Source organism: Delphinapterus leucas, chromosome 12 (assembly GCF_059928025.1).
Source record: "Delphinapterus leucas isolate spDelLeu-1000000601 "Yukka" chromosome 12, BTC_Dleu_Yukka2, whole genome shotgun sequence".
Lineage (NCBI taxonomy): Eukaryota > Metazoa > Chordata > Mammalia > Artiodactyla > Monodontidae > Delphinapterus > Delphinapterus leucas.
The window spans coordinates 54,173,248-54,317,426 of NC_143140.1; positions in this window are offsets into that span (position 1 = coordinate 54,173,248).

The window sequence follows — 144,179 nt, forward strand, 5'->3', positions numbered from 1 at the left end:
GCATTTTATACAGCAAATTTTTTTTTTTTTAGAAGCTAGTAAAAATTATTTATTATGTCATTATCTGGAGATAATGACTGTTAAATCCCAATACATGCCCTTCACTTTTATATATGGGTATGTGAATAGCTATATGCATAGTTTTAAATTATGCTGTTTTCACTTTCTATTATAAGCATTTTCCTTGTCACTAAATACCCTTCAAAATATGATTTTCAGTGGCTGAATTTTTTTTTGTTTTACATCTTCATTGGAGTATAATTGCTTTACAATGGTGTGTTAGTTTCTCCTTTATAACAAAGTGAATCAGTTATACATATACATATGTTCCCATATCTCTTCCCTCTTGCATCTCCCTCCCTCCCACCCTCCCTATCCCACACCTCTAGGTGGTCACAAAGCACCAAGCTGATCTCCCTGTGCTATGCGGCTGCTTCCCACTAGCTCTCTATTTTACGTTTGGTAGTGTATATATGTCCATGCCATTCTCTCACTTTGTCACAACTTACCCTTCCCCCTCCCCATATCCTCAAGTCCATTCTCTAGTAGGTCTGTGTCTTTATTCCTGTCTTACCCCTAGGTTCTTCATGACATTTTTTTTTTCTTGGATTCCATATATATGTGTTAGCATACGGTATTTGTCTTTCTCTTTCTGACTTACTTCACTCTGTATGACAGACTCTAGGTCCATCCACCTCACTACAAATAACTCAATTTCGTTCCTTTTTAAGGCTGAGTAATATTGCATTGTATATACGTGCCACATCTTCTTTATCCATTCATCCGATGATGGGCACTTAGGTTGTTTCCATCTCCTGCCTATTGTAAATAGAGCTGCAATGAACATTTTGGTACATGACTCTTTTTGAATTCTGGTTTTCTCAGGGTATATGCCCAGTAGTGGGATTTCTGGGTCATATGGTAGTTCTATTTGTAGTTTTTTAAGGAACCTCCATACTGTTCTCCATAGTGGCTGTACCAATTCACATTCCCACCAGCAGTGCAAGAGTGTTCCATTTTCGCCACATCCTCTCCAGCATTTATTGTTTCTAGAATTTTTGATGATGGCCATTCTGACCTATGTGAGATGATATCTCATTGTAGTTTTGACTTGCATTTCTCCAATGATTAATGTTGTTGAGCATTCTTTCCTGTGTTTGTTGGCAATCTGTATATCTTCTTTGGAGAAATGTCTATTTAGGTCTTCTGCCTATTTTTGGATTGGGTTGTTTGTTTTTTTGTTATTGAGCTGCATGAGCTGCTTGTAAATTTTGGAGATTAATCCTTTATCAGTTGCTTCATTGGCAAATATTTTCTCCCATTCTGAGGATTGTCTTTTGGTCTTATTTATGGTTTCCTTTGCTGTGCAAAAGCTTTGAAGTTTCATTAGGTCCCATTTGTTTATTTTTGTTTTTATTTCCATTTCTCTAGGTGGTGGGTCAAAAAGGATCTTGCTGTGATTTATGTCATAGAGTGTTCTGCCTATGTTTTCCTCTAAAGAGTTTGATAGTTTCTGGCCTTACATTTAGGTCTTTAATCCATTTTGAGCTTATTTTTGTGTATGGTGTTAGGAAGTGTTCTAATCTCATACTTTTACATGTACCTGTCCAGTTTTCCCAGCACCACTTATTGAAGAGGCTGTCCGTTCTCCACTGTACATTCCTGCCTCCTTTATCAAAGTTAAGGTGACCATATGTGTGTGGGTTTATCTCTGGGCTTTCTGTCCTGTTCCATTCATCTATGTTTCTGTTTCTATGCCAGTACCATACTGTCTTGATTACTGTAGCTTTGTAGTATAGTCTGAAGTCAGGGAGCCTGATTCCTCCAGCTCCGTTTTTTGTTCTCAAGATTGCTTTGGCTATTTGGGGGTATTTTGTGTTTCCATATAAATTGTAGAATTTTTTGTTCTAATTCTGTGAAAAATGCCAGTGGTAGTTTGATAGGGATTGCACTGAATCTGTAGATTGCTTTGGGTAGTAGAGTCATTTTCACAATGTTGATTCTTCCAATCCAAGAACATGGTATATCTCTCCATCTATTTGTATCATCTTTGATATCTTTCATCAGTGTCTTATAATTTTCTACATACAGGTCTTTTGTCTCCTTAGGTAGGTTTATTCCTAGATATTTTATTCTTTTTGTTGCAATGGTAAGTGGGAGTGTTTTCTTGATTTCACTTTCGTATTTTTCATCACTACTGTATAGGAATGCAAGAGGTTTCTGTGCATTAATTTTGTGTCCTGATACTTTACTAAATTCATTGATTAGCTCTAGTAGTTTTCTGGTAGCATCTTTAGGATTCTCTATGTATAGTATCATGTAACCTCAAACAGTGACAGCTTTACTTCTTCTTTTCCAATTTGGATTCCTTTTATTTCCTTTTATTCTATGATTGCTGTGGCTAAAACTTCCAAAACTATATTCAATAAGAGTGGTGAGAGTGGGCAACCTTGTCTTGTTCCTGATCTTAGTGGAAATGCTTTCAGTTTTTCACCATTGAGGACGATGTTGGCTGTGGGTTTGTCATATATGGCCTTTATTATGTTGAGGAAAGTTCCCTCTATGCCTACTTTCTGGAGGGTTTTTTTTTTTTTTTTTTTTTTTTTAATCTGGAGGGTTTTTATCATAAATGGGTGTTGAATTTTGTCGAAAGCTTTCTCTGCAACTTTTTTTTTTTTTTTTTTGCGGTACGCGCATCTCTCACTGTTGTGGCCTATCCCATTGCGGAGCACAGGCTCCGGATGTGCAGGCTCAGCTGCCACGGCTCATGGGCGTAGCCGCTCCACGGCCTGTGGGATCTTCCTGGACCAGGGCACGAACCCGTGTCCCCTGCATCGGCAGGTGGACTCTCAACCACTGCGCCACCAGGGAAGCCCTCTCTGCATCTATTGAGATGACCATATCGTTTTTCTCCTTCAATTTGTTAATATGATTTATCACATTGATTGATTTGCGTATATTGAAGAATCCTTACATTCCTGGGATAAACCCCACTTGATCATGGTGTATGATCCTTTTAATGTGCTGTTGGATTCTGTTTCCTAGTATTTTGTTGAGGATTTTTGCATCTATGTTCATCAGTGATATTGGCCTGTAGTTTTCTGTCCTTGTGACATCCTTGTCTGGCTTTGGTATCAGGGTGATGGTGGCCTTGTAGAATGAGTTTGGGAGTGTTCCTCCCTCTGCTATATTTTGGAAGAGTTTGAGAAGGATAGGTGTTAGCTCTTCTCTAAATGTTTGATAGAATTCGCCTGTGAAGCCATCTGGTCCTGGGCTTTAGTTTGTTGCAAGATTTTTAATCACAGTTTCAATTTCAATGCTTGTGATTGGTCTGTTCATATTTTCTATTTCTTCCTGATTCAGTCTTGGCAGGTTGTGCATTTCTAAAAATTTGTCCATTTCTTCCAGGTTGTCTATTTTATTGGCATAGAGTTGCTTGTAGTAATCTCTCATGATCTTTTGTATTTCTGCAGTGTCTGTTGTTACTTCTTCTTTTTCATTTCTAATTCTATTGAGTCTTTTCCCTGTTTTTCTTGATGAGTCTGGCTAATGGTTTACAATTTTGTTTATCTTCTCAAAGAACCAGCTTTTAGTTTTATTGATTTTTGCTATCATTTCCTTCATTTCTTTTTCATTTATTTCTGGTCTGATCTTTATGATTTCTTTCCTTCTGCTAACTTTGGGGTTTTTTTATTCTTTTTTCTCTAATTGCTTTAGGTGCAAGGTTAGGTAGTTTATTCGAGATGTTTCCTGTTTCTTAAGGTAGGATTGTATTGCTATAAACTTCCCTCTTAGAAGTGCTTTTGCTGCATCCCATAGGTTTTGGGTCGTCGTGTCTCCATTGTCATTTGTTTCTAGGTATTTTTTTATTTCCTCTTTGATTTCGTCAGTGATCACTTCGTTATTAAGTAGTGTATTGTTTAGCTTCCATGTGTTTGTATTTTTTACAGGTCTTTTCCTGTAATTGATACCTAGCCTCATAGCGTTGTGGTCGGAAAAGATACTTGATACAATTTCAATTTTCTTAAATTTACCAAGGCTTGATTTGTGACCCAAGATATGATCTATCCTGGAGAATGTTCCATGATCACTTGATAAAAATGTGTATTCTGTTGTTTTTGGATGGAATGTCCTATAAATATCAATTAAGTCCATCTTGTTTAATGTATCATTTAATGCTTGTGTTTCCTTATTTATTTTCATTTTGGATGATCCGTCCATTGGTGAAAGTGGGGTGTTAAAGTCCCTTACTATGAATGTGTTACTGTTGATTTCCCCTTTTATGACTGTTAGTATTTGCCTTATGTATTGAGGTGCTCCTATGTTGGGTGCATAAATATTTACAATTGTTATATCTTTTTCTTGGATCGAGATACCTTTATTATTATGTAGTGTCCTTCTTTGTCTCTTCTGATAGTCTTATTTTAAAGTCTATTTTGTCTGATATGAGAATTGCTACTCCAGCATTCTTGTTTTTTTCTTCGGTACACGGGCCTCTCACTGTTGTGGCCTCTCCCGTTGCGGAGCACAGGCTCTGGACGCGCAGGCTCAGTGGCCATGGCTCACAGGCCCAGCCGCTCCGCTGCATGCGGGATCTTCCCAGACCGGGGCACAAACCCGTGTCCCCTGCATCGACAGGCGGACTCTCAACCACTGAGCCACCAGGGAAGCCCTCAAGCTTTCTCTTGGTTTCCATTTGCATGGAATATCTTTTTCCATCCCCTCACTTTCAATCTGTATGTGTCTCTAGGTCTGAAGTGGGTCTCTTGTAGACAGCATATATATGGGTCTTGTTTTTGTATGCATTCAGTCAGTCTGTGTCTTTTGGTGGGAGCATTTAATCCATTTACATTTAAGGTAATGATCGATATGTATGTTCCTATTCCCATTTTCTTAATTGTTTTGGGTTTGTTATTGTAGGTATTTTCTTTCTCTTGTGTTTCTTGCCTAGAGAAGATCCTTTAGCATTTGTTGTAAAGCTGGTTTGGTAGTGCTGAACTCTCAGCTTTTGCTTGTCTGTAAAGGTTTTAATTTCTCCATCAAATCTGAATGAGATCCTTGCTGGGTAGAGTAATCTTGATTGTAGGTTTTTGTCCTTCATCACTTTAAATACGTCCTGCCAGTCCCTTCTGGCTTGCACAGTTTCTGCTGAAAGATCAGCTGTTAACCTTATGGGGATTCCCTTGTGTGTTATTTGTTGTTTTTCCCTTGCTGCTTTTAATATGTTTTGTTTGTATTTAATTTTTGACAGTTTGATTAATATGTGTCTTGGCGTGTTTCTCCTTGGATTTTTTTTTTTTTTTTTTTTTTTTTTTTTTTTTTTTTTTTTTTTTTTGCGGTACGCGGGTCTCTCACTGTTGTGGCCTCTCTTGTTGCGGAGCACAGGCTCCAGACGCGCAGGCTCAGCAGCCATGGCTCACAGGCCAAGCCGCTCGGCAGCATGTGAGATCCTCCCAGACCGGGGCGCGAACCCGTGTCCCCTGCATTGGCAGGCGGACTCCCAACCACTGCGCCACCACGGAAGCCCGGATTTTTTTTTTTTAATCAAATTATTTATTTATTTATTTATTTATTTACGGTATGCGGGCCTCTCACTGTTTTGGCCTCTCCTGTTGCGGAGCACAGGCTCCGGATGGGCAGGCTCAGCGGCCATGGCTCACGGGCCCAGCTGCTCCACGGCATGGGGGATCCTCCCGGACCGGGGCACGAACCTGCGTCCCCTGCATTGTCAGGTGGACTCTCAACCACTGCGCAACCAGGGAAGCCCTCTCCTTGGATTTATCCTGTATGGGACTCTCTGTGCTTCCTGGACTTGATTAACTATTTCCTTTCCCATATTAGGGAAGTTTTAAACTACAGTCTCTTCAAATATTTTCTCAGTCCCTTTCTTTTTCTCTGCTTCTTCTGGAACCCCTATAATTCGAATGTTGGTGCGTTTAATGTTGTCCCAGAGGTCTCTGAGACTGTCCTCAGTTCTTTTTGTTCTTTTTTCTTTATTCTGCTCTGCAGTAGTTATTTCCACTATTTTATCTTTCAGGTCACTTATCCATTCCTCTGCCTCAGTTATTCTGCTATTGATCCCTTCTAGAGTATTTTTAATTTCATTTATTGTGTTGTTTATTGTTGCTTGTTTCATCTTTAGTTCTTCTAGGTCCTTGTTAAATGTTTCTTGCATTTTCTCTATTCTATTTCCAAGATTTTGGATCATCTTTACCATCATTATTCTGAATTCTTTTTCAGGTAGACTGCCTATTTCCTCTTCATTTGTTAGGTCTAGTGGGTTTTTATCTTGCTCCTTCATGTGCTGTGTGTTTTTCTGTCTTCTCATTTTGCTTATCTTACTGTGTTTGGGGTCTCCTTTTTGCAGGCTGCAGGTTCGTAGTTCCTGTTGTTTTTGGTGTCTGTCCCCAGTGACTAAAGTTGGTTCAGTGGGTTGTGTAGGCTTCCTGGTGGAGAGGACTAGTGCCTGTGTTCTGGTGGATGAGGCTGGATCTTGTCTTTCTGGTGGGCAGGTCCATGTCTGGTGGTGTGTTTTGGGGTGTCTGTGGACTTATTATGATTTTAGGCAGCCTCTCTGCTAATGGGTGTGGTTGTGTTCCTGTCTTGCTAGTTGTTTGGCATAGGATGTCCGGCACTGTAGCTTGCTGGTCGTTGAGTGAAGCTGGGTCTTGGTGTTGAGATGGAGATCTCTGGGAGATTTTCGCCATTTGATATTACGTGGAGCTGGGAGGTCTCTTGTGGACCAGTGTGCTGAAGTTGGCTCTCCCACCTCAGAGGCACAGCACTGACTCCTGGCTGCAGCACCAAGAGCCTTTCGTCCACGTGGCTCAGAATAAAAGGGAGAAAAAGTAGAAAGAAAGAAAGAAAGAGGATAAAAGAAAATAAAATAAGGTAAAATAAAGTTATTAAAATAAAAAATAATTATTAAGAAAAAAAATTTTTTTTAAAGTAAAGAAAAAAACAATGGACGGATAGAACCCTAGGACAAATGGTGGAAGGAAAGCTATACAGACAAAATCTCACACAGAAGCATACACATACACACTCACAAAAAGAGGAAAAGGGGAAAAAATCATAAATCTTGCTCTCAAAGTCTACCTCCTCAATTTGGGATGATCCGTTGTCTCTTCAGGTATTCCACAGATGCAGGGTACATCAAGCTGATTGTGGAGATTTAATCCGCTGCTCCTGAGGCTGCTGGGAGAGATTTCCCTTTCTCTTCTGTGTTCGCACAGCACCCGGGGCTCAGCTTTGGATTTGGCCCCACCTCTGCGTGTAGCTCACCGGAGGGCGTCTGTTCTTCGCTCAGACAGGACGGGGTTAAAGGATCAGCTATACTGCAAATATTAATCGATACCTTTTTGTTTCGTCCTGGTAACAGAAGCCTAACTCATGGATGCAATGTTTGTCTCTCGCCCTTGGGAAGTCTAAGGTGGCTGGCTTTAGGCACAACTGGCCCCAGGAGCTGAAAGGATGTTGTCAGGACTCTGCCTTTTGCTCCATCTCTTGTCTCTACTTCTTCCCTCTTAGCTTTATTCCGTTGACAGGCTCTCTCTATGCGGAAGGTAGGACTCATCCTCAGCAAGCACAGTAGAAAGGGGCTTTGCTCTTCCTTAGCCGTGGAACAATTCCAGGAAATAACTTTGGCCTTGCTTGGATTATGCGCCTGTTCCTAGGTCCCAAACATGCAGCTCTGTGGTTGCTACCACCTAGCTCTCGGGTCTAACTCTGGGCTGGTGGGCTTGGGGGTCCGGGAGCAGGGCATGATGCCGGAAAGCCGAACTAGAACAGGTGAAGTGTGAGAGGGTACTGCTACACTCAGGTCTCCCACCATCTACAGTTCCCTGTGGACACCTCCTTGGGAAGGAAACTCCCCAGTGGATACCTCCTAGGACTGGACTGGGTGTGACAGTTTTCTATTGCCCTAGTGGCAGAAGTACCTTGAAGGCATTTGTGGGAGCACTCTTTTTAGTTCCTTGGCCTGTTTGAGAGGAAAGCCGGCCCTAAACTCTTTAGAATTTAAATGTGGAATTAAAATTTCTTTCCTCTGATTCAAAGCAAAGGACCTAGGCAAACTTCTTTTCAAGCTTTAATGCTAAATTAGCTTCCCAGTAGGTACCTAAACATCAAAGGCTGTCTTAGGAAAGGAGATGGTACAACTGAATGCTCATATCACCTCATCCTAACTGCAAGTCGCAGACTACCCTGAAATATGATTGTTTGCATTCCTACCTTATCTTCCTGCAATCTTATCTTCCTTTCGACTGTGAGCTATTAGGAGGCAGGGCCCAATCTTCTTTTAGTAACTCCCTACAGTTCTAGCACAGATTTCTGTCACAGTGGGCACTCAGTAAGTGCTTTCTAGCAAGTGAATGAATCTGAGTCATTACAGAGTAAAATAATCCATTGTGTGCTGCACTCAGAGAGTTCTCCAGGGTAAATTTTTAAAGGGGCAGAGCATAGAAGAGGGCTAAGGGCAGTGGTCTGGGTCAGACTGCCTGGTTTGAGTCTTTTACCCTGACACTTTCTAAAACTTCATACCCTCATCTGTCAAATGGAGATTATAACAGTATCTATCCCATAGAGATCTTATGAGGATATATCTAAGCTCCTGGCCCATGGTTAGTATTCAGTAAACATTAGCTATTGTAATTACAGTTAACCCTTGAAGAACATGGGGGCTGGGGTGCCAGCCCTCCTTGCAGTGGAAGATCCATGTACAGCCAGCCCTTTTTAGACTCGGTTCCTCCATATTTGTGGTTTCACATTCTCAGATTCAACCAACAGTGGATTGTGTAGTACCGTAGTATTTGCTATTGAAAAATATCTGTGTATAAGTGGACCTGTGCAGTTCAAACTGTGTTGTTCAAGGTTCCAACTGTACTGTTGTTATTTGATTGCTAGGTTACCAGGCCCTGTTTGAACCTGGCAAGCATTTGATTTAATTATGCTCATTATTGTGCCTCTATCGCATTTCACAACTTAAGTGTATTCTTAGTTGCATTGCAAAAGTAAAGCACTATCTTTCAAAAAAGTTTGTTCTTTTCCCTTTTATTCAAACAATACTAGTATGTATCTCATAAAGCTGTTACAAAGACAAACAAACAAACAGAAAACAGTACTAGTGTACAGGTGGTTGTTCTCTAAAGATCCCAGTCTCAGGAATTCAGCATGATAAAGCTGCAGCTGGCTCATCTTGATGATCCTCAAAGATGTTCTTCTTCAGGTCAAAAAATCTGCTTTCATGGTGAATGTGGCCCATTTCTCTCTAAGCTAATGGTTGACCAATGACTTAAACCCTCCCATGTTCATTCTCATATGGTTCAGTCACTTCCTGGCACATTATTTAATAATCTTTACATCCCAAATGAGCCCAAGTCACCCAGGGGGATTTTTCACTTTGCAGGTAGATGTAATTAATTGTGAGAAGGAGGGGAAGGGAGAGTGGAGTTTGCCCAGGCTTCTCTGGAATTCTCTCTGCATTTCCACAGTGGGGAGGATGAGAATTGCCTGTAGAGGTCTTTAGCTTTGCTACGGATGGTGCAGACAAAGGAATTCTTGAGGCAGTTTTCTGCCTGATTGTTGCTGTTGGATTCTGAGAAACTATGGATAAAGAGGTGCCTCCAGATGAGGTGGGAAGTATCCTTATTGCTTTTTACTATTGTTGCCTAATACATTGTCAATTATTATTATATTTGTTTCACAGAGAAGGAAACCAAGCTGTAAAAAGTTTAAGATAACAGAGCAAGTAGCCAAGCTGAGATGTGAGTTCAGTTTGACTATAGAGTCTGTTATCTTAACCATCACACTGTACCTAGAAGGATGGCAAAAAAGGACACCTTTTTAAAGCCTCCTGTGGTTTCTGTCCAGATAACTTTCTGTACCCAAATCCAAGATGGAAAATGCTAGATGCTAGATGAACCAAATCTCAGACAAATTGAGGCTTTTCTTCTGGCAAAACCAATACTTTCAAAGCCATTCATTTCTAAAAACTTTCTTTGTGGTGTAATGTTTCAAGGATGATGTGACGTTTTGGGGAAATGAGAAAACCACATGGGACTTCTAGAACTTGGAGTTACTGAGGTCAATCCAAGCTTTCCTTTGGAGGTGTCAGAAAATGTTAACTTTGGAGGCTCTTCTGATCCAAAAGACGGGTCACCTACTTGACTGGGATTCCAGGGCTGGACAAGCCAGCAGTTTGTCCATGGCCCATCCGCTACACTTCGACATCCCTAGCTTCCCTGCTGGGCTTTCTCAGAAGGTGATTCTCAGAGAACTAGGGGTAACAAAATCAATTTCTTATGTTGGTTTCACTAAAGCGCCAAGGAAGCTCAGAACTTGTTTGGCTTCTGCTTTTTGTGCTTCATAACTAGGAATAGCACAGAGACATCTACTAATGCTTGTGAAATGAATCTGATGCATGTTGAGATATGTCACACAGGGGGATGCAGCACTTATTTCATCATGATAACCAGTTCCTTTCTTCCCCCTTTCACGGCTTGTAATACCTCTTGGACATGCATACATTGTTAGGCACTATAAACCTTGTGTATGTGTGTGTATGTGTATATATATATACCTTGAATCATTTCTTAGTGCATACCATATTCAGTATTGAGACTCCTCTTCCTCTTGTTTTCTTCCTTCCAACAAAAGCAAGCCCCCAAAGCGCTCCAGATTGTATTGTTTTGGAGAAGCCAATTGTCTTTAAAACAACATCACACTTAAGGAATTCCCAATTTCTTTTAAGCATGTATTTTTTTTTAAAGAAGGTGTACTGAACTCACAGTATTCTGAGTAAGCATATATGTCTTGTGACATAATGGTTGCCATAGAAATTAATCACCTCCCAAAAAGAATAGTGGAGAATATAAATTAGAACTGCCCACCCCCCCAAAACCATACCTTCGTTTATTAGGAATTTCAGGGGAAAAAAAAAGGTTGTTTTTCTCCTTTTCTCTTTCACGGAAAGAGGGATGGAGAAAGCTGCTTTTGTGCTCTGATTGCCCGGCCTTCTCCCTTCCCACTGGCTAGTGCCAGAAGGTTGCAGGGCAGGGAAGCAGTCACTCCAGCTGACAGAGAAGGCTCTTGTGATAACTAATTGCAAAATACACTTGGGAATGGCGGGGCCCATCGCTTTATGAATATTCTGCATTCCGATTCTGAATCGCCTGTGCACTTTCCAGGACCCCGCGAGAACTCGGAGCTCAGCGCCTCACTGCTTTGGCAGACGCTCTTCTGTGTGTCCTGACCTAGGTCTTTCGAATTGAACTGGAATTTACCACTGATTTCTATTCAATAGAAATAACAAAAGTGGAAATTATTTTGAAGGTTGACTGCTGAGCAGGGGTCTGCTGAGACAGAGCAAAGCATTGTGAAGGGAAATTCATGAACTACAGAAAAAAAGTGCTCAAAAGGGAATGAGCAGCTCAAGGATGATTTCCAAAATTTAAACTATGTTGAGCAGTGCCATCTGGCACCTAGAATAGGGTTTGCCTTTTTGCCAGCTCCTTGTGGGTCAAGACTTGTAGCTTCCAATCCTTTTAAAGACAGTCTGTCCTTCTGAAGTGTGATGCATTCCGGTGTGGCTGGCACCCAGAGCCATTCCTGATTGAAAGGATTTCTTATAGAAAGGTTAATGGAAACAGGTTAATATATTGGAGGTGTTTTAAGCTAGGACAATTGAAGGAATCATATTTAGAAGATAGTCTGTGACAGTATTGGGGATAAATTTTGATAAGGGGATATCTGATAATTATTAAGGATATGTGTATATATATATATATATATTTTCGGTACGCGGGCCTCTCACTGTTGTGGCCTCTCCCGTTGCGGAGCACAGGCTCCGGACGCGCAGGCTCAGCGGCCATGGCTCACGGGCCCAGCCGCTCCGCGGCATGTGGGATCCTCCCAGACCAGGGCACGAACCCGTGTCCCCTGCATCGGCAGGCGGACTCTCAACCACTGCACCACCAGGGAAGCCCAAGGATATATTTTTTAAATAGAATTAACAGTCACAAAGAGAAGCCTCAATGATTCATGTGCAGGTTCATGTCACTTTATAGATGATAGCTTAAAAAGTCACTTATAAAGTGAATTCTGGCCTCAATAAAATGTAAAGTTGCTTTTGGTTTGGGAAAAAATTCATTTCCCAATTATAAAAATTATAATTTATTATTTTGGGGCAATATTTGATTAAGATATAAATATCAAACACAAGAGTTAAATAAATTATTATATTTGATGGTTTCATTTATTTATTTAAATTTTATTGGAGTATAGTTGATTTACAATGTTGTGTTAGTTTCAGGTGTACAGCAAAGTGAATCAGTTATACATATAAATATATCCACTCATTTTTAGATTCTTTTCCCATATAGGCCATTACAGAGTACTGAGTAGAGTTCCCTGTGCTATATAGCAGGTTCTTATTAGTTGTCTGTTTCGTGTATAGTAGTGTGTATGTGTCAATCCCAATCTCCCAATTTATCCCTCCTCCCCTTTCTCCCCTGGTAACCATAAGTTTGTTTTCTACATCTGTAAGTCTATTTCTTACATTTGTACCAAATTTCTTTCATTTGTGCTCTTTTTTAAGATTCCACATATAAGTGATGTCATATGATATTTGTCTTTCTCTCTCTGACTTACTTCACTCAGTATGACAGTCTCTAGGTTCATCCATGTTGCTGCAAATGACATTATTTTGTTCTTTTTTATGGCTGAGTAATATTCCACTTTATATATGTACCACATCTTCATTATCTATTCCTCTGTTGATGGACATTTAGGTTGCTTCCATGTCCTGGCTATTGTAAATAGTGCTGCAATGAACATTGAGGTGCATATATCTTTTCGATTATGGTTTTCTCTGGATATATGCCCAGGAGTGGGATTGCTGGATCATATGGTAGCTCTATTTTTAGCATTTTAAGTAACCTCCATACTGCTTTCCATAGTGGCTGCACCAATTTACATTCCCACCAACAGTGTAGGAGGGTTCCCTTTTCTCCACACCCTCTCCAGCATTTATTGTTTGCAGACTTTTTGATGATGGCCATTCTGACTGGTGTGAGGTACTACCTCATTGTAGTTTTGATCTGCATTTCTCTAATTAGTGATGTTGAGCATCATTTCATGTGCTTTTTAGCCATCTGTATGTCTTCTTTGGAGAGATGTCAATTTAGATCTTCTGCCTGTGTTTTGATTGGGTTGTTTGTTTTTTGATATTGAGCTGTATGAGCTGTTTGGTGGTTTCATTTAAATAAAAATGATTCTTTTCTGATATTGTTGTAAAAAAAAAATTTAAAGGTATGAAATTTTTCATGTTTGACTCAAGAATGAGATACAGAGTTCAGCGTCACAGTGTAACCCTATAGATGCCTCTGGCATGAAGACTCACTTAGTCACTTTCAAGTAATTTATGCACAAATTCTACACCAAGAAAACTTACCAGTTTGTTCCATTGGATGGATTTTGCTCTCTAGCAAATACCCCTTGCATTAAACAAATCTGAATAAATAAGAGACTTCTTATTTTTTCAGTATTTTAGTTAATACTAGAATTTCTAACAATGAGATATGGCAAGATAGAGTAGCAAAATTGGAGCCATAGAAAGGGAGAGAAATTCAAGATTAGTTATAATAATTGTAGTGTTTCAGATTGAAGCCAACAGAATTAGATTTTGTTTCGCTTATATGAATACTGATCTCTTATGGAAAGGAGTTAACTCCGCAGCTTGTTAATATCCAAACAGACAGTTTGAATGGACAGCACTGCAAAGTTAGCTAAGCCATCTCCCTCAATCCTCAAAATTTCCCATTAACCATGTCATTAGCAGGTATAATGCCATTGAGTTACAGGAACCAACACTTTATCTGCGTCTACTAAGTGCTGGGTACTGTGCATTTCATATACTCTATATAACAGCCTTGTGTAAAATGATCAGTTACCAAATGGGTGGTCATTATCAACTTCATTTCAACAGACGAGGAAACTGGGGTTCAGAGAAGTTACATAAGTTGTTCAGGGTTATGTGAGGTTATGTGGACAATACTGTAGTTGATATTCAAACCAAGATCTTTTTTATTACAAAGGCTGTTCCTTCTCTGGCCAATAATTTTCAAGTGTTTTAGACAGTAAAGTTACTTTTTGTTTTGCCTTATATGAAATTGTATCAGGAACATCATTGTATCTAACCATTAGAAACAATGACCAAGTCACTCAGATACATTGTCTTCATTATTTGGGGAAAGCACATCATTGTTGGTAGAAGCCCTGAGCATCACATCAGAGCCTTAGTGTTCTGGGAGGACCCAGTGTGAAACCAATGCCTGGGCAGGCTGCCAGCCCCTGTCTAGAACAGTGCTAGATCTGAGAGGCTGGGAGACTCCGCGACTTTTGGAAAAATCACATGATTCTTAAATGGTCTTAAAACAGGCTAATAAATTAGGGAAATGTGCAATAAGGTAGCAGAGCTTTTTGACAAATCTCAAATGAAAATAGTGGCTTCTGTGACCTAATCTAAACGTACACAGCACTGGGGAAATGAGGCTCCATAGAGTGTATCAGTTTAACTCCTAATGTGTTTTTCTGTCTGGTGAATGATTTTACTTCTTGTATCTCCTTTCTCAACTTGACCTATTTTTGCACCATGCCAGTCCTTCAGTGAAGTGTATTTGCTGTCTAATTTAGTTCGGGACAGGATCATAACTGTTTCAGTGTTAGTTACATTAAAGTTAATTTAGAGAGGTGAGGTGGGTTGAGCATAATATTGGCAGTCAGGAATTTTAAACAGCATTCCTAATTGCTGCTCTGATTTCAGAAAAATGGCTTCTTTAGGATTGTGACTTCAGTTTCCCTCTTTAAATTCTCTTTTGCTCTTTTTTTCCTTCCCAGCCTTCTTCTTGAACCTGTTAAGCTTTGGGATTTCAAAGCATTCTTTTCCCAGAAGAGGACAATGTTTATTTCCCAGAGGTGACACTGGCCAGTAGAGTCCATGAAATATCCTACTACAGGATTCAATGACTTGTTTTCCTTTCATCTTTTTCTGTTTCCCAACGTTTATCTCCCCCGACCCCTCATGGGCTTGTAATACTTTTGCAGTCACTACTTAAAAAAATATAAGTGGTCATCAAAGAAGTCTGTAAAATGTAGATGTATGTCTGAATAGCTATTTGGAAAAATAGTATTTACTCAATAATGATCAAGTTGTGTCCCGCCTCTTCCTCACGAGTTTACTTTTTGTTTTGCTGAAGTACATTAATGATTCTTTTGGAGTGGATTTATGAGTGATAAACTTGCAAAGTCCTTGCATTAAAAACAAAAACCTTTTTTTCCCTTGGATGCTAGTTTGGTTGAGCCTAGGTTTTGTGCTCAAATGTATTTACCGTAAGAACTTTGAAGATGTTGTGCCATTTTCTTTTAGCATCTAGTGTTGTCCTTGAGAATTCTGAGGTTAAAATGAGTCTTCTTCCTTTGCAGGACACCTAGTTTTATCTTTGAAAGTTTTTAAGATCCTCTCTTTATTCTTAGTGTTGAAAGTTTTGCCACAGTGTGTCTACATGTGGACTCTAAAATTCATTCTGCTGAGCACTTGGTAAGCTTTCGCAATCTGAAAACATGTCTTTCTTTGATTTTGAGAAATGTTTCTTTTCTCTATCTTTGGTTCTGAAACTCTTACTAGCTAGATGTTAGAACTTTTATACTTCTAATTCTAAACTTCTCTCACCTACTTTGCAGTATCTTTGGGAGAATTCTGGCTTGATCTAACTTGCTAATTTATTCTAAAGCTAGTGTCCATTTTGCTATTCATTATATCTACTGATTTTACAATTTCTACAATCATATTTATCTCCCAAGAATCTCAAATTATTTTTTCATACAGTCTAATATTATTCTTAGATGCAGTCACCTTTCTTATTCATGTGAGGGTATTAACTGTACAATCAGTTTTCATTGTTCACAGTAGCTATGCTCTATAAAGTTGCTGTGAATTAGTGAATTAGCAAATACTGGATTAGTGAATATCGAACCATTGCTCCTACAGGAAATAAAGCATTAGGTGATGCCTGTGAGTTTCTGGTCATGACATTTTCTTCAACTGATCAACACATGACCTTTTTTAATGTCTGTTTTTGTTGAAGACACCTTATTTAATATACAGTTGGCTCTCTGTATCAGCAGATGCAGAACTGGAGGATACAGAGGGCCGACTATACTAAGTCCTTTTATCGAAGGGACTTGAGCATCTTGAATTTTGGTATCCTGGGGGGTCCTGGAACCAATCCTCCATGGATACCAAGGGGCAACTCTGTATTGTTGATTTATAAACATTTAGCTTACAGCCAACAGCACCATAACTCATGCCTGAACGAAGCTTACGGGACACACATATGTTCTCTGTAAAGCACATCACAGCCTTCTTGTACTTAGGAACGCTAAACAGTACCTCAGGGCCACACTTGGGGGCCATTTTAAACAGTGAAATCACCAATAAAAATAAAAAATGTGAAAACCACGGCACTACATACGCCACAGAAAAGACACTTGTTTACAGTATGAGAGCTGAGACAAGAAGGCAGAGCGTTGCCTTGTTTTTCACTTGTTTGAATGTGCACATCAGGCATCTCAAAAATTTCCCTGCTCTGTACATGTCTCTGATTGACCTTGAAAGCACGACGAGTATTGATTTGGGGTTACAAATTCATTTTATCAAGCAGGCGAATTCACAGTTATGGAATCCACAAATAATGAAGACCAACTCAACTTCATTCAAAGTCACCTTCCGTTTGTGCTGTTAAAGTCTGTTTCTTTAGATGTTTGTGGTTTTCTCTGCTGAATTTGGTGCCCTCTCTCACGGGGTTTGTTTTCTTGAAATATTTCGTAATTCTCGTGTGTGCTCATTTTTATATTTGAGCTTCTTTGCTTCTCTGTGAACACTGTTTCTGTTACAAGAATCTGTCTTCTCTGCTGGAGGTGGGGGAGCTGGGATGTGCTACCAAGGCGTGGTGGTCATGTGCTCCTCTTCTGCGTGTGGGGACTTCCTGTTCTTTCTGGCGATGACAATCCAAGTCCCTCTCCGGTGCACTGTCCTCACGTGGCGCCTAGGCCGAGGGGTGGGTGCAGCTCATCCTGCTGGTGGTGGTGCTGCGGGGGAGAGCAGGGTATCCTGAACCACTTACCAGCTAGTTCCTGCGATGCTTTCCTCCGGACTCCTTCCTGCTGCCTCGTCTGTCATCTCGGGGTTCTGAGTGTCCCAGAGTTGCTCTCACCTTTGCGACTGACTATTCCTCCATGTGATCTGGGTGGTGGTTTTCCCCATCAATATGATTCTGTCACTCTTCCTTACTTCTGGAAGTCCTCAAAATTTCTGTCCATCAATTCCACCCATTCTTGTTTTCAAGCACTGCTGTGAATTTATTTCTCTTAAAGACAGATTTTCTGGTATTTTTAGGAATTTGAGGTGGGAGTAGATAGGCATAAAGGCTTAGTCTGTCATTTTGATCTAATTCCATAATATTTTAATTAGGAAAAAATACAGTTCTTTTTTAAAAAAAACTTCGTATTTTTCAAATGTTCAGACAAAAATGTCTCAATTCTGGATTTCAAGGCAGGATTTGTATGGAATTCTTTATTGATGGCTTATGTAGGCATCTGTAAGAACACATTAGTAGATTCCAATTTATTATTGTTATGGTTGTGTTTATTATTGTATGGATTATCTTTATCTTCATAAATATTCAAATATACTTTATTAATTATATTTTTATATGAGTATCTTCTGTGCTCTTAACACATTTGTAACAAAACAGTGATGCCAGGTGCTTTATGGTTCATTATCACATTTAATTCTTACAGAGATCCTATAATGTAGTGGTTGTCATTTTCACTTGGAGGATAAGGAAACAGGTTCAGTGACTTTAACTTTCCAGTGCAAATTAGTACAGGTGCTGGATCTGACCTGTCAGCTCTCTGGCTCCAAGTTCATCCGTATATCACACTCTTAATAGAAGATTGGCGCTGGTTCCACGATGCTGATTATTAGGTCTTCGCACATGTGCTCAGGCACAAAAAAATGAGGATGATAGGACAATTATGAGAAATTGCATCTACGTTGGAGGAACTGTGTGGTAAACATTTAGGCATATGCTACAGCCTCCAGTTACTGGATTCTTCTTCATGTTAGAACGAATAACTGTTTAAAAGTTCATCCTTGTAAAAACAAATTAATGATCAATTTAGTGTCATTATCAACCATTAAAAAATTCCATTCTGACTTAAGGCATAGCAATCAAAAATGTATTTAAGGAAAATAATTCTACTCTCTCCAGCGTTTTTCATTTGAATAAACAGATAATAAATCAGAAATACTGCACACAGCAGGCCTCTAGCTTGGAACAGCTCAAAAATGCTCCCAACATCTATATTGCAAAAACATAAAGGAGTTACTTAATGATTGGATTTAAGTCAGAAAAATACTACTGCTTTAATCTCTAGAGATATGGAGTACATTAGATAAAAGCAAGAAGATCCCAATTTCTAACCTCCATTTTGAGCTGTTTAAACTCAGAATGAACTCAAATTTAGGAGAAATTTCCTGAGAACATGCCCTGAATATGGGCTCATGGTACAGCCTCTACTGTCCCCACCCTCCAGTTTCTGATGGAGCTGATTGGAAGAGTTAGATCTCACACACATACTTTGAAGACATAATTTCCTGTCTGTGGGTCCCATTTTAGAGACACTAGTCCGGTTATCCATGACATAAAAATTAACTATAAGTCTGTGGACATCAGGCCTTGGGCATCAGGCCTCAAAAAATATTCCATAACTTTCCTGTCTCTTTAACGTTTGTTTGTTTGTTTTTTTTTTTGGTGGGGTGAGGGGAGCAGGTGACTTGAAATCCAAAGGTTCTTATCTCTGCCAAATACTAGTTGCTAATCTGTTATTCTGCATCATCTGAGAAACGTTATATAGAAATAAATCTCACTGACATTAAGTTGGATGTTTGTTTTACAGGACCAGAAAAAAAAGTCAATTCTCATGATTTTAATTAATAATACCACACTAGAACATGTTGACATTAATAACTAAATCTCACGGTTCTAAATCTCAGCTTGTTCTGACAGAAGCTCCAATCTCTTCTGGTAAACTTTTTTTTTTTTTTTTTTTTTGCGGTACGCGGGCCTCTCACTGCTGTGGCCTCTCCCGTTGCGGAGCACAGGCTCCGGACGCGCAGGCCCAGTGGCCATGGCTCACGGGCCCAGCCGCTCCGTGGCATGTGGGATCTTCCCGGACCGGGGCACGAACCCGTGTCCCCTGCATCGGCAGGCGGACTCTCAACCACTGCGCCACCAGGGAAGCCCTCTTCTGGTAAACTTTTGGGAGTTGCCTCGCATGCCTCGCAGTCAGGACTCCCCTGCTCCCAGCCTCCTAGTCCACTCTGCATGGAGCCCCTCGCCCTCGGCCTGCCCTGCTGCCCTGACTGGCATTCGCACCCAGCTGAAGGAGCAGGTTCCTGCCAAGTCAGTAAGGCTTCTGACAAGTTCAACCTGCTCCGACAGCTTGGCCAACTCATGGGAAGTGGGAATGAGGATGTTTCCACCTCATGGTAATACTCAGCTAAGAAGGTCCCAAGACACGGGTTCTTGGGCCAAAAATGTGGCAGAGTTGAGTGCGATGGCTTTGCCAGGTCACACAGAGTTCTTTTCCTGCCAGAGATTTGTCCATATCACCAGGTAGCTTTGCCTAAATGGATTTAAGTACCAACTTACTGAATACTGTGCTCATACTTGCCTCTCCTCTCCACCCTCAGAGCCTTTGGCCTACTATGTTAGACAGCTTTTGCCCTTAAAATGAATTTTCTTTTGCAGGCAGTCTCCACTGTCCTTCCTGCACCCTGGCGTCCATTCCTTTTACTTTCAGAGTTCTGCCAGATGTGCCTGTACATGCCTGAACTCTAAATGGAGACACGATTCAAGTGTGTTTCCGCCCATGCCCCACGAAGGCCTCTTAGCCCTAATGTAAATCAGTGGATGCAGATAGGTACTTCTAAGAACAAGTATCCCTCAGCTCTACTTCTGAGATAGATCTGAGTCTCACATTAGCCTAGTCAAGAACTGCAAGTAATTTTTGCATTTGTTTCTTTTCCCCAGCAAGTTACGGTATACTGAGATTATGTGGGTGTTCTGGACCTGGATTTTCCACAGTGCCCAATTCATCTTTGAAAATTTCTGACATTCATTGAAAGTTACTCAAAAATTTCAAAAACTGGAATACAAAGGACCTTCATCCCAATAAGGTTCCTGAGATGTGCCATAGTGTATAAACCTGGAAAAATAACAGATACCCTACTATGAAGTTTATGGAAGAGGAAAAGAAGTAGGGAGGAGGTGATTTTTTAAGTAACTGAAACGTTACCCTATGTTCACATTATTTTCCTTTTCTACTTTTAAATGAGGAGAATTCTCCTTTTAAATCAGCTCAGAGAGGCAGGCCCGAGCAATCTGTGCGGATACAAGTCACTGTATCAGTGTTGTCTTGGTGGAGCAAAGGAGCAGAGGGACCTGACACATGGTCCCACAGCCCATGGTGCAGCCCAGCATGAAAGGGTGAATTAGTAAAGAGGAATGAGCATGTGCCTTCAGGCCAGACCAGGCCAGGGTGCTCCTTTAAGTCAGTCTTTTCCCTGTATCTGCTGATTGAAGAGCCCTTCTAGCAATTAGCCATGGCAGTTTAACCAAGTGGGCAATGGCATGGAGGAAGTATGCAAGGAAATCATTTTTCGTTTCAAAATGAGTGTGGTGAGGAGAGAAATACATAAGGGTCAATAGCTCTTTCCTAGGCTCATTGCTTTTGATCTCTTATAAATCGATTTGCTGAATACCCAGAGGGACAAAAAAAGGATGCAGCAGAGGCTTCAACCATCGGAAGGCACTAGGCACTTTCTGTTGAAGTGTTGTGGAAGATGGAGTTTTATCTCTGAGGATCATCTGGGGCATTTCATCTATTCTAAGATGGTCTCTATTTATTGCCTTCGTGATTTTTTTTAGATTACGTCTCAGCATCTGAAACTTTTCCAAGAAATACAATAACGGCAACTTGCATTTATACCCATATGGTGCTCACTGACCTGAAATTCAGATTCGCTCCCTTGTCCCAGTTTCTCTCCTTCAGTGTTTTAAGACCTGGTGGTATTCATTTATTTTAAAATAATAATAAACCCATTAATGTCATACTGTATCATTACATGTTATATAGCTATATTTTATATATTACATGTTATAAGGTACCTTCATACTGTTATAATATGGGTGGGGTTATACAAGAATAAAATGTACATATTTACTGAGCTCTATATTAAAAATGAGAATACAATGTTCTTTATATATGTTTTATATATATATATGTTATACTTCAGAAGAGAAATTGAAAATATAAATACAAAAAAATAATTGGAAAAAAATGGAAAAAAAAAAGACCTGGTGGTCACAGGTCGGCTATGCTGTTACTATTTGGTTTTAAGAATCTAGGGCTTCCCTGGTGGCACAGTTGTTGAGAGTCAGCCTGCCGATGCAGGGGACACGGGTTTGTGCCCCGGTCCGGGAGGATCCCACATGCTGCGGAGTGGCTGGGCGCATAAGCCGTGGCCGCTGAGCCTGCGCGTCCGGAGCCTGTGCTCCGCAATGGGAGAGGCCACAGCAGTGAGAGGCCCGTGTACTGCAAAAAAAAAAAAAAGAATCTAGACATATCTTTCTGATTTATAAATTCCATATTAAAGAAGGTATTTTCTAAAGCAAAACGAAAGCTCCAGTACCTCTTGAGAGAAAATCTGTATTTAGATCAATTATTTTTAGGCTTTCATGCTGAAAATGTATTGGAAAGACTTTTTGTTGTTTTAAAACGTTTAGAAGCAAATTAGTCTCACCACATTGTTTACATTCAAGGTAAAGCTATAACTGTTTTCATTCCTCTTCTATTTCTATAATCAAGGCAAGAAGGTTCACAGAATAGGGGTAACATCCTTGATGAAACCCTAAAGTCAAAACCAGTGAATAACAATAGCAAAGCCAATAACACCTACTACAATAATGACCCTTCAAGTAAACCAAGAACCATAGGGATGTCAAGGGCAGCTCATCTGGTTGTGAAATGACTACATCTTTAAACCAGTGACTTTCTTTCTTTCGTGCAATATTCTGTTTGCCTTTGGAAATTATTGGTTTGATTACCAATAATGCAACAGATTAGCTTTCGATTCAGAAACAAATTCATTCCATGGAATGAATTGTTCAAGTACCACTGAAGATTTGAGCCTATATTTAAACAGCCATATATATATTTAACCCTGTTTCTTGTTTACTTGAGGCTTTTCTGAATGAAAACAGACTTCTTTTTTTTTTTTTTTTTTGACTTCTTTTTTTCATCTGGAATCCCCATCCATATCTGGAAAACACTCATAAAATAAACATGCCTCAGTAGTTATTGTTGATACTTTAGGAGTTAGCTAAGCAGATTTTCTTCTTCATCATCATCTTATCATCATTTGCATAATAGTTACCTTGTATTTGAATTCCTACTGTGTGCCTAGCACACCTCTTTCACAAGATCATAAACATTATCAAGGAGAAGAAAAAAGTAGCGGAAAAGCCACTGCAGGTGTATTTTATACAAATTATCATTTAATAACACTTTGAAGTATCATCCTTTTACTGACATTGGTACTTGCCAACAGAGCCTGGTCACTTGTTTAAGGTTACACAGCCAGAGAGTGTACGGTAAGGACTTGAACTTGAAACTTGAAGTTTCACTGACAACAAAGCCCTTGCACTCATGGGATTTGGACCTAATTGCACTGTTGTTATGAATTGTGTAAATATTATGAGCTTAGATATTTTAAATATCCAGGAAAAAGGAAGAACAATTTTTTGTTTGTGTAGTCAAGAGATCAAAGCCAGTTTGATACAGAATGTTTTGACTCTGAGGATGTTCATGACTTCATGTTTGTGAATTTCAATTTTTAATAACTAATGCCAATTTTCATTTTTTCTAGAAGCAGCCTGTGTTCTACTCAACAGCTCATTTCATTTTTTAGTCTATTTTTATTTTACTGAAAATAATGTCATGGGGTCACTTGTTCTGTATAATTTTTAAAACAATGATTTAATATATTGTTCAGCTTTCTGGCATATATTAAAACGTTAATGATTATAGCATCTGTCATTGAAGTGGAAGTCCAAGTTTCTTGGTCAAATATTGTCATGATTGAAGTTTTACTAGGAAGGTTTAATTCTTCTATCAATGGTTAGCCATTGCCAGTTTCATGCTGGTTATTTCTGCTAAATCCGATTTCCCCAGATCATTGTCAGTAGCAAGATGACACGTGTGGTTTTAACTATTGAAATTTTGTTTTAGGTCACTTATTCTTACCAGTAATGTATTCATTTAGAAATGAAGAAAAACCTGATGGTTTTTATTTCTTTCTTAGCTAGTCCATGAGAAAATTATGATCGGCTTATCTTATCACAAATTACCCTTTGTCAAAATATCATGCCAGTCTCAAATTCTTTCACTTTTAACACAATCAATAGTCAAGTACCTCTGAGACAACTTTTCCTGTCAAATGTACAAATCTTGTTATTGATCCATTTTTGGATTGAGTCTTGCAGATCCTGTTAATGGATTTCTAAAATACAGGGTGCTTTACTTCAAATTCCATTTGAATGTGCTATGTGTATCTCTAACCAAATTATTTGGTAGATCATAACAGCTGATTGATATTTCATCTTGGGACCAGATCTGGGGAAGCAGCCAAAACCACATTTTTCTGAACCAATTTAAAAGTGGTTGTAGTTTTTCTAATATATTAATTTGCTAAGGTCTCCAATGAAGTCCTAACTTATAAATTGGAATTTAGGCAAGTGATGCAGTTATCTCCTCTGCATGAGCAAAATACATGTTGTTATTAGATGTGCTGTTAACATTCTCGGCTCCAACTTTTACCGGATTAAAAAAAAACCTGAAAAATTTAATGTCATGGAAAATTGAACAGATTGAATTAATGCCACTTGTTAAGACTATGGACATTGATGTCAGTGTGAAATTTTGTGTAATGTCCTTTTTGGGTTTAAGCGTACATCAGTGGTAGATCAGAGATCACTGAAATCATCTTGTAATGGAAATTACCGAAATCCTTGCCAAAATAGTTGGCTCTATTTTGAATGTTCTATCCAGGAGAAATCTTTTCATTTGATTGTTGCAGTGAACCTGAAGACCACTGACCAGACTCAAACCAAATAAAAGCTTTCCGTGTGTGTAGGTCTGAAAACGTTGTTAAACCTCAGTTTGTATCAGTCATAGCACTGGTTTTGCTGGTACGGAAGTTCCTTTAGCTTCACTTTTTGTCATCACATCTGCCTTTAGTTGTCCCCCTTTTTGCCTCCCTCTCATGTGGTCTGATACACATAAATCTGAAATAAAGATGGTATTCCAACTTTATAAGCATTGGTCATGGAAGCACAAACTCTGGCAACAACACCTCAGTGAGAATGTTCCTTCAGCATCCACAGATCCAGTCTCTTCGTGGAGATGTGAAGTCTAGCTTTGCAGGTGTGAGAAATGCACTAAAAATGGATGGTTTCATCATTATTTAGTTTTGAAAATAAGTGGCCATCACAAGACAATTTTCTGCAATTGTATTCCATAGTCTTGTTGTTCTATATTTGTGCTTCCTATTCAGAAACAAAACATGAATAATTATAGAGAATTTTTTCTATAATTGAACTTAGTCCAGTTTTCCTGTTTGTTATCACTTTGCTTACTGTGTGCTGTCTGTATACATTATTGGCGATTCAAAGGCCATTAGTAAGGAAAAAATAAAGGATCTGGGTGAGGGAAGGAGCAAATCATCTCTGAGGACAAAGTTATGAGATTAGATATCCTACTTCCTTGTCAAATGTAGCATAAATTCTGTTGTTGGGCTCAGAGCCATGCTGCAAGTGGAAAATGCTCTGAAGAGCTGAAAAGTTCAAAATGTAGTGAAGAAAAATACTGAGTAAATTTAACATCCTGACAAACTAGTTATTATTTTTGTGTTATTTCCTGAAAAAAGTTTTCACCTTTGTTTTTTGAGGTCCGCCTCTCCTAGCACACAGACACATCAACACACCCACACGGTGAGAATATATTCTAAGTGCACATGATAAGTATTTGTTGATTTGTTTTGACCTACTTTACTGCCGTCTTTATGGATGCATCTGTTCTAGAGAGAGAATGCCTGCATACAAACAAGGCAAATTTAACTAAACTTACAGGATTCCAGTTTTACAGAGTAATTTGTAAGCAGTTTTTGAGATGTGATTCTTATTTCTGTATGAAGCCGTTCTTACTCTTTATTTCAATTACGCTGTCTAATCTGAGTGTTTTTACTATACTTCTAAATGGTCTGGATTCTTGCATAAGGGTAGCTAGAACTGTCTTTGAAGAGGTACAGCAGATTTGCGGGTTGGAAGGCAGAGCTGATAAATCTCTCTTGGCAGAGCGTGTGGGCAAGCTGCCGGGGCTCCGAGGGCCAGCGCTGTTCCCATCCACGGGTCATCTGGCACTTGCCCAGTCACCCCTTAATGCTGCCCAGTCTCAGTCAGGGTATAAAAGCGACTCTCCTTAAGTCATGCATAGATGGGGTTGGCCCTATTTGGAAAGATGTACTACAATAGAGGGTGTGTTTCTCCTTGTTTGAATTTTTTTTTCACATACAGTCACAAATTTACTACTATTTCTTTAGTACTTGCTACATACATTATGTCAGTTATAGCATCCTGCAAGGTAGGTAGTATTTATTACCCCGTTTTACACTTGAGGAGACAGTTCTTTAGGGAGAGTAACTCATATTATATATGTTTATATATAGATAATATATTCTTCACAGCTTTTATGAAAAATAAAAGCTAACTGCTCATGATGATTATTTTAGAGAGTGTTGCAAGTGTTTTTTTTTTTTAAATAAATTTATTTATTTATTTATTTTTGGCTGTGTTAGGTCTTCATTTCTGTGCGAGGGCTTTCTCTAGTTGTGGCGAGCAGGGGCCCCTCTTTTTTGTTTTTTTTTTTTTTTGCGGTACGCGGGCCTCTCACTGTTGCGGCCTCTCCCATTGCGGAGCACAGGCTCCAGATGCGCAGGCTCAGTAGTTGTGGCTCACGGGCCTAGTTGCTTCGCGGCATGTGGGATCTTCCCAGACCAGGGCTCGAACGCGTGTCCCCTGCATTGGCAGGCAGATTCTCAACCACTGCGCTACCAGGGAAGCCCCCGCAAGTGTTTTTCATGATCACTTCTTAACACATAGAAGCAGCATCCTTTTCCCCCTTCTCTAGTTTTTAAACCTCCAAGTAAAGACATGTTTCCAGTGATGCAGGCTTAAGGAGACTCTCCCCTGTCTTTTCACCATCAGTGCTATGCTTAACTCGAGTTAAGCGTTTCCCATTACAATCCTGTCTTCACAGAGGGATTGTAATGGGAAACGCTTCTCTTCTGGATAGTAACAAGCTTTTCCTTTTGCATTGTAGAGATATTTTTAATTTTGGAAAAAGTATAAGTTGCTCAGTATAATGGTTCCTCAGAAATGAACTTTTAGAGATGGATCTTGGAAGAGCTGAAGACAGAAACATCACAAGGAGAGAGACCACAGTCCTAAGAGAAAATGATAGTTGTTAAAATGATGAGCATTTTCCATGAGTTGTAAAAAGTTTTGAAAGTAATTATAGTTAGTGTTGTTAGTTTAGAATCAAGGAACCCAAACTCTGACTCTTTCCTTGTGCTTCATTATTCTGACCAGACTTCAGTTCAAGAATTAAAGGAAATGAACTGGATGGTTTCCTCAGTAACACCCATTTCCCTCCATTCTCCTCACAACTAACTTCCAAGTCGTGACTCATTTCCAGACTTTTTGGAAAAGGTTGAGAGTGGAATAGGAGAAGAAGAGAGTCTAAATGGGTTTGCACCTAATCCAAAAATGTGGATTTAAAATTTATTCTCTCAATAACAATGACATAACCACAAATAAAATGATGTAAAAGCAGCCTGCAAAGTGCCATTCAAATATAACTCTCACATCCAGTCTAAGATGACAGAAGGGCTGAGATTGTGTTTCTTAATTCAAATCTGAGTAAGTTGAGGTTTTGAGAGATTGATGCCTCTCCTTACAAAGTGCTGGAGGGGTGGGGCTTGGATAAGAACTCAGGCCACATGACATTCAGTCCAGTCTTCTTCAGTTCACCATGGCTTTCCCATTTTAAGCTGAGTTTTCTGTCATAAGTATGAAAGAGCATATAATACTTCCTTCTTAAAGGTGACTACATCATGGTCCTTGTTAACCTTTGTGTAAATTCTTCTAAGTGATTTGACTTAGAGGAAAACCATTAGTGGCTAAATGGAAATGTTGTGCTTTGTGACGTTACCAGAGAAGCAGGGACAAATGTCCTTAAAAATTATTGACTTTCCTGGACACTAAGAGTACTTAGGTTACCTGATACTGAATTTCAACCGTTGCAGATATTTTTAGCAGTTATAAAGTAGTATTGTTTGTTTTAATTTTCAAAAACCAAGTCTGGAAGGCAGGGTAGCTGTTTATTTACCTGGCTCACTCATCCATTTAACAGGTACTTATTTGAGTGCCTACTCTGTGCCAAGCACATATTTCGGTTTTGGGGAAACAGCAGTGATCAAAGTAGACAGAAAGCTCTGCTGTCATGGAGTTTACATCCCTGTGGAGGAAGGCAGACAACAATAAGATAAATATATAAAATATATGGTATGTTGGATAAAGGTAATGGCTATAAAGAAAAACTTAAAGTGGAGGGGTGATAAGAAGTATGGAAAGGGTAATGAAATTGAAATAAGGGGCTAGGGAAAGCCTGACTGAGAAGATGACTTTTGAGTAAAGACCTGAAGGACATGAGGGAACAAGCCATTGGGATATCTGGGGAAGAGCTTTCCAGACAGAGGGAATGATCAGTGCAAATGCTGATGCTATAGGTGCCTAGGATATTCAAGAAGTAGCAGGAGGCCAAGGAGGCTGGAGACGGTTGGGAGGAAAGTGGGAAAAGAAGCTCTAGAGATGAAAACAGGACTGATCCTTGGAGAAGGGCTCTGCAGACCATTGTAAGGACTTTGGCTTTTCTCTGAGTGAAATGAGAGATTTTTTAGCAAAGGGAAGATGGGATCTGATTTATAAGAGCTCTCTAATAAAAGATCGCTCTGGCTGCTGTGTTGAGAAGAGACAGTCATAGGTGGGCAAGAATAGAATGAGAGAGATCATTTAGAAGATGACAGCACTAATCCAGGTGCAAGTTGATGGCAGCTGTGTACATGATAAGAAGTGGTAGGATTCTGGAGATATATATATATATATATATATATTTTTAAATTAATTAATTAATTTATTTTTGGCTGCGCTGGGTCTTCATTGTTGCGCGCAGGCTTTCTCTGGTTGCTGCGAGCGGGGGCTACTCTTCATTGCGGTGCGCGGGCTTCTCATTGTGGTGGCTTCTCTTGTTGCGGAGCATGGGCTCTAGGCATATGGGTTTCATTAGTTGTGGCATGCAGGCTTAGTAGTTGTGGCTCGCGGGCTCTAGAGCGCAGGCTCAGTAGTTGTGGCACACGGGCTTAGTTGCTCCTTGGCATGTGGGATCTTCCCGGACCAGGGCTCGAACCCGTGTCCACTGCATTGGTAAGCGGATTCTCAACCACTGTGCCACCAGGGAAGCCCAGGATTCTGGATATATTGTGAAGGGAGAGCCATCAGGATTTCTGGGCTGATTGGCTGTGGGGTGTGGAAGAAGGAAGGGAGTTAAAGATGACATCAGGGCTTTTGGCCTGAGAAACTGGAAAGATAGAATTGCAGCCACCTATGATAGGGAGGGTGTAGTGAGTGAGCAGGGTGAGGGAAACATCAGCAGTTGAATTTGGAATGTGTGTTAAGTATTCACTTCGATTGTTGAGGAGGCATTTGAGTCTGGGAGTATGGAGCAGGGGAAGGGTCTGGCTGGGCATACACGTCTGGGAGTTATCACATAGTTGATATTTAAAACCATGGTACTGGGTGAAATCTCCAAGGAAGTGATATAGACAAAGGAGAAAAGAGGACCAAGGACTGAGCCCTGGGTCACTCCTACATTATGAGCTAAGGGGAAGGGGGAACCAGCAAAAGAGACTAAGAAGCAGTTATCCATGAGGTATAAATAAACATTTTTTGTATTAGTAGATTAATTTGTTTCAGTATTTCTTCTTGTTATGAAGCAAATGGCAGTAAAAGAAACTGAGGAAAAGTGGCCAGTGGTGTAGGGGAAAACCAGGAAAATGTTCATAAGTGACAGGGCGTTAACTAAGACAAATCCTAACTGTTCTATGGCAGAACTAAGTCTGCATGGAGGTCGGGGATGAAGAAGCAGTTACACTCATTTTCCTCTCCAGCCTTTGCTCTTGAAAATGTATCAATTTTAATTACTTTGGATTTGACTTGGTATTGAAAGATAATTTAGGCTTTTATATCCTGGATACTTGGTAAACAGCACCTACTCCTTTACTTGGAAGTTAGGTCCATTGCCCTCTAAATTGTTTTCGTATACTGGGGCGGGGGTTGATTAAGTTTTCTCTCTGATTTGATTCTCAGTTACATTTCTTTTGATGCTTGAGGATAAGAGCATCCTTGGTTCTGGTGGAGGGTCTGGACTTGTCTTCATGGCCTTTATTTATTTAACAAACGTTTTTCAGAATCTATTACGTATCAAGCTTTGCAGTTAGTGTTGGGTTTACAAGTATCAAACAAGTTAACTCCCTTTCCTGAAAGAGTTCTCACTCTAGTGTGCATGAGCAATTATAATGGAGTGTGATGTGTGCTGTAGTGGACATGAGTGTTGAGGGGAGATTTGTTAAAGAAACTCCAGGGAGAGGGCTTCCCTGGTGGCGCAGTGGTTGAGAGTCCGCCTGCTGATGCAGGGGACACGGGTTCATGCCCCGGTCCGGGAAGATCCCACATGCCGCGGAGCGACTGGGCCCGTGAACCATGGCCACTGAGCCTGTGCGTCCGGAGCCTGTGCTCCGCAACGGGAGAGGCCACAACAGTGAGAGGCCCGCGTACTGAAAAAAAAAAAAAAAAAAGAAACTCCAGGGAGAGAGCAACCAACTTTCTGGCAAGAACTGAAGAGTGCTTCTCGGAAGAGGTAATACTCAAGCTTAGTCTTGAACAATCAATAAGAGTTTTCCAGGGGACAAGAGGGCAAAGGATATTCTAAGCAGGGATGCAATATATGTCTGGGCAAAATAGCATGAAGGCAGAAGTGCAGAGTTTAGAAGGCATGTGGGGGAAGAGACAGAATGCTTAGCAGGAGCTGGATTATATAGGCCATTTTATGGCCTGGGCTGGGCACTGTTCTTAATGTCCTTTGTGTATTTACGCACTGAATTCTCGCAACAACCCTCTGGGGTGATATAGTAAATCCATTAAATCCATTTTTGCTGATGTGTGTCCTAAGGCAGAGAGAGATTGAGTGATTTCTCAAAGCCAAAGTACAGTTATAATATGTGCATCTTATGCTAAAAGTGTAAGTTGGTTAGTCCTAACACTTTTCCTCATTATTTTCTTCTTGGAATTATTAGGAACCTCCTTCATTATGGCTTATGGTTTACTCTCCATGACACACCTGCTATCCTCCCTCATATCATATTTGACAAAGGCCTTAATTTTTTTTGATGATTTTTTCTTCTCTTTCCACAAATTTGAATTTAAAGTCTCTTTATTAGGTTGGCAAGTCTCCTGCCGAGGCTCAGTTTATGTGAGATGCCATCTGACCCCTTCCAGGAGCCCTTGATCCTGACATTGTGAACCATGGCTCAGAAAAACTTCCATCCTTTAACACTATCCATGGAACCTACTGTTCTCACATGTGCTCATTTCCTTCATGTAATTATCACCTTCAGGTTGGACAAGATTTGAAAATAGTATCTGTTCACTTGTGTTGCCGGGGCTTTCGGTGTCCTAACCTATCACTGTAGGTTGCTACGGAAGGAGCTGTGAACGGTAGTGTGAGTGGCCTGGGTCCAGGAAGTGGTGCACCACCTGGTTAGCCATAGATTCACACGGTTCACCTTTAGTAACATACGTCTCTCTCTGGGGGATAATTGGGGTCCTTGAACTTGATAATGCATCTTCTTTACTGTTCTGTGGTATGAAACGCTTCCTCATTTGCAGGTCTGGTGTTTTCCTCCTTGGGCAGAGTCTCACATTTTTTGAATAACTCTCTTGGCGTAGCTTTTTCTTCTGTATATTACAGTCTCCCCTTTGCAGCCCTTCAACTAGGTCTTCATTCTGTGCTACCCATTTTCTTCTTTTTCTTCTGAGTGTTGTTTCTGCCCAGGGATTATTCATCTTCTTTAATAAGCTAGTAGAGAGGTGTTCCTCAAGCCCTTTCACATTTTTCTCTAGCAAGGAGTTTGATCCTAGCCTGCACTGCAGTAATTGGGGGCCACACATCTACTAGGGGCATGGCTGAACTGGCATTTCTTCTAGACTTTACTAACTTCTAAGTTTTGGATGCTTGGTGAGGTTATATAATATCCCGGAGCACGTACTGCCATCTCAAGAGACTTGAGCCTTTGTCAACTGGACCCTGAAAGCAGAGCTCCTGGCTGCAGTGTTCTGCTGCTGCTCCAATTCTTAACATTAAGGACTATTGGCTTTGCTAGTTTTGTTCAAGAAACACTTATAGAGCAGCATTGATTGAATACCCTGTGCCAGATGCCATCTAAGATCCTTGGCATACAAAGGTCTCTCCTTTCAAGGTGACTCATTCTCCAGCAGAGTGACTCAAAGACCAATGTACATGACTCTGGTCATTGACTTATTTCAAACATTCCTGGCACATGTAGCCATACATTCAAATAAAATAGAGGATTTCCGTTATAAAACTAAGATGGTGGATATAGGGAAGTCATCTGATATAATTTTTAAAATTTAGGTGAACATTAAACATTAGTAATAAACATGCTCAGAGCGTTTAATTTGAAAATGTGCAGTGTTGGAATTATAATGCCCTAAATTACATTTGAGGCAGAGAAGGAAGCAGGTGTTGAAACAACATCAATGTTGATAAATAAGGGACTTCTAAATAGTCTAAGATATTTCTAAGAAATGGAAAGAATTTTTTCCAATTCTTTAACATATAGGGCTTCCCTGGTGGTGCAGTGATTGAGAGCTCACCTGCCAATGCAGGGGACGTTGGTCCAAGCCCTGGTCTGGGAAGACCCCACATGCCGCGGAGCAGCTGGGCCTGTGAGCCACAGCTGCTGAGCCTGTGCTCTGGAGCCCGTGAGCTGCAACTACTGAGCCCGCATGCTACAACTACTGAAACCCACACGCCTAGAGCCTGTGCTCCACAACCAGAGGAGCCACCGCAATGAGAAGCCCGTGCACCACAGTGAAGAGTCGCCCCCGCTCGCTGCAACTTGAGAAAGCCCGTGAGCAGCAATGAAGACCCAGTGCAGCCAAAAATAAATAAATAAATTAAAAAATATATAGTCAAAGAATTCATTCTTAAATATGTCTAAACTAAAATAAAAATCACAGACATGCACAACTGAATGAATTACTTTCTTATTCACTTCTGTCTGGATGTTCTATTCTTAGTCCTGAACGGGAACATTTCTCTTCATAAGGAATTTATTTCAATCGCATGAATGTGATCTATGAAAAAGACGATATTTTGTAGGATTTGTGCAGAGTCCAGAATCTTTCCAGAATGAACTGAGGGAGCTTTGGAGCAAGGCTGGAAAAGCCTAAGATTTAGGAATCAAATTCAGTGCCCAGAAGGAAGGGCTTAATTAATCTGTTCTCTCTCAGGAGAAAAAAAAAAACAGCAACAAGAAAAGAAAGTCATATTAGAAGGAGTAAAGAGTTTTTTGCTAGGTTTGAGATTAAAAGTCTTAGTTATGTCTTGATAACAATCTGGACATAAAACCGTTCTAGAGATGGAAAAAACCCTCATTTACTAGAAATTTAGCAATGTGATTTATAAAGAAAAAATGAGCAAAATGAAATTCAGTGGAATTGAATGATCTAGCAAAAATCGGGAGTATGTGTAAGATACAGAGTATTTCCTTTGTTTCCAAATAACAAAGGAAACACAAAAAATGACAAAAGGAAAAAGTCAAAGAAAACACTTCTGCAAGTTGAAAGCATGATCTAATATTTCTTTCTTCTAAATTTCTGGCTTCTTTGAAAGAATAGTTAACAGACTTGCTTCTTTGTGCTGTGTAGGTCAAGGAATATGCTAGAGATAAGAGACTGGGAAAAGATCCCTGTTCAAACTGAGGCCAATGTTCAAAGACCCCATACTAATGCTCTTTTTGCCAGCAGCCTAACCCTTCCCAAAGAATGACAGTGGTGCAGGAGGGTGGGTGGAGGACAAGGCCAAAGGAGATGGAGAGGGATTCCGTCTGGATTGCCAATGGACTGTGCCTAAAGTTGTCCAGTAAGTCCAAGGGATTCCCTGCAAAGTGTCTGCCGGTGGAATGCAGAGCTTTTGAAAGGAACCTTTAGTGCAGCTGGGAGTGAACATTGCCTGTGCTGTGGATGCCAGCCGGTGGCCTGCCTCATGCTGTGCCCTTCTGCCGAGCAGCCATCTGCTGCAGCTTTAATGAATGAATCTCTCTTGGCTTTTTTTTTTTTTTTTTTTGACAGAACAATAGCTTCTGTGGTGTGAGCTGCATTCCGATGGATGGATTGAATCCTTTGCTGGCACCCCTGTGTGCTTGTGTGTGGGTGTGTGTGAGGGGGAGCGGGTGAGGGGAGAGAGATGGTGTGTGTCTGAGTCTTCTCCGGTGGGAGATGGTGGATGTTGTTGGGAAGGTTAATGCGTTAGGTTGATTTTTAGTTGGAATGCTCCATCACCTCTTCCTTTGGAGTCCCGCACAATTGGGCTGCTGCTCGTACCTCTACATTTCCTCTCCGCAGCTTGTTTTTCTTTTCCCCTAAACACTGAAGGATGGAGTCATTCTTTCCAGAAATGCTAGTGAAGAACAGTCCTATGGAATAAAATAGTTAAGCGGATTTTTTTCCTTTTTTAAAAAAATCACCTGACATTAACTTGGATTGATTAATCTCCTCTGTCCCTCTTGCCTTGGCCGGTGTCTGTAAATGCACTGGGCTGCCATTGATGCAGTTCCCTGGAGGAAAGCTCTGTAACCCTCGTCAGTATTGCTTTTTTCCCTGTGGTGTTCATCAAACTACAGGCTGGTTCTTCTTAATTACAAAGGAGAGAAACACCCCAAAAGACAAATCAAAAACTTTACCAGGAGACGATTGATTTGGTCTTTGGTTTAATTGTCCTTAGAAAAAGAGAAAATCCTATTTTGCTTGTCAGTAATGGTCCTGTGGTTATAATCATTAGCCTAACAGAACTGAAGGAGAAAATCTGGGGGAAAACTTTTGAAGATGATTTTGAAGAATTGGGTTATTGGACTCACTGAGATCACCTAGTTTCTGGTTTTCAAGAAAAAAATTATTTCAAGTAAAATCTTACTCAGAACCTTTACATGTAAACCAGACACAATTGTAGCTGCTCTTGTTGAAGTGGAGAGAAGTGGGCAGGATAGAGGCTCAATCTTACCTCACAGTGGTCTGCGTGTACAGGGATCTGTTGGACAGAGTTTGTGAAGCTACTTATAGAGGGTATTTGTTTGGGGGTAGAATTCTGCTAAACCATTGTAGAGAGTAATTGTTATTGTTTTTGTATTTTTATTGTTATTCTGCCTTTTAACTGTTAGCAGTAATGTGATTTTTATAACTTTCACTGGGATCTCTTCCACTCATCAATTTGGGCTACATAGGCAGAGGATGGGATAAATGGGAACTGAAAATCCCTTCCATTCTAAAATTCAAAGGCAAATGGAAATGTTTTTACTTTTATTTTTCTGTGAAAATTTTCTTACATAGTCACATGATAGCCTTACCATTAGGTATTTTATTACTGTAAGAACTGTGCTTTAATTTTTATTGAATTTATCTTTCTATGTATGGATTTATTTATAAACATACATACCTATATATGTATTTATTTATACACATACACATATGTAAACTACATTTTGTGTAATTCTTGCATAGTTCATTTTGAGAATACACATATCTCCACTGGTAGATAGCAACATAGAGCATCCCTGAAATTCCTTTATACAATCCACTTACCAAACCCTAAGAAAATCCTTTTTATAGAGACATCAAAAAAGTCTCATCAAATATATAAGTTGTTGCTGTTTTCCACTTAAGGGTCAGCCAGGGGCTAAAACAGCAGGCTAAGGGGGCAGGCATTTATAGTCACATCTGAATCTGTTTTATATGTGAATGTTTCAGAGTCCATGTGTGGTCCTGGGACCCCAGCCAGTCTAGGGGGATAGAGATGCACATCTCCAATTAGGCCCTATATGAAGGTGTCTGAGTGAGTGGGTAACCTGCCGTTCTCATGGTGGGCACAAAGCAGATAATGTTCTGTAAAAACTGGGATCGTTCTGAGAGTGAAAGGCAGCACTAATTGAATGGAATGCTATATCAACTGGGGTATGTTGTCCCCGTACTAGTACTTGATGTCTCTTTGGCCGCTGTGGTTGAAGAGGATCTTCAGCCCCACAGATTTCATAGTATAGCCTTAAGCATTTATGAAGAAGATCTCAATAACTCAAGAAGACAAAAGTTATCTGAATTTTGTTAAATCAGCTTGATATCTTATAATAGTCTTACTAGGTTATAGTGGCTTTAACTTGGTCATGGATTATGAAAGTGGTGCAGTGAGAAAGCCAGTTGAGCAGCCATCAGTGATGAACGTGGTGACCAAGAAGACAAGGTTTTTTTTTTTAGGGAGTCAGTAAGATTATGTTGCTCAAGCTAGATCTGCAGAATTAAAAGACTGCAAGTGAAGAGGTAACGATGGAGATACGGCGTGGAGAGGGCAGGTAAGAATCATTCTCTCGACTGGATGTACGCTCTACTGTATCTCAACATCTGAATACATAGGAATATGTAGATCCAAACTTTCATCTGATGGCTCCTCATCCAGACTTTGCATTCATATGGTCTGGGGGTGCCTTGCCACAGACTGTCTTTCTGTGCCTCAGTTTTCTCATCTATGCAAATGGTTAAATATGCAGGAAATATAGTGATGACCCCATGGTTTTCTTACTCACTGAGTATTAGTATTATACTCAGGATAAAATTTGGAATGTTAAGCATATTTTATTGTATTGTACCTCTTTGAAAATATTAACTCATCTATAATTTATTTTGAACTTTCCATTAGCCTTAATATTAAATTAAGCTTCACAATCCAGTCCTAGACTATTTCAAATACCTAGGGGCTAATACTTAATTTTTTAAAAAATTAATTTATTTTATTTATTAATTTTTGGCTGTGTTGGGTCTTCATTGCTGCACACAGGCTTTCTCTAGTTGCGTAGAGCGCGGGCTACTCTTCGTGGCTGTGCACAGGCTTCTCATTGCGGTGGCTTCTCTTGTTGTGGAGCACGGGCTCTAGGTGCTCAGTCTTCAGTAGTTGCGGCACACGGGCTCAGTAGTTGTGGCACACGGGCTCAGTAGCTGTGGCACACAGGCTCTAGAGCGCAGGCTCAGTAGTTGTGGCACACGGGCTTAGTTTTCCGTGGCATATGGGATCTTCCCACACCAGGGCTCAAACCTGTGTCCCCTGCATTGGCAGGCGGATTCTTAACCACTGCGCCACCAGGGAAGCCCCTCATACTTCATTTTTATAATTTATCACGAGAAGATTCTTTCTTATAGCTAGTACATTTTTTAGCATTAAGTTGACTAACATCTGAACATGATGTTTATGCCACTTAATTCTAATTGTAGAATCCCTGTGCTATTTTATATCTCAGGACTCATACCTCCTGATTTTTAAGTGATTTTTAAATTGCTGTTGCCAGAAGGAGCACTGTTTAGGAATTGTAAGCAAAATTAATACTTGAACTGCATTTCGTAATATTTATTCCCTCCCAAAACTAGAGACCTTATTTTCAAAGCTATACTTGGAACCGATTGTCCAAAGCATAGTGTGACAAGTAGTCTGAGAAATGAACTGCATTTTGGAATCGGGACTCTCCCAGCCTATGGTTACCATACACGAAGCAGCCGACATAGGGTAGGAGCTTTGCACATGGTAGAGCTCTGTGAAACTTTCTCAAGTGCGGGATTATATTACCCCTGGCTTGAAGTTTTTTATTGCTTTTTTTGGATCTTGAGGGGAGTCTTGATGCTCCAGAATCGACAATTATGGACAAGACTTCCAAGCTTCCAAAGGTGGTCCAAGAATTTTCCCCGCCTCACCACTTCCCCAGAGACCCAAGGTAAAGGAAAGAGGTTAGAGTAATCAGGAACTAGAGAGGATGAGAGTGGGGCTGTGCGAGGCCTCAGCTCAGTGGAACCCTGGTCCAGGATTACCCACTTGCTCTCATTCATGCCTGTGGTGAATTACTGCCTTTGTTACCTTGCTCAACTCAAAGTTTCCTACCTGAACTCAAGCGCCCTGCTTGAGGATGGTCTAAGATAATAAAAAGCAGAACCAGTAGGATAGAATTAAGGACTGAAAAGCATTTTACGACTCTGGAATTTCATCTGCTAATGCAACCATGCTGGCTTTGCTCTGGCTTGTGGAGAGAGCAGTGTCGTGCCATTTGGGAGGTATGCGTGAGTTGCTTTACAGGAGTGTCAGGAGCCTCCAGCCAAGCTGAATGCTGTCTCTGCTTCCAGGCCCACTCTTACGTGTCCTTTCTGCATCTGTGTTCCACGCCTCCGGGTAGTTCACGGATGCCTGTTCTTCAATTCATAAGCAGGGTGTCTTCCCGGAAGACAGAATGGAGCACCTCAAACTTTGTCTCCAGTTGGTGACTGGTGTGAGTGCACTGCCCCTCTGGACAGGAGAGAGTTGGGGTACTGTGGGTATCAGGCTTTTCCAGAAGATCGGCAAGCCCGGGTCCTTTTGCCTTGCCCAGCCGGAGAGAACATGTATGGAACAGTGCAGGGCGATTGTGCTGTCTTTTGATGTGCTGTTGGGTTGCCTTGCGCAGTGAAGGATGCTGGCCCCTCCATTGTGGATGGGAAACTGTGATTAAACCTTCAATGAGAGCTTCTTTACTAGGCAACGGGGGGACAGTGCCTGGAATCTAGTCAGTTCATTGATAAAATTCGAGGTTGAAAGCATGACTATTCCTTTGTGTAAGTGCATCCAGGCCTCATTAACGGGCTACTGCCCAACTCTGCCATCTGATCCAGCCGCTGAGTAATCGGAGGCATTGCAGAGGCCATTTTAAAGCGCCTACAAGCGAAGCTTTTAATTTCTCACTGGAAAATTTTGGGACTTGCCAGATGTCACCGAGGCCCCTGTTGATTGGTTAGGGTTTCAACAGATATTGAGGAGGCCAGGAAACCCCATCCTTCTTAGTGGACATATTTTCAGTATTTTCTTTAAGCAAATATCTACCTTTAAAGCCAGGCATTTGTCATAACTCTTAGCATCAGAGTGGAAGCTGAAAAAGGAAACAAGATGAAGAGGGACGTGCATTTTCCCCCGTTTTGTCCCTGGGGCAATATTCTAAGCCTGCAGTAATAACTTCCTTCTTGGCCTTGGTTGGGAGGTTTTTCTTCAGAGACATGCTTGGTGAGCATCTCTCCTCGTGACTCAGGTACCCTGAATGATTTATGATTCTGCCTCTGCATCCAGTGTGTCATCTTCTTTTCTTCCATCTTCTCCAGCATATTTCTAGGTAAAACAAACATTTATCAAAAGAAAGAATGACCCCAATTGCCCATGTGAATATTTTAGTATTTCTTGACTCTAACTTCTTTTTTGACTGTTCTACACCCCTTATAGAAATACCTTCGTCACATTCAATTTTCAGAGGTTAGTGATTCTAGAACTATATGATACTGGGACTCTGCTTTGGAGAAAGCCACAAGAAGTAAAGAAAAAAGAGAGCATCGAGTTGTAAAGCATTGTAGTGGCACTTAGTATGTATTAGAATTTTCAAAATAGGTTCTACCAATCATCCAAAAAAGCTTGAATTTTAGAGGCGAGCTTTGATAGAAGCATCTGAAAAATAGTTTCGTTGTATAATCCATTATTCCTTTAGAATATATACTGAGAAATTTAAAAGATTTATATAGCGTTGTGAATTTTTGGTATTGGCTGTTAAAATGTCTCTCTCTATACTGTTTTAAAAATTAACAGTTTTTCTCTCATTTTATGGATAGTTCTTGGCAACAAAGAGTGCTTCAGTGAAGGACCGTGGTAAAATATGCATTCCTTTGGTAGACCTCTACATTTCTAGAATTTCTGATCCCTGACTAACTTGTCATTCATACCCTGGAGTGGTAGTTTAGTGGAATTAGAGCCTGGACTTCAGAGGCAGACTACTTGGTTCAGATCTTGACTTCTCTACTTGCTTGTTGCATGACCCTGGGTAAATCACTTAACCTCTCTGTGCATTCATTTCTTCATCCATAAAATGGGGATATTCATAGGGTTGTTCTGAGGCTTATCCAGCTGATCTAAATAATGCACGTAGAACAGTGTGACACGTGGTAACCACTCTGGATGTTCACTATTTCCTAGCATTCTAGGTCACGGATATGGGTACAGTAATGCACTCTGAGCAGGATGGGAATTGCTAGCAGAGGAGACTGAGGCAGCCTCACAGCGCTTTTATCAGGGCTGTGTTTGGGAGCTGAGTACCCTGCTCCTTTAAGCAAACCGTATCAAATGCTGTCTTCTACATCCAGGACTTGTAAGTGAGACTTCCGTATAACAAGGGCCTTTTGACATCTCAGTAACTAAATCTCTGTCTGTGGGGCCCGAGGCAATGTTCCTCAGTGCTCAGGATTGTTCTGCAACAAAGAGTTTTTAACATTTAGGTTCCCGTGTGCCATATCTGAAGAGGGGAAAACAATTCTAGCATCTGGATATAGATGTACCTTGCCATACCTGAGATATAGGAAAAATAAGGAAAATATATTCTTACATAAATACGTAGCTATAAAAATAGGATTCAATAAACCAACTTTTTGGCTAAATAATGCATGGAATAAGAACAGAAAGCATGACAACATTTGAAATTCCTCTCTTCTATGTGCAGTTGAAACAATAGGTTGAAGAACCAAGAGGTTTTTCAGAGACATTATTAGGATAGATTTAAAGTACATATAATACTGGACATATTTAATACATAATCATTATAAATTGAAACAGTTCTTTTTGATCACCTACTATATGCTGCTTCCACAAGCTTCCTCAGTGTTCTCCACAGATTATTAGTTACATGCTATCAACTTCATTTTTAGAAAGTAAAACTAGAGTTGTGGGAGATTTATTTGAGGTTATATATAGCTAAGAATTGACAGCAGCATTCCAATCCAGGAATTTCTGACTCCGAATCCACACACTTTCCACTGTAATCTTACTGTCTTTCAAGGATAATTTATTGGGCTGGCCAAAAAGTTCGTTCGGGTCAGATGTTACCGAAATACCGAATGAACTTTTTTTTTTTTTTTTTTTTTTCCGAATGAACTTTTTATCCAGCCTGATAGTTCCGTCTGGTGGAAAACTAACAGTAGAAGCTCCTATTGTGTGCAAGGCACCGAGGAAGTACTGGAGATCCAAGGCAAACCAGACAGGCATGCTCCCTGCCGTCAGGAAACTGGCAGTCTAGATAGGATGACAACTCTTAGCAGCTATGTATATATTTGCTTCTCTCTTTCTCTTATGCATTCCTAGACGTCTGCCTTGACTAGACACTGCCACTGCCTTGAGGACAGTTTAGACATTTGTTCTCTGGAAGATAATATTTTTAAATGTCCTTATTTGTGCCAAAATGTGTATATCTTAAATTCTCACCCCCATTACCTACCGTTGCCACCTGACATGGTATTTTACAGACTAGATTATGCACAACATAGGCTCATCATCAATTTGGTTACTTTGAAGGATAGGCGGGAGAATTATAAATTAGCAACTTACAATGTATTTCATGTTAAACTAAGACATCTGATTCTATCAGCTTTCTGACTGCCTACATGACGCAAGTAAAGCTGAAGTAGATTTGTCCTGATACTGTGGAGCTCACATAGAAATGGCAAGGAGGAGCAGGAAAGCAATCCTTCTGGTATATTTCCAAAGAAAGTGGATGCGGTATAGATGAAGTATCTTTGCAGGAAAGAAACGTTGTGTGACAACTGATGCTTGATGAAGAAGGAACGAATCATTAGTACAGGCACGAGAGAGGACAAATGTCAGGTGCCCAGAGAGGCAGAGGGAAAATGAGGCTCGATGGCATGATTTAGAGGTTATTTAGGAAAATTTGCATCATTTGGTTCTTACTTCTTCATAGCTATATGAAACTTGCATTCCTTCATTTAGCAGACTCTTTGCACTTAGGATTTGCTTTTTAGTTTCACTTAGGAGCTCAGGAAGAGAAAGACGTGCGCCCTATGACACCTTGTGTCCGGTCACTCATCTTTGCCTAACTTGGCGTCACCTAACAGAGCATTACATCTGCTTCAGGTCTTCACATACATAATGGAAAGGGAATCAAAAGGAGGATCAGACTGCGTTACATTTCTCTCAGGAACTGTGAATTGCAAATTTCCTGTAGGCTTAGCGTGTTTCCTCTTTTTTTCCTAATGAGCGGCTGCTCATTTATAATGGGAAATCCTATAAGGAACTCCATGAAACTCTTGGAAATGAGACAACACAATCTCAGTGAATGGATAAGGAAAGCATCTCTAGCAGATTCAATTCTTCTGACAACATTTCTCCTCCGCTTTATCACTGAGACTATTCAGAAAACCAGAACAATTGCAGGCAGGACACCAAGACTCTGGTCATCTCCACAGGATGAGAACATTTAATAAAACCAAATGGAAACCTTGTGATCTCTTCCTTCCCAGCTGACACTCAGGCTGCCTGGACAAAGGGCTGATTAATAGAAGAGAGCCTGGCATCAAGCTCCAGCATTGTCCGGTCAGGTCTAGAAGGGCAGTGATTTCCAGTGCTTCTCAATCCCATGTCTGTGTCCGGCCTCTTCCTTCTCCGCTTCTCCTCCTCTCGCTGCCCTTTGTGCTCAGTTCACAGAAGGCACAGATATGCAGAGTTTCCTGAGGGACGTGGCTGTCATTTTTCTTGATTCCAGTGTTGGCTTCTTTAAATACTAGTCTGAAGTCTCAAGTTAGGTATGCAACCCAACACCAACAAATTTAATCTTTCCCAGTATTCTACTGTAAAATGAGAGATTTCTTTCCAGTATTGAATGTACTACTGTGTGACATCTTCCATTTTCTGTAGTTCTAATTTGACACGACTAAATCAATAGCCCTTCTTTACATTTCTGTTTCTCCTATAATGCCTAGTCTTACCGATTACAGATAAAGGTATGTGAAGAAAAGTCTAGTACAGCATAAGATAAAGCAGTGACGGCAGAACATTTGCAAATGGAATAAATGCCTGTAGTGACTGTTATTCCTGTGTGAGGACCTGTGCCTGATGATACTATTGAGGATGTTGTAGTTATGTTTCTAACATTTTGGACATTTACTAACTCTTGTATTATGAAGTGAATCCCTGTTTCCATTTGGAGGTTTGGGGTCCTTGGTATGTCACATTTCTTTAGAATTTAGGACCAATCCATTGCCAAGCCAAGATGTAACCACATACAAGAGGCGAGACAGGCAGGTTTGCTTTCCCATCCAGTCTACGAATCTCCATTTTCACTACTGTATATGGGTGAGGAGACCACATAGCTCATGAAATATTCCCCCAAGATTTTAATACAGAAAAACCAAAATCCAGGTATAGTGTTTCATAAGACAGTAAGATTATTTACTTTTTCCTTCACTTATTGAAAATTCCTATCGTTTCTGTAGCTCTTTCAGCATGTTTACATTTTGAAATGACTCCCCCTCCTTGCTTTTTGAAAATGCGGGACCTTGAACACCATCACACACACAAGCACACGAAAGGTTTTAAGATCCACTCTTCTGTGATGTAAAAGCACGGGGTCTTGTATATCATCTCCTCACCCAGAGAGCAGATGCTGCTGTCTTTCTAAGCAAGCAAAGCTTGGATGAAAAGGGCAATAATGCAGGGAAGATGTTCATGCCCACCACTCCTCTCCCACCGAAGGGCGCTGGACTTTCCCGGATGGCTTGCCAGCTCATGTCAATTGCTCCTCACGGGGCCTTCCTGAGTGATCAAAGGAGAAAGTGTCTTCAGAGTATAATGTGCTGGAGAAGAAATATTGAAAAATGCAGAGATATGGGACTCTAGACGAGCCAGGGCGCTCTTTAATTGTGATAGGCTGCTCTTGCCCACTTTTCATAACATGGGAAAGCCCTGATGTATGCATGGACAGCACAGCATGTGGGAACCCGTGCTGGGGTACTCCGGACACCTGGGCTCAAAGTCTGGCTCCACCACTTCCTGGCTCTGTGATCTAGGCAAATATCTTAAATCTCTGCACCTCAGTGTCTCACATAGTGCTGTGTTGGTAAACCGGCTCAGGGCCATGGGTAGGGGGAAGGGGAGGAGCTCTGATTTGTAGCGTTTGCCAATTTCCACTACTTCCACTATGGCGATTTCAAGCTATCAAGGGTTGCAAAACTCTTGAATATTTAACAGTAGGCTCAGTAGCCGCCACAAGCATATCATGGCCAGTCTGTAAAATGGGCATAATAGAGTTTACCTCATAGGGTTGTGGTCAGGATTAATGAGACAGTGTATGCAAAGCTCTTAGCACCACAAATTCTGGAATACAGTCAATACTTAATGAATAGTAACTGTTTTGTGTTTTTGGCTGCACTTTTAGGAAGTCTTTGTGCTGGTAATTCTAATCCTGGGTTCAGAGTATCACAAAAAATGCTAAGATTTAATACACACATTTTAAGGATAAAATTAATCTTAACTTATTTTAATTCTTAAACTGATCATGTGTATGACACAACATTTTAGAGGGAAAAGAGGGATATTAAAAAATGTAAAAGTGTACATTGCCAAAGAAACTGTTCATTGATGCTTTTTAAACTCCTGAAGTCTTTCTAAGCAATACTTTTTTCAGTTCTTGGGGTTCTTTTGCCAAGGCTTGAGTTATTTTCTGTGTTTTTAAATGATGGATCCTGGGCTCAGTTTTAATCAGGGAGCCTCACTAAGGAGGCTGCATGGAGGAGCCTCACCTTGGTTGGGTCTAAATAACACTTGTTTTAGTTTTGTTTACCACATTCAGCTGTGCTCTCTCACCTCCTCCTTGCCCAGCCGTCCTTTCGTGACATCATGGGACATCCCTAACCTTTCTGGTTGCTTTTTCAATTCTTTTTATTTTTTATTATTTTAATTGAAGTATAGTAGATTTACAATGTTGTGTTACTTTCAGGTGTACAGCGAAGTGATTCAGTGTTTTATATATAAAAGTCTCTTTTTCAGATTCTTTTCCATTATAGGTTATTACAAGATGCTGAAAGTAGTTCCCTGTGCTATACAGTACTGGTCGCTTTGACTCAGTACTAATTTAACCAGTCAGTTTAGAGTTTTACTCTCTTGTATCTGATTCAGAACTTCCTCCCTCCTCCAGTGCTATCTGTACATGTGACCTAAGGGGCTTGGAGGTGGGAAGGGGTGGATCCTAATCTTCTATTTACACACATGTCCTTCTCTATTCTAGGTGTGCTTCTCCAGTGTAGAGCGCAGGAGGGGCATGGGGAGAGAGGTAATGTTTCATCAAGTAACCGAGGGAGGCCCAGGTCTCTGCTTTTGCCATTTCTTTGCCTGGTTGGCTGTTAGTGACCACGGTTGGCGTTCTCCCTACCTTTCCCTAGTATGGAGGTTTAGGTGTTGGCTTGACCAGCTTGTCCCTACTCAGCTTGTCACCAGCTGCTCACCCCACAGACTCTGTGGTTGGGTGCCAGCAATATGTTGCAAGCCCGGCAGCCTCCAATGAAGTACATGCAACCCTGGACTGTTCATAAGGCCTTGTTATGCCAAGTGGTAGGAGCGAACGTTAAGCCATTGGCAAGCCTTTTCTCAGTCCTACCGTCTCTCCTCAGTTCTCATGAACTCTGCCCAGATAGGCAGGAACAGGCAAGGCTGCTACCGAAGCAGAAGTCCAACTGCAGAAAACCAGTATTTGGTTCCCCCTCCTGCATGTACCCCAGTCGTTTTGCATGAATCTCCTGGAGGCCCTCACTTTTGTATTAGGGAGAGAGAGGTTTCCTCCCTCCCTCCCCCGTGGGACCCTCTACCATGAGCACTGCTCTCCCCACAGAGCCCAGGACCCCTATTATTCATTTCCCACTGGGGTGGTAGATTGTGGATGGGTTTATTTGTTTGCGGTGGCTGTCATAACAAAGTACCACAGGTTAGGTGGCTTGAACAACAAAAATTTCTCTCACGATTCTGGAGGCTGGAAGTCTGAGATCAAGATGTCAGCAGGGTTGGTTTCTTCTGAAGCCTCTCTCTTTGGCTTGTTGATGGCCGTCTTCTCCCTGAGCCTTCCCATCATCTTCCCTCTGTATACGTCTGTGTCCAAATTTCCTCTTCTTATGAGGACACCAGTCATATTGGATTAGGGCTCACCCTAATGACTCATTTTAAATTAATTACCTCTTTAAAGACCCTATCTCCAAACACAGTTACATTCCCAGGTACTAAGACTTAGGACTTCAATGTATGGATTCTGGGGGGACACACACAACCCATAACAGTAAGGTAGGGTTGTTTCTGCAGGCCCCAGGTATCACTGATGCTTTAGAAAATTTGATCTTTTTGGTTTGTTTCAGCTTTGGGCCTTACCGCCTACTTCTGAGATGACAGGAAAAAACCCACTCAAAATTCTATTCACTAGAACTATAAATAGCTATTGCTCAATATTTTTGAGAACTGTACTTTGCCTACCTCATCCAAATAGTTGAAAGCATGAAGTGTACAAAATAAGAAATGACTAGAGTACATGGCAGAAGGACCTGAAAGGAAAAATTAACTATGAAGCGTAGGGAACAGCTGGAAGAAGGGATGGGCGATATCAGAGGAAAAATTGAAAATATCAAAAATCCATTTTGAGACCATAGAAGAAAACCTACACTATATATCTATAAAATGTTCTATGGGAAGAAACAGGAGGCTGCAATCAGAAAACTCCACCGAAGAGAATGTTTTATGAATTTAAGTAATCACTGTAAATGTTACTGTTATTGTTTATCAGTAACGTGAAAGTTAGTAGATTATTCCTATTGACGCTTATGTTCTCATCCCCTTTTTGATTTACTTAACTATTGCTTTGGCTTTTACGGCAGGCTCTTAACACCTCAAGAGAATGTTTGTTCAGCTTGACAAATCGGCACATTGTGCTACTGCTTACTCTTGTCTCCAAAACGAATTGTTGGCTTTTCAGCAATTTCTAAGTGCTAAGAACTACTCATGTTCATTTAAATAAACAAGCCATTGAGAGTAGAAAGATCAGCCAAGTGATCTTCGGTGATGAATGAGTTAATGAAAGTTAGCTCAATAAATCTGCTCCTTGGTGGATGCTGGTATCAAAAGGTTAGTTGCCTTAAGCCCATGAAAAGAAAAGAGCTAAGAGTAGTATAGGGGAGCCCTTTCCATTCAATGTGAACAAAATAAAGAAACAAGTATTTGTCTTTCTTTCAAAAAATCTTTTGTTTTTAGTTCTTTGAATTCTTAGTTTAGTGAAAGACAGATGAATGTGTGCTTATGTGTGAGAGAGAAATCATGAAATGTTGTAAAGAATGAAAATGTTAACTACTTTCCCAGAGTCCTGTTTTCTTCTCTTTTCTGAAATAACTGAGAGATTAGCATAAATTCTGGCAATTATTCCAACGTCATGTGTTTATATGAATTGTATTTGGGTTCCCCACCCTAGTGGACCTCTCTTGTTTCTTTAGAGTATTACAGGAGTGCATTCCTGAGTGTTCTTCAGATGGGACCCATTCACTCTTTTATCTCTCTGTTGAATCATATCACTATTTTCCTAAGGAAAATGAGAACCTGATTTTAATTTGTAAAAATAGTAAGTCTCGGGCTTCCCTGGTGGCGCGCGGTGGTTGGGAGTCCGCCTGCCGATGCAGGGGACACGGGTTTGTGCCCCGGTCCGGGAAGATCCCACGTGCCGCGGAGCGGCTGGGCCCGTGAGCCATGGCCGCTGAGCCTGTGCGACCGGAGTCTGTGCTCCGCAACGGGAGAGGCCATGGCAGTAAGAGGCCCGCGTATCGCAAAAAAAAAAAAAAAAAAAGTAAGCCTCACCAAATTAGCTGATGTTGACTTTCTCATAGAAAACAGCTTTCCATATTAGGGCTTCACTAACAGTGTATTTTGTCCATTCTTCATCTGGAAAAAAGTTACATTGTTTGGTACAATCAGGAATCATAACATTTTAGGCAAATTCAAGTGAAAAGTTTCATCATTAAGATCTCTTTTGGATGGTGGGGAGGAGCAGTAATGAGGGATAGAAAAGAAATTGGAGAGAGGTGAAAACTTCCTTGAAAGAAAATTTGAGGAATGCGAAATCTCTACCAATATTTTATTTCAACTATTTTTTAATGAAAATTGCAGGTTGAAATAACTAATGAAATACATTTTGTTTATTTTTATAAATCTAGTGAGATTTGGGTTGACATGGTATACCTAGAAATCTAATACTCAACCCTTTGCATATTTTAAAGGCATTTGAACAATATGGCCCACAGTCTATCTGCATCAGAAACATCTCGGTTACTTGCTAAACCTATTTTTCCTGGTCCCCTGAGATTCTGATTCCATATGGTGACGTCCAAAGACCTGAATTTGTGGAGGACTCTCCAGATAGTTCTGACGCACATAGAAGTTTGAGAACTACTGTGTTGGGAAATAATTGCTCACAGACAATTTATTCTGTCAGCACTGATTCCTGCTTGTCTATTAATCTGTTGTTTTTTCCTCCTCTCTGTTGTATAAGTTCACTATCTGTTTTGCTCTGGAGAAGGATTAATGATGAGATTTTTTTATGGGTAGCTTACATAGATCAGGAAATATTTTTTGTTTATTTTCTTTTAAGTGATTTTGTAGTTTCGGCACAAGAATATCTTTCTCATATAGCTCAGTCTCAGATGGATGTATTTCAGCTGACAGAAACAAACAGAGAGATGGCCCTTTCTGAAATGAGAAACGGGTACTTTTATTTTTAACACGTCCACATTTTCACAATAAATTTCTCTGTAATGTAGTTCAATATTACCTCCTGTAGGCTGAAACAACTTTGTGTATTTAAACAAAAATATATTCTTTATTTGTGTCCTTATTTTCCAAAAGGACAAACTGAGACATGAAGATACTCTAGAGATTTTGCCCTAGAGAGTTTGTGATCAGCACTCCAGTGACATGGTTAATCTTGTAAAAATGAAAATATTAATTTTTTTCTTTAATTTGCTGATTCATAAAAGTAATATATGGCTATTGATGAACTTTTGAAATGTAACAAAAAATATAAAAATAAAACCATGTTCAATTTCAAAACTCATAGAAAAACATTTTTAAGTTTTTGGTGTATTTTTTTTTCCTTTCCAAAATATAACAATGTAACTATTGTTAATATTGTGTATGTCAGTCTCTAGGCATTCCTGATCATTTCTTCGGATAAGTTCCTAGAAGCATAACTCCTGCAAAAAGAGACATTTTTAGGGGTTTTGATACATGTTGCTAAATATGCTTCCTAGAGAAGTTGAGCTAATTGGTATTCTAACAGTTCAGTGGATAGTCAGACTTCACTGGTTCAGATTGGTTTCTTTTTTTTTTTAACTTGTAAGGACAACATTTTTCATTAATAGGAAGTTCATAAATCTTGAGTGATTTTTGTCTGAACTTTGTGACTTCTGCTTTACTGTTTGATGTTGAAGTTATTGTAATCAGTGGATCGAACAGGTCAGTGTATTGGACAATGTCTTCTATCCTGCTGGTGATTCTGCTAGTTGGAATGTCTGAAGTTGAGCACATGGTTTGCTGAGTGGACCTATCATGTCCTGTCTCTAAGGAACTCTCTCTCCTGATGGTAAAGATGGTCAAAACTACTTCCAATGGCCTAGCACAGGGCAGCTCCTTGAGCTGCCAGGTGTAGCCTCATCATCTTTCACAACCATTCATAAAGTACCTTAGCTCACGATACCACCCTCTTATGACATCCTAGAATGTAACAATCATGCATGACCTTGAATTTATATATAAGCTTTTTCGGTACTCTTCTGTAGGTTAGTCTTTCTTCCTCCCGTTTTTCCTTGTCAGCTCCTTGAGGGCAAGAGAAGTTGACCACAGCCTGCAATTCTGCCTGGGGCCCACTGCAGAGCCACTACACTTAGATCTCTAGTGTGGAATCAGGGAGAGGTCACATTTTACTGAATTAACAAATGTTATGATGGACGTTAAAACTGTGGAATTTTTGAAAATGCAGTAGGTTGAGAGAGATAGACTGACGTATTAGTCTGCTAGGGCCACCATAGCAAAATACTACAGGCTGGATGGCTTAAACAACAGAAATTTATTTTCTCACAGTTCTAGAGGCTGGAAATCCAAGATCAAGATGTTGACAGGTTTGGTATCTTCTGAGGCCTGTCTACTTGTCTTGCAGAAGGCTGCCTTCTCTCTGTGTCCTCACATGGTCTTTCCTCTGTGTGTGAACATCCGTGGTGTCTTTCTTCTTATCAGGTCACATTGGATTAGGGCCCACCCCTGTGATCTCATTTATCCTTAGCTCTTTAAAAGCCCTGTCTTCAAATACAGTCACATTCTGAGGTGTCCTGAGGGTTTGGACTTCAACTTACGAAATTTTCAGGGGGATACAATTCAGTCCCTAACATCTTACTAGATTGATTGATTTACTTATTTATTTATCGGAAAATGGATGTCACTGAATGTGTACAGATTATTTTACTGGGAGCTGGTTTGCTGACAGTATACTTTCTGGGCCTCACTCCCCATTTCAAGGTCAAGACTGCTTTATAGAAACTACAGTTTAGGATTATTGGTATATTAGGGCCATTTCTTCATAACTTTTATGGCTGTGAAAAAGTTAAGGATGACCAAAAGTTCCAGTCAGTCTAATTTCTTAGTCTAATCTAAAGAATCCAGGAATAAGTGGTAAACTTGAAGTGATGGTTTCTTCCAGCTCTGCCAAGATAAACTAACTCCAGCAAATCTGAATGCTGCTTTGGACTTTGCTCTAAGTCATGTGCAGCTTAGTCCCAATATCCAGCTCCAAGACCCTATTGGATGGTGCCAGGTACACTGTGGAGGTTATGTGCAGAGATTCTGCTAGTGTAAATCCTGGGTATGCCACTTACCAGACTTTTAACTTGGGACAAGTTGCTTAATCATTCTTTGTCTCAGCTTCCTGATCTATAAAAAAGGAATAATAATAATACATAGAATTCTTTCTAGGAGTAAATTAGTTATGCCAATAAGCACTTAGAATAGTATCTAGCCCATAGTATGTATTTAATAAATGTTAGGTCTTATTATTTAGAGGCAGCCACAGATTTTTTTGTTCAGGCTGAGATACCATTTTATTTTCCCAAACTAGCAGTTTATCAAGCGTAGTTGTATTTATATATGATAGGTACTCAGTGAATGGGTACATGAGTGGTATTTGAAAATTCCTTACTAGTTAGTTCTGTACTTAAGTGGAATTTAATTTGGATTCTGAGTAGTATAAAGTCAAACTCTGAGGCCAAGCAGAAGGTTGCTTTGATTGTGAAAATCCGGAAAGATCTTCTGGAGCCTCGGAGTTCAACATTAATGTAACTTTTAAATGCTGAGGCAAAATAGAAGTCTCTGACAGCTGTTCTTAAGAATTTTGGTCTAGGACCCGTTTACACGCTTTAAAATTATTGAGGGCCCAAAGGGCTTTTGCTTTTGTGGATTATATCAGTTCATATTTACCACAGTAGAAGTTAAAACTGAGAAATTAAAAAATATTTATGTATTGTCCAAAATAACAAAAATAAACCTATTGTGGGTTAGCATAAATAAATAACATATTTTTATGGAAAATAACTAATTTTCCAAAGGAAAAAAAAAATTCAGTGAATAGAGCGGCATTGTTTTACATTTTTCAAATGTCTTTAATGTCTGGCTTCATAGAAGACAGGTGGAATCACATCTGCTTCTGCATCATCTGTTACAAAATTTTTAAGAGCATGAGAATGAAAAAGGCAAATAACATTTTAGTGTGATTATCAAAATAGTTTTGACTGTGTGGACCTCCTGTAAGGGATCACAGGGACTCCTGAAGCCCTCAGACCATACTTTGAGGGCCAGTGATCCAAACCAAGTCCTTTAGGAATCCACAGCCTCAGAGTTTGCAGTTCTCTATCAGCAGTAATGAGTTCAACACTTGGAAATATTTCCTTCCTTCCATTGATGTATAGAAGAAAGTTGACGAAAATGATTTTCCGATGTCATTCACACACCCTTCAGTGATAATGTCCATCCTCAAAATATATGAGAACATTAAATAGCTAGAAAAATATTTTTGATAAGGTTACTTGAGACAAAAAGAAAATTTGATTAGAGTCAACTGCATTATAAATGCCTTTCTCAAATTTAAAGTCCTCTAACTGCAAATGCCAATTAAGCTTTGACCTGGGAGTGGCAGGCAGCATCCCAGGAAAAGTCTTCCAGTGTTGTTGAATTACAGACTTAGGATCTAGAGTCTTGAGAAATTCTTTTCATTTTAGTATGAGCTTCCCACTTTGGTGTGTTAGGATTAATTGCATATCTCAGCCTGTTGGTCAGATGTGATAGTATCATAGCAAGGTGCAATAAATAATCCCTAGATTAGAGGGATGGGAAATGTGATTCTCTTTTTTTGGTTGATGGTAACATTTCAATGTAAAGGGAAATTTATTCTGTCCTACACATGCTCTGTACTGTGCTGAAGATGTCGTAGCCTCTATTCTAAATGATCTCTTAATTTGATTTTATTCTCAGCCTACTTAGTTGTTTTTATCATGTCTATTTATTTATTATTATTCTTTTTGCGGTACGCGGGCCTCTCACTGTTGTGGCCCCTCCCATTGCGGAGCACAGGCTCCAGACGTGCAGGCTCAGCGGCCATGGCTCACGGGCCCAGCTGCTCCGCGACATGTGGGATCTTCCCGGACCGGGGCACGAACCCACGTCCCCTGCATCGCAGGTGGACTCTCAACCACTGCGCCACCAGGGAAGCCCCATGTTTATTTCTAAAGTAATGATTTATGCCCCTTTACGTTAAGAATTTACAAAAGTGACTATCTCATCTTCTCTCATGTCAGAAAAGCTTGACTCCATTTTGGGACATTCTGACCCTTACATGTGAGCACAGTAGAGAGTATTTGCCCCAGAGGAGATTCACACCCCCTCCACTGTGATAACCCTAACAAGCAGTGGCGATAGTACAAGAGAACATTTAAGTTGCCTCTCACGAATTTTAAGACAAGCTAACTCTCTATTTAATGTCAGGCACTTTCCTATACAAATGCACTGTATGTTGCATACCTAAATAATCAGGAATTCTGGGATGATTTTGCTTCAAGGAGAATGGTCTCTGTCTAGCGAGCACAGTTGTGTGTTTTCTCCCATGGTGGGTAATACACAACAGTCTCTTTCAGCTCTAAATATTTTGTAAAAATTTCGTCCCTTGCTCACAAGAGGGCGCTGATTCATATTCATGCCAGAAGTGGCAAAAGAATAAATTTACTCAAACTGGAGACACCTTGGCCACAAGAAAACTAAGACTTGGCTTCTTTTTCTTTTAGCGAATAATCTCAAATTTTACAAGCCTTAGGTTGTAAAAAAACAGAACATATTACATACTTGTCAGATATGTGAAAAACTCAGTTTTGAGGGGAAAATTAATTTGGGAAATAAAGGTTTTATTTGTTTTTTTGTTCGATTTAATTCTTGTTCATTTTTATTGTACTGTTGAGATGATAATAAAGAGTTGTAGGACATGAGGACATCTATAAATATAAATCTATAAATGCCAAGTATTTAAATACCAAGATATATGAGTCTAAGCCTTGTGCATATTCTTAGGTTAATCTGTATTTATGTTTCCCTTGTTATTATAAATCAAAGCTTTTTAGGTAAAGCTAGTTGTTATTTTTCCCGTTTGTCTAAGAAGTACACATTTATTGTAGAAACCCCAAAAAATATTTAAAAAATGTTAAAACAATAATTACTCATAATCCCACAACTTGATTAATCACAGTTGACATATTGGTATATTTTCTTCCACGCTTTTCATATATAATTGTGATTATGCTATATTTAGATATAAAAGTATAGTTTTGTATGCTACTTGGAAAAACTTAATGTTATATCAGTTTTTTTCAAGGGTCATTTAGACTGTTTTAAATGCAATTTTAATGACTGTTCAGTATTCCATTTAAATTATTCTTTTATTAATGAACATTTATATGCTTTCCTTTTATCTACTATAAATAATAGTGTGATACTTTTGGTCATAAATCTTTGACAAAACGTCTGATGGCTTTCTTAACACAGATTCCTAGAAGTGGAATTCTTACATGGAAGAATATGATCATTTTTAAGGCTTTTGACGTATACTGCTAAATTACTTTCTAGAAAAGTTTTTACCAATTTATACAACAGGAGCGTGCCTGATGCTCTCTTAATACCCTCATTAATATTGCGTATTTTAATTGAAAAAATAGCTAATTTGATAGGTGAAAGTGTTAATTAATGATTGATGTAATTAGAACTTACTTGATTGCTAGAGAAGTTAACTATTTTCTATATTCATTAGCCATTTTTGTTTTTTTCTGTGAATTATCTTTTCATGGCTTTTGTCCATTTTTCTACCTGGTGTGGACGATTTTCTTATCTTTTCAAATGAGCTCTTAATAGTGTAAGGGTAATATATATTCATCTGCTATATTTGGAGTATTCCCCAGTTTGTACTTCACCATTTAATTGCTTGTGATTTTAAGAAAAATATTCGAACAGTTTTCAGTTTTTATGTGTTTAAATCTACTGCATACCTGTGTAGTTTCTGTCACTGATTTTTCTTTTAATGCATAGAATATTTAGATAATTCTTTATTGAAATATTTTTATGATAGGAAAAGGTTTTCAGAGGCTGTGGCTTAAATTTTAGCTTCATTTAGTAAAAGATTTTCAGGAGTTTATTCTGTTTCCTGGAGTATAAATTCATTTTCATTTGATATAATAAATACTGAGGGGGAAAAAAAGCCCTAATTTATCGTTATGTTAATTTGGGAGTAGATTAGAATTTTGCTTGGATTTTAGGAAGATTTTGCTCCATATTGCATCAAAGCTTCTTCTGGTAGGCTAATACAAGCATTTATTACAGTCTTTTCTGTTTCCCTAGAATTATATGAGGATGATTGCACCTCAAGGCACTTTTAAATTTCACAACTTATTTGTGAAGTGTTGGTTATGTTTTCTAAAGATGCCTGAGTCACCAGTAGCTCTAGTGAGTCACTTGACTATAGGCTGTTTTTGTTTGTTTGTTTTCTGATGCACGGTGCCTGGAACGTAGTAAGTGCTCAGAGGTGTTTGTTGAGTGAGTGAGTAACTGAATGACTTAGCATTTTTATTTTTTCAGAATAAATTATTTGACTTATCTCTTTAGGTGTGTTTATCTAGACTGAACTTGATTTCCTATTCTATTGGACCCATCTTCTCCAAAGCACTAAAGAGGCACCTCATTTTTTTTATGCTTTAGAAATACCAGATAGCAGAAAAAAGGGGCTATTTCCTCTTTGGTTCCACTTCCAGAGAATGTTCCTGTGGAAAAAGAGTCTCTTTCTCTCTGTCTCTCTCTTGCTCCAGTTTGCCAAGACAATCACTCTTGCCAGATGATCAGATGCTGTGGGGTCTGCCACAAGTCCAGGTCTGCCTTACCTTGTCACTTAGCCTTTCTCTTCAGGCTGGGTTCATTGTCTCCTTCCATCATTATCACAGTGAACAACGATCTGTGTAGCCTTCGTGTCTTTTATCTATGGGACATACTTGCTTACGGCAAAAATCTTACTTCTTTTCCTTCCCCAGTATTTTGTTTCCAGGCCCCTTCCTCTGGCTCCCAGCTTGGTTCAGTCCTAGGTCGTCTTTCCTTGGCTAAAACCCGTGGTTCTCTCCTGCCAGATTCCATACCTTTAACAGAGTTCCTCTCCTATGACAGCTTAATACTGTTCTCTGTGCTAAGAAACCCACTTCATTAGGGTGTTATGAATCAGTTTGTCAATTCTCATTCTCTCATTTAAGGCCCCATTTCCCATTAAGGCCTCATTTCCCTCATTTAGGGTTGCCAGATTTAGCAAATAAAAATACAAGATGCCCTGTTAAATTTGAATTTCAAATAAAAAAAGAATAATTTTCTGTATAAATATGTCCCATGCAATATTTGAGACTAATACTCCAAAATTATTCTTTTTTATAATAATTCTTTTTAAAAAGTAATTCTTTTAAAAAATAATTGTTTATAATAATAATTTTTGAGCTTAAGAACTGGTTTTGCCTCACAGTGTTTTCCCGTTTTCTAACAGAAGTAGATTTCGGATGCTTTCATTTCACCTTACTCGCATCTGGAAAGTATTAATAGTTCTTTTTCTTTCACTAACGCAGCTTGTTCTCTAGCAGTCAGCACACTGGTGTGTTCCCAATCCTGCTGTGCCCTGCCTTTACATCAAAAGGAGAAACTCTTGCTTAAATCACTCTTTTTGAAGCGCAGAGGCATTAACATTCTATTATTATTTCTTTTCTTCTCTTAGGCTCTTAGCCCAAGGTCGTGTAAGAGGTTGTGTGGTAAGAGAACCGAAGAAAATCAGTTTTTTTTCCTCTAGGATGCGCTGCGTGATCATCATTATTGCGGTCTTTTAACTTGTGTCCAATAGATCCAGCTGATGCAGTTTCCAACACTGGAGCCTTTTGTTTCCCAGCGTGATGGCACACGGGGCTTTTCGTACATCTCGGCAGAAATGTTTGATGTATGTTTCTCTTAGCTCTGCCAGTAAAAATTACTTATCAGGATGTTTTTTCCCTTTACAGTGGTAACAAGTTGCTGTTAGCACCGTTATGAAATTCCTTCTACCCCTGTGCTGAGATTGGGGCTTCAGATTCTTTCGCACTCCCCGGATGGGTTTCCCTTGTGCGTGTGTGTGACAGCTGCGGGGCCAGTTGCCCTGCGCGGTTGTCTGAAGCCTCAGCTGTGTGATTGCAGCGGCAAGGCAGTGTCTGTTTACCATGCACTCTCGGCCTCTCTGTTGATTATGAAACAGCGTGTTAGGGAAGCTTCAGAAACCTACACGACTAAACCTCTCCACCAAGGTGCAAATGATCAGACGGGCTAGGTGACTTTCAAGCCCCCTACAAAGTCTGGGATTCTTGGAGGTACATCATGAAAGAAATATGGGGATGGCAGGGACTCCCGACACCTTGGGAAGAGCATAATTATTCCCATTTCATGAGACCTTAATGACATTTTAGAATACAAGAATTAGGCTGAACATCCAATTCTAATGTTGTATTTGTTGAGGTGTCCAATTCAACAGTTATACATCTCAGTGGGGTATATTAACATTTTCTAGAAATATCACAAATGAGATTCAGGAAAAAACAAAAGTGGAACAGAAAGGAGTTTCCATTTTCATTCATTTACTTATCAGACAATTGTTGAGGACCCCGGCTGCAAAGCGCTGTGTTGGTGGGTGTCCCTCCAGGTTTAGGGAGCTCAAGGTTTAAAAAAGAGATACACATGGAAAGTGTAATAAGAGTATCTTGTAGTGAGGGCTGGCTAGACATATTTACAGAGTATCTGGACAGTCTGTGTAAGAGAAATCAATCAATGATGCTTAGAGACCAGGAGAAAACCTGAGAGAAATGGAGGCGTTCAACAGTTGTCCTAGAGTCCATTTAGGTAATGGGAGGGATATGAATGAAGACACAGGGATGGGAGAGGTGTTGAGTTATCCTGCAGCAACAGGGAAGCCTGGATGATTTTAAGCAATAAAGTGATATCATCGATTCTGAATTTTAGAAAGAAAACTCAGAAAGTAAGAAGACCAGTTATGGCTATGATAAAAGCATGCAGTAGAGGCGGAGGCAGTGGAAAAGGAGAGGAAGAGGTGAGTTCAAGACAGCTTTCGTTGTAGAGGAGCAGAAGAAGGGCCCCTGTTCCAATGTAACCAGGTGTTTTGAGTTGCTATTAAGTAATATAGGAAACCAAGGTTGAGAAGGAGGTTTGGGAGAGGGGGCAAGAAGTGTATTAATTATATTTTGGCTGCATTGGGTTAGAGGTGGAAAATCTAGATAAAGATATGAGAAATACCCACCTGCAGTGCAGGAGAGAGATGGTGGTACAGACACAGATGTGGTCATTACACAAACATAGGTGCCAGTTAAAACTGTGCTCCTGGAAGAGCCACGGAAAATGAAATGTATAAACCCGAGAGCAGAATCTTTTGAACATTTAAGGTGGGGGAGTAAGAGAAAGACTACAGGGAGGCTGACTGAAGGGGCTTCCGTCTGGGATGGTGATGGAGCATGAAGAGGAACATGAGGGAGGGCTGAGAGTTGACAGCTAGAGTCAAAAGTCAGGAGGAAACTCATCAGCCTCATTGTTCTTATTGGAACATTAACATTAAACATTTAGATGCCTCTAGCTTGTCTATTCCCAGGTGTCACCAGAGGGCTTCTAGGTGTATATAGGGGTGCTGAACTGTGTGGACTACTGGCTTTACTTAGCAGTGATGAAAAGGAAAATAGGCCACATGAAGTGGATTAATGTAAACGGTTGCGTTTTTTTTTTTTTTTTTGCGGTACGCGGGCCTCTCACTGTTGTGGCCTCTCCCGTTGCGGAGCACAGGCTCCGGACGCGCAGGCTCAGTGGCCATGGCTCACGGGCCCAGCCGCTCCGCGGCATGTGGGATCTTCCCGGACCAGGGCACGAACCCACGTCCCCTGCATCGGCAGGCAGACCCTCAACCACTGCACCACCATGGAAGCCCCTGTGTTTGTTTTTATAGTCTACTTTAAGCTCTAAATTTTCTAACCTCTGCTAAAGACTATGACAGCGGTTGAATAAATGTTTGTATATTCACACCACTACCTACACTATTCTTTCATAGCTCCGACGTGTAGAGTAGTTGTCAGTATTGTTTTTACTTTGCTCTTTTTGTTTCGTCTTTTTTGCGAAGAGATCATTTTAGGGTAGGGAGAGCTTTGGTTAACTCTGTGACCTGATGGGGGTAAAGGATACTGATGTGCGTCTGACAAGCTATGCACTGAATTATCTGCACTTTTCAGGATCGCAGCTCTGTGCTTATTCTTTTAAGGATATAACAAAATATCATACTTAACCTGTGCTCTATTACAATCCCTAAATCTATTTTGTCAAACTTATATTTAAATATATATTTATTTAAGATTTCTGTTTTTCTTTCTAAATGAATTAGCCTTTTCTGACTTCTTTTCACAATGACGTGCTCTGTCTCTTAAAAATCAGTTATAGGGAAGGAAGTTATTTTCACTCTAACTTGACTCTGTATGTGTCTGACGTGTATTTCTTGTTAGCTTTCCCTTCTGAGATGGCAGCGAGTATCTTTGAAAGCTACTGAAATGCAAAATATAGGAGAGGAGACCAAGAAGTCAATACTTAATGAGGATCTGGATTAGCAGTGAAACCTTCATCTTCAAGAAATAAAACCACCTATGATTTCAAGAGAATGGCAGGTTCTTTCCTTATGGCCCTCACTCTCCATTTCCTTACACATACAACATTATGAAAATCAGAAGGGTAGAAACGATTTCAATCTTCCCTGACAACGGCAGCCAAAACATTAGCTGTGCTGAATAATGTGGAATGATGAATTGACATTTAATTGGAACAGAATTCATGTACGGATGGGCAAAGGGAACCTCTGAGGAGCTGACTTCAGAATAGGTTCCTCCCTGACTGGAAGGCGCTTCCAGCTGGCAGAACTGTATGAACATTATCAACAAGAACTTCTCAGAAGGGAAAGCGATCAAGACATGGTCTAGTGCTTGGGGTACTTCTGTTCAAAGAGAATGAACATGGAACTGAAACAAAAACTGATGTATTTTTTTTTCCTTCAAGTTTTCTATATATCATCACTCCTTTAAAAAAAAATCAGCAAAGTAGCCTTTCTGGCTTTGAGGTATTACCTGGGAGACACTCTACAAATACATTCACTAACTTTTCTATATCTTCAGGTTCTCAACTATATGATTTTAATTAGCCAGTCTTACCCCCTAATACCTTATCGAGGTGGTGACATTTAAATTTTGCATGCTTCTCCATCTATCTACCCTTCTTGATTCCATTCATTAAACTGGAGAGACTTGGACTGGGACACTTAGTTTAGAAGAAGAGAAAAATGTAAATTTGCTCCTTATTGCACTTCTGTCAGCAAACTTGTATTTTCTCGGTCTCAAAGGAGAGTCAGCAATGGAGTGGTAGTAGATGAGCTTAAGGACTTGAAAACCAACCCCAAGCACATGTCTTTGCACAGATGGCTGGTGAACTCTTTTATGGATGAAGAACTGTCCGTTCTTAATTGCTTATTCTCACCCAACCTGGGAAAGATCTTTTTAAAGTGGATTCCCTCAAGTCCCAATGGGTTACTGGGTTCACCTGCCCTGGAAAATTCAGAAGCAGTTATGAATCCATGCTGTGCTTTTAGACAGGCAAGCAACTTCTGTCTGGCCTACAAAACTTTCCTTATTCTGACCCCACTGGTGAGCTAGAAAGGTCTTTAAAGATAAAGTAGTAAAACCCACTTATTGTATAAATGAGAAAGTGAAACCGAATCGGTCATTTCTATTTAATTTAATTAAAAATCCACATTGATACGTTGTTTCTGTTGTGACTGGTCTGATATTTTTGAATATTAGCTATGTAGGGTCATTTAAGTGCCATGTCTAGGTTGCCATATAAAATTAGACCAAATTGGAAGTTCTAGTGGGAAGATTGGGCTTCTCTGCTCCTTCTTGAGCTCTGTGAGAGATATATTCTATCATCTCACGGGCATCCATCCAGAAATTCCTGTTATAGTCTGCCCTCCAATTGCAGTTTAAACTGTAGGAAAAAGTAACACATTTACTCAAAAAATATCTCTTTATCTATTTGACAGTAACACAATCCTTCTATTTTCAGTTATTGTTATTGGCAGTAATCATAATATTTTTCAGTGTTGGCTGTGGGGCAGGCTTGCTGCCTATTCTTGAATACAAGCTAAGACTCGTTTTTGCATTTTTAAGTGGTTGAAAAAATCAAAATAATAATATTTCCTGACATGTGAATTTTACATGTGAAAATTACATGAAATTCAAATTTTAGTGTCCAGAGATAAAGTTTTGGAGGACAGCCATGCCCATTTATTTACATATTGTCTAAGGCTGCTTTTGTGCTACCACAGCAGAGATGAGTAGTTGCTGTAAAATGCAACAGTTAAAAAGTTGTTATGTTAGATATTTCAAATTGGAATATCTCAAGATGTTCATTAGACAGCACAAAGGAGCATCTGAGGCCGTTGAATAACTAGTTGAGTGGTATAAATATCTCTGTATACATACTTTTAAGCCATATGCGCTGTCTATTGTTGAAATATCTTCAAAGAAACTGAGTAGTACCTCTATCCATTTACTCATTTCCTTTCGACTTTCAAGCCTTTCAATTAGTGAAGAATGAAAATGGTTCATAAAACTACTTCAATTCTTTTCTCTTAAGGTACATTTGTAGAAAAACTAAAGTAAACATGCCTGCACTTAAATTGGGTATCTGACATAAAGTTAGGCCTCCTTTGTTTGTGGGGAGCAGTTGCAGACAGTATCATTAGCTTGAGTGAAAGGGGGAAATTGTAAACATAGACGTGATCTAGGGGTATCTCATGGAATCCAAAGGCAGTTGGTGTGATGGGGCATCATAGAGAACTAGGCAGGGTTCAAAGGTAAGCAGCTATGTTTCAGTCTCTTTCTCACTGGGTCAGGCCATACGGTCTCTTGATTCTGATTCTTCCTAGTGTCTGCTTTAGGCTTTTCTTCCTGCGGACCAGTCTTTTGTGCTTCTCCATTTACATTTTGGAACATGACCTTCTCACAACTCACCAGAGACTAATCAATGTCTCAGTTCTCAATTTCTGGGAGACAGTCTGTTTGGCTTACCTTGGATTTGGGGCCAATTAGCTGTGGCCAGGGATATAGGTCCCATAGTTTAAACGTGGCCATTAGTGCCTTGGGTTAAGGAAAAATTTCAGGAAAACAAAGTGGCAGGGTGGGCAGAGTCTCAGAACTGTATCTACTACCTATCCTCATCGCCCACGTCAGACCAAAAATGAATGGACTACTTATTTATTAGCTTTACTTTTTCTTGCTTAGCTCAGGAAAACTTGCTGAGACTATGTGTGTATGTGTTTTTGTATGTTCTGTTTTTTTCTACACGTGCTTGTGTCCCTTGGGGTTATTGGGATGCTTGTGGCTGAATGTTGGGAAAGCTCACCCATTGGCCTAGGTCCAAGCTCCATTCCTGATCACATCTGCCACTGGCTTCTGAGGGCAATTTACCTCTGCATGGCTGACCCCACTCTGCATAGCATGTTTGATTTTCCACCTTCACCAGTTGGAAATCTTTAGTCTATCCCTTCACCCTGGAGACTTTTGCAAGGTAAAGAATCTCCATATTTACCCCATTTGTTATAGATGACAGAAAGGGTCAAATATTTCTGAGGTGCCATTTCTTTCCAGCAGCTCTAAAGAGCTTTTGTTCTTGACAGGAATGGCAGCTCCTACTATTGGAGATGATTTCCAGCAGCTTGTATTGGACCTCTTATGCTGAGTTCAGTTTCTTACCAATTATGTGCCAGGCAACATGTTGGGTGCTGGAGATACAGACCATAAAGAATTGATTCCCACAGTTAGATAGGTATATTGATTTTAAAATGTACAGAATACTAAGGAGCACAGGGGAAGGTCATTCAGATGAACTGCTGGGAAGGAAGTGATGCTCCTTACAAAAGTCATGTTAAAAGAGCAAGCCTGTGCCTCACACCTAACTGCTTTCTCAGTTTTACTTTCCCCTGTCCTGTGGGAGCACCACTGTCAAAAATCCGAGAACTATATAGTGCGAATCTGGTTCTGGGTCCTGTCCATTCATCTGTCTGTGCTTGTGTCAATTCCATCCTGTTTTAAGATTGTAATTTTATAACAAATTTGCAATCAAGTAATGTAAGTCTTCCAGCCTTCATCTTCCTCCTCCCTCTTCTCCTCCCCCTTCCCCCCTTCCCCCTCCTCCTGCATCATCAAGATTGCCTTGGCTCTTCATTTGCATATCAATTTTAGAATCAGCCTTTCTGTTTCTACCAAGAATTCTAGTGGGATTTTGATTGGGATTGCTTTGAATCTGTAATTCAGTTTTGTAAGAACTGATGTCTTTATAACATTGAGTCTTCCAATCCATGAACAAGGTATTTAGATCTTTTAAAAAGGCTTTCAATAAAGGTATATAGTTTTTAGCAGTAAGGTCTTAGACATCTTTCATTAGATTTATTCTAGGGTATTTAACGAGTTTTAATATTATTATAAACAGTATTTTTGTTAAACTTTATTTATTTATTTATTTTTTGTTAAACTTTATTTTTTGTCTGCTACCAGTATAGAAACAAAACTCTCTATTTTGCATTTCTGTGTACCTGTAGTGACTTTGATACTTTCACTCGTTAATTCTGTTTCTGAGTAGATTCTTTTGAATTTTCTGCATAAGCAGGAGATGTTCAGGAGATGTTCTCTCTCTTCCAGCCCAATCTCTGCATGGATTTAGGGTTTTACCACAGCATTTGAATTTGAGCTTGTTCCACTTTCCAGTCTCCCAGCAAAGCATCACAAAGCTTGCTTAGAAATGGGGTAGGAGTAGGGTAGAAGAGAGAGGGAATGAATCTGGGAAGAGCAAAGACAAATGAATACTTCAGTAATTATTGTGCCTGCAGATAGAAGGTCCTTGGAGGGTAAAGTGCTGTCCTCTCCCAGACGTATAGATTAAGCTTGTGACTCATTTTATGCCAGGGCATTTCTCCAAAACACATTATTTTACGCCTTTTAAATGACTGACAATTTTCATTGGCAATACAAAATTATAACTTTTTCAGTCCAGGCAGTGCTCTTTCTAAAGCTGAAAAAATAGCATTTCTTTCAGGAAGCTTGAAGCTTGGGGTGTACAGAGTCAGAACCCACCAGTGGTAGGACATTCAGAAAGGAATGAACAGGATTTCCAGCTCCACAGAGGGGAGAGCCCTGCGAGGCTCCATCCCTCCATTCAGGACAGTCGGGAGGACACACATCCCTCTCTGACAGCTCCATGAAGCCAGGGATCACGTGGGCTTGATCACTGCTTAGTTCCCAAACCCTAACAAGGTGTAAGGCACAGCAGGTACCCCAGCAGTGTTTATTAAGTGAGTAAACACAGTGTAGGACAATGAATATCTCGTGTGTGAATCCCTCAGTGCTACAATATTATTTTATCCCTAGGTGGGAGGCAAGGTGGTGAATTTTTTGTTCATAGTCAGTTCACATCTATCCTAGAGCAGCAAGCCCATCTAGAATGATATAATCTAATAATCCTCTCTGTATTTCTTACTTTAGTTCAAATCAGAAATTTAAGGATTTCTCTGAGCCATAGAAGACCTGCCTTAAGAGAAGACCAAAGGGAAACCTATAGAATATAGTGAAATTCTCAAATCTCCCAGCTCTATTTGTGTCTGTGCAGAGTTAAACAAACTGAGTCCCAAGCCCCAACGCCTCCACCGAGATGATGCTTCTTTGGAGAGAAACCCGCAGCGTGAAAGTTGTTTCAGTGATAATATTTGAATATCAGAGATAGATGTGCCTATTATTAATATTGACCAACCTCCCCATAAACTCTGTTTGACTTCTTTTATGATACTGAGTAATGTGGCAACACAAAAGGTTTCCCTTGAAGAAGATAAATGTTATAGCTTCATAATGTTGGTTTCTTAATATTTATTATCCACGTCTGACTTAGGGCTGAGAGGAGGAGGAAATGGGGAGTTATTATTTCATGCGTAGAGTTTCTCTTTGGGATGATGAAAAAGTTCAGATCGTGGTGACGGTTGCACAACATTGTGAGTGTACGCAATGTCACTGTACTTAGAAATCTCTACAGCAAAATGGGAAAATGGGTAGAGAGGAAGTTCTTCATACCCCGGGAGCCGACATGGACTCAAGTTCCAGATGATTCATGGCCAGTGACCCCTTATAGGTCATCTCTGTAAGGGTCACTGAACTCAGGGACCCTCACCCTCCACCCACTCCCCAACCCCAGTACCTCCAGCGTTGCACTGTGGTACATAACAGGTCTCTGTCTCTAGGACCCAACAGTTACGGGAACTGCATCCTTGTACCATTTTTAGCTGAACACATTTTATTCCTTTTTCTGCCCCCAAATGGGAGATCTTCTCTTACTCTCAGATTGTGCACTGTGCTTTCTGAAAGACTGTCAGTAGTAGGGGACATGCTTCCCACTTGTAGTCTGTCAGATTGTTTGGAATTCTTCTGCATGTAAAGTAGCATGTCTAGGAGAAAAAGGCCTCCCACTCCAAGTAAATTTTGGTCTGATTTTCACTTGCAGTTTTTATTTTGAGGATATTTTATCTCAGGTATTTAATTGTGGGACATTCTGAAGCCCTTTTGATTTACTGAAGAAGTTTGAAAAATGGAACTTGGATTGTAATTTTGGACCATATAAATTATTTTTTATTGATTAAAAAAATTTAAACCTATAAGTATGGTTCTTAAAGTTAAGTATACTAAAATCGGGACCAATCACTAAACTAGTGTTGGCTTTATTTCATTTCTTCAGTGTGTGTGGATACAGGTTTGTAGTTCTGGTTCATAGGTAGAATGAAGTAAAGTGATAAATATTAACAGCACTAATAGAGCTTTGCTTCATGAAAAGGAAAAAGCAGTGAAGATTACTAGAACAAAGCCTTTAACTTGATTTTCTTGCAAAGCATTCGTAGAAACATTAACTTCATTTGGACTGACAAACAACAATGGTTTTTCTATTTTGTAAGCTGTTTTGTTTAACTTGTTTTTCATTTGTTTTTTTGTTTTGGTTTTGGTAGCAAAGTTGAGTCCAATTTAGCCTATGATCGTGACAGCAAAGCACTTAAATTCAGAATGTACTTTCTGCCTGAATATCTGATTCAGACTGGCAGTTGGCATTTCTCATTTCCTTTGGTTAAAAGTGGTTAAGTGAATAGCTTCCATTTCAAGGGCACTTGAATTATTAAAAAAAAAAAAAAAAGCCAACAGGTGAGATTCTTCATCCCATCGTACTTCTATGATTTTCAGTGCAGAATTCTGAATCCTGAGCTTTGGAGTCTAAAGAAATTAACTAGATATAGATACTAAGGAGCTTCTGTCTTGTTCTGGAGGCCAGTGGGAAGTGTGAGTAGCCTTAGAAGAGAGTCTCACATATGCTGTTTATGCCATATGTTTCTCCTTCTCTCCTCCAGATGGAGTGTCTTCTCCGGTTTAACCAGTGGTAAATTTCCAGCAGAAGACACTAGATAGTTTCCTTTGCTGTGCAAAAGCTTTTAAGTTTAATTAGGTCCCATTTGTTTATTTTTGTTTTTATTTTCATTACTCTAAGAGGTGGATCCAAAAAGATCTTGCTGTGATTTATGTCAAAGTGTGTTCTGCCTATGTTTTCCTCTAAGAGTTTTATAATACCTGGTCTTACATTTAGGCCTTTAATCCATTTTGAGTTTACTTTTGTGTATGGTGTTAGAGAGTGTTCTAATTTCATTCTTTTACATGGAGCTGTCCAGTTTTCCCAGCTACATTTATAGAACAGACTGTCTTTTCTTCATTGTATATTCTTGCCTCCTTTGTCATAGATTAGGTGACCACAGGCACGTGGGTTCATTTCTGGGCTTTCTATCCTGTTCCATTGATCTATGTTTCTGTCTTGGGGCCAGTACCATACTGTTTTGATTACTGTAGCTTTGAGTATTGTCTGAAGTCAGGGAACCTGATTCTTCCAGCTCTGTTTTTCTTTCTCAAGATTGCTTTGGCTATTCAGGGTCTTTTGTGTTTCTATACAAATTAAACTTTTTTTGTTCTAGTCCTGTGAAGAATGCCATTGGTAATTTGATAGGGATTGCATTGAATCTGTAGGTTGCCTTGGGTAGTATAGTCATTTTGACAATATTGATTCTTCCAATCCAAGAACATGGTATATCTTTCCATCTGTTTGTGTCTGTCATCTTCGATTTCTTTCATCAGCATCTTATAGTTTTCAGAGTACAGGCCTTTTGTCTCCTTGGGTAGGTTTACTCCTAGGTATTTTATTCTTTTTGATGCTATGGTAAATGGGATTATTTCTTTTGTTTCTTTTTCTGATCTTTCATTGTTATTGTATAGAAATGCAACAGATTTCTGTGTGTTAATTTTGTATCCTGCAACTTTACAAATTCATTGATGAGCTCTGGTAGTTTTCTGGTAGCATCTTTACGATTTTCTATGTATAGTATCATGTCATCTGCAAATAGTGACAGTTTTACTTCTTTTCCAATTTGGATTCCTTTTATTTCTTTTTCTTCTCTGATTGCCATGGGTAGCACTTCCAAAACTATGTTGAATAAATGTGGCAAGAGTGGAAACCATAAACAAAAAGAGAACCACAGAATGGGAGAAAATATTTGCAAATGATGCAACCGACAGGGGATTACTCTCCAAAATATAAAAACAGCTCATGCAGCTCAATATCAAAAAACAAAAACAAAAACAACCCAATCAAAAATGTGCAGAAGATCTAAGTAGACATTTCACCAAAGAAGATATACAGATGACCGAAAAGCACATGAAAAGATGCTCAACATCACTAATTGTCAGAGAAATGCAAATAAAAACTACAATGAGGAAGCACCTCACACTGGTCAGAATGGCCATCATCAAAAAGTCTACAAATAATAAATGCTGGAGAGGGTGTGGAGAAAAGGAACCCTGCTACACTGTTGGTGGGAATGTAAATTGGTACAGCTACTATGGAGGACAGTATGGAGGTTTCTTAAAAAACTAAAAATAGAGCTACCATATTATCCAGTAATCCCACTCTTGGGCACATATCTGGAGAAAACCATAATTCGATAAGATACCCCAGCATTCATTGCAAGCACTGTTTACAATAGCCACGACATGGAAGCAACCTAAATGTCCATCGACAGATGATTGAATAAAGAAGATGTGGTACATATATGCAATGGAATATTACTCAGACATTAAAAAGAATGAAATAGTGCCATTTGCAGCAACATGGATGGACCTAGGGGTTATCTACTGAGTGATGTAAGTCAGAGAAAGACAAGTATCATATGATATCACTTATATGTGGAATCTAAAAAAAAATGATACAAATGAACTTATTTACAAAACAGAAACAGACTGGCAGACTTAGAAAGTAGACTTATGGTTACCAAAGGGGAAAGGTAGAGGGGAGGGATAAATTAGGAGTTTGGGATTAACAAATATACACTACTATATATAAAATAGATAATCAATAAGGACCTACTGTATAGCACAGGGAACTTTACTTAATATTCTGTAATAATCTATGTGGGAAAAGAATCTGAAAAAGAATAGATATATGTATATGTACAACTGAATCACTTTGCCATATACCTGAAACTAACACAACATTGTAAATCAACTATACTCCAACATGAAACAAATATTTTTTTTAAAAAATTAAAAAAGAAAAGTACCCTAGAACATTCTGATTCAGGGGTCCTGGACAAGGTCTAGAAACCTGCATTTTAAATAAGCGTCTCAGAGATTTTTAAGAAAATGATGTATAGATGTCAGTGTTTAATTTCGAACATTATGATAATTTACTTTATATTAGTGTAATTATTTTTTCCTAAATTCTTTAGTTTTCATTAGATTTGTCTCTGTTGAGAAAACTGTTACTTATTCTGTGATGTAGCTATGCCCAGAATCAGAAATTACATCTATGTGAAAAGATAATTTAAAATAATTTAAGAAATATATTCATTTTTGTTGGAGGATGGAGGGAATGAAAAGTGCCCACCTAACTGAGAAGGTATCTTGAGATCGAAAAATGAGGCAGGCAGCTGCATATAATCAGTGGATCAATTTATTATAGGGTGATTTACTCACAGGGTGGGGTTGGGATCTGGTGGATAACCATTCAGAAGTATTCGCGGCTGCACTGTGCACCGCTGAGGGGCCATTGGGACAATTTTATAGTTAACCCAGGATGTAGGGGTTTGTGCTAAGAAACAGGATGTGCATTCCTAAGTCAAGATTTATGAATGGGTACCTAGTCTGTGGGTGCTGTGAATACTGTCTTCTTCATTGTTTTGGGACTAACAGAGCATAGAAGCCACCTGGTCCTGATAAGTATTAAAAATATCTATTAACTACAAAGCCCCTGATGACAGAGAAGTGATTTACCACACAGTGCAGTCCTGGGTAGGGTCAGCCAAAGGACAGAGGAACTGTAGGGGCCCAAGATGGCATCAGTTATGCGAACAGCCATACAATTTTAACCACATTTCAAAGGAAATTATGTAATATAGAAAAAATGAATTCCTTATGCTCACATTCTGCAATGAGCACTCTAAATGGGAAACTATTCAACCCAGTAGCGTAATAAAGGAATGGTGCCTTAAAAAAGTCACTAGATAACTGTTAGATAAGAAGTATATTAGCTCAGTAATTTTCAATTTCGCAAAAGAAACAGGGCATTATGTTGTATGAAATAGTGCAACTCAAGGAACCCATCAATTATTAGTTGCGTTCACATCTGCAGTTTGCAGTGTGCGGAGTGACTGCATGCACACCAGCTTACTGGTTCTTGAAATGACCTTGTTTGCAAGTGCCTACTGTGTGCTGAGCCCTGCTAGGCATATAAAACAAGATGAAGAGATGACTTTCGTGCTTTTAACATGTGTTCTTGATTTTCATGAAGTGTTAGAAATCTGTGCTATTAATAGAAGAGCGGTTGCATGGAGGGGTAGGAGGAGGCCCAGATCAGGCTCGGGTAGCTGGTGTCTCTGTATTAGCTGCAGTTGAGGTGTGGTCCCATCCACCCAGTCTGCTGCTGGTTCTGCTGTATGTCTTCATAAAAAACCAGGACTTGGTGAGATTTGGCCATTTTGTGGGGATTAATGATATTGTCTCCCAAATATCAAAAATAGGGTATACATTTATAAAGGGAATGGTTTGGTGACTCTTAATTTTTTTCTGATTAGAAAATTGAGTGGACATTCTAATTGCTGAAATTCTTGAAAATGTCAGAAAATATAAAGAAGAAAATAAAAATCATTTGTAGCTAGGACCAGGTCAAGACATTTAAAGGCATTAAGCAAAGAATAGAAAAATACAGCACCCTTAACCCACATTTGTATTTCAAAATAAAAACAATACTAAACTGTGCAATAAATGTAAAGAAGTCCAACTATGTTATGACTTTTTGCATGATTACTAATGCACTGCTTTTTCTTATCCAATCATGAAGTTCTTTCAGAAAAAAAACTTTTTTATTACTTCTGCTCTGCAGGTGTCTTAGCCACCTGCTGTGTGACCCGGTGCTACCTGTCTCTCCTACAACCCAGAGACAATCATTCTTCCTCTTTTGGTGTATATTCTTCTAGAGTTTTCTTATACAGATAAAAGCAAATTTTATAATTAAATTTGGATACTGAACATGTAGTTTTTTAATCTTGATTTTTTCGCTCACCATATCATGAAGATATTCTCATGCCATTAAGAAATCTTTGAAGACAGTTTCAGTGTCTGAGTCATGGCTATATTTAGGCAGCCTCTGATTGTTTCCGGTTTTATAAGGTGGCTTAAATAAGGTTCAATGAACGGCCTGCTGTATATGTCATTTAATCCATTTCAGATTTTTATTTGTGTTCAACCTAGATCTGGTTTATATGCCTGCCGGCAAGTCTGTCTCTTGGTACTTTTGACAATCCAGAGTAGTAGTATTTTTAAAAGGAATAATAAACGACTTTTGTCACTTGAAAAAAGAGTATCTTGTTTTATTTTACACTTATTTGATTAGTAGTGGAATACGTTTTTGCATATATTTATTGGCCAATTTTTCACTTCAGCCTATGTCCATTGAAAAATTTTCTCTCATGATTATCAGAATTTTTTAAGTGCTGTCTCTATATTAAGGATGTCAAACCTTTTTTCATATTTGTCAGAAATAATTTATCTCTGTTTTTCTTGCCTTTTAGTTTATGGCATATTTGATATAGAAAGATTTAAGTTAATATAGCTAATTTTATCAATATATATTTCTGAATTTATTCATTACTTAGAGAGTCCTTCCCATCCTGAGATCTGAAATCCAAGTAGGTTTTCTTCTAGGCATAAATAAATTGTTTTTCCTTTTCCGTTTTTTCCTTTTTTAACTTCTTGTACCTCCTCTGACTAATGTTTTCTCTTTCACACAAGGTATTGTTTATTTCCACTTACCAGTTATTTGATATAATTGTATTTGAAGTGTTCAGTTCTTGATGACCTAAAAAGTCAACTAAAAGGATCATCTTTTCACGTTCTCTTTTTGATCGTCTGACATTGTCTCCTGTACATTAGAGCAGGTGTGAACTTTCTATCTACTCCTCATAACATTTCCTCTTTCTTTTCCCTTTCTTTGCATCTATGTTCCTCTTTATCTCTCATCTTTCCGTAATTATCATTTGAAAAATACAAAATCTGTCTTTTGTCTTCTCAGGCAGGCAGGTATGAAGACCCTGGTCACAGAGAAGTCAAATTGGGAAATTTGATTACTTTGTACATAATATGCCTTTCTGGCTGATAGAAATTTCTGACTTTTGTAGATATTAGAAATATTTCCTATTCAGCTCCATGTATTTTTCTGTGAGAGCAATTTTTTTTTTTTTGTGGTACGCGGGCCTCTCACTGTTGTGGCCTCTCCCATTGCGGAGCACAGGCTCCGGACGCGCAGGCTCAGCGGCCATGGCTCACGGGCCCAGCCGCTCCGCGGCATGTGGGATCTTCCCGGACCGGGGCACGAACCCGTGTCCCCTGCATCGGCAGGCGGACTCTCGACCACTGCGCCACCAGGGAAGCCCTGTGAGAGCAATTTTTTAATGGAATGGCACAAGGTTGTTTTTTGAATGCAATGAAGAGGTAGTCAGAAGTGAAAGATTTTTTTTCTCTTCATATATGTCAGGTATTATTTTATTTTTTTTAACATCTTTATTGGAGTATAATTGCTTTACATTGTTGTGTTAGTTGCTGCTGTATAACAAACTGAATCAGCTATACGTATACATATATCCCCATATCCCCTCCCTCTTGCATTTCCCTCCCACCCTCCCTATCCCACCCTTCTAGGTGGTCACAAAGCACCAAGCCGATCTCCTTGTGCTATGCAGCTGCTTGCCACTAGCTATCTGTTTTACATATGGTAGTGTATATATGTCAGTGCCACTCTCTCACTTCATCCCAGCTTACCCTTCCCCCTCCCCACGTCCTCAGGTCCATTCTCTATATGTGCGTCTTTATTCCTGTCCTGCCCCTAGGTTCATCAGAACCATTTTCTTTTTTAGATTCCATATATATGTGTTAGCATACAGTATTTGTTTTTCTCTCTCTGACTTACTTCACTCTGTATGACAGACTCTAGGTCCATCCACCTCACTACAAATAACTCAGTTTTTTTTATGGCTGAGTAATGTTCCATTGTATTTATGTGCCACATATGTGTATATATATGTATATATATCTTGTTTATCCATTCATCTGTTGATGGACACTTAGGTTGCTTCCATGTCCTGACTACTGTAAATAGAGCTGCAATGAATATTGTGTTACATGACTCTTTTTGAATTATGGTTTTCTCAGGGTATATGCCCAATAGTGGGATTGCTGGGTCATATGGTAGTTCTAGTTTTAGTTTTTTAAGGAACCTCCATACTGTTCTCCATAGTGGCTGTATCAATTTACATTCCTACCAACAGTGCAAGAGGGTTCCCTTTTCTCCACACCCCCTCCAGCATTTATTGTTTGTAGATTTTTTTAATGACGGCCATTCTGACCGGTGTGAGGTGATACCTCATTGTAGTTTTGATTTGCATTTCTCTAATGATTAGTGATGTTGCGCATCCTTTCACGTATTTGTTGGCAATCTGTATATCTTCTTTGGAGAAATGTCTATTTAGGTCTTCTGCCTATTTTTGGATTGGGTTGTTTGTTTTTTTGATATTGAGCTGCATGAGCTACTTGTATATTTTGGAGATTAATCCTTTGTCATTTGCTTCGTTTGGGATTTAATGAAACTTAAAAGCTTTGCACAGCAAAGGTAACCATAAACAAGATGAAAAGACAACCCTCAGAATGGCAGAAGTGAAAGATTTTTAAAGCTAGCGTGGTACAGAGAGAAATTCAATTTCTTACTTTGAGATTAATCGATAGTCTTTCCAGGAGTCATCAGTATTTCTGAAGACTATGTTAGTTTCGTTCGCTTCATCCCTCTACAATCTGTATGCGAATGATAGGATTTTTGCAGATGGCATTGGGCCTTCCTTCATTTCTGGTCAGATCACATCATAATGATGCCACTTACTCACCCATAAAAGCTTGTGAAAGTGCACTGAACATCTGCACATAAAGCAGCCATTCATGCAAAAAAAGCCTAGGACCCTGTTTATCACAAGGCATCTGTGAGCTCTCTCTTCCTGCTCAGTCTGCCTCAGGAGTTTCAACTGTCCTGGGAGAGAAGTGCCAACAGCCCATTAGCCTGATGAGCCAATCCATAGAAACATACTCTCTGCTCTCCCACATGCCTGGCCCGAGCTGGGGCGCAGCCAACATGCATTTAGTTCTTCTGGAGCCCATCAGCATCATCTTCGTTCCTTATTCCTCCATCCCCAAAACACTGCTTGGACATATGGCTCCCCATGGTAATCTCTGCCCTTAATCAAGTGTTCTGCATAAGCTTTAGCCAAAGCAAATTTAAATTTTTTGAAATCAGAGTAATTCCTTCATCGGACATTGTTACAGAAGTACTAGTTCAATGAAAAACATAAAAATATTTCTCTATTTTCAGTCATTTTAAAATATGCTTTCATTGGTCCAATTAATAGATTTTTATTGCACAGCTACTGTGTGCCAGGTAATATGGATATATTAGTGAACGAGGAAGAAGTCGTTTTATATCCTTCAGCTTAATTCAAGTGCAACAAATGACTTTGGACTAATCTGCTGAGAACTTTTCTTTATTATTTTTCCAGAGAACAATTCAGCTTTCATTTGTTCATAATTATAATTTAGATCAGAGTCTGAAGAAAAACCTAGAAATCTTGGCAGCCTCATTTTTGACAGCTGTCCTCACTTTGTTCAACTTTAAATACCTTTCTTGTTACCTTAACCGGTATGTGTTTTATGTTTACCTGTAATGCATTCCTGGATCCATGTTTGCTAAAATAATAGTGATAAATAGGTAGGTAGTCCCAGTCCTAGGATGAGTCCAAATGCAAGTGAACTAGTTTTCTATTGCTGCCATAACAAAATACCACAAACTTAGTGGCTTAAGGCAACACAAATGTATTATCTCACAGTTTTGTAGGACTGAAGTCTAAAGGGACTTAGCTAGTTTCTCTGCACTGAGTCTCATGAGGCAGAATCAAGGTGTCAGCTGCCCTGACCTCTTGTCTGGAGGCTCTAAGTTCATTCAGGTTGTTGGCAGAATTCGGTTCCTTGTGGTTGCAGGACTGAGATACCTGTTTCTTTTCTGGCTGTCAGCTAGGAGCCTCTGCCAGCTCTCAAAGGCTACCTGAATTCCTGGTCATGTTGTTTCCTTTATCTTCAAACCAGCAATATCAGCACATCTCTTGGAACTTTTTACTTTGAATCTCTCTGACTTTCCCTTCTGCCACGTCTCTGTCTGACTCAGGTCAGAGGAATTTCTCTTAAGGGATCATGTGGTTAGATTGGGTCCACCTGGATAATGCAGGATAATCTGTCAATTTTAAGATCTTAAACTTAATTCCATTTGTGAAGACTTTTTGCCATGTGACATAACATTTTCAAGGTTCCAGCGTTTAGGATATTGACATATTTGTGTAGCCGTTTTGGTTCCATCTGCTTTCAAGGACCTCCTCACAAGAGCTCTTTCTGACTATTCAGATCCTTGCCACAGACCTGTGAGATGGATACTATGTAGCCCAATTTTATAGGTGGGGAAACTGAAGCTCAGGGAGGGTAGGGTACTTGCTCAAAGACTTGCAGCTAATAATACTGGCATTGGAATTTGAACTCTGTCTCCAAAGCGACTGTGTTTCACCTGTGGGAAAAAAAAAAGTAGTATAAAATATTGTTGACTGACTGGATACCTGTCCATTGACATCATTAAATAATTTGGTAAAGCTAAACTTCATTAGAATGTTTGAGGCTCTCTGAAAAACTAAGACGGTTGAGAGCACATATGCCTCTCCTCGAATAATTTCTGCACCAGAAATGTACATTCCTTGTTTTCTTTCAATTTTCAGGCAGACCAATTAATACAACTTAAAACTTTATTAAGAAATGAATACCAAGGGCTCGTCATTGGTATATCTGGAATTTCAGTAGATATTCTAGTCTGTAAGTCAAATTTGATAACATCAGGACGCTGCATTAGAATACATCTTAGGGGTCATCTGTCCTGACGTTTCACCTAATATAGGCATCTGTTGTGCAATTTTATGGCCCTCCACCCTCATCCAGCTTGAGTTTTTTTCTCACTACTGGAATACTAACAGTGTCACAGAGTTTACTATTTTGCAAGGTAATGACTTTTACTACTACTAAAGAATAGCTTTAATATGCATTTTCTCTTTCATTAAATAAAAATCTTGGTTCTGCCATTTTCTACCACTGATATTTATTCTAAAGTTTAGGAAAAATTCCAAATGTATTTTCCCATTAGGAAGGAAAATTGGACAGATATATCCAAATGTTTTGCTAAGTACAGTGAAGGCCTTTGAGAATTCCACTCAAATTTAAGTTCTGTGAAGGCGAGTCATCTTGTACACTGAGTGCCTAGGACCTGATGCATGGTTAGTGCTAAATAAATATTTATTGAATGAATGAAACAATAGATGGATGATGAATTTACATTTTTCATGTACACCAAAGGAAACATATTTAAGTTCTGTTTTAGAAATGGCCAAATACATTTTATTTGGACATCTTGATGGACTGGATAGATTTTATTGTATAGAAAAGAGAGTACATATTTTTTATTTTCCACAGAAGAAGACAAATTACCATTAAATAAATTTTAAATGAAATAAAACATCACTGTGGGGGATTTCATCAATGCTGTTTCCCATTTTGGAGAAACAAGTATTCTCCATGGCTGAGAGAGTATACAAAGACTATCCAAACACCATACAAAGACTATAAATCATGCACATTTTTTTCTTTATATTTTTAGTGTGTATGTAATTGTCTATTCAACAAGATTTTTTTCTGAAATCCTCACATTTAAGATAAGAATATGAAAACTTCATGTTTATATTTTTTAATGAAAAGTTCAAAGGTAACATTTCAGTGTTGAATCTGCAGTGATTATAGCAGAAATTTTTACAGTGCAAGGGTGTTAGATTAGTGTAAATGCAAAAACTTGCACAGTTGTGCTATATAAGAATTTCTTTCCAGTTTAAATAATGGTTTTCCAAGATCTTATTAGACCTTATCTCAGGTGACTATTTGCTGTAAGAGACATATGTGAAAATATAACCTTTTTCATGACGTGAGAATTTCAAAACTGTGTGGAAGAAAAGTCATAAGAGATAAGAAAAAAGTGACATCAGAAAGAAGAAACTCAAAATTATTTTTGAGAACTTAAGATTTGGCAGCCGTTCCTACAACTTCAAAGATGCTATTATTAAATCCGTTTTATATTATTCCAGTTGTTTGTGATTTCTCAACATTGCTTCATCTCTTTACACTTCCCCATGGCTCTGAAGCCAGGCTTACACAATGCTGACACCTCTGCATACAATATCTAGATTCTTTCCAGTAAATCAACCAGCATACATACAGCACTCTAATTCATTTAGAAGGACACAGAACCATGTGTGAACTGCAATGAGACTGTCTTAAATACATCCAGAGAGGTTAAGTTCTATCAGTTGAAACTCAGTATAAGATAGTTTAGGATGATCTTTCAAGGCTCTGCCACACCAGAATTTCCTTTGCTGTGGGATAACTGAGTCCCTGTGTGTGTGTAGACTTAGGCCTGTCTGAAGAGGTTAAGATACCTCTTCCAGCAAACCCAGAACAACGACAAACCCAAAGAATAATGAAAAGAGGATTATTTCTGAGATTCTATCACTATAGACATAGTAAACTCGATAGTCATCACGATAACATCATGGAATGCAGTGGCCCAGGTACAGGAGGTTTTGGTTGCTTTGGGGCTGACCACAGGCTCTGGGCAACCTCCTAGAGCCTGTGGTCTCTGGATGGGTCTCATCCAGGAAGCTGGGGGAGCCAGGTGGGTTGTGCTTCATGCAGTGCAGTGTTGCTCTGGTTAGAGGTCCTGGCACTTGTAGGTCCCTTTATTCTGGATATAAGCTAAGGGCATACTGTCCAGATGTTGAGAGAGAATCAGAGAGAGAAAACCTAAATCATAACTCAGTTTTCTCATCTGTAAAATGGAGATAATCATAGGGCCTATTACACGGCATTACTATGAAGATTAAATGAGTTCAGACATGTAAAACCCTAACGTTACTATTCACACCTAACTTTATAGTAATGATTTTGCATTCTTTTCCTTAAAGAAGGCATTCCAAGTTGTATAAAGCTTCAGATGCCACAGAACCTGGGTCTGCCCTGCCTGGCAGACAGGAGTGAGAAGAGCAAAGTCACTGCTCCCATATGGGAGCTGTGGTAGGAGGAGAGGCTCAGGACTTGTTCAGCCTCAGCATCTTCATTCATAAAATGGGGAGGGTGATGTCTTGGCCACCTCACAGGGATGGTGTGAGGCTCAGGTGAAGAATGCCTGTGAAAGTAACTTAAAAAAGTAAATCGCTAAGTTATTATCATTATTATTATTAAGCTGTCTTTGTATGCAAGTCTTTGTAGTTTGCAAATACAGTAAGCAGTCTGGATAAATGTGCACCGGGTCACCTTTAATTCATTGTAGTTTTGCTAAGCATTTATTTCTTCTTGAAAGATGGTGCTTGCACAGGTGTCTAGAGAGTACTCTTTTGAGGTTTTTATTGTCGTTCATTTCAAATCATGAAATTGAGTAATCCTTCTAGATGTTCTTGTGGAGATAATATCAGCAGAAACTTTTGGGGTTCTATCTAGCATCCAGCGTTTCTATTTTATCACAGAGAGTTTTAGTTGAAGGTACTTATCAAATTGTGGGTATTTTGCTTAATGTCTGAAACGTAAATCCTTATAAAATATGCTAACCATTCATTTGGAAAACAAAGTTCTAGTTGTACTAGCTCTGTCCTACCATCACCTGAAATTCAAGGAAACTCAATTCAAAACTCATTCAACAAATATGAGTTTCTGCTAGTTCTAGTTGCTGGGCATACGGAATCAAATAAGATACAGCCCTTGCTCACTGGGAGCTCACAGTCTAGGGTGGTGAAACAGACACACATGGGACAATTAAGCAACTTGATGGACATCAGGACAGAGGTGTTTATTCATGGGGTCAGTGCACGGCAAGAAAAGCATCATCTGTATTAGGATGGTGGGTGTGAGAGGAATTTCCAGAGGAGGTGACACAGAGAGATGATGGATGTAAAGTGTGACTAGAAGATAGTGAGACAGAGAAGGGGAGGAAAGGCACGGAGGAGTGGAACAGCCTGTGGTGTTCAGAGGCCTGCCTGTAGTGTGGTCCTGGTGCGTGTGTCTGTCCTCACGCCGGATTGTGGAGCGGAGCCAGAGCAGGGGCCAGGCCCCAGGGAAGCCTTCAGTGTGACACTTAGGGGCTTGAGTGATCTTCTAGAAATCGTGGGAGCCACTGAAAGGTGTTTTCCCTGGTCTTGTCAGTGAAACCATTTTTCTCCTAGTCATATAGATTAAAGCCATAGTGTCAAATTCTTTACTTTTTCTCTCTGCGGTTCTCCAAACTGTTTGCTAATTCTCCCTTTAGTCTGTCCTTCATGGTGTCTCTAGACATTCTCTAGACTCGCTGTTTTGCCCTATTTTAGGCTCATCTTCCCTGTGTGGGGTCCACTATGGGGTCCCCCTGAACGCCCTCCCTGCCTCCCCTCGCCTCCAGCCTGTTCAGTATCTTAACCTTGACAAGTACATCTACTTCAATCACTTTGGCTTCTGAAAGCTTTAGCAGCTTCTGTGACTCATGGTATTCTGCCAAACATGATAAAGAAATCTTGACTTGGGTTGGAATGAACTAAAAACCTCCTCCCTGGGCTCCCCAAGCCTGTGATGCAGCACCAACCAACCGGTCATCCACCCCTGGCTCCCCTTCTGCCCGAACCCACCCTCTCACCCAGCCAGGTTGGCCCCTGTGTTCCTCCCAGCTCTGCCACCAAGCCTCCCATGTCCCCTCTGTAGGGGTTACTTCTTCCTCTCAATTTCACTTGCTGCTTCTGCTATACACATGCCTGGCCCACCTTGACCCATATATGCTGCCTAGAAGTGTTAATTATTAATTTATTTTACAATTGTATTTGATTTCTTCAGATTTCAAGCTCCTTGAGGGGAAAATTTGTGAGAGAATCCATCAAGCACTCAGCACAATGCATAGCACATAGTAGGCTCAATAAATTATAATTGTTGTTGTTATTATCATTTTTTTGGTTTGTTTTTAGGATATGGCTTCCCTGCATCCCTAGAGCATGTATCAACAGTAAAAGAGGGCCACAAAAGGATGTGCCATCTAGACTGAGCGGCTGGCTCATCATCACTATAAATGTCTGACCAAATATTGAGAGTTATAATGAAAAGGTTTGCTTCTTGCAATTTTAAATCTTAAAAAGTGTTTGATTCCAGGCGTGCTCTTAGATAGAACTTTTTTTAAAAAATGAATTAATTTATTTTTGGCTGTGTTGGGTCTTTGTTTCTGTGCGAGGGCTTTCTCTAGTTGCCGCAAGCGGGGGCCGCTCTTCATCACGGTGCGCGGGCCTCTCACTGTCACGGCCTCTCTTGTTGTGGAGCACAGGCTCCAGACGTGCAGGCTCAGTAGTTGTGGCTCACGGGCCTAGTGCTCCGCGGCATGTGGGATCTTCCCAGACCAGGGCTCGAACCCGTATCCCCTGCATTGGCAGGCAGATTCTCAACCACTGTGCCACCAGGGAAGCCCCTAGAACTTTTTTATTGTTAAAGTATATCTTTTATTATTAAAAATTCGACACTTATTGCAAAAACTTCCAAGGATGTGAAGTACACACAATAAAAAGTAAATGTTCTTCCATACCCACCCCCCTGAATTCATCCCCAGAAGTAACTCCTGAGATGAGTGGTTCTTTATCCACTCTGTTACATGTATGGTAAAATGGTAATAACTTTAAGACACTGCAGATTTATGAAGTATATACCGAGTCATCAAAGAGATATGTTCACTATTCTCTTAATTCTTCAGACATTTTGTTTATTAATAAAGTTATTTCTTCAACATTTATTAATTCAACAACACATGTTCATTGACCACCTACTATAGGCTGGACCTTGTGCTAGGCTAGTCACCCAGCTATGACCCCCGTGGTTGTAGTGACTTTAGGGTAGCACCGTCCATTACTGGATGGCTTGCACTTCAACCATTGTAAACTGGAGCCCATCCTCTCTCATAATGTACACTGAATTTAACTCCCCCATCACTTCACCCATTCTCATGACTTTATAATGTGCTCAGGATTCTTTACCCATTGTATTAGATTGCTCTTGGCATATAACATATGACCCACGAACAGCACCTGTCTGTTAGCTCACATTTCTGTGGGTCAGGAGTCCAGGTATGGGTTAACTGGGTCCTCTGCTCAAGGTTTCACTAGGTCAGGCTGCAGTTCTCATCTACAGAGTCCTCTTCTCAGTGTATATTGGAGAGTTCAGTCCTAGCAGGACAGGATTGATGTCCTTGTTTATTGATAGCTGCTGACCAGGGGCCACTTGCAGCAGCTAGAGGCAGACTCCAGTTCCTGTGGTCTCCATAGGCCTTTTCACAGCACGGATATTTGCTTCTTCTAAGACAGCTGGGGTGCATCTCTCTGACTTCTAATCCCTTCTGTTCTGCTACAACAGACATATAACCTTAACCTAGTAAGGGAGCGACTGTCCCATCATAGTTACTTGCACTCGTGGGAAGAGGATTATACAGGGTGTACATGCTAGGGAGCTGGTATTTGGGTGGTGTTTTAATATTTTGCCTGCAACACCCCATGCATGACATTGATACTTTAGGGTCAATATTTAATTTGGTTACAAGTTAGACATGTAAAAACAAAGCAGAGGCTGGACCATGAAGTGGTTCACTACACGTGGTAGAGGGTGTGACTGTTATCCTTACTTGGCGTTCACAGGAGGTTGGGCTAGATGGGCCATCACCTCGACCATACGGGAACATTTTAACGTTCTTGCTGAAATAGTGCAAGGATAAAAAGTTAGCTCACAATTCAGAAAAGGATAAGAGAACCTTTTCTGGAATTTACTTAAGAGGAGCAGAATTTAAACGTATTTAATGCTAGTGACGGACCAGATTAGACCTGAGCAGATGGCCAGTAACCACTACAGATGGTAACAGCCTAAGTTTAAAAAGTCTGCCCATTGCTGCGAGGAATAACAATCTTTAATATTTTGCTTCCACTGTCCAAATTCTCTCTGGAGTTGGTTTCTTTGTACTTTTCCTCAGAATCTGGCTCTTCTGCTCATGTTTTCATTTCTGTTAGTAGGAGCCAAAGACCTATATGAAGAATTTCAGATGGCACTATGGTAACTGTTGAACATGCCACATTGGAAAACTTAAAATACTGATAGCCCTTAAGAATATGGGCTGTCATGGCTCTTACGTGCTGCCCTGGAGTGCCACTTATCATTTTTTATAAGTACAGTCACTTACTGACTAACGAATCAAGCGAAAGATATATTGTGTTGGATCTGAAGCATAGAATTATTCATTTATTCTACAAATATTTTCTGAGTGCCCGTTGTGTTCCAGGCTCTGTGCTCATGCTCGGAATACAACAGAGAACAGGACAGACTGGCTCCTGCCCTCAAGGGTAGGGGATTGAGGGATTAGACAGGCTGAAGAGATCCTAAAGATCATTTTGTTCTTTTATTTTCTAAAATTAGACCTTATGTTTATTTTACGGACAGTGAAATGATAGCACATCAAGGAATAAAAGATATCTGAGGTCAGGCTATGGGCAGAGTTGCGTTAGTAATGAAATTCCAGAGTGCCGACTGGTCCAGCCTTATCGCACATCTCCCTCTGTTTAAATCTAAAGAAAACTAAGTGGAACTGTTTTGAAAAAATAAAATAGGCATGAAGAAACTCAGAATAACTTGTCTGCTCTTCTTCCAGTTTCTGTGCCCCACACTAATGCAATTGGGCGATTTTGCCCAGGATCACAGAGCTAATTACAGGCGAGACAGCGATTTGAATCTTCCAAGTCCAATCATCTTTTGACTACAGCTCCATAAAATACTTTAACACCCTCTACTCTTTGGTCCTTTGTTGCTATATTCTTGTGTGTTTATAATTATTCATTCAGTAAAACTACTTTCAAAGTGACAACCTCAGTTCCTCAGTATAAATTGTATTCTCATTTTCTTTAAAGATTTTTTTGTCCAAATCTCTCCAACCGTATTTTCTCTTAGATTTATATTCCTCCTATGCCTCCATAAGAGTAAATCTTCCTAGTCTCAGGCATCTGGCTTCCAGACAAAGGAATTTTGTTGTTTTATTTAGAAGGAAATTTGCATATCCTAGGAAAGTTTACCACCTGGAAATTTATTGACTGCCTGTTTTACAGTTGACCCCTGAAGAGAGAAACCACATGCGTATGTGATGCTTATATTGTCACTTGAGATTCTTTTAAAAATAAGATACAGGGCTTCCCTGGTGGCGCAGTGGTTGAGAGTCCGCCTGCCGATGCAGGGGACATGGGCTCGTGCCCTGGTCCGGGAAGATCCCACATGCTGTGGAGCGGCTGGGCCCGTGAGCCATGGCCGCTGAGCCTGTGCATCCGGAGCCTGTGCTCCGCAACGGGAGAGGCCGCAACAGTGAGAGGCCCGCGTACCACAAAAAAAAAAAAAAAAAAAAAAAAAATACAGTTTTAAAGGTGGGAATTGACTAAAAAAAAATCCTCCCTAACTAAATTTAATTTTGATAGCACATAGAGGAAGTTTAGTATTCAGTGTGCTAAATTTCCAGAATCTGACATGACATACCTAAATATGAATCCAGGATTTACTGATGTCTTGACACAAATCTATTCAAGAGCCTCTTATTAGTTTGTATCATTTCAGAACAGTAATGCCACTTGTTTTCACATCTGCCTCCTCAGTAAGAGATGACACTGATTCCTTCAATGTTAATGTACTGCAAGGATTAATTAGGTGTTTACAAAATGTTCTTGAATATATTTCCAGAACTGACGAATACAGCCTTGTGATAAAGATAAAGGAAAATAAAAGTGGTTTATGATATTTCAAGAATGTAGTCATTCTCAGTTTTTTTACCATTTTATTAGGCCATATCAATAAGTAGATGCCAAAAAATGTTGGCTTATTAACACATACAAAAGATAGAGGATGCATATGGTTCTGTTAGACTCAGTCCACTCATAAGATGCACTTGGGTAGAACATATGTTACTCCTCAGTGCTTTTATTATTTTATTTTTCCTCTAAGAAACTCAAAATTCTTTAACCAGTCTTGTGGTGTTCACAGCAATTCTCTCAAGACCAACGTGAGGTGAGTAGACATTATTAAAAATATAATCTCTCACCTTACCGATCTCCGGCTTCATACATCCATACCTGTGACACGCACAAAACTCAAAATAACCTCCTTCCCTCTCCAACTCGTACAAACACACAGACAACCAGGCAGTATCATCTAGACAAGTGCTTCTCCACTGAGGTTGATTCCACCCCCCAGGGGGCATGAGGCACTGGAGACATTTTTGGTTGTTACAACCTGGGGGGTAGGGGTTGCTGTTGGCACCTAGTGGGTAGTAGCCAGGGATGATACAAAACGTCCTACAATGCACAGGACGGCCTGTACAACACAGAATTATCTGGCCCAAAATGTCAGTAGTGCTGTGGTTGAGAAACTCTTTATAGAGGCAAAAGCACTGGGTGGAGGGACAAGAGATATCAGACATCTTTATTTGCCCCTGCTTCTTATAGGCCCATCAGAAAGAGAAAAAAAAAGTACTTGAATTTTCAGAATGAAAACCTTATACATATCATAATGCTTTAAGAAAAGATAATATTTTTAATGTTGTTAACAGGGTTAATAGCGTGCATAGACTTTTAAGAAAAGGAGAGAAATTCGGAAGGAAAGGATTAAAACATCTTTTTTTAATGTCAGTATTATCAAAAATGATATCCTACTACTTGTAACATTAGTGACCAAGATGAAGAGGAAGAAGCAGGAGGCAAAAGAAAAGGAGAGGAAAAAGGGAAACGTGTGCCGATTTGTTTAATGAGACTTGTGATACTTTTTGCTTTTTAATAAACTTTGCAACTGGCATTTCGTTGATCTTCCTCTGAACTTGGAGCTTTCACAGGAGACAGTATGTGGGGACAATAAATGACTGAAAGAAAACAAAGTGAACTAAATGGAAGAACAAGACCCTTTGGATACATGACTATAAGAGTTCCTGGTGAAGGCACAGGAAGGATTAGCAAACTGTTTCCAGTTTAGTCCAGATTGGGAAACCTGGGCTGAGACACCAAGCTTGGTGTGTGGACCCTGCGGTATTGAAGGATCCTGCTGCTTCTGTCCTTATTTTTACTTGCCAACTTGCTAAGCAGTTCCTGGCAAATCACTTAATCTCCCTGACGTGAGATTGTGCTTCACTTTTATTTGCTTTATGTAATTCAGTGAGAATGGGGAGATACAGCAAGAGGTCTCAATCCAGAGACCTGTGCTACTTTACAGGTGTTATTACTTAACATCTTTCTTCATTAACAACATGCTCAACTGCCCAAATGGAAGCGAATGCTACTACTACAAACCATTAAGCACCCTGCTAAGATCTAAAATCTTTTATGTTCTCCTCAGTAGTTGCTGGAAGCTTTGCAAGCAACATCTTTTGCCAAAACTAACCTTCTCTGGTGGTTACTTGAAATTTGGATGGTTGTGATTTTTTTCCCCCTCTTTGAGCAGTTAGTTCATTAGTACAGCAGTAATCATGAAAATAGGTCAGAGCCTTCTTAGAGCTGGGCTCTTATGCGTCCCCCCCATCCCCTGGAGAACAGCACTTAAATATTAATAACATCACTGGGAAAACACGGCAGCTATTTCCTTGTTTTCTGCAGCTCAAGGAAGAGTTGTTCAGCACGGACCCCAGTGCTCTCCCCTCATGAATGGACGTGATTGTGAGGAAGCCATCTCCTACTAAGGCAAGATGTGACACAGTGAACAAAGGCTGGTTTTTAGCCTGATGTGATGAGCTCACCCCAGTTCCCATGTGGGGACTTTGAAGCTTATCCAGGTGCCAGCTTTCTGTGTGTATGACATTCTTGGGGGAGCTTTGGACACTGGGCAGCAGGCCTTTAAATATTGATCTGCAGTGTATGAATTACAAGGTCAGCTGGGGTGAGATGTCATAATTTCTATTTAGCCTGAATTTCCCCCAGAGGAGGCCTATCTCCTTTACCCTGAGTAAAGGAAAAGCTTAATATTTTCAAGTCAGCCAAATCAATAAAGGCGTTTTAAAAGTAAATTTGTGTAATTATTTTCTGGGGTGGATATGTCTGTAAATAAGAAAGTGTGTTTCTCCTTTTCACTACCTACCATACCTTCTGTGAGGCTATGCTAATGCTCAGGAGAAATGCAATTTCTCCTGAATGAAACCAGGTTCAGTGCAGGCAGCTGAGATGAGAAAATCTTACAGAATCATTTTTTTTTTGAACTGAAGTATAGTTGACCTATAATATTATATTAGTTTCAGGTGTACAACATAGTGATTTGATATTTTTATAGATTATACACTATACAAAGTTATTATAATATTATTGACTTATATTCTCTGTTCTGTGCGTTACATCCCAATGACTTATTTATTTTATAATTGGAAGTGTGTACCTCTTAATCCCCTTCACCTCCCTCCCCTCTGGCAGCTAGTTTGTTCTCTATATCCGTGAGTCTGTTTCTGTTATGTACAACTCAATGTCAAAAGCAAAACAAAACAACAGCAACAACAACAGATAATCCAGTTGAAAAATGGGCAGAGGACCTGGATAGGGATTTTTCCAAAGAAGACATACAGATGGCCAACAGACACTTGAAAAGATTCTCAACATCACTAATCATCAGGGAAATGCAAATCAAACTGCAATGAGCTATCACCTCACACCTGTCAGAATGACTATCCTTGAAAAGATAAGAAATAACAAGCGTTGACAAGGATGCGGAGAAAAGGGAACCCTCAGGCACTGTTGGTGGCAATGTAAATTGGTGAGGCCGCTATGGAAAACAGAATGGAGGTTCCTCAAAAGACTAAGAATAGAAGTACCATACAATCTAGCAATTCCACTCCTGGGTATATCTGTGGAGAAAGTGAGAGCACTAATTCAAAGAGATGCGTGCACCCCAGTGTTCACTGCAGCATTATTTACAGTAGCTAAGATATGGAAGCAACCTAACTGTTCATCAGCAGATGAATGGATAAAGAAGATGTGGTACATACACACACACAATGGAATCTTAGCCATAAAACAATGAAATCTTGCTGTTTGCAACAACATGGATGAACCTGGAGGGTATTATACTAAGTGAAATAAGACAGAGACGGACAAATACTGTGTTTTCATGTACGTGTAGAATCTAAAAACCAAAACAAATGAACAAATATTACAAAACAGGATCAGTCTTTGATTCATGTGATGTCTTAGAACCCCTTTGCTGTTTTTTCTCATTGAATTGACTGATTCTATTGTTTCATCATCTGGTAGTCATAGTTTATTATATTGGCTGTATGCAGATCCACCCAGCTGTTTGTAGATCAAAGTGAAATGTAATCGTATTAGCTTTTTTCCGCTTATGTAGAGATTTTCCAGTCACACTATATATTGTGTATACATATAGTTAATTAGGCACCCATAGTACACCTAACACTGTGTTGGGTGTTACATGAATTCAGAACAAGAGCCATTTACAGTCTAGACTTAGAAGACAAAAAAATTACTACAGAATGAGACTGCTATTGCTATTTAGTAGAAAAGTGACAGCCTTTGTTTATTAGCTAATGTTTATTAGCTAAGATATCTTAGGTAAGTTAGTTGAGCTCTGAGTTTCATTTTCTTCACTTGTGAATGGTTGTAATACTACTAACATTGTAGGTTCATAACGAGGATAAAATAAGGCATTGTATACAACAGACTAGCACAGAGTGGACGCTCAGTAAATGTTACCCACTATTTGAAGACTCCAAAACATGCACTACGGTTTGAGGGCCCTCAGGTTTCAGGGAAGGATGTACTCTTTGTGGGTTGGAGTAATTTAGGAGGAATTCTTGGAAGTTCATCTTAATTTGAGCTCTTAATGGCTTGTGAGAAATGATGGGCCCTAAATATACAAGAAAGCCACAAAAGGGTGCATTAACCATGGTAACATTTTGAAAAGGAGAATTGGTAAACACGGAAACTATATATTGTATAATTGTAATATGCAGATTTTGACACCCAGACTCACACTTTTCACTTATGTAATCTCCTTAAAACCCAGTTGTGATTGGATATCTTGGGGTGGGTACGGTCAAAACAGATAGCAGTGTTGGCTTTCTCCTGGGGCTGAGGCTGCAGAGGGCGTTGGGAGCAGAAGTCAGAGGTAACCCAAAAGCTGAAGGAGAGAGCCGCTGTCTCCCTCTCAGGGAGAGTCACAGAGATGCCGAATTTGAAGGAAACGGAAGTGGAGATGTAGATAACATGTCACAGCACAAGTACTCAGAGTCACAGACACAATAAAAAGGGACCAAGAACAAGCAAGAGGGCATCTTAAGTGCCTTAAGCACCAGCTGCCCTCTGAGGCTCACCTGTATCAGTTGGCAGGTGTATGATAATTAGGTAGATCCGACTGGCTTAGACCGCATAGGAATTCCTGCTCAAAAACGGGAGTTTTCCATGTCCTGGTTGATCCACGGGCTGACTTTCCACTTTTAACTCTCCTTACTTTTCACCCATCCACCCTAGCTGAGCTTGTGGTCTCAATGTTCTTTCTACACATAGTTTCCTAAATTCAAGGTTTTTTCTTTATATCCAACCTCAATTCCCAAGGACCAGCTTAAATGAAAAGTCCCTGTTTTTTCAACAGGAAATATCCACATCACACCTCTCCCCACCTTCCCCCCGCCCCACTTCTCTCTTTAGACTAAAAACTCCTTAAGGGCAAAAGCTGTATTAGTACATCTTTGTATGTAGCACCATTTTCCAGATATAGCCTATGCCTCTCGGAGAGCCCTGAACAGCTAAGAAAACCAGTTATTTGCTAAATAAATCTGTACATTTTCTCTTGGAAGATGATTTACTAAATTAATCTAATTCCCTGAGGATACTTTTCTCAAGGAAACTTTACCACCTGTGAATGATCACACCTGCTTGTTGAGGTGTACTGACTTCCAAAACATACACCCATTGTCCAGTTTTTTTTTTTTTTTTTTTGGGCTGCGTTGTCTTCGTTGCTGTGTGTGGGTGTTTTTCTACTTGGGGCGAGCGGGGGCTACTCTTCGTTGCGGTACATGGGCTTCTCATTGCGGTGGCATCTCGTTGGAGAGCACGGGCTGTAGGCGTGCAGGCTTCAGTAGTTGCAGCAGGCAGGCCCTAGAGCTTGCGGGCTTCAGTAGTTGCTGCGCATGGGCTCTAGAGCGCAGGCTCAGTAGTTGTGGCGCACGGGCTTCGTTGCTCCACGGCATGTGGTATCTTCCCGGACCAGGGATCGAACCTGTGTTCCCTGCATTGGCAGGTGGATTCCTAACCACTGCGCCACCAGGGAAGTCCCCCATTGCCCAGTTTTATAGTCAGTGAGTTCTGCTGCTCAAGAATTCAGTTCTTCCCTTGTTCTTTCCCACACCTTAATCTTAGAATCAGTTTGCTGTATTTTGTAGGAGTCCTTCTGTAACCCCAACATTAAGTTTTCCCCTGTGGAATGTTTCTAAGTCAGCCTCAAGGATCAGACAACCAGTCCCCTGGGTTTTGAGTGTTTTTATAGCTACAACCATCACCACTCATGCTGCTTTTGTGTTATTTCAATCCTTGGGGTAAACGGCATGCCTAATATTTACTATTTCAGCTGAATATAGGAAAAAAACATTCATTATGTAATATTGTTTCCCACAGAAATATTAATTTAAAGAAAGGCTAAGAAATCTGAATTCTGTAAGCTTTTTATATATTTAAAAACATTATTTTGTCCAGCCTCGTTCATCAGCAAATGTGGGAGGGAAAGTGGAATGATTTATGTCCTATTCCTTTTAAACGGAATAGAATTCATTTCTTAAATCAACATTTTAGGGTTAAACTGCAAACATCTTTGTTCAAGAACTTGTATTTTTATAGAAGTTCCAAGCTATTGTGTGAAAATGATTCAGTGGAATCAGTGTCTGCACCATGTCGGGTAGTTAATATTTGCTTAATGCTTGAATTAATCAGCACTGGATTCTTTGCTGGTGTCCTGGGTTCTTCTCATCCAAGAGATTTCTTTAGACTCACATGCTGCTTTCAAGGTTAAAAGGCATGCCTTCTAATGAATATTTTCTAAAGGGACGGCTCCAAGCCGTCCCACCCCTTCCCCACAATCCCCCTTCAAAATTTCTACCACCACTATTGTTAACAACCAATAAAAACCATCCTAAACTCCAGACTACTCTTGCAGTGAAATTGCAAGGTCGTTTTTCTTTAATGTGAAGCTGGCTCAAGATATTGAGGGAATTGTGGCCGACTGGGTCTCCTTACCCCTATGCTAAACCCAGAGGCACATAGGCTTGCCTGCAGAATAGGATCTGTGGAATCTCCCTGTCTTTTACTCCTTGGACTATTTCTGGAAAATTTAAGTAGCTGTGAGATCTGGTCTAGGAGAGGGAAAATAGACTCAATGTCTTTGCTTAGTTTGGCTCCCTCTAGAACCGACATAAACTGGTGGTGTCTGAATGTTGTCTCACGTGGACACAGGCCACATCCAGTGGGCACCACAGGATGAACCCCTGGGGCCCTCCTTCCCTGAGCCTGGAGCAAAACTGCAGGCAGGATGCAGTCTAGAGTATGGCTAAACGGGGCTAGCCAGTCCCTACTAGACTGGGTGTCTTTGCATTGGTGTTAAATTTCCCAAGAAAGAAACAACTCTACTTCTTTGTCTTTTTTTTTCTTTGGTCACATTGCAGGAGTCATAGGCAAGCCAGTATAGGAATGTGGCTTCTCTTTAGAGACCTCTTAGCCATGCTCCCCCAGAATTCACAGCAGGATCCTCTGTTCTTGGGCTACCATTCTTCACTTTCCAGTGACTGGTAGCAAAAGCTCAACTCGTAGAGAGGGCTCTTCTAAATAATAGCAACTTGGCAACTGTATGAATTTGTACTAATTATGTTTCTGTCACTCATCTGTGGTAGATCTTCTGTGGCTCTTGTATAAAGTAGCTCCAGGGTATTATTTCTGCACACTTATGTAAGCTCTGCTCATTAAATAAAGTGCTCGAAGTTAAGTTCCCTTTTAATTTTGTTTTCTAAGATCATCGTAATAAGTGAGGGACTGCACTGTAGTGAGCCCTTTTTGTAGAATAGTTAATGGAGTCTTGATATAAGATCAATTTTTTAAGACGCACAAAGAAGTCAAGGGGCTTTATCATTACTTTACACTTTGCTTTTTAAAGTTCTCCAGCTCTAGCCCGAAGTGTCACAGTAACAGTTTATACGGCGTCTTCTAAGCAGTTGTTATCAGAATCTGGATTCTTTAAGTGGAAGGAGTATTAGACTTGTAATCAAAGGATGAACTTTGTCATTTAGCAGCTACATAAATCCCTCAATTTCTCTGAGCATCCCTTTATCATTTGCAACTGGGCATAATAATTTTTACCTTACAGGGTTATTATGAGAGTAAATGATTCCTTTATATGTGTCATTCCTTTATACAAAGTCCAAAGCACTTTGTAGATTCACAAGTTATACATGTCTTTGTTGTTGTTGGTATTGTTGTTAATACCAAACTGCTTTAAAACAGGATATTTTAAATATGCCTTTCTACGTAAGCGAAGGGTTTTATGTTTGGGATTTGGACACAAGGCTTTACAGGAACCTTTGAATATTTCTCTTAAGAATAACGATAATGAGCGATATTGTGTAGAAAAATCTCATCTGAAAAATCACATGCTCTGCTGTTGACCCCATGGATCTAGCTGGTGATGTGTGGCTAATGGGACTGGTCGAAGCTGCATGGTGTCCAAATTTATATTGTTAGGCCATGCTACACACATCCTAGTTTGACTGACCTTTACTGACTCTTTCTTAACTTGGGCAGTTTTGAGGACATTCCAATTCACATGTCATGCAGAGAATTCCAACTTGCTTTGTGACAGTAGCACTTGATGAGGACTGTCACAGTAAACAAAATCATTTGAAACGATTTCAGGTCTTTAAGTTGAATGCGTTGGGTCAAACAAGACCAATGGAGTTGCTGCTTCCACATAACTTTTCTTTTTGCTGTACGCGGGCCTCTCACTGTTGTGGCCTCTCCCGTTGCGGAGCGCGGGCTCCGGACGTGCAGGCTCAGCGGCCATGGCTCACGGGCACAGCTGCTCCGCGGCATGTGGGATTTTCCCGGACCGGGGCATGAACCCATGTCCCCTGCATCGGCAGACAGACTCTCAACCACTGCACCACCAGGGAAGCGCCCACATAACTTTTCTTTTATCCTGAAAGACAATGGTTTTAATGTTCTGCCTGTATAAATTTGTAACATGGTTTCCATAATGTAAAATTGACCAAGCTTTAGTATTCCCTGGGACTGGATTTGAACACATATAGCTTTGATATGAGAATAAATATATTGAAACATATGTTTTATTTGGTATTTTACATTGTCAATACATCATTTTATCCATATGTACATACATATTTTATATGATAAAGAAATAAATCTTTATGTGATATTTTCAGTGACAAATAATGAACATGTTTGTGGTGTGATCATTTGAATGCATCTTCTGTATAAAGGTAAATAAAGATTAATAAAATATTAATATAGACATTGATAGTTGAAGCTAGTTAAAAGATTTCTTTTTACCCTGGATAGTTGTATTCAATTAAATTATCAGAAGATAATTAACACCTACTATGTGATGAAACATTTTTGTGGATATATTATGGATTGGAGAAGACGGAGAAGAGAGAGAAACTTCTAACAATGTAATACTGTTTTTTAGTTTTCAGGCACAAATTACCCTTATATATATACATCTTTCCAATACCTCCACAGTCCTTGTTTCATATTATGTAATGCATAGAATAATATCTTCAGTGACTCTAATCTCATCCATTTTAACTCCCTTACTACGGATTAAACCCCTTGGGCAACACTAGTGGGAAAAATATAGGTCTATTTTTATGTAATAGTTAGACAGTGGTGATACTGTTTGATTCAGTCGCTATTTGTCTTCGGTGAAGAGTCATTTTCACAAAACACTTGTTCATTTTGTGTTGTACTCTTTATCATGATGGATCTAATTCACCATAAATTTTTTTACGGGAGGAGTGTTTTTAAAAGTGTTAGACAAATGTCACAGCATCTGAAACAATATCAGAGGCTGGCCTCTGGCACATCTGAAGATTCAATGAAAATAGATACGATATTTTTTCCTCTTTTAAACTAGCCATAATGAGTCCTTCATGGTGCCTCTACTTCTGCTCTCTTTCTCAGAGACATCATTATTAGGACTTATTATGCTGCACTATTATACTGAACTAAAACTGAACACCAGTCACCTCCTATAGGCTGCAAAGTCTGTGTGGTATCAGATCATAGCTTCTAGTCTGACTGCGAATTATGTGCAAAGTGTCACAGGGTTACCTGATCAGGATATGACATGGTGTTCAGCCGTCAGAAGTGTACTAGGTGATTGGAAAGTGAAGGAAAATGATTACAAAGGAAGCATTTAGAACACAAGTGTTTGACCAGGGTGGAGGAGGGCAGGCCCAGGGAGAATGGGCTGGATCTGGATTAGAGTCTTGGAAGAATTAGTGAATTTCAAATGTTCCAGCTGGAAGGTTCAGTCCCCTAAGAGTACAGATGTGGAAACAGAAGTCGTTCATCTGGCTTCAAACAACTACTTTGGGCAGAGCAAGGATTAGCATCGTGTCTTTGATTTAGGGTCCAGGGAGTTGAAGGAGGTAGAACTTGAGTTGGTTCCAGAAGAACGGATTAATAGAGAGCAAAGCATAGATGAATGAGTATCTATGACTGTCTAAGGGCAGGGGGGTACTACTGAGCACTTTCTATGTAGCTGAGAAAATTGAACTGTATGATGAAGAGGATACACACAAAGGAATACTTATGAGGAAATAAATTTGGATAAACTTGGGGGGAGGAATTAGGGAGAGCCCTTGAAAGTGACATAAAATGTATTGACTTGATGAAATGGGAAATAGGGAATTATTATGGACTTTTGTGTGTGTGAGAAATAAAAGGAAGCTTCTTAAGAAAATCAGTCTGGTTGCTGTACTTAAAATGCTTGGAAGGCATAAGACTAGAGCGTGGAGAATAGCCAAGGAATTGCTCTATAATTCAGTGAAGGATCTAGACTCAGGGGAGGGCATGACACTGGGGACTGAGGTGAAAGGACAAATCGGGGACCTTTTGAAACAAGCAGTGATGAGATTTTAGAGAAATTGACTATAGAGGGTAACGTGGAGAAAAGGGTCAAAGATAACTCCTAAGATCCTAGTCTAGGATACTGTATATGGGATAGTGAAGAGGGAGAACTATTTTAGGAATTGGTGAACAAGTAAAACTTTTCATCTAGCACTACAGTTGTGCAGGGGAAATTTCTCCAGCAACCAGTACAGAGCATTCTGAGTGACATCAGGAACCTGCATACCCCTCTGGTCTCTGGAGGCCTGAGTTCAGAACTCCCACAATATCACACTTCTTCCACATTCTGTTGGTCAAAGCAAGTCACAAGGCTGGCCCAGAATCCAGGGGGAAAAGAGATAGATTCTACTTTTGAGAAGAGGGATTGTCAAAACTGCATTGCCAAAAGGTATGCAGACAGGAATGGGAAGAATTTGTGGCCGTTTTTTTCAGTGTATCACAGAATAGGATCAGATTTTTATTATAAAATCTTTAAGACTATAGCATGAAAATGCATTTAGTGACCAGGAAGAAAATTTAGACTGGATGTTATGGTTAACCAGGAGCATAGTTATGGGTGTATTAATTAAAGCAATGAAAAAAGGGATAGACAGATGTGAACAGATTAAAAAAATATTAAGATGGCAAAACTTGGAAATGATTTTGATGTGGAGAAGAGTCAAGAATGACTACCAAGCTTCTTGTTTGGACAATGGAGAGGAAAGCCATGACAGTCACTGAAACAGGAGCAGGCTTAGATGGGAAGGTGGAGGCTGCTGTTTGGGTAATGTTGCCTCTGAGAGGTTTATAGGACATCCATGAAGAAAAAGGAAAAGCTCTCACCTGAGAATGAGAGAGTTGATAGGGTTTTAAGGAAACTGGTAAAATAGTAGTGGCTGAGAATGGAGGAAACAGAAGACTGGGAAATATGGGGTTATGGACAATGTTGGGTAGAGAACGGGAACCATGAATGTGGGTGGCTTAGGCAATTTTTTCTAGTAATGTTAAGCCATAATGTATACAGGTATGCTCTGCTTTTCAAAAGTTCACTTTATGCCACTTTGCTATCACGAAAGACCTACATTAGTACCTGTTTTCGCTAACTGAAAGAAATCTGAGAGGATTTTACGAAAAAAGGCAAAAAGCAAAAGTTGCGTTCAGCGTTTGTTTGGCAGCAAGCTGTTACAGAGGCAGCGCGTACCCCGAGCAGGGAGGGTGGCACCACCAAGCTCCTTCCCTGGGAACTACGCTCAACATCTCAGCATCCAGGTGCCATAGCTTTGAACCGTGTCTGTGAGCATCTGGGCTTTACCTCGATTAATTTTGTGCGTCCATTAGCAAGGTGTGTCCTAAGGTAATTGCGTGTTCGCTTTATGCTGTTTTGGCTTACTAAGGTTTTCATGGGAATCTTCTACTTTTGGACAGTGGGGGAAACCTGTATAGGCATAGAGAATTCCATGGCTCAGCCCTGACATTCAGTAGGTATTCGGTAAAATGTCTTTGCTCAATGTAAGGAAAAGAAGTGTAGGTAGAGATTTCTGAAGATCAAAATAAGGTATTTTAAAAGGCAATGGTCAGGACCAGCTCCATATTTTTGGACACAATGCAAAATGAAAATGTGGAGCCCCTTCTTCAAAAATTATGGAGTTCAAGATGGTGGCGAGAAAGCATTAAGCCAACCCGGGGGCCCTTCTGAGTGTGCAGCCCTGTGTGACTGCATGTCACGTGCTCAGGATGCTGGCCCGGCAATGGGGAAACTATCTAGAGACTGAGGAGAACGCAGTCACTGTGAAAATTCGGATATTTTTCTTTGAACATCTTTTTCCTTCCTCTCCTTTTTTGTCAAACATATAAATAACTAAGGTCATAAATGTGATGGATGCTAAGGAAGTTGTGGGCATGGAAGGAATTTGGTGGCATGATATATTTTGGGGCTGACCCTCTCAATTCATCTCTTCCTATTTAAATGGAAAAGCTGATCTCTCTGGCCTCAAGTCCTATATCACAGTGTCTGCTCTGTGACAGCCCTGGTGAGTTCTCAAGCAATATTAATATTGAGGTTATCATCTTAAGCACAGTTTTCCCAAAGTACTCTGTTTTCTTACGAACATAGGAAGCTTTCCTCTTCATCCTTTTCCTTCTCTTCAAATCTACCTGAATGCTGGCTTCTTTGCGCTGAGGAAAGAGAGGCTACTCTCTAGCTTATTGAAGACTGTTCTCAGGGAACAAGAAACCAATTTTGGGAGGCGAGAATTCTACCCCTGAACCACCAATGCATGTAACAAATTTTGGAATCAAAGTTGAGTTAGGTATGCTGGTCCCAGTGAGTCATATCTTCTGCGGCACAATTTCTGTTTCAGAGACAAAAACTCTTTACTCTTTGTGAATCCCAGAGTTGTTGAAATTTTACAGTGTAAATTTTTACTCCTATTTTGTTTGCCACAGGAAACTTTTAGACCCAGTCTGAACCTTGTTTTTGCTCTTCAGAAGATTTAAAGGTGTGTCATTAAGCTGATACTGAGAAATATTTTTCAGTATGAAGATGGTTGGGGACAGAAGTTAACAAGGAGGGTGGGATAAGAAAAATAGAATATTTGCCTTCTCTTTTCTGTTTTTTTTTTTTTTTTTTTGCGGTACGCGGGCCTCTCACTGCTGTGGCCTCTCCCGTTGTGGAGCACAGGCTCCGGACGCGCAGGCTCAGTGGCCATGGCTCACGGGCACAGCCGCTCCGCAGCATGTGGGATCCTCCCGGACCAGGGCACGAACCCGCGTCCCCTGCATCGGCAGGCAGACGCTCAACCACTGCACCACCAGGGAAGCCCTCTTTTCTGGTTTTTAAAACAAGTCTTGATTTTTTTTAAAGTTAGGTTTATTGTGGTATAACTTATATACAGTAAGATTCACCCTTTTTAGGTATGAAGTTCATTGAGTTTTGACCAATGTATTCAGTTGTGTAACCATCACCACAGTTGATAGAGACGGTACATTCAATCACTTCAAAAACTTTCTGGTGCCCTATTGTAGTCAACCCCACTGCCAGCCCCTGGCAACCACTGATTAGATTTCTGTCTTTGCTTTTTCCAGAATGAAATAAACAGAATATGTATAGAATCATACAGTATGTAACCTTTTGTGTCTGGCTTCTCTTACTTAGAATAACACTTTGAGATTCGTTCTTGTTGATGCATATGTCAACAGTTTATTCCTTTTTATCACAGAAGTATTCCATTTTATTTGTTTATCCATTCACCAGTTGATCAACCTTTGTATTGTTTCCAGCTTTTGGCAGTTGTATAAAAGCTGCTATGAACATTCATGAGCAGGCTTTTGCATGGATGTACTTTTTTTCTCATGTGTGGTAAATACCTCAGAGTGGGATTGCTATGTCATATGATAAATATTTGTTTAACTTGGTAAGAAACTGTCAAACTGTGTTGCACAGCGGTAGTAGCCTTTTGTAGCCTCAGCAGCAATGCATGAGAGTTCTATTTCCTCCATGTTCTCACCAGTACTTGGTATGGTGAGTCTTTTTAATTTTCGCCCTTCTTATAGGTGTGCAGTGGTAGCTCATTTCCCTAATAAGTTAATAATATTAAATATCTTCTCATTTGCTTATTGACCACGTATTTCTCCTTTATGGCAAAATGACTGTCAAATCTTTTGTCCCCTGCCCCACCTTTAAAAAAAATCTTATTGATTGGATTGTAAGAGTTCTTCACATAATCTAGGTATAAGCTCTTTATCACATATGTGTTTTGCAATTTTTTCTTCCCAGTCTGTAGCTTGTCTTTTTATTCTCATGACGATATCTTTCCAAGAGCAAAAGTTTTTGATTTGGTAAAGTCAAATTTATATATTTTCTTTTATGGTTCACACTTTTTATGTCTTTTCTAATAGTTCTATGCCCAACTCAAGGATATCATAAAGATGTTCTCCTATATTTTGTTCTAGAAGTTTTACTTTTAGGTTTAGGGTTTACATTTGGTTTTGTGCCCATTTTGACTCAGTTTTGTCTAATATGTTGCAAAGTTATGGTTTTATGTTTAAAATACTCTTTTGAATTCCCAGATTTCATATTTAAATGCAAAGTCCAAAATATATACCTGACTTTTAAATTATCTTGTATACTATGGCTGGCTCCATTCTGTTAATGGATATAATAGAGTTTGACTGTAATATAATGACTGGCAGATGACACTCCTTAAGAGGTAAATGTCTCTATTTCCCGTTTCCCATATTCTTTTTTCTTGTTCCCCACTGTAGTCAATGTCAATGAGACTTTCTTTGTCTTATTGTTTATATTTTTCATCTTAGTCTTTTTCAAAAGACTGTGAGGCTCTGGAAAGAGTCTAGCGAGATCAGTGAAAATAAGTAGATGGAGTGATAGTTGGGGCTCTGTGGAATACCAAGAGAAATAGAGATGATTAACACAGAGGAGTTAGTATTTAGGTGAGGGAAAGAAGCTTATACTTCAGGGAGTCTGGCTTGGATACACAGGACTAATTAGGAAGGATGAGTGAATGGTAGCAGAGCTGCCACACTGAGGCAGGGGTTGGTAGTGTTGTATTTATATGCCGCGGTGGCAGAAAAGCAGGATAGGGATGGGGAGGGACCCAAAGAACAAAGTAACCATCTGAGAGAGTGAGTAAAGAATGAGAACACTAAATAGTGGGGGTGGGAGAGGATGTAGAGAAACAAGAGAAAATAGTAAAGATAAATTCCAACATTCAGAGTTTCTTAGACAGGGAAAATGGTGTGTCTAGAGACAGAAACAGGGGGTGAATGGGATGAAGATCCAGTTTAAGACGATAAAGTTACTGGTTTTTTTAAACTATGCTCTTTTGCAAAAGATAGCAATTGACCCTGTCTAAGTTGGTCTTTGGAAATATAATCTGGAGTTTAGGATAGAGTCATGAGGATCATGACAGAAGTGAAAGTTGAAAATACAAGATCAGTCTATACAAGGACAGGAAGAGTGAAAGAAGAAAAGTAAGACAAGGATTTAACTTTTGACGTGCATCTAGTTAAAAATTAAAGAGCAGATACGAAACAACTGAGGAAAACAGAGAAAGAATGTTCAGAGAACTAGCAGAGGGAACAGAACAGGTAGTAGGTAAACAGATGGAGATGCTTCAGGAAGTGCTTAGATATATAGGGTAGCGATCAAGCAGAATAAGGATCTACAAAAGACAATTATATTCATTTAGAAGAATGGCTTTGGTCATTTTTCCTTGAAGGAAAAAGAACGGAAACAGGGACGCTATGTCTTAGCTGTGTTTCCCAGCTTGTATGTTCTGACGGCTATTAATAAATGCTACAAGATTAAATATTCAAAGTTAAGAATATTTCTTTACTGAAAAGCGTTAATTTTTTTTAGCAATCCTTGGCAGCCTTCAACATGCTTCAGTGTGAATTACTGAACTCTGAAGAAGGCAACTATAATATGCAGCTTTTCCTACTTACTGGGCTTTGCATCCCTCTGCCTCTCTTTCCTTCCAGTGAGGGAAGAGAGAAAGTAAACAAATAAGTCAGTAAACTTATCGTGTACATTTAGTGTGATGTGATAAGTATTTTGGATAAAAGTAAAGTAAAGAAAGGGGATACATGTGTTGAAGAGGTCAATTTTAAGCGTGGTCGGGGAAAGATGACATTAAAAATTAGAAGGAGGAGGAGTTCCCTGGTGGCGCAGTGGTCGAGAGTCCGCCTGCCGATGCAGGGGACACGGGTTCGTGCCCCGGTCCGGGAAGATCCCATATGCCGCGGAGCAGCTAGGCCCGTGAGCCATGGCCGCTGAGCCTGCACGTCCGGAGCCTGTGCTCCACAACGGGAGAGGCCACAACAGTGAGAGGCCCGCGTACCGCAAAAAAAAAAAAAAAAAAAAAATTAGAAGGAGGTGAGGAAGAAAACTATGCTTCCCTCTGGGGGAGTCACATTTCAAGTGCAACACTGCAGAGGCTAGGGCAGCCTAATATGTTTGCAGAACAACAAGGAGGACAGTAAAGCTAGAAGGGGAGAGTAGTCGGAGTTGTGGTCAGAGGTGTATGTCTGAAATTGTTTTAGGCAGTGCTTTGACAGTGTGCAATTCCTGGGCCTGGGGCAATGATGTGGGACAGTCTAGAGTGGGTTTCTCGTCCTGTGTTTCCCATCAGTGTCAGCAGGTCAGTATCTTTCCTTGTTCCTTCTCATTTTGTCCAGTGGCTCATGGCTACAGGAGGAACCTTGGCCAGAATGCCCTCTGCTCTGACCCATTCTAGGAGAGCAGGGCATGATTGTGCCACTTTGGAGAAACAAGTAGAAGTCAAGTAGAGCATACCTCAGTTTGGCTAAGGATGTCCTCAAAAAGGAGAGAATTGTTGAGGTACATATGTGCAGATCCCTTGTGATAAACAATCATTTATGTATGTCAGACACTGTGCTGGAGGCTGGACACATGAGGGTGTCACAATCTCTGGCCTCAGTGAAGTGGAGTACAAATAGACACCTCAGCTTCAAACATCTCTCTCCTACTCTTTCCATCCCTCCCTCTGCCTTTTCTCTTCCCCTCTTTGGCTGTAAAGTAATAACAGGTATCAGACCTTAAGCAATTTATATACAGTGTAGGTTGTTTCTCTCCCAGCCTGACTTAACTGTTACAAGTGACTCCAGTGTAATAAAAATGATTGTTAAGAACATTATGGTTGGTATTTTAAAAAACTCTGTCAACTTCTTTTCCCTAGGCTGTGATTTGTCATCATGCTTTCCTATAACATAGAAAAGCTATTGGCTTTAAAGGACTTTACTTATTAAATACCTTTCATGAGCACCTTAGTTCCTTAACCTTGACTCCTTCCATCTATATTTTACGTAGTTTAAAATCCCTTCCCTTCAATTAAGTTCTTGAGTCTTATAATCATTCCTATTTGGCTTTTCTCACCTTTTTTGAATATGTCCACTGGGAACTGAGGTTTGCAGGTGATGTGCCATTAATCTTGTTTCTCTTTTCTCTTTGGTGACATCTTTTCTCCAATTCCAAGTCATTCTGATTATTTTGGTCACCATGTTGCCTTATAAACACGACTATCTTATTTGGCACTCTCATATATGTGTTCCCTCTGGTGGCTCTTCCCTTCACCAAATTTTTCTATTTCATGAAATAAATAATTGATTCCAACCACTTTATCCAGAAAAATATCCTCAGTTACATTTTGTTGAGTATTTTATTTTCTACCCATATTAATGCCGCCCTTGACTCCTTTTGACAATCTTTCTTACACCTTCTGGATTTAGAACCCAAATAATTATCAGTGGCTAAGTAAATGCTAGCTAATGTTTTTTAATACATTAAGATGCATATCCTTTGGATTTGGAGATTTTTACATTAACTTTAAAATAGGGAGTGTTTTTTGGATGCATTAGCAAAACCTCCTCAGCATTATCTTTCCCTAATGTTCAACTGTGTTAGTTTTATTTTAAATGTGAGATTTAAGAAGGAGCTTCCATTTGGGAGGATTGACAATTTTGAGACCCTCAATTGAGGAAGATAAGGCTACAATCATATCTTATATTTGCATCTGTATACATTCACATTAATTTTTTATCTTTGTCTTGAAATGTATTATTACCTTTAAATTATAATGATGAGAAATGTGAGGTCTAGAGAAGCATGACATCCAGTGAAGAGTGTAAAGTAAGCCCCAGCAGCAACAAGATGGGGAACGTGTGCTAGGCTTACCTGATCATTGTTGCCTGCATGGCCCTGGTAAGAGCGGGCTGGAATGATTGAGTCATTCATTGAATAAACATTGAGACCTCTTCTGTAGAAGCTGTGGACTCATTGAGGGCTGGGGTGCCTATCTAGTACATCATTATATTGCAGATATAATGGTGTAGTGACAGATATATAATAGGACTGGGCTACATAGTTATTGAATGAATGAATCAATCAATAAAGAGCAGAAGCTAAGTGGAGGGAAGAGGACAGGAAGGCTGGCAGGTGTCCCGGTTTCTAAGCATGTTGGGTACCCACTCCTGATAGTAGAATAATAAAATTACTTATGGTCACAAACTTGTTACTCTAACAAGGATAGCAAACTCTTTGTGTAAAGGTCAAAGAGTAAATATCTTAAGGCTTTGCAGACCACATGTAGTTGCTGTCACTTCTTTTTTTTAAACAACTTTTAAAATGTAAAACTCGTCTTAGCCTGCAGGCATTACAAAAATTATGGGCCTGAGCTGAATTTGACCTGCGGGTTGTAGTTTCTCTGCTTTAGAACAAAATCATTAGAAAATTATTCAGAGAGTACATGTTATACTATATGTTTCACCTGAGGCTGTATTATAATCGGGTCCTGCGAGGCCTTTCAGTAACGAAAGTCATTTGTGTATAGTCCAAGACTGATACAGGATTATAAAGGTAATAGGACTACACTTTTTAGAAAAATTTTACAACTTCATTAAGATATAATTTATAATCTTCTTACACAGACTTTGGTATTGGGTTATACTGACTTGTAAAACGAGTTGAGCAGTGTCTCAGGGTCTGGAGTTCTCGTTGGGGAACTTTTTTTTTTTTTTTTTTTTTTGCGGTACGCGGGCTTCTCACTGTTGTGGCCTCTCCCGTTGCGGAGCGCAGGCTCAAGCGGCCATGGCTCACGGGCCCAGCCGCTCCGCGGCATGTGGGATCTTCCAGGACTGGGGCACGAACCCGTGTCCCCTGCATCGGTAGGCGGATTCTCAACCACTGCGCCACCAGGGAAGCCCGGGGAACAATTTTTGATAAGGAATTCAGTTTCTATAGTAGAAACAAGGCTATTCAGTTTCCATTTCTTCTTGTGTCTGCTTCCCTGAATTGTAACTTTTCAAGAAATTTGTCCATTTCATCTAAGTTGTCAAATTGGTTGGCATAAAATTGTTCTTAGTATTCTCTTATTAGCTTTTAATGTCTGTAAGATCTGTGTTGATAAGTCCTTCCTATTAGTGCTTCCTGTTCTCTCTCCTTTTCCTTAATCAGTATAGTTGGAGATTTGCCAATTTTGTTGATCTTTTCGAAGAACTAACTTCTAGCCTTATTCATTTTCTCTACAGTTTCCCTGTTTTCTGTTCCATTTATTTCTGCTTTTACTTTTGTTATTGCCTTTATTCTCCTTTGGGTTTACTTTGCTTTTATTTTTCTAGCTTCTTAAGGTAGAACCTTAGGTTATTAACTTTAATTTTTTCTTCTTTTCTTATATGTTTCTAAACATTTATGTTTCCCTAAAAGCACTGCTTTAGCTATATCCCACAAAGTTTGTTATGTTGTGGTTTTTATTGTCATTCAGTTAAAAGTAATTTATGCTCTCCTCTGTGATCTTGATCCATATATTATTTAGAAATGTGGTTTAATTACCAGATAGTTGAGGTTTTCTTAGATGTCTTACTACTGTCAATTTCTAATTCAATTCAGTTGTGGTCAGAGAACATATTTGTATGATATTTATTTTAAATTTCTTAAGACTTGTTTTAAATCCTAGTTTATGGTCTATCTTGTTAAATGCATATGTGCACTCAAAAAGGGTATAGGAACTGGGAGGCTGGGTTGACATATATACACTAATATGTATAAAATGGATAACTAATAAGAACCTGCTGTATAAAAAATTAAATAAAATTCAAAAAAAAGAAAGATAAAAAGGCATACTCTGCAATTGTAGGATGCTGTGTTCTACAAATATCAGTAAGGTCAAGTTTTTTGATAGAGTTGCTCAGGTATTTTGTCTTCACTGATTTTTTTGGGGGGGACATCTATTAGTTGCTGAGAGAGGGGTGTTAAGTGTGATTTTGAAGTGGTCTGATTCTCACTTTAATTCTGTTAATTTTTGTTTCGTGTATTTTGTAGCTCTATCATCAAGCACATACACGTTTATAATTGTTGTTTCCTGATGAATTTTTTTTATCGTTATGAAGCATTTTTCTTTATGTCTGGTAATACATTTTGTTTTGAAGTCTATTTTATCTGATATTAATATACCAACTACAGCCTTCATATAATTAATTTTTGCATATTATACTTTTCCCATCCATTTTCTTTCAACCTTTTTGTGTTTTAATATTTAAAGTGTGTCTTTTTTAGGATATCTAGTTGGGTCTTGCTTTTTATCCACTCTGTCAATCTCTGCCTTTTAACTGGAGACTTTAGACCATCAGCATAATCTTAGACATTTTTGGATATTTCTTTACCATGTTATCTTTTCTTTGTTTATTCACTTTGCTTTTTGTTCTTTTGTTTCCCTTTCCTGCCTTCTTTTGGATTATTTGTATATGTTTTGGTATTTGATTTTAAATTATCTTTGGCTTTTGGCTCTATCACTTTGAATTTTTTTTCCGTTTACTTTCAGTATTTGATTTTAAATTATCTTTGGCTTTTGGCTCTATCACTTTGAATTTTTTTTCCGTTTACTTTCAGTATTTGATTTTAAATTATCTTTGGCTTTTGGCTCTATCACTTTGAATTTTTTTTCCGTTTACTTTCAGTATTTGATTTTAAATTATCTTTGGCTTTTGGCTCTATCACTTTGAATTTTTTTTCCGTTTACTTTCAGTATTTGATTTTAAATTATCTTTGGCTTTTGGCTCTATCACTTTGAATTTTTTTTTCCGTTTACTTAGAGTTAATATTGTACCACTTCAGGTAAAATATAGAAATCTTGCAGTCGTATAGATCCCATTACCATGCCCTTTTCCTATTTTTTTTTAATATTACGGTTGTCATATGTATTAAATCTACACAATTGAAAGCCCACTGGAAAATGTTACAGTTTTTACTTAAAGCAGTCAGACCAGTTAAAAGAATTTAAGTGGGGAAACCACTTAAAGTTGCAAAAGAAAAATATTACTGAGAAACAAATCTCCATGCTGATTGTTCCTCCAGATTTTGGCTGCCCTCCCTAGTACTTCCGGCTCTTGTTTACTTTTTAGAATCCTTGGGTTGGGTTGTTGCTTTTCCAGAGTTTATAAGCATAATCAGTGTGGAGGGATGGATTGTAGATAAATTACATTGCCATGGCAGAACTGGAAGTTTCTAGTACTCTTTTATTAATAAAGAAAAAAGTTACTTCTGTGAAGAACAAACAGTGATAGGGTAGCATGAGTACCAAACATAGTTCTAGAAGTATTTAAATATCTTTTATCATTACAGGAGACAATGTTTACATAGTCAGATTGATTATTCTAGACATCTGGACAGGATAGAATCTTAGAAGTTTGGGGCTGGAAGGACATTAAAGGTAATTAATCTAACCTCATCATTTTACATATTATGCCCCAAAGTGAAATTTGTGGTCTAAATGAACTCAGCCCACTTTTATTTTTATTTATTTTTAACATCTTTATTGGAGTATAATTGCTTTACAATGGTGTGTTAGTTTCTGCTTTATAACAAAGTGAATCAGTTATGCATATACATATGTTCCCCGTCCACTTTTAGATTAACCACACAGTTGTCATAGATGGTATACATATCCACCTGAGTACATGTGGTGAAGTCACAGCCTGTGTCCTGAATGTGGATGTTGTTGCCTTTCCTTAACCCCCAAATCTGAAATTTTGACAGAATTATATGAAAGAGGGAATCTAAACCTATTTATTTATTTATTTAAATTTTTAAAAATTTTTTTCTGGGGCTGCACCATGTGGCATGCAGGATCTCATTTCCCCAATGAGGGATCTAACCTGTTCCCCCTGCAGTGGAAGCATGAAGTCTTAACCACTGGACCGCCAGGGAGGTCCTAAACCAGTTTCATTAACTGAAATAGAAAACGGAGGAGGAGGAGCATGGTTCAAGGAGAGATAATTAATTCCATTTTGGACAGGTTATGTTGACAGTTCCTGCAGTATACCCAAGACACTGATCTCGCTTATTGTGTTTGCAGCTCAGTTGGTACTTGGCAGATGCTGTGGTGTATCCTGCGTGGTTAGTATTCTGTGGATGAGGATGACTTATCTCACTAGGTAGAGTGATGGCCATAAGAGAACAGAGCCATGCATTTCACTTTCCCACATGTTCTTTAGCAGTATACACGTGACCTGTTCCTAACAGGTGCTCAACAAATATATATTTTAAAGAGTAAATAAATAGAATTGTAACATTGATGACTCTTTTTTTACAAGTTGCTTACCTATTATTTGGAGGCTTTAAGCACTAACAGAACATTAACTAAGCTCATTGGTTGAGTGCCAGCCTGGGTTTCTACTTGTGTCTACCTTCACCCTTGAATTAGAAAGAGTCGGTGAGTCTTAGCAGCAGCTCTGTCACAGAGGAGGACTTTGAATGGGCCTTTATATTTTCCTTAGGTGGATTCTTTTTGCGGTTTGTATAGGAGAAGGTGATGGCATTTTGCGGCATGTAAGTGGTACCTCTTCAAGGTTTCAGGTAAAAAAGAGGGAGGGGCTGTGTCTATCTTATTTTGAACTGTTAACCTGGTATCTAGAGCTGTAAACGTCCATAAATCTTTAACAGATGAGTGAATGAATATAGAGGTTTTCATGTTTTATTGGTATTTCTGTACAAATCTGGGATCAAGGGTGTTAGACATATTCCCTCACACTCAGTTCTTCTTTTGTTCTGAAAGTTCTTCAAATGTATTGTACATCTATGGAACTTTTAGAAAATTTAACTTTCTGACCTTTGTCAACTTTCCCAGATAGGCGATGTGAAGAAATGTCCTAATGTCCTTTGTTGAGGTTGACAGAAAAAAATTGTTTTTCCCTCTGTCATTGCTTTCAGAATTGCCTTTACATCAGGCCTTTAGGGGGAATCTGATTTTCTCCATTGTCTGTACAGGCTTGACAAGTCCGTGGTGATTACTGACAGAGGAGGGCAAAGAGGACTGTCAGTGGATCTCTTGATTGACCTGAATGCGGCAAACCGGCCGCGAGCTGTGGGCTGCCAGGATGCCCCCTGAGGGGTGTAGACCGGCGCCTGCCAGGATGTGAAGGGAAAGCACTTAGGCAGCCACAAAGCAAGGTTCCCTTCAGTTTGGTCGTGATCCTTCACGCACAGATGGCTCACGTGGGTTCCCATTGTGCCTGTCACCCGTAGCCACGATGGGCTGCCTACCCATGTGTGATGAACCTCTGCTCCACACTAGAGCTGCAGCCCGGGACTCATCTTTGCAACCCTTTATGACCTTCCCTCCCACTTGGTCTCCCCGTCTTTCTTCTTGTGTTTAAACAACTCTTTCCTTTCCCTCCATTTCTCTCTATTTCTCTGAACTCTTTACATTTGTTATGGTGGCCTGAAATCCTTCTCCAGGGCTTTTCCTTTTGGGTCAGGGAAGGTGTTTTCTGAGTCACCAACAGCTGAGAGGCGCCGACCCGAGCATTTGTTTCTCTTTCAGGCACACCTGGTTCAGCCTCAGAGTGGCAGTGTGGTCAGATGCACAGTTAAAGAGCCAAAATAATTAACGATTAGTAGCCCAAATATTTGAGAATTAGGCTTTTGGAAAGGAAAAAAAAAGCAGAGCCCACAGCTGCACTTACAGCATCCTCTTTCTCCTCCTGTCTACCCTCCTCACACCCCCAGCTGCTGTCTTCCCCCATCCAATTAGACTCTTACTTCTCAATATCCCCTTTTTCTTTCTTAGCACTTTATCATGAAGCAGAATCAACCTTTCTCTCCACAAGATGTTCTCCTTCTAAGTTTGGAAGGAAGAGAGGGAATTAGGAGCTATGGGAGAAAGGAAGCTTGTGAGCATCCTTTATGTGACAAATTTTGTACTATTATAAAGTACAAAAATCTTTTTTTTTTAAGTTTAAGATTTTTTTAAGTTTTTTAAGTAAATACTTCAAGATGAAGTCTTGCATATACTAGTGGGTAGGAAGAGAATTTTTCAAGAAAACAATTTCAGATTGTTATGCCATTTCTTTCAAAGGCAAAATATGAATTTTCAGGGAACTAACTCCTGGTCTGACACACTTACTCTTAAATGATTAGCTTTGTGATGTTAGAATTGGTGAAATTTCACATTCTGGGATTGTGCCTTCCATCAAAGTTTGCATTGCTCGTGGTGGAGAGATTTTGAAATAAGATACGATTTGCCAGCAGGAAGGAAAAACGTATACGAAAGCAAGCGTTCCTAGGCTGCTAGCTATAAACATAACAGTTTGTCAGTGGTCTGAGTTAAGAAGGTCTAAGACTGAGTTCACTAGATAGATGCTGTTTATGGCTAGGGGGTTCGCAAGGGCACAGCATAGAACCTGGCTTATAGGAAGCTCTTGATGGATGTTTAGTGAACGGAACTGATATAGAAACCCTTAAGTCCAGAAATTTACTTTTGCACATTTACCGCCCGCAGCTATTTGTCTTAATTTCTGAAGTCGCCTCTCACATTCCTCCTTTTCTTCCCAATCACATTCGCACAAAAAGCCCTCACACTTGACTCCCATGTCTTTGGGATTTACAGGTATTTTCTGCCTGTGAGTGTGTAAGCTTGTGATCGTCTAAAAGGAGGAGGAAGGGGCAGTGTCTCAGTGCATGGGCCCCCCCCGCCCCCCTCAGCAGCCTGGACACCTGCTTTGAGGTGCTGCTGCTGATTTTACTCTAGTGAGACTTATGTTGGGGGAATGGGAGAAGGACGCTATAGTGTTCTTACGTAGCCTGATTCATTTTTCTCCTTCTCTTGACGTTGTCATCATTTGCTCAGTTTTCCAGATATGGGTTATCTCTGGGCTTGACACTGAGGTCAGTTATCAGATGAGAAAAGTAGGTGGTCAGACAGAATATCTTTTTCATGGCGTTATGACTCAACAAGATAGTAGTACACCTGCTATATTATAAAGTACTTGAATTACTTGAAGCCAAATACTTAAAATGCACAGGCATTTAAAGGAACCTGTGAACATTTTCCTACAGTAATGCAGGGATCTACAGACACAGGTCCTTTTGGAATGTGTAAGCAAAGTCTGACATCTTTAACGCTGTGACTAACCTAATGCCTTTTCATACGCTGTTCATTACAAAGTAAAATTTGACTTGTCTCAGATCTGACTCTACTCAAAATTTAGTAACGACTGTGGCATATCACCAATAAGCCTGTGATAGTGGCCAAAATTTCACGGTATCATGAAGCTAATACCAGTTCTATTAGTGAGGCTCCTTTGTATTCCTGTCTGTTCTCAAATGAATTAATGATGCTTTAAATATGAGGTTCATAATGTTAGTACTCATTACAAAGTGCTTTTTCAGAGAGTAGCGTGGAGATTTGGGCACAGGTTGTGAAGTTGAACAGCTTGCATTTGAATTTCAGGTACAGCCTTCACAGCTGTGTGACTGTGGGTGTGTGGCTAAGCCCCCCTAGCCTCAGTTTCCTTATCTGAAAAATGGGGGTAATAGCAACCAATCTCAAAGTCGAGAATTAAACCAGAAAATATATGTAAACCTCCTAGTGTAGTGCCTAGAATACTGTAAGTACTTTACATATGACTGAAGTTAGTAAGGCCAGTTAGCAGGGATTACTGTTACACCCATGTGTCAGATGAGGAAACAAAGTCCCAGAGAGTTTACACTACTTGCCAAAGGTTACACAGCAATTTAGAGAGTGAAAGTGGGCCTCCGACTAGGTTTTCTGACTCAAATTTCCAATTTTAAGATACATCAAGATTGATTTTATCCACATTTTTCAATTACAGATGGATTTTTGAGACAGGAAAGAAATCAAGTTTGGTTTTCTAATCTCATTGGAAAGAAATTCTACCCATTTTCCTCCTTCAGCTTCATCTGATCTCTCACTGCCCTGTCTCTGGGGCTGCCAGCTGGCCCTCTTTTCTTCTGCTCCTAAGCAGCAGCGTCCCCTCCAGGACTGCAGGGGTGGGGAGGTGACTGTGTGTGCTAAATGGAGAAGCCCCTCCTGCCTGGGTCTTTACTAGGGATAGTCTCTCCCCTGGAATCCCAAGCTTCATCCACTTGAAATCCAAGTGAAGAGGAGGGCATTGGAATGGATGAAGACAAGAATATAGGATTTCCTAAGGCTGCTCATGAGTGGCATCTACCTTGGGGAAAATGGGGCATCTGAGAGCGTGGGACTCAGAGCCATGAGTTTTGGGTTCTAGCTTCTATCTTCTGTCTAATTGCGCAGGTCATTGCTCCAGTTTGTGCTCAGTGGCTTCCTTCATAAAATTAAGGGGTTGGTCTGGCTCTTGGGTCTCAAGCTCAGAAATCCACAGGCAGGCAGGTCATTTGTGTGGACACGGTGGGCCAAGGCAAAGTGCTTGTGCAGACATGGTGTGAGTGGTGGGGTTCGTGGGGAATTGGGAGGCTGCATCTGCTTAGCTCCAGGCACTGCTGCTCTGGAAGAGAGGGTAATGATCTGTCCAAAAGCAGAGCCTAAGGTTAGAATTGGAGTAATGGCAATTTATTTATTTGGGAATGGGTCCCTGGAAGCGTGGTGAGGAAAAGGGGAAGTGAGACTGGGCAGGGATGAAAGCTAATAAACGATGCATTAACACAGAAGATTTTTAGAGCAGTAAGACTACTCTGTATGGTCCTCTAATGATCATACAGAGTACATGGGTACATATATGCTTGTCCAAACCCATAGAATGCCCACCAAGGAGAGTGAACCCTAGTGTAAACTATGGACTTTGGGTGATAATGATGTGTCAGTGTAAGTTCACCGATTGTAACAAATGTACCCCTCAGAAGGGGGATGTTGGTAGTGGAGGAGGCTATGCACGTTTGGGGGCAGGGTTATAAGGGAACTTGCTGCAGTTTCTGCTCAATTTTGCTGTGAACCTAAAACCGCTGTAAAAAATAGTCTGTTTTCTTTAGGTGTATTAATGCATGTGGGCAACAGAGGTTTAATCACTCTTGAGAACCTCCTGAGAGACTGGTTACAGCACGCCCCATAATCATGCTTCTGAGGGTCTGGGAGGCTGGTGATGATAACTGTAGACAGGGAGACTGCTTGAGGTTACCTTCTAAGCCATAGGGGATGCAGTGGGATATGGGTGGTCACCAACTAACAGTCTCTGCTACCTGACCTTTCGCTTTTTCAAGGAGCCAGAAATCTCACTTTTTATGGGAACTTCCTTGATTTTTAAATTGGCCACTAAGCCTGTTTTATAAATCTGAAAACATCAAATAAAAGATGTTTGTGGGCCATATTTGCCCACTGATCATCTGGGTGGGATATGATGCCAAGTGTTTTCCAAGCATTATATTATTTAGTTATTATTTAGTTCTCAAAGGAATGAAAAGGAGACGGCTGCCATCATGATCCACATTTTAGATATGAGAAAACTGAGTCACGCAGAGGTTGTGGCTTATCTGAGGCCCAGTAGCTGTTAATTGTTGGACCCAGGATATAAATCAAGTTGGCTGAGCCACTGCAGCTCATTGCCCTGGGGTTCACTGATTGCACCCAGACCTAAAGTTTATGGGGAGGGACAAAACCAAATCCCACCAGCAGCTGACTTTGTCCTACTTAAAACTGAACTGAAGCTTTTAGATCACTTAAATTTCTAATCCTGTGATGAAATGGTTTCCAAAATGAAAGTTTAGACACTGAAAAACACATTTTCTCTGACACCAATTTTACTTTCAAGGTATTTCATTCATATGACAGCAACTGGGACCTAGAAGAAAAGCCATTTATTAAACTAAGTCTGGAGACTTGAATGTATTTTCCTAAGTAAGCTTTGGAAAAATCCAGGGAAAGATGTATTCTCAGAAATTCCAATAATTATTACACACATATTTTTTTTTCAGCTGAACACAGGAAGACAAGAAGCTTTGCCCAGAAATGTTCTATTTTAGTTACTGAAACTCTACTGTTTTGCTATCCCATCAATTCAGACTGATGGGTAGTTCTGTTGTAAACATGTCAAGGTGGGATATGGCTATTTTTCTTCTATTGTTCTTATCTTTACTGAAGTTAGGTACAGAGAATTTATAACATCTTCTCCAATTCAAAAGGGAATTATGTTTGTAGACATAAAATCTGTACATTCATCTCACAAATTTGGTGCTCTCTGTATTGGCTTTGAGCCCTTGAGGGATGGCTGCAATTACTAAGTGTGTCTAGGGTATTAGGTTTTATTTGAAGCATTTGAGCCATTTTTGGTAGATATGAACTTTTTGTAGTTGGCTTTTTACATCTTAGATGAAAAATAAAGTTGGCTGATGAACTTCATAAAGCATTTCTTCAAAGAATGAGCTGTGTCTCTCTGAAAGCAAATGTTTCTTTTTTTCCTGGACTTTATTAGCAAATACACGTGGTGTCTTCCACTATGGCATCCATCTTTGCAATGATGCTGGCTTACCTATTTCAGCAGCCTTATCTGTGGGTAATTCTAATAATCAAGATTTACAACCGGCACTGGAAAAAATAGCAATAAACAAGATGGTACCTGTTTTCAAGGAATTCACTATGTATTGGGGGGATAAAGACAAAAAAACAGAGGAAAACAAAAAAACTGACAATTGTATTACAGTGCAACAGTGCAGTGATAGAAGTCTGGAGGCACTAAGGGCCTTACAGGGGAGGGTAGCTAACCTTGACAGTGAGAGGAAGGCACAAGACCAGAGAAGAATTTTTTTTTTTTTGTAACTGTAATAGTTAATATTTATTGCCATTTAATATATGTCAGGCACTGTTTTAGGGTCTTTATGTAATGAATGTTGATCTTTAACATTGAATGATCTCAACCCCAAAGAATTAAAATTGTAAGTTTAGTGTTTTGCCGTTATAAGACCTGTCAACTAGTGTGTCATTGGAGTTCTTCCTTCCTAGAAATTTCTCTTATATAGAAACTATTATATGACGCAGTTGACAAACACAGGGAAGGGGTGTGGATACGAAGACTCTATGATCAGCTCCTAGACCATTAAAGATTGAGTCATTATTTTATAACATAAGCCAAGATTGTGTTTGTTTCTGCTGTATTTGATTAGTGTTTTGTTTAGACACAGAGGGTAGGGCAACAACTCCTCCTCCTCCTCCTACAAAAGCTCCAGGCTTTACCTTCTATCACCTTATCTTTTCTTTTTTCTTATTAGTTATCTATTTTATACACGTTAGTGTATATATGTCAATCCCAATCTCCCAATTCATCCCACTACCACCACCCCCCGCCACTTTCCCCCCTTGGTGTCCCTACGTTTCTTCTCTACATCTGTGTCTCAATTTCTGCCCTGGAAACAGGTTCATCTGTACCATTTTTCTGGATTCCACATATATGCGTTAATATACGATATTTGTTTTTCTCTTTCTGACTTACTTCCTTCTGTATGACAGTCTCTAGATCCATCCACGTCTCTACAAATGACCCGATTAAGACCAGCGAAGAATTCTTGACGCTAAGGAAGAACAGAAATTACCCAGGCAAAGGAAGGAAGGAGAGAAAGAGTGTTTTAGTCAGAGGGAGCAATGCATTTAAAGGACTGGAGAAAAGGAAGCATAAGGCTTGAGGAACTGAAAGAAATTCCCTGTTGAACCCTAGATGGACCAGGGGCTCGGGGAACAGAAGCTGAAGAAGAAGGTGGGGCCAGACCAGGCCAGGTGTTACTGTGGACCATGTTTCTGGAGCTTGGCCCTCATCCTAAGAAGACTGAGTAGGCATTAAAGTGAGGATTCTGTAGGCAGAGTATGATTTTTTGTCATTTCCTGTTGATCTTGGCTGGAGAGACATGGAAAGAGAACAATGAATAGGGAGCTCCTGGCAGCTGGAGGGTAAAGAACACATCTTGAGCTGATGAAAACTTTGTGAAATGGGTATCCCTCAGCATATAACTAACTTTAAAGATGAGTACATTGACATCTAGAAGATTTTTCCCTTCTACTATCAAATAAAGTTATAGAAAAATATGTACATGTTTCCTTAAAAGACTTATGTTAAGAATTTGTGCAATCTAGGTTAAAAATGTACTCTAAGTTTCCTAGTTGTCTGGTTTGTCGACTTCTTAATATTTATAAAGCATTGCCTCTTTAAGAACTGTACCCGTTTAATTATCATTAAAAATCTGTTTCTCTTAGAAACATATTATTTAATTTTCCAAAAAAGAAGCTTCAAGTATATTTCCTTTTGTTTCTCTATTTAATATGCGTTGAGTCTTACCAAGGACCCATTGTGGAACCAGCCCTGTTGACAGCTTTGCTCAGTACCTCACTGAATAACTGAGTAATTTTTCTAATTATACATTGTATTGAGTGTGATGCTTGTGTGTGTTTTAAAAAGAAAGATAAATAAGAGAATTTTCCAACTGTTGTAGTTAGAAGGAAAATTAATCAATAATAAGTACAAATTTGTCGTTTACCAATCATACAGCTATTACTGTGCAAGTCTGGAAGGGGGCATTACAAAAATACAAAATACGTTATACTTAGTCCCTTGCAATTCACTGTACTGGTGAGGAACTAGATTACATATGAAAAAAGTGAGGAATAATATACAGCAAATATTATTAAGAGCTCAGAGTTATGGTTGAAACAACAGAGTTCAAAAGGGATGTAAAGAAGGCGGATCTCAGTAAGAGGTAGAATAATCCAGTAAGTGTACAGGAGGGATGCTGGAGCCTGGCTTGCAAGCTGATTTGGGGATGTTAATGGCTTGTCTTGCCGGGGAAGGTTTTATGTGTGAAAATAATCTTGATGCTTATCACGGTGCCAAGGAGAACAGAGTGGAGATGATCAGGAACTATGTGGTCTCAGTACACTTCTTGTACAGGACCAAGCCCTAACGTTTTGCTTTGCCATGATTTGGTTGCAAACTGCCTTCCTAGTCTTATCAAGATCCCATCACTCCTAGGCTTGTCTCCAGTCTGTCATACTTCGTAACTCCAGGAGGTCAATCCTGCTTCCTCTCATTTCACAACATCTTCTTAGGCTATTTGTCTAGTAGAGAATGCCCTCCCTAATCTAGATATGTTGGTTAGAAAGACAACTCGCAACTACCTTCCTCTGTCCGTCACCATTTGGTAAATATTAAAGCCCTTTGGTAATAAACACTACCTGTAAACAACCCGTTGCACAGAAGGCAACTTTATCTCCCCCAGATGCTGTTCACACACAATCTCAAACTATTAAGATAATTAAAACAGAATTAAAAATTGAAAAGAATAAAACTAGAATTTAACTTAAAAGAATCAAAGTCTCCAAGTCTGGACTTTTACTACCCCTAAGACTCTACCTCACTTTCTGCTGTATTAATAAATTCAATACCTAGTTACTATTGCACAGGAATGCTCCGAGACAAAGCAAGTTATAGATGGGAAGTACTTGAGGAGCAAATTTAAAAGAAGCCTCAAAAATATGTTTCCAAATGAGTGAAAACCAGTAGAGAATTTAATGTGAGTTATTAGCTAGGATTATCAGATATTATCCCCTTTTCAAATCACTTTCGTATCCGACTAGTAAGAAAAGCAAAAATAAAGTTTAAGGACAAAGTTTGTTATCAATTAAATATATTAATTCCTAGATATTATTACTATACATTTTGTTTCTTATTTAAGAGAAAAACTATTTAGGTGTGAAAAAGAAACCAAGGATTTAAATATTAGTGTTATTTTTGTTATATGAGGCAGGCACAAGAATTAGAATTGTATAAGTTAATAGTTAATCCTGGGTTATCACAGAATATCAGTTAACATCTTTTTCAGAAAATGTAGAAATTCCTTTCCTATTATATATTTGCAATGAGAACTTTTAAATGAGGGAGTCTTTTCCATAATCTCTCAGTTATGTTCAAAGAATGTTTGTCCTTTTCTCAAAGCACCTTGTCTAAATCAACGGTGCATAAAAATAATTACCATCAGAGAGAGGGTTCAGATGGCAGCGTACGAAGACGCTGCACTCTCCTGTTCCCACACACAAGTCTACAACCACACATGGAATAATTCTCCCTGAAAACTAGATAAACATAGCCTGCACAATAAAGCCTAAAAGGACAGCATCAAGACAGGTAGGAGAGGCAGAAATACGGCCTCGCCGAGGGACAAGGGATTTGAGTTGCACATCAGGCATCCCAACACCTAGATCCTGAACAGGAAAGACGAGCCCCCAAAACACCTGCCTTTGAAATAGGACATACGAGCAGGAAGACTATAGAACTTCAGAGAACAGAAAACCCATTCTTGAAGGGCTCGCGCACAGACTAACTCAAGCCCCAAACCAGTGCAAAAACACCAGATTGAGAAGTGTGCAGACCATAGGTGAAGGGGGGCCCACGTACTAATCTTGAAGCATCTGCCAGAGACTCAGGAACCAGTTGAGATGCTCCCTGGGGGCTGAGACACCAGCAGGAGCCAATCATGTCATCTCAGGCTACCTTGCTAATACAGGTGCTGGTGGGCACCAGTTTGGAATTCTCCATCTAACCTGTTAGGGCGAGCGGGCACAGCCTGCTGAGAGCCTCGCCTGTCCCTGTGCCTCGGCTGGGCCTCACAGCCAGTCAGGCTAAGCACTGCCCACCAGTACCCCGTGGCAGCTGCCTCTGGGCCCGCAGCCATTCCAGGGGCCAGCTCTGCCCACCAGTGCGCCACGGCAGCTGCAGTCCTGCCACAAGAGCAGGGTGCACACAGCCCACAGAAGGGACAGCCTTTGGCTCTGGTGGCCAGGCAGGACTGTGCTTTTAGAGCCCCATGGGACATCTCCTAAATAAGGCCATTTCTTCAAGACTGGGAGAGAGAGCTGATATAGCTAATACATAGAAATGAACAGAAAATTAGGCAAATCGAGGAGACGGAGGAATATGTTCCAGTTGAGATAAAAACCTCAGAAAAGGAACAAAATGGAGAGAAGCAATCTGCCTGATAAAGAGTTCAAAGTAATGGTCATAAAAGCTCAGTGAACTCAAGAGAAGAATGGATAAATGTGTAATAAATATCTTCACGCATGTATTATTTTTATGCCTGAGAGTTTTTTTAAGATAAGTTCTCTAATTACTGCATCAAAGTGTAAGGACACTTTTATGATTCTGGATATACAATACCATATAACATTCCAAAATAGTAAAATCTAGTTAATACATCATTATTTTCACAGCAGTATATTTCTGTGTTATGCCACATTGATAGCACTGAGAATTTTCCTTCTTTTTCTAATTTAATGTATGCTGAATGGTACTCTATTGTTATTTTAATGTCCATTTCTTTGATAATTAGTAAGACGAAAATTACTCCATGTGTTTGTTGAACATTTCTCCTTCCTTATCTTTGGAGACTTGGCTTCTATTCATTGATTTCTCTTTTGGAGTCTTGATTTCTTTCTTGTGGTCATCATAAGTTTTTGCAATTGGTTAGTAATAAGCAAGGTTTTGGGGGCAGAAAAAGCACTTTCTAGACAATGTGGCATTCAGAAAGAGGGAGCCCTGGGAACAGAATTTATTTGGCTGGGGTAAGACAGTCTGGTAATAGAGTTCTCTCCAATAAATGTCTGTCCATTGTGTGAAAGGAAATAAAAAGGATACTGCTTTAGTCACATATACTACAGTTTCAGAATCCTTTAAAGAATGTTTTTGACTATGTGATTGAAATGTTTTATTTAGGGATAACGTATAAAGGTTGTTTTCCATCTTGGAATATACTGGCGCAATAAAAACCTGAGATTAGAGAGAGGAGGTGATTTTTCAGTCTTGCATCTCTACGTGGCATTTTGGCATCAAAGATGATGTGGATCTTTGTGGGAATTGTTTACCCATGTACCTCTATTTCACATTACCTGTCACCTCATTCCCTCTCTGACACTGATTCATCTTAATCTGTTAGAACTGGATGAGTAGCAGGTTTGACATGCTGACATGCTCCATTTTCCTAACTGTACGAGAGAAGCCCACTGCTGGGTTAACTGCGTGAGTTAATCTTCCATTCTTTTCAACCAATTGATGAATATGTCTGGGTATTTAAAGAGTGTTTGGATATTAACATCTAGTTTGGAATATAAGTAGATGTTACTTTATCAGTGTTAGAAGATTTATTTGTTATTAGATTCTACTTTAAAGTTTGAATGGGTAGGAGTATTCTTGAGGATGTTGTGTTTAAACAATGAGTCATGAAGCATCTTAATGTAGTTCCGGTTGGTTTATCAATGGTGTCATTGATTAAATATTTATACTACAGGCATTGTTTTTTATTCTTGGTAACTTTTTTTTTATTTAGCCAGATTTTGATTTAAGGAACCTGGCTTTGATAGTATAGTGAACATTTGGAAGAAAAGCCTCCTTGATATTGGATGTCTCTGAAAGTCATTGTTGTTGGCCTCTCATGTGTACTCTAAGAAAGAGGAACTTTCATTTTAGGAAGAGACCTATTTCTAACGTTACTAAGCATTTTGATTTTTTTCAAATAGATTTGGCAATAACAGCATGAATCATAAAAATGCTTAGTTATCTTGTAAAAATGCTGGGAGACATCTTCAATCCAGTAAGTTATTCTTGGAAATGTTGCCTTTAGTCTGGGTGATAAAGCATCAGATCGTCAGACGCCTGAGCCAGGGCTGCAGATTGTGAGGCAAAGTTAGTGGCAAGTCATGGACAAGGCTTGAGCAGAAAAGTGTGTTTGGACAAGAAGGCCTCTGGAGGGAGCAGTTCCTTGGTCATTGACCAACACCCATGACCAAACCAGGTGGGCTGAGGGATGGTCCCAAGCAAAGGTCAAGTGTCAAGTTTGCCTTTGCATCCATGACAGGCTGGACTTTGGTTCATAGTCAGAAGTCAGGGCCAGAGACACACCGATTAGGAACCACTTCTGTGGCTTCCAGAAAAAGAAGAATCCCTGTGGCTTTTTCTCTGGAATGACTTAGCTCCTCCTCATCAGGCTTGTCCTTGGGTTGATAAAATCCCAAGATCTTTGATACTAAAGATCTCAAAATGTGCCCTGAGCTTCTGAGTGTGTCCCTACTTATTCAAAGCCTTTTCATTTCTGTCTGGAGTCTCTTCCAAATGTGAAGGAGCTTAGGGGCAAGGCATAGGTTGCCTTTTTTTCATGAAATCTGCAAAGTAAGGAGGCAGGGGAGATCAGGAAACTAGTCCAGGGTAAAGCCCACCAAAAACCTAGCAGGCAGAACTGAATTGTCGCTCTGAAGGATGGAAGCTGGGTGGGAAGGTGGCATTGAGGAGAAATCTCAGATGTGTGATTTTCACCAGAACAGGACAAGATTACCTGGAACATGCAATGCAGGTGGAGTCTGGAGAAATTCCTAAGGTGCTGACTTAATTAAGGTCGCTTTCAAGAGGGTGCCTGGGGTTGACCTCTTGTTGGGCAGCAAGATATTAAGGCTTTTCAGTCAATTCAGACAATGTTAGGTAGTACCGATGTTATATCTTTTATCTCTAACATATAAAATTATTTTTTTTGTTATTAAAGTGCCTTTTGCTTAAAATACAGTTTAAATATATGATTTTATTTTTTGTGGCATTGTTAAAAAATATTTTGTTCATTTTATATCCTTTTAACTATAACATCCTTCTACTTTCATTAAAAATTAGTACTGTTTCTTTTAAGAAATAAATCCTGACTCAGTATGGATAGATTGATATACATCTGAAAAGCAATGCTAGTCTCATAGCATCTATTTAATATTTTGGATTAAGGAAACATAAAAGAAGTCATTTTGATATTTAGCTCAGTTGATCACAAATTCCCAGAGGAAGGCGGTCCTCTTTCATATTCGGGATGGCGCTTTGCGTCTATGAATATTCAGCCAACACTAAATCAATCTATAAAGGCTTGTTAGAGGGCAGTTTTGCAACTCAAATCTGGTTGCACTCTCAGGCAGACAGAATAACCACAGGCAACTCTATCATAATAAATGGTGAAGTTGATACCTTGTATTCTAGTTCAGTGAACCTAAGAAGAGTGTGTGTGTTCAAGTGTGGATGAGAAAAATGGTTTGTATCTATACAGAGACTTTTATGGGAATTTCCGTGAGCTTGATGATCACTGTCTTGATAATTAATGCCCCAGGGTAGTAGAGAATTGCTCTTTATATTGTACCAGTTTTGCATTTGGGAGAACTGAAAACAAAAATAATAGGAGTGCTTGTCCTTGTTTTGTTTACTAGACCTTGTTGTTTGGCAGCACTGACAAGCAGGAAAACGTTAATCTTTTTACTTTGTCAGTAATAGCTGTTTAAAAAGAACAAGCAAATAAGGACAGCAAGAAATTAAAGATGGAAAGTGTGCTGGTCCTAATCGAGTTCTCCACATATAAATTTGGTGATAATGAGATAATTGCGTTTGGGAGTGATTACTTCCGCCCCGTGTAAATTTCGACTTCTCGTACACTTTACTCCCCGTGTAAAGTGTATGAGAAGGCCGCCTTTAAGGTTGCCATATCATATGAACCATTTAGCAGGAGCAAATAAAATTAGGCACTGAATTAGTTTGATTAGTGTTTACAGTTCTGTTGTACCAGTGTCATGCTAGAGATGTTTATAAGCTGCAATTCAAATGCTTTAATACAGGCTCTGATAGTAATATTAGATGGAGGTGGTACTGCACAGGCATGAGATCCTACCTAGAGTCACACTTGTGCCAATCCTAGAGGATCCTTCTGATGGCAGTAGTGACCTTGATGGCCCTGAGCAGGAGGAGGGGATGCTGTGGAATTTCAGGAGAATGTTGAACACTATGGGATTCTTGCAGATGAGTTGTAAGGCAGAAAGATGAAGATGTAATTTTGTAATGTAAATTAACCATCTAAGAAAATATAGTGAAAAGAAGAAATTCCTCTTCCTAATTTGAAATGCGATTAACCTGCCAAAAAGCTATTGCCTTAATCTCTATGTTTTGTTAAATGAGGTTTCAAAAAGCAGTGAGAAGTTGCCGTGGTAGAAGTAAAATACTGGAAAAATTTCGATTCCAAAGGTTCTGGGAAAAATCCAGTGGAAGAGTTCTGGTGGTCGTGTCCAGTACATTGTGTTGGTAAAACAAGTTAATGATTCTTCGTAGGAAAGTCTGAGCAGTGGAGACAACTGTGTACCACAGGAGGAAGAGACATTTGAGGTGTGAATTTCTGCTGTTTAGAAGCAGGTGGCTCATTTTATTACATATGAAGAGTGACTTATTATTATTATTTTTAACATCTTTATTGGAGTATAATTGCTTTACAATGGTGTGTTAGTTTCTGCTTTATAACAAAGTGAATCAGTTATACATATACGTATGAGGAGTGACTTATTACATAGGGCATGTTCATCTTGTAAATTACTGTTTTACCTTATGGACTAGTCTGATCCCTGTCTTATTTCCAGACATTTGTGTTTCATAGACCCCATTTCCTCATTTCTTCTTTTAATCCCATTGCTCTGAATGCATTCCTGCAGACCACCTTGAGATTTTTATGAAACAAGGTGGGGCATATACAAATAAAGTTGAAAGTACTTAGAGAATACATTATTCATCAAGCTATTAGGACTTTCCAAAGCATCTTCACAGTTGTTAAGTGAATATTTGTATTGTGAGATCTTTAAGTAGCTTGAAATAGCCAACTTATAAAAAGTGCTATTTGTCTTGATAATCATATTTTTCTTTCTAATAAATCTTTACTTTGCTGTTTTTCCGTTGGCCTCTGATATTACAATAAATTGGAATTACGAGAATAGTTCTTAAAATAGAACGCAATTATTTTTCTATAATAAGATCAGCTTTCATTTAGTTTCAGCGCAATGAAAATATAATGAACATTTCAACTTCAGAACATAGAATCTGGAGAATTTTGCTGTCAGTACCAAAAGCTATTCATAACCTTTTCAAGATATAACAAAATATTTCATTTCTCACTGAAATTTGTGGGGATTTAAAAATATTCTTCTGATAATGAAAGATGTCACAAAGTTAAACTCAGTGAGATGATTTATTGCAATTCATAGTTATAAGAATAATTTAATTAGTTATTCAGGATGTGAGAAGGCATACAGCACAATATTTAATCCCTGAGTCCAGTAAAAATGTATTCCACACGTTTGAGGTACCTCTCATATTCACTGCGACAGAACAGAGAATGTACCTTAGCTGGGACTTCTGTCAACCTTGTATTCACTTACAACAAAAAATAAATATCAGATCATGTTGTTTAGTACACTGAGTCACTTAGGAGAATGACTTCTGTATAATGTCAACAGCGTCTTCCCAATCTCACCCTCATACTCATGCCTCAGTAGCACAAAGGGGAAGAAGGCTAAAGAATACAACTTAAAGAAGACGAAGGCTAATTCTGTGGACTGTCACCTTGTAAATTGTTATAAAAGGCTATAGTAAACTTTCTTTCCTTTATTCTCTTCTATGTTAAATTGGAATCTTAAGGTAAATGCCTTATTGATCAGATTCTAAGATGCTGTATCAGTGCAAACCAGGTTATGCTGTGTTAAGAACCAACTCCAAACTCTCAGTGGCTCACAGTAACCATGTTTGGATCTTGCTCACTCAATATGTTCATTGCAAGTCGGCACCATAGTTACTCAGAAACCCAGGTGCGGGAAGGTGCCATCTCCACCCATGATTTCACAAGTGCTGAGGCAGGGAAAAAAGAACATGGAGTCATGTGCTGGTTCTAAAATCATCATTTCTACTTATGGACACACCACTTTCCAGCAAGCAGAGGATTACAAAATTCTACCCCCGTACCAGAGCAAGAGACCTGGCATATGTGAACATCCCTAATGGTAATCAAAGGGGCCACTGATTGAAAGATGTTCTACCAGTCTAAAGATATCAAGTTTAGAGAGATGGGAGAAGAAAACATTGTATTGTGTACCCGTAAGTCTTATAAACTATGCATTAGGGCTGCATATTAAAAACATTGTTTATATCCTCAAACACCTTACATTTTGAAAGGGGAGGTAAGGATATAATTATATGAGACTAGATAATGATATCTGGTTAGAGAGAAATATCTTAAATTATAAGGATAAAAGCCACATAACATAACAAACAAGGAAAAACCTGTACTTTAGACTTGAGCTCGCACATGTTCCCTCCTTCTTAGTAACTGTATGATTTAACCTCTCTGTTTCTGTAAACAGGGAATAATATCTGTACCACTGTGTTATTGTGAGGATTAATAAAATGGCAGATATAAAGTGCCTGCCACATAGTAGGCACTTGATCAATGGTTATTATTAGAACACTTTAACATACAAAGTATTTTGCTTCAACACAGCATACATGTAGATAGGCTCTTAATAAATGAGTTTAATCAAATGTGATGTTTTCTATTCCTGGTGAATATAAATCCAAGTCTACATCTGATGTCATTATTTCCTTTTAAAAGATAAATGTATTTCAATGATAATGTATTTTTAAGTGATTTTTAAAATTGTCCTTCTACCACAACACAAAAGATACCCATATTCCTATTGTGCTGGTTATTTTGCAATGGCTAGTGTTATTTATCATCTAGATTTACCCTAAAACGTTTAGAAACCTCAAGCATTTGGCCCACTTGATAAGATTTTGTCACTTTCATAAGCAAAAGAGGCCTAAATCAGACAATATGAAACAGATGAATGAACGAATGAATGAATCACAAAAACTAAATTTTTGTGAAATAGGACATAATTCTGTTTAATTTTGCCAGCTTGAATTGAGGATTTTTATTAAAACAGAGAAAACAGCTAACATGCATTAACTCATTTAATCCCCACAACAAGAAGACGTGTGCTACTCTCTTCCACATTTTACAGACATGGACACTAAATTAAGTAGCTTGTCCATGGTTGAACAGAGAATAAGAGGTTGAGCCAGGGTTGAAATCATGCAGTGTGGTCCTCAAGCCAAAGCTCAGGCACCATAGTTCTGCCACTCATTCATTCATTCATTTTTCTTCTCTCTCTCTCTCTAGTAAAATCATTTGCATTTCACAGTTCCAAATGTACTGCAAATCCTCTTGATAAACTTATTGACAAGTTCAGGCCAAGTGAGGGTCACAGAATGGACAGGCATTAGTAAGCTCAACTGCCTTCCCATGCTAAGAAGAACATTAAAAGGAGCAGAATGGACTATCTACTCCCCAGAGAGGCTGGAGGCCACCATCATAGAGCCCTTGAACTCTTAAGGAATATCTTTTTAATTTTTCTAATAGGAAAATCAGAAAGATTTTTGAAAATGAAAAATAGTCTAAAAATATATGTATATATTTTAAACATGAAAATATCTGATTTTTTAAACAAAACACCGTAGTTCTAAATGAAAATATGACACTAAAAGAAAAACCTCATTTCATAAAAAAGATCACATAAAAGATGTGATTTTAATTAATGGAGAGGTTGATTGCTCGTGGTGTCAAATAATTAACAAGTGAAAAAGAAAAACCACCAACTCCTGAAGTTTCACTACATCAATATTATTTGATACTTTCATTAATTAAAAAAAATTAGAGCAAGATGTAATTATTTTTAGGGGATGTAAGGTATTTTATTAAAGACATTTTATTTATCTCCTAATGCATGGACTTTGGGGGTATGATATGTCATATAATTCTTCTGTTTCTCATGCTTATATTATAGAAAAAAGCAGCTAACTTTTAATGTCATGTTGTTGTATAGTCACCAAAAGATTGGAGAGCTACAGTCTATAATCAGGAGAGGAGGAAACAGAATCTACTTTGGGTGAAACTTTCCATAAATTTCCTTATTTATCTTATACTTCCCCATACATTTTCATATTTAATTTGTCATCGGATGTGCACAGAAATATTCTAAATTTTTTCCACTATAAGTTTTCAATGGAGTAAGGTTTATTACTCCATTATAGAAAAATTTGAAAACAGAGGAGAGAACATTTTAATTAGCAAAAAACTTCATCTCTTTCCTTTCTCTGTATGCTGCTGTCCTCAGCCCGGTTCGCTGCCTCTCAAGGCTCCTCTCTGGGGCTGCTCTAAAGTTAAGGACCCAGAGCCAGACAAATAGGCAGAATGTCCCGAAAGGAGATTGTGTAATATGTATGCATTTTCTCTGTATTTTTATTGACATACTTTTCAGTTATTCACTGTATAAAAGACTGATTGTTCCAAAATTCCTTCACCACACCCACGCCCACCCCTACCTCCCATATCCAAGCTTTGTAGACTGCTGGCTGCAGCATTCTCACTCGGCCAAGTCACTCTTCCTTCTCCTCAAAATAATCACTGAGAATTGACTATTGTAAGGAACTGCTGCGCATAACATTCATCTTCTGATATTTCTTCCCGGAGAGGGAACGGTGGTCTGGTGCTTCCAGGATTTTTGATAACACTCTGAAATCAGATGATGTTTTTAACAAAGACCTGAAGAGAAACTTGGGATGATTTTGGAATAATTTTCTTGGAAACTTAGTATCAACTTCTTTTTCTAAAAATTGAACTGAAGGTGTAATAACACACAGGAGTGACATGATTAAATCATGTAAAGAGAATGTCTGGCAAGACTGGAGAAAGCAAACTCATTAGCTCCTTGACAGCTTTCGATCATTTTAATTTAATGGCTTTTGCAGAATTGGGGATTAGTTTTGCATCATAGCCTGACATACATAGTAGCTGATAAGTTCAAAGCCACAGTACACCTACCATGGCCGTCGCACCTCAAAGTACTCCTTAGAGTTGTCCAGGGCCCCCATATATTTGGCAGCTGGCTGTCGAACAGCACTAGTCTATTGTGCAGGTGACAGGAGGACAAGTGAGAGGCAAATGTGAGTGACCCAAGCTGGGCGTCGGTTGTCCCAGTGAGTGCATAGTGGATGCTTCTGTTAGCAAGTCTCAGGTCTCGGTGGATTCTGTCAGACACCTAGGGTACTAGAAATTTCAGATCTAGGCACCCTAGGTCTGAATAATAAATAATGAAGCCAAATTCTGAACTTGTATTCTGAACTTTGTAACAGCTCTGAGGAATTTACCACTTTTTACATTATACCACATGCATATTGGTTATCTGTTGTCATGCCTTTTCTCTCTTCCTGGCTACTAAGGGCTGCTGTCTTGTATATATTTTCATCCCCCTCAGTGTCTAGTACTTATTGGCTACTTGATCTAGATGTGCTGAATTGAATTACCCAAAGCACAGGAAACCAAATGAAAGGTTCCACCACAGATTGGTGTATTAGGGAACAGTCACACAGCTAATTTAGATAATTTGGGATGCAAGTGGTGAGGAAAGTTACCATATTGCCTGAATTAGTTGGATTTACTGTGGGGAAGAATCCTAAATTATTGCATGATCCTTCACTAGAGACTGATAATGGAATACAAAGAGATGATAGAAGCTGTGCCTCTAGCTTGTAGGTTAGTGCTGTATTCACTAAATGTATCACATAGAAATTCCCAGGTAGGCAGAGCAGAAAAAAAATCCTGCTTTTGGATATTTTAGTGCAGGATAGTAAACTAAACATGAATTTATTTTCCAATAATCTGTAATCTGTCTTCTACAAAAACTAAGAGATATTCAAAGAAAAAAAGGGCTGGATTAATTTAAAACATGATTTTATAGGCTTTTTTTCCCTCTGATGTTTGGTGATTGATAGATTTATACTGCATTGTGTTGCCTCAGTAAGGCCCTGCTCACAACAAAAAGGTGTTCTGAATAATAAATAGAAAGCTGTAAAAATAAAAGTATTGTTATTGAGCAAAGATTGAACTGATTACTTATTGGAAGATTTACATAAAACTGGTTGAAATATTTTCAGCTAATTAAATTTAGTGGAATTTTATTGTTACAATTCAGATTAATCTAATAAATATTAGGTAGTGATTTATCATCATAGAATATCTTAGATTTGTTAAATTATGTTGTTGATTTGAGCTATTCATTTTTGCATAATTTTGGAAGTAGATAAATCATCACTAGTGTAACTGAAGGATTTTTTTCTCCTGCATGTAATTTTATAACTCTGTTAGAAGATTTTGTTTGTAATCAAAAATAAGACATGGGGCTTCCCTGGTGGCGCAGTGGTTGAGAGTCCGCCTGTCGATGCAGGGGACACGGGTTCGTGCCCCGGTCCGGGAAGATCCCACATGCCGTGGAGCGGCTGGGTCCGTGAGCCATGGCCGCTGAGCCTGAGCGTCCGGAGCCTCTGCTCCGCAGTGGGAGAGGCCACAACAGTGAGAGGCCCGTGAACCGCAAAAAAAAAAAACCAAAAAACCAAAACACAAAAGACATCTAAACCTACATGTGTTTTTTTTCATTATATTTTATAGAGTAGTGGTTACCAAAGCATGATCCTTAGATCATCTGAATTGGATTCAGCTGGTGTGCTTGTTAAAAATGACTTACTGAATAAGAAATCTAGGGGGGTGGCGGTTTGCGGGCCTCTCACTGTTGTGGCCTCTCCCGCTGCGGAGCACAGGCTCCGGACGCGCAGGCTCAGCGGCCATGGCTCACGGGCCCAGCCGCTCCACAGCATGTGGGATCTTCCCGGACCGGGGCACGAACCCGTGTCCCCTGCATTTGCAGGCGGACTCTTAACCACCGCGCCACCAGGGAAGCCCTGAAAGTAATATTTTTATAATATTGGGATTTGGCTTATTTCTAATATTTAAATCATTTAACGACTAGGCAACTCAGTTGAAATATAGATTCACAGCATCTTCAAAAAGAAAATCTCCATTATTTGATGTCAACAGAACATCTAAGTGAGAAAGACAAAATTTCCTCTTTTATTGCTGCTTGAACTGCAGGTGGCAGGGAACTGCAGGTGGCTTCTAGAACCTGAAGGCAAGCTGCAGCTGCTAGTTAGTAAGAAGCCAGTGTCCTCAGTCATACGTCTCAAGAAAATGAATTCTGCTCACAACCTAAATGAGCTTGGAAATAGTTTCTTCATAGTTTAGCCTCCAGATGAGAACGCAGCTCAGCCAATACCTTAACTGCAGTCTGGAGAGACCCTGAGTAGAGAATCGGCTAAGCCGCGTCTGGGCTCTCGCACCACAGAAACTGTGAGATAATATATGTGTGTGTGTTTAAGCCACTAAAGTGGTGGTAATTTGTTTTGCAGGAAGAGAAAGATGAATGAATACAAAGCCCAAGGAACAGAGTTCAGGTCAGCAGTTTAAAGCTGATCTAAGGCAGTGGCTCTTAAAATTTGGTAGCATAAAAAACAATTTGGTTATTTACTTAAAATGCAGATTTCCAGGCCCATGGCCCCCTGAAGGTCTGATTCAGGTGAGTCTAGGTTGGATTCTAGGAATTTTTTTTTTTTTCTTTTTTTGGTACCCTGGCCTCTCACTGTTGTGGCCTCTCCCGTTGTGGAGCACAGGCTCCGGACGCACAGACTCAGTGGCCATGGCTCACGGGCCCAGCCGCTCCACAGCATGTGGGACCTTCCCGGACCGGGGCACGAACCCGTGTCCCCTGCATCTGCAGGCGGACTCTTAACCACTGCGCCACCAGGGAAGCCCTGGATTCTAGGAATTTTGACAAGTTCCATATGTGATTCTGGTGCACCGCTTGAAATTGCTCTTTGAGAAACACTGAAGTAGGGCTGTTGCCCAGTGACACAGAGGAGAAGGGATAAGGTTCAAAGATATTTTAAAAAATAGAATTGAAATGATTTTTGAACAATTGTTGTGAAAGGTAAGGGTAAAAGAGAGTCATGGATGATCGGACAATGGGATTGCTGATACCGGCATAATACGAGAGGTGCAAGAGAAGGAGCAGGTTTGTGGGAGTAAAGTTGGGTGGGGAAGGAAGATATATTGAATTTGAAGCCCCTACAGGCATACAGGTAGAGATGTAGAAGGCAATTTGAAATTCAGGATTGGAGCACGGGAGAGACTGGTGCTGGAGATGGGGACTGGAGTCATTAGGGCTTGGTTGAAGAATCCCCTGAGAGTGGCTGAGATTGCCCAGGGAGAGGGAACCAGAGGGAAAAGAGAAGAGGATGCAGATACAGTGCAAGCAAAGCCCATACACAAGGGGTGGGTAAAGGAAGAGCCATAGAAAAGAAGTGAAGGTGAAGAAGTGACATGCAATAAAAGGAGACATGTAGGAGTGATGTCTTGGAAGCCGGGAGACAGTGAATTCAGAAAGGGGATGGCAACTAGTCTCAATGATGATTAAAGCTCAGATGAAACAAAGACTAAAGACAAATGATTCCTATAGGAAACTAGGTGATTCAAGACCAGGTACAGTGGGTGGGGGTTAAATCAGATTTCAGTGGGATGACAGATGGGAGGTGAGGAAGTGGAGGCAGGAAGGTGTTGTCCAAGCTTCATGATCATCTGGAGGCCTTGTTAAGGCACAGATTGCTGGGCCCCTCCTAGAGTTTCTGATTCAGTACGTCTAGGGTAGGGCCCAAGAATTTTCATTTCTAACAAGTTCCCAGGTATATGTGCTTTCTATTGATGGTGCAACAAATGCTTACAAACTTAGTGTTTTCGAACAACACGAAGTTAGTACCTAACAGTTCTGGAGACCTTGTGGGTGAATCTATTTCCTTGTCTTTTCCAGCTCCTAGGGGCCTTTCACATTCCTTGTCACATGGCCCTCCTTCCTCCATCTCTAAAGCCAGCATTGTTGCGTTTCTTTGATCATTCTTTCATTGTCACATCTCCCCTCTTCCCACTCTGGGAAAGGTCCTCTGATTTTAAGGATTCGTATGATTAGTGTGTGCCCACCTGGATAATCCAGATAATCTCCCCAATCTCAAGGTCCTTAACCTTAATTATGTTTGCAAAGACCCTTTTGCTATGTAATGTAACATAGTCACAGAGTCCCGGAATTAGGACGTGGACATCTTTGAAGGTTGTTATTCTGTCTGCCAAACCAGTTGATGCTGCTGCTGCTGGTGTGGGCCCATGCTTTGCCCGCCACCGAGATAGATATTTCTTTCCAATTTAGCAGTGAGGGGGTACTGAGAGTATAGTAACTAGAGAGAGAACTCGGCGAGGGAACATTTAAGGGGGATGGGAAGACTTGGATGTTCGTGGGAGGGAGGGGGAGATGCTGGTAAAAAGGAGAAAAGGCTAGGAGCAGAAGAAAGCCAGACAAAAATATGTGCACAGGTGGAGAGCTGGGCATCTTCAAGCAAGGATGCTTGTTCTTGTGAGATATGGGAAAGATACTTAAAGAAGGGCCGATTTCTTCCACCTGCCTAGACGGTCTTACAGTTTTTCAGGGAGAATTTGCAGAAGCAAAACAAAGAGACAGAAAACAAAACAAAACAGCAAGGGAAATACCAACTTTACTTGAACAGCATGTACCCTACTTGCAGCTGAATGTTACTTCAGCTGCTACTTCAAAGCTACAGTTGGTAGCTTTGGGTTTGAGCAACCACATTTCACGGGGTGTGTTTACATTTCAGAAAATCAATCATTAAAGTGTAATGACACAAAATGGCAAAATAGGTGCCCGAAGTCCTGTAAGTAGGCTTTGCATGAGATTCAAGACCTGAAGAGCACAGTAACTGATTTTTCATTTTCTAAGATTATTTTATACTTACTCTTTAAAAAAAGTTACCGAAATGTGACTATTAGAATGTTTTTCAATGCAATGGGAAGCTTCATTTCCAATGTGTTCTTTTTAAAACTCTTGCATTTTGGAATCCTGGGAATATTGCTGATCACCTTTTTATTCATCTGAAACACAGAATTAAACACAATGCATTATTAGGTCCAGATCAGTTAGTGTACCTGTCAGGATGCTTTTATCTACAAATATGCCCAGCTAAAATGGTGTAAGCTATAAGAACAATTTACGTCACAAAAGAAAGGTTGAGGGAATCAGTTTCAGGGTTGGATTCAGCAGGTCATGACAGAAGGGCCCTGGTTCTGACTTTCCCCTGAGCTGCAAGCATTAGCCAAGAACAGAAGGAGGAATTCACTATCTTAAGATCCTTTTCAAGATGAAGGAATTTTTTTCAGCAGAATCCCTCTGGAACCTCCTACATCCCCCTGCCCTGCCACATCTCCTTATATCTTGGCCAGGGTTACATCCCAAGTCCATGCTGAAACCCTTCCCTAGCGAGGATAGAATCAGCATGGGTTGGGTTAGACCAGTGATTCTCACCCTTGGCTTTGCTTTTTTTAAAAAATCAGTGCCTAGGCACCATCCCAGAACAATTAAATCAGAATTTGAGGGAGGGGTCCTTAAGTATTGGCATTTTTTTGTTTTGTTTTTTTGCGGTACGCGGGCCTCTCACTGTTGTGGCCCCTCCCGTTGTGGAGCACAGGCTGCGGACAGCCGCTCTGCGCGGCATGTGGGATCTTCCTGGACCGGGGCGCGAACCCGTGTTCCCTGCATCGGCAGGCGGACTCTCAACCACTGCGCCACCAGGGAAGCCCCAGCATTGGCATTTTTTAAAGCTCTTCAGGTGATTCTAATGTACAGCCAGGATTGAGAATTATTGGATTAGTAGGGTTCTCAAGCCATGTTAAAGCACAGATTTCTGAAGCCTACCCTCAGAGTTTCTGATTCACTAGGTGGGAGGGGGGCAATGATTTGCATTTCTCACAAGTTCCCTGGTGCTGCTGTTGAGGAGACCACATTTTGAGACCACTGGGGTTGGAGAGGGACCAGAAGCACATGGCTGCCCAGTGTTTGAAGAAAAACAGGTTTCTCTTAGCGAGAAGGGTCAGTGGGAGGCTGGAAGGGCAGCTAGCAGCATCTGTCTCAGTTCACTTACTTTTTCTAATGTGGTACCAGTGAGGACAAGGTTTCAGTTTTATACCCTTAAAGGAAGTTAGAGTTTCCCTGAAGGAAAATCTAGTCCATTGTCATAGACTCCAACTTTGATCCAAATACTTAGGTTCCAGAATATATCACAGGAGAGACCAAGAAAGGGATGAACTGACCAGTGCCAACCATCACTGCTGGCATAATCAACAAGTGGATGCTAGACCGAGGAAGAATTAGAAGCAGCCCATCTTTGTTATAAAAGACCACACATCCATACACATATAAGTATACTTTAGAATGGTAGAACCCAATGTGGAACTTAAGGATTGGATGCTCCAAAGTTCAGAAGTGGAAGATGGCTTTGAGTGACACTGTGAGCTTTAGAGTACATCAGCTTGAGACAGGGAGAGAGGGGAGAACATGAAAACGAGGATTGAAGAATTAAACTGGGAAGGAGATGGTTATTGTGATTTTCTTTTTTAAAAATAATTTTAGATTTGGGGGTTCTGGCTTTTTAATTTTTATTTAGGGAAATAGAAATAGGGCAGCACCACAGGCCAGTGTCTATGAAGGTTATACAAGTTTAAAAGGAATCCAATTCCTCCTCCTCCTTCTCAGGGAAAGTGGAAGAGAAATTAAGAGGAATAAGAGGAAGAGGCTAAGAGGCATGTGGGTGGGGATGGGGGTCTGAATCAGTCCTGCTTGCCCTACCCACCCCAGCTGGAGGAAGGCACATGCCTCTTCATTTTAATCCTTTTCCAGCTTGGCAAAAAGAGTCTGATCTTTGCCTCTGGAAAAGCTGCTGCTGGCAGTGCACTTGTCACTTCTCAGAAAAAGGAAAGGTAAGGGAGATGGGATTTATTCAGGGAAACTTTTCTTTTTGTTATCTCCTTCAAGATGATTGGCAAAAGCCATCTCCAAAGGGAAAGTACACCATTGAAAATGGTCTTTAGTTACTAAACACCTGTCATATCTTAGGTGTTCTCCATATATCAATATTATCTTATTCAGACCTTGTAACCATGTTGGGAGGAAAACCTCTATTCTTTTTGTACATGTCATGAAACTGAGGCTCAGAGAGATTAACTTGAGTTATATTACCTTGTTGGTAAGTTTCAGGTCTGGAGTTTAAACTCAGGTTGGTTTGGCCTTAATTGGGAAGGTTATTCTTTCTCATTACTGTAGCTTTTACAAAGGAATGATACAAATATACTAAATAGAAAACCAATTCCATTATTTTGCTCTTGGAACAAAGCCTCAAGTTTAAAAGTAAATAAATTAAAAGAAAAATATTCAGTTAACAATAGACCTATATTATATGGCAAAAGTCAGAAATTACTGGAATGACTAAAGTTTGATAAGTATTCAAGAAACAATTTTGACTCCCTGTGTCAAACTGAGATGGTTAAGAGGGTAAAAGATGATATAAAAAGGTTTCCCTTTAACAAGGTTGTTAGTCAAGATTTCAAGTACATGAACGTAAAGCACTTATATTTACTTTTTGTCATTTATCTTATATACTTGAGGCCATTTAATACTTGTGGATATTAATTAGCCATCTCACTTGCATCATATACAACTCTTCCTTTGATCCCACTCATTTTGTTTTTGATAATTTCCCCATTATGTCAAGGTGACATTAAAATCGCATTGTAGGACAGGTCAAACACAGTCTTCACATCATCCTCAGAGTCTGTCTTGAGGATGACCAAGGACATCAGAGAAGTTTTTATCTTTCTTCATCTGAAGACCAGTATTTCCTTGGAGAAGGTGAGAGAGAGAGAGAGAAAAAGGGAGAGAGAGAGAGAGAGAGAGAGAGGTGAGTGGGGATCAAATGTCTTATGTACTATCTTTTACCAGTCTCCTTCCCCTTGGAATGTATCTAGTATCAGGTCCAAAGAGATAAGATGTTTTCTATGAACACTCCCTTTCTACTAAAATCTCCTGGGCTAGTACAAGTTATTTTCTCAAAGCTCCAGCTTGTCACTCAACTTTGACAGTTTTATAAGACACATAAAAATAAAGCAGAAGATTGTCATAGCAGTGATTAGCCAGTCTCACTGTAGGCTTCTCTAGCTCATATCTAGCTATTAAACTGTTCTTTGCATCAGGAATAATTATACTTATTTACCAGTTCTGAACTATTGAGAAAGTACAGTTTACTCAATGTAAAGCACTTAAAAATGAACTCTGTTCCTTCTGTGCCTGAAAGAACAGAGATTCCCCAGATTCAGCTGCTTACTCAAAATGAGATCATTTGTGCAAGAACGTTCATTTAATTTAGGATAACTTAATTGATGCATTATAAATTATGCAGTGAAAGCTAAGGAAATCTAAGCAAACTACTTCTGTCTTCTCTCTTCAGAGAGAGGTAAGGACTTGTATTTCAGAGAAACAGCGACCTGCACTAAATCTTGTCAAGAGAGTTTTATTTCTAGCTTGCACTTACGTTTCTTCCGTGGCACAATAGGTATGAGAACATAAATCTTGCATCAAGAAGCTGGAGTCTACTTTAAACAATGACAGTCAGTTCTACACTCTTGCACAGGAGTTAAACACAGCAACTATTCAAGTCCCATGAGAAGAAGGAGGCACATGCACTTACCTATCTACACACACGCATGTACATATTTTAAAAACTGGCTAGTATCAAATTTTAATAGTTCTGTCCTATTGCACCATGTTCCACTCCACCACCATCCGTCCTGCTTCCCAAGTAATTTCTTTTAAATTGTTATAGCTACTTCAATTTCTCTAAATAATATGGCTTTCTTGTTTTCTATTTCCTTTTAAGAAGATTTTAGACATCATCTACTAACTTCTTGTTATGGTAGATGAAGACTAGATTTTTTTTTTTTTGTGGTACGCGGGCCTCTCACTGTTGTGGCCTCTCCCGTTGCGGAGCACAGGCTCCAGACACGCAGGCTCAGCGGCCATGGCTCACGGGCCCAGCCGCTCCGCGGCATGTGGGATCTTCCCGGACCGGGGCACGAACCCGCGTCCCCTGCATCGGCAGGCAGACTCTCAACCACTGCGCCACCAGGGAAGCCCTAGATTTTTTTATGCTAACCCATCTTTCATCTCCCAACCTTCTGCTATAGTGATGTTACTCTCTTTAAAAAATTGATTATTACTGCTTACACTATGGCTATTGGGCACAATAGCAGTATTTGTAAATATTGCCCACACAGTAGTATACTATGATAACATTTCCTTCCTGTATAGCCTTTTGCTTTCCTGGAGTTTCTAATTACTCTTCTTTATTTCTTGCCCTGTTTTCCCATTATGGCATCTTTATTTTTTTCACAAAGGCTTCATCATATTAGACATTCTATAAGGAGTCCTTTCTCCTTTTCTGGATCCCACCGTCTTTCAGCCCCAATCAGGGTTGCTTCTCTCTGGTCCCTGCTGCACTTGGTCAGGCCTTCATATTTAACGCCAAGTCTTGGGCTCTGATTTTAATAAGGTTCTCAGGAGGATTTTTGCCCGCTAACATCTGTGAACCATTGACCTAAGGTGAGGAGAGCACATTGACAGACACTGGCTCAGAGAAGAGGGAGACACAAAATAGAAGCACTTAATTGCACCTTGAGTTTTTATTCTCTATGGAAAAGACTAAAATGTACCCTAGAGTTTAAGAATTCTGGCTTTGGAGTCAGACAGCTTAGATTTGAGTTCTGGTTCTGATGTTACTGACTGAATGACCCTCAGAAGTTGTTGAAACTCACCAAAGTTCAGTTGCTCATCTTTAAACTGGGTGTACTTATAACAACCACCTCATAGGATGGTAATCATGATTAAATAAGATAATGCTTGCAAAGAACTGAGTGTTATGCTTGGCACATAGTAAGCACTTAATAATTATTCGCTGTTATTAGTTATTATTAAAGTAGCTATTCCCCTTACCATGGAATTGGAAGGAACAAAGAATAAATAAATGCTATCCATAAGTTTTAGATATAACATGAGTAAATCAGTTATAAAATCCAATATATTTAGTTATATAACCTAAAATCAAAATGAGGTTTATGCATGAAACTAAATTTATGTCACATAATTAAACAGACATGTGTTAGTATTACTTTCAATGTCAGTATTAGAAAAGAATTCCCTGCCATTATTATTTAAATAATGAGCAAGGTATATTTTTACTTGCAGCCTTACGTTGTATTTTAAGAACACTATTTACAGCCTAAAGATTTATCTAACAAAAGACAGATTAGTCTTTTGTTGTTAAATTGGCCCACACATTTTAAATTGATTTACAGTATAAATGACACAAAAATCATTTATCATATTAAAATTTAAGGAAAGAAATATGGCCCATTATTTTATTGTTCTGATGTCAGCAAATCCAGGAAAGAGCAGCTTGTCAAAACTGAAAAATGTTTCCTGCTGATCATATAAATCCATTTACTTTAGCTTTTTCCCATAGACTATGGTTTTTTTTTCCATTTACTGTGGCATGTTTCTATAATTATGCCCTGCAGTAAGAAAGAGCATTGTACCATAAATTGGGAAACTTGGGTCTAGTCCTACTTCTACTGCGGACTCTAAGTATATCCTTTCTGTTCCCTGAAATGTGTACAGCCTTAATGTAAATGCAAGACAGTCATGCTTCTTTCAAATTCACTACAATTGTCTTAAGCTTGCGCAGATACCATTCCTACCTGTAGGAAAGAATTGGGGTAATTTGGATTGTGTAATTCAATATGGCCATGTTCCCAGCATGGAGAGTTGACTGAATTTCTCTTGTTCAGCCTGACTGTCGTATCTGCTCTGTAAAAGCCTCTGTGCCTGTGCATGACCTCCTCAAAAGTGCATCATCAGATTGACTTACCTGATACCATTTGTTGTCCAGCATTCTGTTTTTCTCAGTTCAGATCTTCTTCAGGATTGAAACCAAGTTTGAGGTTCTGGTGGTTCAACAGTACAGAGGAGTGACTTGTTAATTATCCAGTTACTTTGAGACTTAAGAAGTAAATGTCTAGGGGCGGGGGGAGGGGGCTGGGCTTCAACCTTGCTACCTAAGTGCCAAAGTTTTACTTTCCACTGCAGAGTTCATGCAGCCCTTTCTCTCTGTGTGCCTTCTGAATGAAAGATGATGAAGCATGTTCTGTTTCACAACATGGTACTTGTTTAGTGAGAATGTTGGGTCTTCAAAAGAGTTTGGTTAAATGAGTCAATTGAATTCTTGAACCTACAGTCAGGATCTTATTTATGTTGGTCAGAATATAAATGGTCAGAAAATAAAACCCTGGGACTCGGAACGTTTCTCACTTATAATTATACTTCAGTCGATTTTTAGTTCCTTCAGTGGTTTTGCATTAATTGTCACAGTATATTAATAGCAATCCAGTAACAGCTTAAATCTACATGATAAATGGAAACGAGTGTTATTTCCAAAAGAAAACCTGTAATTAATTTTATATTGGCATCTTTTTAGCATTACAAAATAGTTCATCAGATTTTGTGGTCACACGTGCACTTTTTTTCTAGAAACATTTCAAAACTGCAAACCAAGATGCACTGGGAGCCTAATGCAAAGATTAAAATGACAAATATTATAATTAGATGCACAAACATCTAAAGCCTTGACTAATATAATATTTAAAACTGCATTTGTATTTTTGTTTGCACATTAGTCTTTCAGTTATACAAATGCAGTATTTCTGATCTATTATCACTTTACTTTTGGAAACAACCTGGTTGCTATTTGGAGTTGATTGTGGTTCTTAAATGTATATAGACTTAAAAATATATATTTATACATGTGTGCTTATGACTTTTATGTGCAAGAGAATATAAATTAAAAGAAAAACAGAATTATTTTATCTAGTCTGATAATTGCCCATTTATGTTATCTGTTTGGCTCCTGTACTTATTTGAGTTTATGATTTCTGCTTTATAGATTTGGCTTTTTGTGTTATGCTTAGAAAACTTTTCCCACCCCCAAATTATATAAGTAGTTTTCTGTATTTCCTTGTGGTACTGTTACGCTTTGCTTTTACATTGAAATATTTAATGCATTAAGAACTTACCTTTAATCTAAGGTGTGAGGTGAGAACTTCATTTAGCCAGTTGTTTCCAACATTGTTTGCTAAATAATTCATATTCTCACCATGAATTTAAAATAATATCTTATTATGTACTGTTATTATGTACAATTATATATACGTAATATACAATGGATTCTATATATTGATTGATTATATAGAATTGATTGATTCTTTCACCCCCATTAAACTGTTTTAGTTATTATAGGCTTACAAGCTTTACCATATTTATTATATATAGGACGAGCTTTTCTTTTCTCTTTCTTGAAATCTTCTTGCCTATTTTCGTGCAATTATTTTTTGTTTACTTTAGAATGATTTTTCAAGCCCCCTTTCCCGCCTCCACCTACATTATGGTTTCCAAATTCTATATGTTTTTTAATTAAAATTGAAATTTTATTGAGCTAATGGATTAATCTTTGGAGAACTGACATCTTACAGTTTGGAATGTTTGTAAATAAAGCGTTAACATGTTCCTCATTGCAAGCAGACAACAGAACCAACAATGTAAACACTCAAAAGCATTCAGTGCAATGGGTGCAGAGCCAGGAGAGCCCAGTCAGGGATGCCCCGGGAAGGCTGTACAGGGAGACTATGTGTGGGTCAAGGTTTACGGGTGGATGGGAACACACACGAGCAGTAGAGGATCTGTGTGGAACTCTTTTTTTAAGATGTTGTAGGTAGGAGTTTATTAATTAATTATTTTTTGCTGCGTTGGGTCTTCGTTTCTGTGCGAGGGCTTTTTCTAGTTGTGGCAAGCGGGGGCCACTCTTCATTGCGGTGCGCGGGCCTCTCACTGTCGCGGCCTCTCCCGTTGCGGAGCACAGGCTCCAGATGCAGAGGCTCAGTAGTTGTGACTCACGGGCCTAGTTGCTCTGCGGCATGTGGGATCCTCCCAGACCAGGGCTCGAACCCATGTCCCCTGCATTAGCAGGCAGATTCTCAACCACTGCGCCACCAGGGAAGCCCTGTGTGGAACTCTTGAACTCTGTTTTCATGTCACAGTTCTCCAATATATCACTTTGCCAAGTACAAAAATAGACATAACTGTTTGACTAGTCTATAAGAGAGACTGGGAAACGGCCTTTGAGAATTTAAGTCAGTAGTTTATAGAGTCACTGCTGGAAATGGAATGGGTAGAACTCTATCAAGTGGTTTTTTTTTTAGGACACATTTTTGTCTAATTGATAAGACTTTTGGGAATTTTAGTTCACTCATAATAAATGTGGAACGTGGTAACAAGCGTTCAACTTCAACAAAGCAATATATAATCTAAATGCTGGACAACAGATTGAGGATTTAAGATAGTTTTATTTTGAACCTTCGTCAGCATATCGAAGGCAATGTAGAGCGTACAGCTGCCCCTGGAGATTCCTGTGACAGGCAGAATCAGCAGACTGGGGAATGCATTAACTACATTCAGTAGTAGAGGGAGAGAATTCCCAGAAAACTCTGAAACAGCAAGAAATTACAGTCTAAAGATCTTCACATTCAACCGTAAATGTGTTACTTACACCATTTTTCACCTAGTCTGGCTGTGTTTTAATTTTCTAGCTCACTAACTTTTTCTCAGTAGAGGGTTAAGCTTGCCAGTGGTAGTCAATTTAAGTTCTGCGTCTTGGGATTTAAAAAAAAAAATGTCAGAAGGCAAGTGTCTCTCTTTAATTGATGTCCCGCAAAGACTAAAGCAATGGAACCTGTTTTTCTTTTCTTCTTCTTCTTTTTTAAATGGCTTCTCATTTCAGTGATGTCACCTCAAAGGCCTGGTGTATTTGGTGGAGTATTTTTAAAATTATTTTTAAAATTCATGGATGAGAGAAATACCCAATGCTTATTCTTTCTGTATTTCTATCCAAAGTTAATAGAAAGAGTGTAAGGCAAAAAGTGACAGCTCAAGTTAAACACTGTGAAAGAACAAAGAGGTGGAACACCTTGGAGGCCACTAATAAAAAGAGGAATGGGGAGAATTTGGGGACAGCAATTCATGAAACAGGAGCAAATTCACAAATTTTGTTTTTGTTGTTGTGAAAAATCTTTAAAAGAATGCACTGGAAACTATGAGGAAAAGAATAGCAATATATACTCTATTGATACGTCAGGCTGAGGACCAAAGGCCTCATGCACCAGGTTCTGTAGGAGACTGGAGCTCACATAGATAGATAGATAGATAGATAGATAGATAGGTAGGTAGATAGATAGGTAGATAAATTTATACAACTGATCTTATCCTGCCCCTAGAAGCTTTATTCCTATGGTGATGAATTATACTTTGATTTTTGCAGTGAATACAGTCTCAGTTAAAACTTTGTCACTTGGTGATAATTAATCAATTCAGAGTTTAGTATCGCTGTCAGGACTCTTTTTTCCCTTTTCTCTATCACTTTTTTCTTTCCTCTAACCACTACTCCAACCCAAGGTGGCATAAAGATGTAGGAGGAAGCCTGTGTATCCTTTCAGTGTTGGTGCAGCTTGATGGGGAGACATCTGATGGCCCTTTGACCCTGGTGCTGTCTTTTGAGTCTTCACTGCCCTCTGTGGAAATGCCTCTCAGCCAGCCTGAGCACTGAGCAACCCGAGCCACAGTTGTTTGGAGCTGGTTTTTTGACGTGGCTTATGGGCATTCACCGCTGAAGTCCATTGTCCCTGCCATGGACGTGAACACTATGTAGTCTCCTAGTCTTTTGGCCAAGCCACTAAGGGTCCACTTAAAAATTTTTTTTATTGTGGTGAAATATACATAATGTAAAATTTACCATTTTAACCATTTTAAAGTATACAATTCAGTGGCATTAAGTACACTTGCAGTGTTGTGTAACCATCACCACTATTCATTTCCAGAATTTTTTCATCATCCCAAACATAAATTCTGTACCTATTAAACAATTAATCCCCATTTTCTCCTCCCCACCAGATCCTAGTAACTTCTATTCTACTTTCTGTCTCTGTGCGTTTGCTTATTCCAGGTACCTCATATAAGTGAGATCATATAACATTTGTCCTTCTGTGTCTGGCTTATTTCACTTAGCATGATGTCTCCAAGGTTCATCCAAGTTGTAGCATGTGTCAGAATTTCATCCCTTTTTATGACTAAATATTATTCCATTGCTTATATATAACACATTTATTTATTTATACATCTCTTGATAGACATTTGGATTGTTTCTGCCTTTTAGCTATTGTGAATAATGCTGCTATGAACAGGGGTGTAGAAGTATCTGTTTAAGTCCCTGCTTTCAATTATTTTAGATATACCTAGGAGTGGAACTGCTGGAGGGGGTCCACTTTTCATGTTAGCAATTTTTTGGTACCCCCAAATTTTGGAGATCTGAGAACTTTTGGCTGCTTCCTCCGTACTTCACTGAGGTAGGCAGGACATTGTGAGGCTGTCCTCAAGTCTGTTGGCCTGGCTGTTTTCCTCTGGTGCTGCCCTGGTGCTGGCTGAATTTGGGACTTAAATGTTGCTGAGCTATTCCCTGGACAAAGGAACAGCTTCCATGTTCTGTGATTCCTTCCAACCTCTCTCATTTGAGGTTTTGACCCTGAGAGAGAGTGAGCCTGGGCACTCACACTCATCGCTTGATCTTCACCTTCTCTCTTCTTTGTCTTGTGCCTAAGTGCCAGAGGACTTTCTATTTCCCCTTCTTGTTGTCAAGAATTTTCCCTGCACCACATCCTCTGGCCTTCTTTGTTAAGACATAGTAAAGCAAGTGCATCTCCAAACTTTGCTTTTGATATGTAAAGCAACTCCTTTGGAATTTAGAAAGGCTCTTATTTTCAACAAAGCCAGGCTTTCAAATCTGCTATGTCACTCTGAACATTTAAAACATTTAGCTTGAAACTTAAAGCTGAGCTCTAACATCTTTCCTCCTAGATGGTATCCACCAAATTCTGAAGTAGTAAGTGCCGTCAATTCAATAAATGGGGGGAATGGCAGGGTAGGAAAAAAAAAAAAAATCAGTGATATCTATCAAACCTACTATCACCATTACATTAGCAACACCGTTTATTTGGCCAATTTCTGGTCAGCTTCTCTTCTTTGCTGTGTTCCTGTGTCCTACAACCTCACTTCTGACTTGGTGAAGCCACACGTCTGTGTGGGGCCAGTGGGATCACTTTTGGCTTATTAAGTTCTGGAGGGAGGCTTTAAATGTCTTATTAGCACATGCGTGTAGGGTCTGTGTTTAGATATGGTGAGTACTCTCAGATCAGAACACAGCCTTGCTAAAGCTTTAATACATATATCTTAAAACAATATGATAGCAGTAAAGAAAAATAAATTGGCTGCATAGTAAAAATAACTGCAGAAGTTCAGACTACTGTTCTGTGTGATTATTGATTTCTAATGGCTTTGCTGTGACTTAATTGAGCTATTAGAGGCTAAGCCAGGTTTGAAATAAAGTGAAAGTGCTTGTAGCATATGCAGGAACTCTTCTAGATTGATTGAAATAGTGATTGGGAAGATGGTGGGAGTCTTTACTGATGTGCTTGGGTTCCTAGTGGCTGCAGAGCTAATATGCATCACCTCACAAGGAAACAATGAGCTGTCCTGGGCAGCATTTCCACTGTCTTCAACCTGGAGAGTAAGGCAGAAAAAGCTGTTAACAGTCAGTGAGGAGAGAAAAAGCTAATGAAGAAATCAGCAGTGTTCTTAATAGCACATTAGTGCCATTCTACTTATTTTGCCAGTGTCTGCCTGGGAATAGTAATTTCCAGCCCCTTTTACCCGTTCATTGTATATGAGAAGTTGGTAAGCTGAGGCCTTCTGCTGCACGGTTTCATCATGGCTAATTTCACAAGTCAGAGATTCAGGTAGAATCTCCTCTTTATCCTCTCTTTTACTCTCATTTACTTCCATTTGGTCCAGGAAGTACCCTCTGAAGTTTTCAATTATAGAAAGTCAAATTTCTCACTTAAGTAGCATTTTATATTTAGAACACAACTTGTAGAGATGTTACAGTGACACTTGTGCCCACACAAGAATGCATATAGAGAAAAGACCAGAATGATGAAATCTACAGTTGTGAACTTCTACTGGCTTTCAGCTTATGCTTCCTTTAAGACACCAGATCTGTTTTTGTTTTGAGGATGGTATGACCAGGCCCGATCTTTCAGCCTGGCTTGTCCATGCTCAACACATGTCATTGTACAGATAAATGCTGGTCAGTCCCAAGCCTTCCAAATCTCAGGAAGTCTCAGCCTGTGTTTTTCCCTTTGAAGTCTCTTTGCTCTGTGTCTGCAAAATGACTGTGAGCATAGATTCATGAAGGTTGAACCAGTAGTTCTATCATTTAATCCAGTAGTTCTTACACCTGAATGGTCATCAGAATCACCGAGGGAGCCGTTAAAGTTTCTAGAAGATCCATTAGATCGAAAGCTCCATGAATTTGCCTTAAGAGTTTATTTTTTTAAAGAGCACATAATTCTGATGATTAACTGGATTTAGGACCCATTAACTTAGTCCATTTTTCTTCTTTAAGGAAGATACCTGCCTAAAATAGTTACAGGTGATTCTTAAACCAGGGATACATATATGAAACACAAAGCTTTTAAAAATACATTTCAGGGCCTCAACCTCTGAGCTTTAGAGACAGCTTATCCCAGGCAATTGTAATTTTCTTAAAAACAGAATAGGTGATTCTGGTTCATGTGCCAATCCTAGGTGAGACTCACTGATTTAAACCATTCTGTACAGATAAGAACAAAGCCTAGTTTTAAAGATGCCTAAAGGAGATGTCTTGATTTAAACTATACGTATGTCTTTATTATAAGGTGCCAGTAACTAGTGATAGAAGTTGCTGAAATCTGAAGGGCTTGGGGAATAATTTTAGAAAGCAATAGGTACAATCAGGGCGTGGAGTTTATCCCTGATAGAAGAGAAGAATTTAGCAAATCAAAGAAGCTCCGAATATTAAGATAAAACTCTAAAGTCTGTCTTTTCCTTAAACAGTTATGATCAGGTCTCTTTCGGTTGCAAGTAACAGAAACTCAACTCTAAAAAGCAAAAAAGAGGTGTTTTGTTTGTTTGTTTGTTTTTACATATAGGGGAGACCAAAAATTAGGACTTCACATACAGCTGAGTCCAGAAACTCAAAAAATAGTGGAGCTGTATTTGTGCTTCAGCTCTCTTTTCCTCTCTGCGTTAGCTTCATTCTCAAGCAAGCACTTTCCAAATAACAAGGAAAAAAGATGACCTCTGACAGTCTCAAACTTATTCCATTAAGTAATCCAAAAGAAAAGAGTGTCTCTCTCTCTTGCATTATCCATAGTCCAGATCTCAGGGAGGGCACTGACTGGCCTTGCCTGAATCATCTGCCCATCCCTGAATTTGTCCCAATGGCCTGGGGAAGGAGGACTCCAAATGGCAGCCTGGGTGACACATTCCCCCTTTGGAGTTGGGGATACCAGCATATACCCCAGGACCACTGAAAGTAGAGTAGAGTGACTCCCCAAAGAGGGCGAGGGGAAAGAATTACTGCGCAGGAAAAAGCAACAGCTGTCCTCTAAAAAACAAATTGAATGATTTTGCTTTGTCTGCCCCAAATTCTAGTATTCATTAAACTTTGTAATCTGTGGGGAGTCACACATCAGACACTTCTGGGGCGAGGAGAATAAGTTTCTTTTCTGGCTACGTGTATTTAACGGTCCATTGGGAAGGATGTGTGACTGAAATGGAAACCAAAATTTTCTACATTTAATATTATCAAACTGAATTGATGAAGTAAACAAATGTGTAGACAGATACCCAAAAAGGCATTTTATAAACCTTTCCAAGATAAATGGGCTGACCTAAGTGGTAAAGCAGTAAAGATTTTGCTATTGCAATATATTTGTATGCAAATGTGTTCCTGTATTGAGAATATGACCTTGAACTTGAGCCACCCACAGCTTTCCAAAACCTGTTTAGTGATGCTTATAAGAAAAGAAATGAGGAAATGTTAAGGTAAAAAATATGCAATTCAAAAATCATTAAAATCATCCCTGAAGTACTCCCCTCCTGATATTAAAAGCAAATTAAGGGAATCCTTTTTACAAAATCCAGTGATGCTTTCATGTCACTGTTAAGAAGTCAAGGTCAAAAAAATAATTTAGTATTTGGTTCTCTGTTGTATGATGTGCCCTTTAAAAATGTTCTGTGGTTGATCTTGATTGGTTCTTGGCGATATATGTTTGGCTTCTGGCTATAAACAATAATTTGCAATTTAGCTATCATTAATTAGCATCATTTAAGGGCAGTTATTATTAACACTTCAAGTTATGAAAGGCACCTTTCTCAGCTTCACAAATGCAAACCTCTTCGCTGTTTTTAAGATTTCACCAATTACACTGAGGTTATTTGTATGGAATTTTGAGCCCTGGCCATTTGCTGTCTCTTCACACATGGACACATGATAACATTTTTTGAGCACTAGCTGTGTTATAGGTGCCTTTTAT